This window comes from Oncorhynchus tshawytscha, linkage group LG01 (assembly GCF_018296145.1).
Source record: "Oncorhynchus tshawytscha isolate Ot180627B linkage group LG01, Otsh_v2.0, whole genome shotgun sequence".
Classification (NCBI taxonomy): Eukaryota; Metazoa; Chordata; class Actinopteri; order Salmoniformes; family Salmonidae; genus Oncorhynchus; species Oncorhynchus tshawytscha.
In genome coordinates, this window is record NC_056429.1 from 39,708,236 (window position 1) to 39,852,414 (window position 144,179).

The 144,179-nt window shown below is 43.1% G+C and overlaps 2 protein-coding genes across 10 annotated transcripts in view; both read right to left on the minus strand.

Moving 5' to 3' along the window:
- Positions 1 to 3,169: 3,169 nt before the first annotated feature.
- On the minus strand, positions 3,170 to 67,487 carry LOC112250617 (leptin receptor-like). 5 transcript variants are annotated; one of them, XM_042321277.1, is made up of 21 exons: positions 67,444 to 67,487; positions 67,193 to 67,321; positions 54,442 to 54,499; positions 53,126 to 53,178; positions 50,232 to 50,471; positions 47,369 to 47,498; positions 42,637 to 42,818; positions 29,698 to 29,855; positions 29,316 to 29,460; positions 20,218 to 20,493; positions 19,498 to 19,594; positions 17,542 to 17,771; positions 13,244 to 13,395; positions 11,462 to 11,615; positions 10,839 to 10,921; positions 10,352 to 10,565; positions 9,251 to 9,457; positions 6,368 to 6,451; positions 5,706 to 5,808; positions 5,146 to 5,221; positions 3,170 to 4,470 (listed from the first exon to the last, which is right to left on the minus strand). In XM_042321277.1, the coding sequence occupies exons 3-21, from the start codon at positions 54,450 to 54,452 to the stop codon at positions 3,631 to 3,633; spliced, it is 3,435 nt and encodes a 1,144-aa protein (XP_042177211.1). In that variant the 5' UTR covers positions 54,453 to 54,499; positions 67,193 to 67,321; positions 67,444 to 67,487; the 3' UTR covers positions 3,170 to 3,630. The 5 variants fall into 5 exon arrangements, with proteins under 5 accessions (XP_042177211.1, XP_024276686.1, XP_024276695.1 ...); XM_024420918.1 differs by having other exon boundaries at positions 67,193 to 67,471; XM_024420927.1 differs by having other exon boundaries at positions 53,126 to 53,256; positions 67,193 to 67,471.
- A 27,870-nt stretch (positions 67,488 to 95,357) lies between these two features.
- LOC112250636 (DnaJ (Hsp40) homolog, subfamily C, member 6) overlaps positions 95,358 to 144,179 on the minus strand; it is a 64,107-nt gene continuing 15,285 nt past the window's right edge. For 2 of the 5 annotated variants that reach the window (XM_042321293.1, XM_024420957.2), the window contains 18 exons: positions 140,049 to 140,199; positions 127,474 to 127,523; positions 122,619 to 122,767; positions 114,472 to 114,594; positions 113,102 to 113,235; positions 112,208 to 112,402; positions 111,903 to 112,020; positions 109,423 to 109,502; positions 109,044 to 109,237; positions 106,084 to 106,110; positions 105,227 to 105,631; positions 102,477 to 102,632; positions 101,971 to 102,069; positions 101,553 to 101,690; positions 101,038 to 101,391; positions 100,660 to 100,808; positions 100,128 to 100,304; positions 95,358 to 97,578 (listed from right to left, as the gene is read on the minus strand). In XM_042321293.1, coding sequence (XP_042177227.1) covers positions 97,477 to 97,578; positions 100,128 to 100,304; positions 100,660 to 100,808; positions 101,038 to 101,391; positions 101,553 to 101,690; positions 101,971 to 102,069; positions 102,477 to 102,632; positions 105,227 to 105,631; positions 106,084 to 106,110; positions 109,044 to 109,237; positions 109,423 to 109,502; positions 111,903 to 112,020; positions 112,208 to 112,402; positions 113,102 to 113,235; positions 114,472 to 114,594; positions 122,619 to 122,767; positions 127,474 to 127,523; positions 140,049 to 140,199 — 2,801 coding nt within the window. In that variant the 3' untranslated portion in view covers positions 95,358 to 97,476. The remainder of the gene's footprint in view (positions 97,579 to 100,127; positions 100,305 to 100,659; positions 100,809 to 101,037; positions 101,392 to 101,552; positions 101,691 to 101,970; positions 102,070 to 102,476; positions 102,633 to 105,226; positions 105,632 to 106,083; positions 106,111 to 109,043; positions 109,238 to 109,422; positions 109,503 to 111,902; positions 112,021 to 112,207; positions 112,403 to 113,101; positions 113,236 to 114,471; positions 114,595 to 122,618; positions 122,768 to 127,473; positions 127,524 to 140,048; positions 140,200 to 144,179) is intronic. The other 3 variants (XM_042321285.1, XM_042321290.1, XM_042321288.1) reach the window with 3 other exon arrangements.

The window sequence follows — 144,179 nt, forward strand, 5'->3', positions numbered from 1 at the left end:
GTGAGTGCCTTCAAAGCTCATCAGTAAGCATTTCAAGGTTGTATTCAGTGTATGTTACAAATACCATTTGATTTGAGATAGCTTTGTGAATGGACAGTAAGGAGCTAGCTACTCTACATGAATGGACAATTCTTCCCCATGATATCCTTTCCTGCCTCTATCTCACAGTCAATAAAGAAGGCTCATGGTTCCATCACAAGCTCACCGTCCGTTTGATTAATTTTTCAATTCAGGGCCACAACTTTCTCTGTGGACATGTACCCCCACATTCAGAAATGGCTTTTTGCCCCCCACCCCCCAGTTTTATCATTGGAATGTGATACAAAACAAGGCAAATGGATTTAAAAAATGTTTTAAAAAACATAGTCTCCCCCACCAAAACCAAAGTTTAATTTATCCTTTATCTAAGGTAGTGGTTCCCAAACTTTTATAGTCCTGTACCCCTTCAAACATTCAACCTCCAGCTGCATACCCCCTCTAACACCAGGGTCAGTGCACTCTCAAATGTTGTTTTTTTGCCATACATTTATTAAACATAAGAATGAGTGTGAGTTGTCGTCACAACCCGACTCGTGGGAAGTGACAAGGAGCTCTTTTAGGACCAGGGCACAAATAATAATATAATAATAATCTATAATTTTGCTCTTTATTTAGCCATCTTACATATAAAACCTTATTTGTTCATCAAAACTTGTGAATAACTCACCACAGGTTAATGAGAAGAGTATGCTTGAAAGGGTGCACATAACTCTGCAATGTTGGGTTGTATTGGAAAGAGTCTCAGTCTTAAATAATTTTCCACACACAGTCTGTGCTTGTATTTCATTTTCATGCTAGTGAGGACCGAGAATCCACTCTCACATAGGTACAGTGGTTGCAAAAGGCATCAGTGTCACATCACCCAGATGGGCCAGTCGTGTGAGAAACTCGTCATCATGCAAGCAGTTAGACAAGTGAATATTATGGTCCATAAATAAAACTTTAAACTCGTCTCTCAATTAAAAAAATAAAAAATGTGTCAATACTTTGCCCCTTGATAAGCAGCGTATGTTGTAAAAGCGTTACATGGTCGCTGCCCATATCATTGCATAATGCATAAAATACACGAGAGTTCAGGTTCCTTGCTTGGGCCTTGCTTTAACAAAGTTAACCATTTTCACTGTAGTGTCCAAAACATCTTTCAAGCTGTCAGGCATTCCCTTGGCAGCAAGAGCCTCTCGTGGTTGCTGCAGTGTACCCAAGTGGTGTTGGGAGCAACTGCTTGCACACGCATTACCACTCCACTATGTCTCCCTGTCATGGTTTTGCGCCAACAGTACAGATACCAACACATCTTGACCACCAAAGTCCATTTGATGTCACAAAGCTGCCCAGTACTTTAACAAGATCCTCTCCTGTTGTCCTGGTTTACAGAAGAGGATGTCTTCCTTAATTGACCCCCCATAAAGGGCCCGCCAAGTCTGTTGACTCATCCAGCTGTAAGGCATATAATTCACTGTTTTGTATGCGAAGCAGTAATTATTTAAAAACATCTCCTGCCATGTCACTGATGCGTCGTAAAACAGTGTTGTCTGTTTTACAATGAAGACATTGTCTGTATTTTTGGGGGGGGCCTTTTCCCCCAGCCATATCCGTAGCAGCAGGAGGAATTAAGTCCACCACAATGGTATAGGGCTTGCCTGTCCTAGCCACTCGGTAGCGCACCATATAAGACACTTCTAGACCCTTATTATTAATGGTACCTGTTGCTTTTATACACGTCTTACTACTCGAAAGTCGTCTTTATTCTCTCCAAAAACTCCTGTGGCTTATTTTTCAAATTGTCATGTTTAGTTTCTAAATGTCTGCATGTGAATCACATTTTAATTTGGCGTACCCCCGACGGCATTGCGCGTACCTTGGGAATACCTGATCCAAGGCAAGTGTTATTGGGATAGTAATCTGAATTGTTTCCATCTTCCCTCAAACAGAGCCCCAGCTAGTAGAACCCAATAACTATATGGCGACTTCCCTGGTTATAAAAAGGTGGTGAGGGAATGATAGAAATAATAAAGTGCGAAGGTGTCAGAGAATTAGTCACAACCCTCTGGGCCTGGCAGACTCCGGAAAAGGGAGCACAATATGCATCCCAAATGGCACCCTACTCCCTACATATTGCACTACAAAACTAGTGCGCGGTGTAGGAAATAATGTGACATTTAGGGATGATGCCCCCCCCCCCGATCCAATCCAATCGGTTTCATCTTAGCAAACTCAATCAGGAATGCTGCCCGGGTTATTGTATTACAGGAGCCAGGGCCTTCACTTCCACTTGAACTCTGGCTTTCTAAACACAAGAGTGACAGCCCAGCCACCTCACCCACGTCTGCCGCTCACTGTAATGTCATTCCCGCAGGTTCGAGGCACAGCCGGGGTCTGTGAGTAGCCTACAGGCTGCAACAATCACAGGGTGTTATTATATCATTCCACAGGTGACTAAGTCAATATACAACCAAATATAATGGTTCAGGATGGCAGCTCCTGGATCTCCTAGGACTGTCTGTCTGCAAACCCTAACCTGTTTTTTTACCTCCTCTGCTCTCTGAGTGACCGGTAGCCTTGGTAACGGTGGAAGAGAAAATGCTTTTGTATTTTATATTTCTCAGCGTGGACAACCTTCAACTTGTTCACCCGTTCTCAATAAGTCGACAGTCGCGGCCATACATATTTACTTTTTGACCACGGAAAATAGACGAGGGACCGCGACACACATTAAATATCATTCTGCCTTCTACAGCAAGGGTTGACCTTCATTTTATTCAAAATGTACATTCTTCCATCAAATGTATACCTAGCAATAGCTTTTTCAATAGCAAATGGCACGCGATGAAAATAGATGGCACATTTTTTTTTTACATTTCGTAACACAGTTTCAAATACAGTGCAAACGAGGAAGAAAAGCGACATTCATTTTTTGAGGGCTCAGTCAGCGCAAGTGCCGATCTGAATGGCAATTCTCCACAACAGTTACGGTAAATGTTCCAAAAGCATCCAAATTCACCAGCATCATGATCATCATCATTTGTGTGCCACCAGTCAAACTATTCAGTGCTGCTTTGAGACAAGATCCTATCACGTGCTTGTGTTGCGCTCAGAGCAGCCATTCCCTTTCTCTCTTTTTTTAATGACGTTCCCTTCATCACAGCATAATAGTTCCTGAAAGTGTGCAGCACTGGATAAAAAGGAGTCTCCTCTCCTCAGCTCTGATACATGATAGAGCTGGCCTTCTGTGGACTGAAGGTGCAGGGTAGCAGTGTGCCACTGTAGACAGGGAGGGAGCATGCTTATGAAATGGCACCCTATTCCTTATGATGTGGGCAGAGGCTTAGCACCTAGTAAGCCTAGCCCCCTCGGACACCTTGTCCCTGTCTTCTAAATTTCTGATATAAGTGCACTACTTTTGCCCAGGGCCCATAGGGATCTAAGTGCACTATACGATATAGGGAATAGGGTGTCATCTAAGACACAGCCAAGGTTCAGTGGCTGAACACCGGCCACGGAATATTGTCTATGTCTCTCCTGAGTGCTGTCCCTCCGGAGGGACTAAACAGCAGCATTAGAGTAAAACAACACATTAGGCAGTACCAGGTCTTACAGCTTGGGGGTGCTGCCCTGTGCTTTGAGTGTCCTGGAGGGAGCAGTTCTGAACTGGGGAAGGTAGAGGGGGACAGAAATCATCCCTATCCCTACCATCGCCGCCTTGTCACTGGACTCACTAAACATAGAGTCCCGACACCCAAGTAGAGGGTTGGACTCAATGGATGAGACCTCTCTCCGCAGAACCACCGCCTCTTTGAGCAGCATAGCCTCTGTGTTTTCCTCCCTCTTCTCCTCCTCCTCTTCCTCACTCTCCTCCTGGTAGCCCATTCCCAGGTAATACAGGTCCTTCTCCTCTATCCCCCCATCCCTCTCTCCTCCCAGGGCCTCATCCTCCTGTTCCGACGTCTCAGAAAACTCCTCCACATAATTGTAAGAGCATGAACACTGTGGGTCCAGGTCCGACTCTCCGGCTCGGGAATGGGAATTCTCCAGCTCCCACAGGCCTCCGGGGAAGGAGCCGGAAATGTCAGAGTTGTTGGCGGAGAAGTTGCCCTCGTCGCTGGAGCGGCTGAGACTGCCGTTCTGCTTGTAGCGCCGGCAGGGGTCGTCTGAGAGCAGGACCATAGCATAGGTCACTGTCGACTGGGATGAGCTCTCCACACTCCTGGGGAGATCTGGGTGCTGGGGGGTCTCCTCCTCCTCTGGGACCTCAGGCACCTCTAAGTCCAAGAGGGATGGAGTGGAGGCTGGGATCAGGATGCTGTCCTTGTCTGGGGCTGGGTGACAAGGCTTCTCTACGATGGTGGCCTGGGAGATAGTCTCTGAGATGAGGAGTGGTGGCCAGGCTGGCAGGCCCTCTGGTTGGCGGAACAACTGCTCCATTGTCTCAGCCTGGACAGGACCACAGAACAGTAGAGTTAGGAACACAGCAAGGTAAACTGGCCTGCCAACTGTAAGCTATAGAGTTCATGTAGTTTATAGTATAGTTGATCTAAATAGCAGCCCTACAAGTAGCCTAGTGGTTAGAGCGTGGGCCAGTAACCAAAAGGTTGCTGGATCGAATCCCCGAGTTAACAAGGCAAAGATCTGTTGTTCTGAGCAAGGCAGTTAACCCACTGTTCCCCAGGCCACGAAGAAGTGGATGTTGATTTTGGCAGCCCACAGAAACTCTCTGATTCAGAGGGGTTGGGTTAAATTCGGAAGACACATTTCAGTTGAATGCATTCAGTTATACAACTGAATAGGTATCCCCCTTTTCCTACAGGTGATCTTAATTGGATCACTCTGTTGCAAGAGAACTTTAAAGGCTTCTGAAGTTCGTCATTTCAGACTTGATTTTTCCTTGTGAAAAAATGTATCAACCCCTACAAAAATCTCCATTAATTATAATCCACATTTCCTGTTGCTGCAGTATTATTTTCCTGTTGTATCCAACAAGCTCAAATTAAGATCCTACATCTGTATATAGAGTGTGTTCTGGTAAATGTGGTGTGTTTTTCATGGTCTCTGCTATTTAGAGATAGTATGATTATATTCAAGAGTAAATGGGTTTGTTGTCCATCTCACCTTCCTGAAGTCCACCCCCTGGGCCCAGGAACAGTTGCTTGGGTTGGGAACATCCTTCCACATGAACTTCTTCATGCTGGGATTCAGACAGAATAGGAGTTAACAACAAGGCAGGGAGCCTCTCAGTCTCCAATCCAAAACCTCTCTCTCTCTCTTTCATCTACCTATCTCTCCCTTTCCCCTTTCTCTCTCTGCCCCCTCTCACACCCCCTTTCTCCATGTCTCCCTCTTCGTCAGAACACATTCAGCCAATCACGACAGTAATTGAACCCTCAGGACATTCTTTCTATTGTTGAAATGTCATGTAGACTCTAATTACATTCCTGATCAGTGTGTCTGACACATTCCTCAGATCAATAATCACCACCTAGAATGACCACTTTAGTCTTCACCACTTACCCAGAGGCCAAAACCATAGGTCCTCTCTTTCTTAGTGACAGACCCACTACACATAGTATCTGTTATGTACTTATTGAGTAATGTCCTTATGTAACAGAATACACCACTGCTATTGAGCAGTAAACAAAGTGTTTGATCAATTATATGAGATATAATCTTACTGGTTTTGGGATATGACCAGGGTGACGAAGAGGACAATGGCAAGGAAAGCGATGATCATCATCAGCATGTAGGCAGCAGGCCCAGCGTTGGGCCCCCTAAAGGCTGGAGGACACGACAACACCATGGTAAGGCTATCAATCAATCCATATTGGATCACATTTAGAGGACTGTCAATAAATATATATCCCTAAGGGATACGCTGCAATGTACATATAATGTCTTATGTCCTACTGCCCAATATACATAGACTTGAAATCACTGGCCACTTTAATAATGGAACACTGGTCAATTTTAAAAAATGTTTTAACTAGGCAAGTCAGTTAAGAACAAATTCTTATTTACAATGACAGCCTACCTGGGAACAGTGGGTTAACTGCCTAGTTCAGGGGCAGAACGACAGATTTTTACCTTGTCAGTTCAGGGATTTGATCCAGCAACCTTTCGTTTACTGGCCCCACGCGCTAACCACTAGGCAGATATTACTTGTTAGATATTACTGCACTGTTGGAGCTAGAAAAACAAGCATTTTGCTACGCCCACAATAACATCTGCTAAACACGTGTACGTTACAAATAAAATACAATTTGTAGCCTACAGAAATATTGGTGCAAGGGTGGATTGTGTTGGTTGTATTCATCCCTGGAGGTAGAGTAGAGCTTACCTTTAGTATACACTGGCTCTCCTTCTCCATCTGTAAACACTGGATACAAGATGAACACATACTCCTCAGAGCCATAGAAATCACCTGGAAAATAAAGGCAGAGAACCGAGATGCTCAGATTAGTCAGACTGAAGCATGAATATGTACTGTCACTAGAGGGCGCCAGATATTCACAGCCAACAATCTCTCAAACTGGAACTCAAAGTGGACTGAAATATTCACCTCAATTTGACAATATCAATTGTCCTGCAGTGGTTGTGTGGGTTTATTTAGGCCATTCTAGATCCATTTAGAATGAAAATGTTAAATGGAACTGAGTGTTCTCTCAGAGAGAGAATACAATGGCGCCGGAGGGGATGGCTGCCGTTTTCCGGCTCCTAACCAACTGTGCTATTTTGTTCATTTTTTCACATTGTTTATAACTAATTTTGTACATAATGTTGCTTCTACCGTCTATTATGACCGAAAAGAGATTCTGGACATCAGAACAGAGATTACTCACCTCGAACTGGACAATTATTATTTTTTCTTTAATGAGTCCAACGCAAAGGATATACTGCTTTGTCAAGACAAGGCCAAAATCCCCGTCACCAACGTGAAGAAAAGGGGGAGGAGGATTGGGTACCTTGTAAGAATTCGCTAACAAGTAGGTAAACCACCACTTCCCTTCATATTATTGGCCAACGTGCAAACATTGGAAAACAAACTGGACGATCTACGATTAAGACTATCCTACCAACGGCACATTAAAAACTGTAATATCTTATGTTTTACCGAGACGTGGCTGAACGACGACACCAGCATCGGCAGGACAGAGCAGCTACGTCTCGTAAGACGAGGGGCGTGGGTGTGAGTCTATTTGTCATTAACTGCTGATTTGCGATGTCTAATATTAAAGAAGTCTCGAGGTATTGCTTGCCGGACGTAGATTACCTCATGATAAGCTGTAGACCACACTATCTATATTATTCGTAGCCTTATATTTACCACCACAAACCGATGCAGGCATCGCACTCAACAAGCTGTATAAGGCCATAAGTAAACCAGAAAATGCTCATCCAGAAGCGGCGCTCCTTGTGGCCGGGGACTTTAATGCAGGCAAACTTAAATCTGTTTTACCTTATTTCCACCAGCATGTCACATGTGCAACCAAAGGGGAAAAAAACTCTCGACCACCTTTACTCCACACACTGAGACGCATACAAAGCTCTCCCTCACCCTCCATTTGACAAATCTGACCGTAAATATATCCCCCTGATTCCTGCTTACAAGAAAAAACTAAAGCAGGAAGTATCAGTGACTCACTCAATACGGAAGTGGTCAGATGACACAAATGATACGCTACAGGACTGTTTTGATAGCACAGACTGGAATATGTTCTGGGATTCGTCCAATGGCATTGAGGAGTGTATACAATGGGGCAAAAAAAGTATTTAGTCAGCCACCAATTGTGCAAGTTCTCCCACTTAAAAAGATGAGAGGCCTGTAATTTTCATCATAGGTACACTTCAACTATGACAGACAAAATGAGAAAAAAATCCAGAAAATCACATTGTAGGATTTTTAATGAATTTATTTGCAAATTATGTTTTTTTTCTCATTTTGTCTGTCATAGTTAAAGTGTGCATCAATGACGTCATCCCCACAATGACCGTACGTACATTTCCCAAACAGAAACCATGGATTACAGGCAACATCCTCACCGAGCTAAAGGCCAGAGTTTCCGTTTTCAAGGAGCGGGACACTAAACATCAAACAGGCAAAGAGTCAATACAGGACTAAGATATAGCACCTACTTATTTAACCAGGCAAGTCAGTTAAGAACAAATTCTTATTTTGCAATGAAGGCCTACCCCAGCCAAACCCTCCCCTAACGACACTGGGCCAATTATGCACCACCCTATGGGACCTGGGATCAAACCAGGGTCTGTAGTGATGCCTCTAACACTGAGATGCAGTGGCTTAGACTGCTGCGCCACACAGGAGCCTCAGCTCTACACTGGCTCTGACGCTCGTCGGATGTGGCATGGCTTGAAAAATATTACGGACTACAAAGGGAAGCTAAACCGCGAGATGCCCAGTGACGTGAGCCTACCAGATTAAATAAATGCCTTTTATGCTTGCTTCAAGGCAAGCAACACTGAATCATGCAACAACACACCTGCCATGCTGATCCTTAACACTGGGGCCCCTCAGGGGTGCGTGCTTAGGCCCCTCCTGTACTCCCTGTTCACCCATGACTGTGTGGCCAAGCACGACTCCAACACCATCATTAAGTTTTCTGACGACAGTGCAGTGGTAGGCCTAATCACCGACAACAATGAGACAGCCTATAGGGAGGTGTTCCGAGACCTGACAGTGTGGTGCCAAGACAACAACCTCTCCCTCAATGTGAGCAAGACAAAGGAGCTGATCGTGCACTATAGGAAAAGGAGGGCCAAACAGGCGCCCATTAATATCGACTGGGTACATCACTGGGTGCAAGCTTCCTGACATCAAGGACCTATATGCTAGGCGGTGTCAGCGGAAGGCCCTAAAAATGTTCAAAAACTCCAGTCACGCAAGTTGGGCGAGAGACTATACTCTCTGCTACCGCATTGCAATCGGTACCGGAGCCAAGTCTAGGTCCAAAAGGCTCCTTTACAGTTTCTACCCCTAAGTCATAAGATTGCTGAACAATGGCCACCTGGACTATTTACATTTACCTGCCCCCCCCCCCCTTTCTGTTTATACGTTTTTATATTGTTGTTTACTGCCTATGCATAGTTACTTTACAAATTACCTCGACTAACCTGTACCCCCACACATCGACTCGGTACTGGTTCCCCCTGTATATAGCCTCATTATTGTTATGGAATGAGAAAGAGCGACATGAGAACGTACCATGTAGGTAGAAGACTTGGTCAGTAGGGGGGACCCTGGTCCACCTCTCCCTGCCCACTGTGGTCTGACCCTGTCTGTTCTGGTGGTTCTGACCCGACCACTCTATGACCAGAGAACATGGTACACTACTGTTGGGCTGCAGAGACCACGACAGGACCACACAACTACTGTTCACACGGGACACACAGAACGAACGCACACACTGGCCTGGAGAGAGGGAGGAAGAGGGAAGGGAGAGAGGCAAAAGGAGGGAGAGTGATAGAGGGAAAAAGAAAGATAATAACATGTTTATATTTTCTGTCCGTGTCTAACATTTTCTGTTACTCTTCTTTTACTACTGTGTGTTTTCTGCTACTTCTGACATGCGAGGGAATTAGCACAATGACGAGTGTTCCCCTCATGTCCTTGACTATAAAATAAACTGATCAGCAGCTTTTTATTTTGGGCCCATTCATAGTCAGTTTTTTTTTCTTCAATAGGAAACCTAATAGGACCAGCACTACTTGTATCACAGTTAATGGTTTCCTCTCAACTAATTAGCTATTAATGAAAATATGAATAACAGGAGAACACATACACAAAAAAAACACAAACATCCCGGTGTGTCACAGAGACCTGTGCTGAGAAGAGCTCCATTTTACAATCAATTCCATAACAGCTATTAGACCTCGGAAGACGACATCCCAAGCCAGAGATAATGGCTTTTAGTCCACTCTCAGGCTTTTAACTGACATTAACATGCCTGGCTATGTCTCCCTGATGATTGTAATGGCAGCACACCTAGCATTTCAACTGACGTCCATGACATGAACCAAAAACACCAACTAATAAAAATAAACGTGAAAACAAACAAACAGTTCTTAAAGATTTTCAAAGAAAATGGTATTTTCAGATACAGTGGGGAGAACAAGTATTTGATACACTGCCGATTTTGCAGGTTTTCCTACTTACAAAGCATGTAGAGGTGTATTAATTAAAGTGTATCAAATACTTGTTCTCCCCACTGTCTATGTTTCCAACTACTAACTCTTAATTGACTGACTAGTAATCTGTGTATTGGGTATAACAATTCTTCAGCCCTATACAAATACATTCCCTTACGTTTTGGGTGTCTCTCCAGGGTCATGTTGATGTTCCTAGTGGAGTATCCCTGGCTGTTCTGAGCCTTGACCGTCACAGAGTGGACCTCCTCTCGCCACTCAAAGCGGTAGGAGGACACCAGGCCTATCCGCTCCTCAGTCACAATGCCCCCAGAGGCCTGGTGCTGTACTACAAGGCCCTCCACACAGTAGGTTGGCTCCACTATGGGGAAATGCTATGGGGAAGAGTTTAGAGACTATCAAAGACTCTAATGAGGAATCATTATCCAATGTGCTACTTCCTTATACTATTTGATCAGACAAAACAAGACAAGTGTTGGGGAAGCCAACTGAATAGGTTTTTCGGATTAAACTAAGGACAATAATGTAGTAGAAAGGAGAGGAGGCAACTTCACACACCTGTTCAATTAATGTAACTATTTGATGTTGACGTTTAAACCACATATTGTGCAATCTTTAATGTATTCTCTGTAGGCTATGGACTGTACCTTGAAGAGAAGAGTGACGTTAGTCTGGTTCCTTGCTGGATCCTCCTGAAACACTCGCCAGAAATCAGGACCCTGGTCAGGAGCTGAGAGAACAGAACATAGATATTACAGCTCTGTGTATGTGCATGCTAGCATGCACGCCTGTGTGTGTGTTTATGTACCTATGTCCTGAGGCTTTCCTTTTCTATCAGATCTAAACATCAGAGAAGCTCATATTAAAGTGCTGGCTGTAGCACTCAATAACAGCGATTAGACAGACACCACGCAAGGTCACTGTTAGATCAGGGTCAGAAAGAGCTTATACCACACAACAAACCATGGATAATGACGGGTTTGAAATGACCCATCCATTGTGGTTGTGAGAGATAATGTGCTCTACATACACAGTAGGTCAGACTTGATAGTTGTGGTGTGCTGGTGCAATTATAAGAGAACTTTCAAGACAGCAGCTTAATTCCCCTCAAAAGTGTATTGCTGATGAGTTTTGTCAAAGCAGCGTTGTCAAAACTGTTATGTACAATACATGTGTTATCTTGCTGAATAGATTTTTTTTCTTCAATGAGACTAAATTTTATAAATGCAGTTTCAATTACATAGATGAGACGGAGACATACTGTACACACCTCTGCTGTTGTGAGGGGTGGTGTATAGAGTGTGGCTCCAGTCACTCCAGGTCCCAGACCTGTTGATATGCATACAGCGGACCTGCACGTTGTACACCCTACATACATCTGGTTCAGGGACCTCAGCCCACGACTCTGCCTGAGAAGCCAGGACCTGCAGTACACATCCCAATTAAAAAGCACATGTTAAATCACATATCCCATGATAATGTGAAACATTTTCCCCTCAGGGACGTTAAAGTCTATTCTATCCTATCCAAAAATATATTTTACAGTGATTGAACTTCGATATCCGGCATAAACAGCTACATATTTATCCATCAACTCAAAAGCAAAATAATTTTAGGGAAATAGAGGTCTTAATAGATATGAATGTTATGTGACCCGTGCAAGCGAAGGAGCATTTTAAAATGGCAGGAATATTTCCAAAATACTTGTGCTCAGCAAAAAAGTGGGCACATTTTCTAAAGAAAAAATGTTTTAATCAGGTAGGCCTATTCCTTTTCATATCCTTTTAGGCAATGATGCCACCCCCAGATTAGAGACAGACTAATTTATGCCAACCATCTGAGGCTCAAGTTGCATCCAGAATGGTACCCTATTCCCTACATGAGGGCATGAGGGTCCATACACTGCAAAACGTGAAATGTAAGCAAGCCTAAATATCTTATATTGAGTGATATTTCATATTTTTTTAAATGATCTTACCAAGCTAAATTATCTAATGTCACTGGCAGATAATTTATTTTAACCTAAAAAAATGCATAATGCAAAAATGTTTATTTGTCAAGATATTTTACCTTAAAAAGGTCCAATGCAATTTAGCTCAATATCAAATAAATGTGTTTTTATTTCAATATCAAATCATTTCTGGGTAACAATGAAGTACCTTACTGTGATTTGTTTTCAATTAAACCACTTAGCTAGGTATGAGAGAGGTCTGAGTAGGTGGGACAACTGAAAACGAGCTGTTATTGTCACACCCTGACCTTAGTTATCTTTGTTTTCTTTATCATTTGGTTTGGTCAGGGTGTGACAAGGGCGGTGTGTTTGTTTTTTTGTATTGTCTAGGGTTTTTTGTATGTCTAGGTTTTTTTGTATGTCGAGGGGTTTTTGTATGTCTAGGGGTTTTTCTAGTCTAGTGGTTTATATGTCTATGGTTGCCTGGATTGGTTCTCAATCAGAGGCAGCTGTTTATCGTTGTCTCTAATTGGGAACCATATTTAGGTAGCCATATTCCTTGGTTTACCTGTGGGTTATTCTCTGTATAGTTGTCTGTTTCAGCACTTGTTTAAATAGGGGCACTTTTGTTTGTTTAGTGTTTCTCCGTTAATAAAAGGATGTATTCAAATCATGCTGCGCCTTGGTCTCCTCGTTACGACGAACGTGACAGTTATTGGCATATATTTAGACTTGCTTATATTTCACTTTTTGCAGTGTAGGGCTCTGGTAAAAAAAAGTATGTGAAGGGAATAGGGTGCCATTTCAGACACAGCTTCAGTCTCTGTGTGGTTGCCCCTTATTTACCTGCCAGTCTGCCACCACATGTCAGAGTGTACCACTACCAGTTAGGGCAATAATGGCACTGTCAGATCAGAGATAGTTAACAAATAGACTCAATTAGTCCGACCAACTGACGCTCATGATGCCAGGCGATTGCACCCATTGCTCCCTCCCTGCCACTCTGGATAAGCTCAAGGCTGCATCTGAAATGGCACCCTCCCTATTCCCTACATAGTGCACTATTTTTTACCAGAGCCCTATGGCCAGAGTCTTACTTACCTGCCAGAATGGATGGGCCCTGCCAGTGGAGAGGGCATAGCGAACCTGGTACTGCATATCGTAGAGGGGCAGTTCTGGGGGCACCCACGCCAGCCTCAGGACCCCACTTGGCATGCTCTCTGCCTCAAGGCCCGAGGGAGGGTGGGGCTTCACTGGAGGGGGAGATGAGATGGAGAGGACAGTCATTATCTTGCATGGTCAAGCAGACTGACCACTATACATGTATTTTTTTAAAGGACTTATTATTATTATTGACACAATGCTGCTGTAGGTTCCTAAAAGCCACAACAGGTAAGAACATAAATGTAAGAAAGACCAGAACATCTAAAGATGGTGCCATACTGTATGGTTGCGTCTTGTGAACTCCGACCCAACTTTTCTATTTTGTGATTCTTTTGGCTTTTAAATCGTAACTTTTTGCACTAAATGTATCCGCTAGAATTTCTTAGGATCGACCAGAACTAAACTCAATTCCTGATTCAATTTCGACTTTGGCTTTTTGTGTACCAGGCACCGACCAAATATTCAGGCTACCCAAGACAAAACCCTGGCAAATAAGAGGCCGGAGAGAGGGCGTCCTGGTGAGACTAAGGATTAGGGAAAAGCGGCCACCACTTCCCTCCATTCTATTGGCCAACAGTCACTTGATAATAAGATGGATGAACTCCAATCACAGATTTGCTACCAACGGGACTCACATTACTGCAAAATTCTCAGTTTTTCTGAAACATGGCTTTCAGACAAGATAGCTCCATGGCTATCTAACTATATGGATTCTCCATTCACTGAGTGGACAGGACATTGGATTCAGGGAAATCCAGAGGGGAGGGGGTGTCTCTTCATCAACAACAAATGGTGTGCAGACTCTACCGCAGTTGAAGTCTCGACCTATTGTTCACCCATCATGGAATACCTGATGGTCAAACACCGACCCTTCTACCTCCCGAAAGAGTTTTAATCTGATATCATGACTGCTGTATATATCCCACCTCAGGACAACAACAAGCTGGCACTTGACAAACTGTACAAGGTAAGGGAAGACCCCCATAAAATGGACAAAAATGAATGCCAACTTATTGGCATTGGGTGAACTATATACACAATCGCAAATACCACTCAAATGGACAGCAGTTCATCAAAACCATACTGCAAGTGGAACATGACAAGTGTCAAACCCCAAAAATCCCAAAGATGGCGATTCCACCGTAGATTTTTATATGGCAAATGATCACTAAGTCAGGTCCCCAGGGTGAAATTTTGAAAATCCCCCCCCCAAAAAAATCTACATTTTAAAACCTAAAAAAGTGATTTTGGAATGTTTTCGATGACAAAAAATAATATTTGTCAATTATACATATGCAGTAACCGTATGGACATATATTTATCTTATTTTATTGAGTTTGTCCATAAGGCCTATATTTTGTCCATTTGCAATATATGATCATAGGAAGTCAGCTTCTGAATGCAAAAGTCAGTGAACCATGTCAAAATGGCATAACAAAATGTCAAAATGCCATACATAAGTATTGAAAGTTCCAAATCAGGATGTTATGTCCATTTGCCATACATGACCATAGGAAGTCGGCTTCTGAACCCAAAAGTCAGTGAACCATGTCAAAATGGCATAAGAAATGTCCAAATAGCATTTATACTGACCAAATTATATATACCACTATGTTAAGCTATAAGGTCTATTTGTCATGTTTGATCATAGGAAGTCATAGGAAGTAAGAATTTCTTGTTGATGTAGATTTCAGTCCGTCCATATAGTGATGGAAAATTCCCCATTAAATACATTGTAAATGGACAAATGTAAACAGTCCATTTGCAGTGTCTTATAATGGGTATTTACCATCACGAATTAGACATCGTCTAATATACTGCAGAAATGCCCAATTGACTGGCTCGTTGAACTCGGGATAGACGAGCAGTAATAATGTTTCTCCATCGCTCGTTGGTGCAGTGAGAGAGAAGTGGGACTCTCGTTTTTTAAAAGATTTTTGGAAAACGTCCTAAATGACCCCTATTGGATGGGCCCGGGTGCGGGGTGCTCCCTACCCAGCCATGGACCCCTTGCACCCCGCTAAAGGCATTAAAAAACATTTTAAAACATTTTTTGCTCCTGGATACCCGTTCAGATTACCAGGTGCACGGCTGTCCATTTGCAATGTCTTACAATGGGCATTCGGAGCCCGAGCAGCATCCTTAGTGCTGAAAATGCACATTTTCCAAATATTGCTATGGGGTCCCTGAAAGGGCTATCGGACATAAGCTTTAGGGTCCGTCTCTATGGGCTGAGGCGGTTTCAATGCACACAGTGTTGTGATTCTGGGACTTTTCAAAATGTCATCATTTTCACAATGTTCAAAATGAATGGAAGTCATTGCAAATGGACGAGGCTTTTCCTCGGCCTGAGAACCTTCTAGAGCCACCTAACTCACAGTGCGGCTTAAGCACTAGAACACTAGAACATGTATATGTGAACATGTATATAATGTTTCACAGGATTCGTCTGAACACGCCGCAACTGGATCTCTAACGTTAAAACAAAAAAAAACATTTCTTTAACCATCACCAAACAGACATTGAACAATTTCTCGTAAATTACGATAGTTAATGGCCGGTTCTTTTTTTCCTTACACCGTAGGTTTATGTACTTTGACGTGAAGCGGACAAATTAGTGGTGTATTACCATTTTTGACCTTTAATCCCAGAAAATGGGCCTTAACTCAAAAAGCCCTGTGGCCATGAAGGCCATCTTGTTTCTGGGCTAAAAGTCCATTTGGCCAAACCTGTGCTCACTGAGCTTCATCCTCAAAGTATTTTCCGTTTAGGAGAAACGGCCATGTCCGTTTTGGGGATGTTTTGTCCATTTGCAATAAGCAGCCAGTCGCCATCTGGTGGAATTTTCCAGTACAGTGGAAAAATGTCCCAAAATTTTACATTCTATAAAACAGAAATCAAATGTCCGAGAGACTTTATTTGATGATTTCCCGGAAGACCAGGCCCTGGGGATCGACCTGAGGCCGTAGGCCTATTTTATTAAACCCCACGGACGTCTAGTAAGGGACCGTACTTTAGCAATATGGAAATCCTCATATGGGAAATGCCACTCGCGTCCCTTACGTAGGCTATAAACAAGTACGAAACCATGCACTAAGACATGTGATGTCCAACTTCTATCAACACGTCTCCTTCGCCACTAGGGGCGATAAAGTCCTAGACCACTGTTACTCAATCCACAAGCATGCATACAAGATCCTCCCTCGTCCCCCCGTTCAGCAAATCAGATCATGACTCTATACTCCTGCTTCCCCACAGGCCCCAGAGGACTGGATGATCTTGCTCTCCAATGCGAGTAAGGCTTTTAATCTGGTCAACACTTGCAAGGCCTCAGGCCGGGCGGTATTCAAGCTTGGCACCATGGGATTGAACATCTCCTTCTGCAACTGGATCCTGACGGGCCGACCCAAGGTGGTGAGAGTAAGCAGCAACACGTCCGCCACACTGACCCTCAACACGGGGAGCCCCCCAGTGGTGTGTACTTTGCTCCGTCCTGTACTCCCTGTTTACCCACAACCGTATGGCCATGCACGACTCCAACTCCCTCATCAACTTTGCTGACAACACGACGGTGGTAGGCCTGATCACCAACTGTGATGAAAAAGCGTACAGGAGGAGGTCAGAGACCTGGCAGTGTGGTGCCAGGGCAACAACCTTTTAAAACCTCAATGTCAGCAAGACCAAGGATCTGACCGTGGACCACAGGAAACAGGGGGGTGCACACTCATCCACATCAATGGGGCCGCAGTGGAGAGGATCAAGTTCCTCTGTGTCCACATTACTGCTGACTTGATTGATTTTATTTGCAAGTTAAAAAAAACATACTCACAGCGCATACTTTTTAAAAACAACACATGGATATCACAAAAAAGTCAGACTTATTTCCATTGTGGTCTCTACTTAACATGGTACTCTCATAGCAGCACAATCATGAAGAAGGCACGGCAAGGCCTCCTCTTCCTCAGGAGCCTGAAACGATTTGGCATGGCCCCTCAGATCCTCAGGAACTTTTACAGCTGCACCATCGAGAGCAGGTTTCTTCAAACTTTATCATACTTCTTGTGTGTTATTTTATTATATTTTCTATTATTATCTATATTATTACCGTCACTGCATTGTTGGGAAAGAGCTCAAGGTAAAAATGTCACTGTACTGTTTTACACCTGTTGCATCCTGTGCACGTGGCGAATAAACTTGAAACTTGGAATTCCTATACTGCACATGTCCTAACTCACCGTGGTCCATAGGTGTGATGTAGACAGGATGTGACCTCGTGCCATTGTCTGTCTTGGCCTCCATCCATAGCTTGTAGCATGAAGTCACTCTGATTGGCTGCAGAGTGCAGCTCTTCACTTCTCTAGAGCTGCTGGATACACACACAGCCTGCCTGACCACACCCACTGCCCCGCCCACCTCCTCCTCTGCCTCCGCCTCCTCCATGACATCGCAGGATAGGTCGGCCACCCTGGAGAATATAAACACACACACGCACGCGCATGCACACGCACAAACACACACATGTTCATTTTACAATTCTTGTGGGGACCAAACAATTGATTCCCATTCAAAATCCTATTTTCCTAACTCCTAACCATAACCCTTACCTAACCTTAAGCTAACCTTAACCCGAAACAGGATAACATTTTTTGGGGAGTGTCGGCCTTCTCTCCCCCTCCAACTTCGCTCTGGTACCACTCAGCTCTGGGCATGCTCTGGACAGCATTCTTTCCCCCTTTCATCGTTGTTCTTTTAATTAGGCCTATTCTGTTTTATTTAGTTAGCCCACCCCACCACTAATGTGCAGAGATGTTGATATGAGTCGATCAAGAAATAGGTTACACAGCCTGTGTAATTGATGGCAAGAACACCAATTAGCCCATGCAGCAGCACCGGAGACGTTTTGATTTCTAAATAGGCTACCGTAAAAAAAAAGGAGTCTAAGTTTGTAACAGTGCTTAAGTTGACTAACAACTGTGAGCACAACAGAGCACCTTACAACTGAAGTATCTGATCATCAATAGATTAGAGAAAAGGCCATTTGTTTTGTAACACAGCGGCCGCATATCATCATGAAGGTCTTGTTAAATAGCCTACTTCAAAATCAAATGGTACAGAGTCACATTAAACCTAACCCTAATCCTAAACCTAACCCTAAACCTAAACCTAACCCCTAAACCCTAACCCTAAACCTAACCCCTAAACCTAATCCTAACCCCTAACCCTAATCCCTAACACTAATTCTAACCCTAATCCTAAACCTAACCCCTAACACTAATTCTAACCCTAATTCTAAAATAGCCTTTTTCCTTGTGGGGACCAGCAAAATGTCCCCAACTCTCCGAATGTTCCTTGTTTTACTATCTTTGTGAGGACTTCTGGTCCCCACAAGGGTAGTAACACACACACACACAAAGTATTTCAGGGTGAAAACGCCTTATGGGTATGTTTTCCCTATGATGCCATAGCTCTTTGTTATGCAACAAGTCTAAACTTCCGTTCACTGCCTTAGTTTTGAAATCGTGGCAATTTACCAATAATTACATACAGTCATTTGAGTTGCTTGAGGGGTCTAAATCCATTCTGTATTGTTCTACGATCTTGAACCAGTTCCTGTCCCGTATTTCTTAGGAATACAACACAGAGACACCAAGCAGAGACACCGAAAAGGTGTCAATATTGCACAGGAATCAAAAGTAATGTTGTGCTGTATTCCATGCTGGGCTTGTATTGCAAAGACTCTTTGATTGATTGGACTCATAAGATAACCAACGGTCACTGTAACAATACAGTACAAGTGTATGTGTAGGTTTTACTAGTGTATGTACAAGTATATGTGTAGGTTTTACTAGTGTATGTACAAATATATGTGTAGGTTTTACTGGTGTATGTACAAGTATATAAGTGTATGTGTCGGTTTTACTAGTGTATGTACAAGTATATGTGTAGGTTTTACTGGTGTATGTACATGTACACAAGTGTATGTGTAGGTTTTACTGGTGTATATACATGTATACAAGTGTATGTGTAGGTTTTTCTGGTGTATATACAAGTATACACGTGTATGTGTAGGTTGTACTGGTGTATGTACAAGTATGTACAAGTATATGTACAAGTATTAAGCTATATGTGTAGGTTTTACAGGTGTATGTTTGTGTAGGTGGTCCAATGCTGTAAGTAAAAGTAGTATTGACCTGGACAGGAAGTTGATTTTAGTTTGGATGTTGTTCCACCTACAGGTCATGCTGTCCAGATCCCCATTGGTTACACAGCTGATATCTATGACCGGATCTGAAACACAGACACAAATAGAAGAGTGGAACCCTTACCCTGACATCAATATGAACCTTGAGCTTGAAACATGACCACAGCCCATTGACAGACAGACAGGGGTCATAACAAACACATGAATGTGGACTGGGTCTTTTACCAAATAGGGCTATCTTCTGTATACCACCCCTACCTTGTCACAACACAACTGATTGGCTCAAACGTATTAAGACATTCCACAAATGAACTTTTATCAAGGAACACCTGCATTACAGGTGTCTACATCATGAAGCTGGTTGAGAGAATGCCAAGAGTGTGTAAAGCTGTCATCAAGGCAACGGGTGGCTACTTTGAAGAATCTAAAATATTACATCTATTTTGATTTGTTAAACACTTTTATATATATATATATATATATACATACATACATATATATACATACATATATATATACATACATATATATATACATATGTGTATATATATATATACATATATACTGTATATTACTGTAGATCCCTTAATCTCATGACCCATCCTTTTCCTGAAGTCTAAGCCTAACCATTCTCCAATCCCAACCCTACAGGACTTAATCTACCCATCCATCCACCCATCCATCCATCCATCCATCCATACCAGCTCACCTTTAATGTATATCGTTGCGTAGCGGTAGTTACAGCTATACTTCTCCCCTGAAGGCTGGCAGCAACGCAGGATGTCATACAGTTTCTGCTCAGACGGTTGAACCGTTATCTTACTGACACGGTCGTTGACAGCAGTGTACTGGCTCTGTGGAAGGCGGTCAAGGTTCAGAAACCAGACTGCCGTGCTGGCGTTCACCCTGCGGTCGTTGAACACACAGTGCACAGTCACACTGTCTCCAAGGCTGGCCGCCACTCTCTCAGGGAGATATGTCACATCTGAAGCCAAGCAAAGGGAATTCAGTCAGAAAAGCAAGATCAACTGACTGGCAGTTGACAGTTGAAGTATTTTTCTGCGAGAGCATCGTGATTGACATGATACCCTGACTGAGTTGTCTAAATTTGTTGTTTCATGCAGCAACCTAATTAGTTACCATGGCAACAGGCGGCACATTTTTTCCCTTTCTTTCTGTGAGTTAAAGGACCACGGTAAGAAGAAAATCTATGTCAAAGATGTATTTTTTAAAGTAACCCGAGGAACTCAATTTCATGTAGCAGTACCCAACCTCCAGACATAGTCTGAAAGAACAGAAGCAAAACTGCTTCTGGAATATAATCACAAACTTCCTTCCAGTTTAAATGATTTGCTATTCATCCATGAGCAGACATAATATATTGACTGACAGCTAAGGGGCCATAGCCTGGGTGACTAGCTGAATGTAATAGTCTTACTCAGGGCAAATGGGACCTCAGTAATAAAAGAGTGGATGAGAAATAGAAGTACACTTCATTTGTCACATGATTCATAAACAACAGGTGAAATGCTTCCTTACAGGTCCTTTCTCAACAACGCAGAATTAAAGATTTAACAAATGTAATGGTGACAAAGGGAATAAATACACAGTGGACAACAATGAGTAAAAATGACATGGCTTCAACACTGACTATACCAAACATGAGTTGTACATTTCTGCAGCATTGAAGGTCCCCAAGAACACAGTGGCCTCCATCATTCTTAAATGGAAGAAGTTTGGAACCATCAAGACTCTTCCTAGAGCTGGCCACCTGGACAAATTGAGCAATCGGGGGAGAAGGACCTCGGTCAGGGAGGTGACCAAGAACCCGATGGTCACCTTGACAGAGCTCCAGAGCTCCTCTGTGGAGATGGGAGAACCTTCCAGAAGGACAACCATCTCTGCAGCACTCTACCAATCAGGCCTTTATGGCAGAGTGGCCAGATGGAATCATCTCCTCATTAAAAGCACATGACAGCCCGCTTGGAGTTTGCCAAAAGGCACCTAAAGGACTCTAAGCATGGGAAACAAGTTTATCTGGTCTGATGAAACCAAGATTGAACTCTTTGGCCTGAATGTCAAGCGTCACGTCTGGAGGAAACCTGGCACCAAACCTGCTGTGGTGATGTTTTTCAGAGGCATGAACTAGTCAGGATCGAGGGAAAAATGAATAGAGCAAAGTACAGAGAGATCCTTGATGAAAACCTGCTCCATAGGGTTCAGGACCTCAGACTGGGGCGAAGGTTCACTTTCTAACAGGACAACAACCCTAAGCACACAGCCAAGACGACGTAGGAATGGCTTGGGGACAAGTCTCTGAATGTTCTTGAGTAGCCCAGCCAGAGCCCAGACTTAAACCCAATCAAACATTTCTGGAGACCTGCAAATACCTGTGCATCGACGCTCCCCATCCAACCTGACAGAGCTTGAGAGGATCTGCAGAGAAGAATGGGAGAAACTCCCCAAATACTGGTGTGCCAAGCTTGTAGCGGCATATCCAAGAAGACTCAAGGCTGTAATTGCTCCCAAAGGTGCTTCGATAAAGTACTGAGTAAAGAGTCTGAATACATATGTAAATGTGATATTTCAGTTGTTTATTTTTTGTAAATTTGCAAAAATGTCTAAAAACCTGTTTTTGCTTTGTCATTATGGGGTATTGTATGTAAATTGATGAGGGGAAAACAATTTAATACATTTTAGATTAAGGCTGTAACGTAACAAAATGTGGAAAAGGTCAAGGGGTGTGAATACTTTCGAATGCACTGTACATACACAATCCATGTCTCAAGGCTTAAAAATCCTTCTTTAACCTGTCTCTCCCCTTCATCTACACTGATTGAAGTGGATTTTAAGAAGTGACATCAATAAGGGATCATAGCTTTCACCTGGATTCACCAGGTCAGTCTATGTCATGGAAAGAGCTCTTAATGTTTTGTAAACTCAGTGTACAGGGAGTACCAGTACTGTGTATATGTGCAAGGGTACAAGGTAATTGAGGTAGCTATGTACATATAAGTAGGTAGGGCTAAAGTGACTAAGCAACATGATAGGTAATAGACAGTGGCAGCAGCGGGTAGCCATTTGATTAGCTATTTAGTATTGTTTAACAGTGGAGGTTTGAGGGTAGAGCGAGAGAGAGAGAGAGAGAGAGAGAGAGAGAGAGAAAGGGAGATTAACTACACTAAAATGCAAATCAGCCCTTTGACGAAGAACTAAATAATGTCCCCTTCATTTTCATTAACTAATATTATCTTAATATTGTTGGGTTCTTATTTTTCAGAGTAAATAACTCACGGACACTAGAGAAGCTTTAACCAGGTTTATTCTTCCCACAGGTTCTGTACAGCTAAAAACAGACAGCAAAAAATTTCAGACATCACAGTTTATATACATCCTAATAAAGACACTCCTCTTCCTTACAGTTTATGGCTCCACAGGAAAGAAGGTAACCAGATAGCAACCCTGATCACTCCCTTATGGGAACTGCCCTCACCTCCTGACTCACAGATATCCATCTGTCTCCCCTATATCAACACATCGCTCTCCTCTCCTCCGTCAAACACATTCCAAAGCCCTTCTGGCTTTTTACAAACTCTTTCTATTCAGGGCTTTGTCTCTATCATTTATTTTAAGATCTCAATGTTCAAAGTTCAGCCGATTCCAACAATATAATCCATCTGGCTCCCTCATCTCCACCCTGCTCCATTCTGATCCTCATCTCCACCCTGCTCCATTCTGATCCTCATCTCCACCCTGCTCCATTCTGATCCTCATCTCCACCCTGCTCCATTCTGATCCTCATCTCCACCCTGCTCCATTCTGATCCTCATCTCCACCCTGCTCCATTCTGATCCTGTCCTCATATTTGACATTCCATGTGGTAACTTCACAGTTCAAACATCTCCACGCATCGCGCCGACAGAAACAAACATCTTTCTGGTAAGAAGAGGGGCGGGGGCGCATGCCTTATGGCTAACGAGACATGGTGTGATGAAAGAAACATTCAGGAACTCAAATCCTTCTGTTCACCTGATTTAGAATTCCTCACAATCAAATGTAGACCGCATTATCTACCAAGAGAATTCTCTTTGATTATAATCACAGCCGTATATATCCCCCCCCCCCAAGCAGACACATCGATGGCTCTGAACAAACTTTATTTGACTCTTTGCAAACTGAAATCCATTTATCCGGAGGCTGCATTCTTTGTAGCTGGGTATATGTTTCGTATTGCGTCAGATAACAATATTGACGAATACGCTGATTCGGTGTGCGAGTTCATTAGAACGTGCGTTGAAGATGTCGTTCCCATAGCAACGATTAAAACATTCCCTAACCAGAAACCGTGGATTGATGGCAGCATTCGCGTGAAACTGAAAGCGCGAACCACTGCTTTTAATCAGGGCAAGGTGACTGGTAACATGACCGAACACAAACAGTGCAGCTATTCCCTCCGCAAGGCTGTCAAACAAGCTAAGTGTCAGTACAGAGACAAAGTAGAATCTCAAGTCAACGGCTCAGACACAAGAGGCATGTGGCAGGGTCTACAGTCAATCACGGACTACAAGAAGAAATCCAGCCCAGTCACGGACCAGGATGTCTTGCTCCCAGGCAGACTAAATAACTTTTTTGCCCGCACATGCGGACTCTCCTTCACTGCAGCCGAGGTGAGTAAGACATTTAAACGTGTTAACCCTCGCAAGGCTGCAGGCCCAGACGGCATCCCCAGCTGCGCCCTCAGAGCATGCGCAGACCAGCTGGCCGGTGTGTTTACGGACATATTCAATCAATCCCTATACCAGTCTGCTGTTCCCACATGCTTCAAGAGGGCCACCATTGTTCCTGTTCCCAAGAAAGCTAAGGTAACTGAGCTAAACGACTACCGCCCGTAGCACTCACTTCCGTCATCATGAAGTGCTTTGAGAGACTAGTCAAGGACCATATCACCTCCACCCTACCTGACACCCTAGACCCACTCCAATTTGCTTACCGCCCAAATAGGTCCACAGACGATGCAATCTCAACCACACTGCACACTGCCCTAACCCATCTGGACAAGAGGAATACCTATGTGAGAATGCTGTTCATCGACTACAGCTCGGCATTCAACACCATAGTACCCTCCAAGCTCATCATCAAGCTCGAGACCCTGGGTCTCGACCCCGCCCTGTGCAACTGGGTACTGGACTTCCTGACGGGCCGCCCCCAGGTGGTGAGGGTAGGCAACAACATCTCCACCCCGCTGATCCTCAACACTGGGGCCCCACAAGGGTGCGTTCTGAGCCCTCTCCTGTACTCCCTGTTCACCCACGACTGCGTGGCCACGCACGCCTCCAACTCAATCATCAAGTTTGCGGACGACACAACAGTGGTAGGCTTGATTACCAACAACGACGAGACGGCCTACAGGGAGGAGGTGAGGGTCCTCGGAGTGTGGTGTCAGGAAAATAACCTCACACTCAACGTCAACAAAACTAAGGAGATGATTGTGGACTTCAGGAAACAGCAGAGGGAACACCCCCCTATCCACATCGATGGAACAGTAGTGGAGAGGGTAGCAAGTTTTAAGTTCCTCGGCATACACATCACAGACAAACTGAATTGGTCCACTCACACAGACAGCATCGTGAAGAAGGCGCAGCAGCGCCTCTTCAACCTCAGGAGGCTGAAGAAATTTGGCTTGTCACCAAAAGCACTCACAAACTTCTACAGATGCACAATCGAGAGCATCCTGGCGGGCTGTATCACCGCCTGGTACGGCAACTGCTCCGCCCACAACCGTAAGGCTCTCCAGAGGGTAGTGAGGTCTGCACAACGCATCACCGGGGGCAAACTACCTGCCCTCCAGGACACCTACACCACCCGATGTTACAGGAAGGCCATAAAGATCATCAAGGACATCAACCACCCGAGCCACTGCCTGTTCACCCCGCTATCATCCAGAAGGCGAGGTCAGTACAGGTGCATCAAAGCTGGGACCGAGAGACTGAAAAACAGCTTCTATCTCAAGGCCATCAGACTGTTAAACAGCCACCACTAACATTGAGTGGCTGCTGCCAACACACTGACACTGACACTGACTCAACCCCAGCCACTTTAATAATGGGAATTGATGGGAAATGATGTAAATATATCACTAGCCACTTTAAACAATGCTACCTTATATAATGTTACTTACCCTACATTATTCATCTCATATGCATACGTATATACTGTACTCTATATCATCAACTGCATCCTTATGTAATACATGTATCACTAGCCACTTTAACTATGCCACTTTGTTTACATACTCATCTCATATGTATATACTGTACTCGATACCATCTACTGTATCTTGCCTATGCTGCTCTGTACCATCACTCATTCATATATCCTTATGTACATATTCTTTATCCCCTTACACTGTGTATAAGACAGTAGTTTTGGAATTGTTAGTTAGATTACTTGTTGGTTATTACTGCATTGTCGGAACTAGAAGCACAAGCATTTCGCTACACTCGCATTAACATCTGCTAACCATGTGTATGTGACAAATAGAATTTGATTTGATTTGATTTGATCCAGCGTTTCCAAATCTGCTTGCTTAGTAACCCAGTGTATATTTAATTGAACCTTTATTTAACTAGGCAAGTCGGTTACGAACAAATTCTTATTTACAATGACGGCCTACTCCAGCCAAACCCTCCCCTAATCCGGATGACGCTGGGCCAATTGTGCGCCGCCCTATAGGACTCCCGATCACGGCCGGGATCGAACTCAGGTCTGTAGTGACTCCTCTAGCACTGCGATACAGTGCCTTAGACCTATGCGCCTTAGACCAGTCCTCCTATATTGAGTGCATGGAAATGCAATGCCTATCTATGAATCATTCATCGTCACTAACAGTAGAGTACGCAGCAGTTACAGACCTATTCCAGTCTTAATACTATAATAGCTAGGTGTGTTTGTGCCCACACAATCTGTCAACCACAGATGATTTATGACTTCATTGAAAAGTCTCCTCTTAAAGTATGCTAGGGAAAAAGCGTATTATTTTGTTTCAATCATGGGTGAACAGCCACTGACCCTGGAGATAACCTCTGACCTCTAACCTCTCAACTCTGTTTCCTACATACCATAAGCAGATGAGCAAGTTCAATTGGTTTGCTTTGGTGTTCAGGTTTTTGCACCCTATCTCCCCTTGGAGATAATAGAGGTCAGTAGTTGAATCACACACACACACACACACACACACACACACACACACACACACACACACACACACACACACACACACACACACACACACACACACACACACACACACACACACACACACACACACACACAGGACAATTGATGAGACATTTGTCCTCCACGACTCTCTCTAAAACAAATGCCATTGTATCACTAGAATAACAAAACTTGACAGACAAAGAAGCTAATTATATTGTTTTAGTTCCCACAGGGCACAGACATCAATTGAACGTCTATTCCACATCGATTCAACCCAATTTTTTTGAAATGACGTGGAAACAACGTTGATTCAATCGGTGTGTGCCCAGTGGGTTTACTGAAACAAATAGCACCCTATTCAATATAAAGTGCACTACGTACAGAATAGGTCCCCTTTTGGGAAGCACGCTTTTAGTTTACTGGAATAACAACTTGCTACCATCTAGAGCTGTGACACAAGAGTTGATGCCTTTGTGCCAGAGTAGCTCGCCTGCAGACTCTCTCACTCCTACTGCGTCAATTTCAGAAACATTCAATCAGGCTTCTGTAGATGAGTGGGAGCAGTAGAGGGAGGAAAATGGACTTGAGTGCAGGTAGTAGCTGTCCATTGAAAACAACCTCTTTCATACACCTAAGTGTCATGCTCAATACTAAACCCATGACAAAAGACAGTGGGAAAGCCAACCCTAGATGTACACTGCCTACAGCCTAGTTAGATGATCTGGAACTTAGAAAAACTTGTTTCTGCTTGCCATTAACCACTTTCTAAGTTACTGTAAATGTTTTGTTAACCTTTTCACTTTGAGTTCCAAATATCTCTAACGGTCGCCCCCAGGGTGAGTTGTTTTATGCACGTGATGTCAGAATGCACTCACTGTTCCAAAATGTGATTGTTACGCAATAGTACAGTTAACATGCGCTGATTGCCAAATATCTATAAGCTATGTTCCAACTTGTCAATTTAAAATCATTTTTTACATGTTTTATTTTCTAACAGTTTGAATTCAGGTGTGTTCCACCACGTCATTAATTCACATAGAAGTAGCCCATTTCAGTGTTGCGCACATTTATGTTTGAGGCTTTACTGAGCTGGACAAACTCTCTTCAAGGAGAGCCCAAGCACTTCATCAATGTTTCCGCAGATCAAGTATGCAGACATTTCCGCAGGCTTGCACGAATTGGACCATTTTCTGTCTGGCGCTCACATTGCCTTCCTTCTTGTTTTCCTTACAAATAATAACTTCTTTTCTGTATTGTGTTGTCGTTTCTACTGTATCATACTGTATGTATGTTTATTTTGTATGTATAGAGCATAATGTATTTACAGTTCTATTCACATGTTTTCAAGTACTGGTGACAAGTAATGCATTCCAATTATTGCATAGATTGTAATGGACACCTATGATGTGTGTAAAATATCTTTTGGAAGGTTCTACTGATTATAATGAGCTAATGCTAAGCTATTTGCCAGCTATGTGTGGTGCCATGTTTGTTGACATTATACAATGCATTCTGGATGTCACGTAAACGTCTGTCAGACCAAAGATGTTATAATGAGGTGAAAGGTAAACTTCCGGAGGTGAATGAAGGGAAGTGAATTATCGTAGATGACACACACCCCTCAACATGCATACTGCAAACAGACCAAACTCATCTTGTCTCCTCTTATTATCTTTGGGTGATGCAAAAAAAAAACATGGCGGCACGCACAAACTACCCATCTTCGGATTACTCTCGATTTCAAGAAAGTGTTTTACTCAATTATTTCAATCAATGGTGAGCTCACCTGTGATGAATTATAAATAGTAATTACTATTAGCTTATTCATATTGTGGTTTCCGACAGCCGAGAGTTATCTAAATATGACCGCTTGTGTCATGCCAATCTTTCCTCACTTAACGCTAGGACTAATTTAGCCTACATTTCCCGGTTTGGATGATTGGGTTATGCTGTAGCTACTTCTGTGAATGTCTGAACATAGCATCCCCCCAAAAAACTGGTCACATTCAGGACAGAACTTTGTAAGGACTGTGTTTGTGCAAAAGTGGCTAGTTTAAAAGCTGACTGTTGCGTCCAAACTGGACGTTCTAAATAAGCTTTCTAATCACACTGGTTTGAGCGTATGCTGCAAGGACCACTGTAGAATAATCACACCCCTTTGTTGATACATGTGAAAAGGTTCAGGCAAACAGTAAAGATAAGCATATGTGTACATTGCTGTACAGCCAGAGGTCTTACTATGTAGTATACTGTATGTGAAGGGAATATATCTGAATATCTGTATGTTTATTGTATGTAAGTAGAGCATGGCAGAGGTGTTACTCTGCAGGTAGATGTGAGTGGAGTATGAGTGGAGTATGGCAGCAGGTAGCCTAGCTGTTAAGAGCATTAGGCCAATAACTGAAAGGTTGCTGGTTTGAATCCCGAGCCGACTAAGTGAAACATCTGTCGATGTGCCCTTGAACTAGGCACTTAACCCTAATTGCTCCTGTAAGAAGCTATGGATAAGAGCGTCTGATAAATGACTCAAAAGTACAAATATAAGTTAACTCTATGTTAAGGGTGTTTCTGTGCAGGCAGGGGTCTCACCTTCCAGGTAGATGTGGTGTGGCTGGCTCCAGTCACTCCACAGGTGGGGCAGAGCAGGGTGGTGAGAGTGGATCTGTACAATGTAGTGCAGACCTGCCCTCAATCCAGTCAGAGACACCCACTGGTCTCCAGTCACCTCCACATGCTGAGTAAGAGGAATAGTGGAGAGAAACAAGATGTTACTCTACCTGCAAATGCAGAATTTGACACAAATACACAATGCCATTGGGATGACTAAGAATATGACTAATAAAATATGAGTGGTCTTAAGAATCTCACTTAACGTGTTTGCTCTTGTTCTCTGATAAATGATGTTTGTCTGTATTTGTTGTAGGACCTGTACTTAGATATTGTGTTTGCTCTGAGGCCAGTGTGTTCTTACCTTCCAGTTGGGGTTAGAGGTGTTGTGGGAGGTAATGTATCGGACCTCATAGCTCAGTGGGACAGGGCTGGCATGGGGCTGTGGGTTGCTCCAGCTCAGAACTAGCTCTCCCTCTGCGTTCTGGGTGTGTGTTAGGTTCACTGGTGGGCTTGGTTTACCTGCATATAACACACACACCACAAGCAATACATACTAGATGAATTATCATTGGTGATTGTTAGCCAGAGCATCTTCACCATCCTCCAAACTATGTAACATCATCATCGTAATGCCATCCAATACGCCAACACATTGTTCCCTCTAACTGTTTTCATCACTGAGCAAATGTCTTGTCTGCGGAGCGCAAACTTGTGCAACTTCCGGTGCGTGTTTACTGTGAACACTGAGGCTGTGCCAGTGTAGTGCTACCCTCTGCCTATTAGCTACTTAGCTTGTTCAAAGCCTCTCTCAAAATACAACACTGCCCCTTTAAGACAACAAAAAAAATCTCTTCACCTGACTGGCTTTTCAAAGATGTCTAGAAATGTACACATTTTGTTGTAGGAAACAATCACTCCCCCATTGCAGACTACAAATTATATATAACTGGGCTAATTACCCACTAACTAGAAAAGAATATGAACAAATGTACAAATGTGCACACGTTGCTACATGTATCTTTCATTGTGATCTCAAAACAAGCGCTACTACTCACGAACGCTGAAACTGTAAACACAGTCCATTTCAAAGTGAATGGCACAGATCCAAATATGCCAATGGTCTATTTGCATATAGGCCTACTGCAGTTCTTATTGGTTATGGCGCATAGGTCTGTGTAGAGTCCTGCATGTCAATGCAATAGAATCCTACTCCGATGCGTTCTGCCGACAACAGAATCTCTTGTTCGTTTTTCATAATAATTATTGCATACTTAATTTTGTTTTCGGTATGTTGCATTGGAAGTGGCTAATATTGTATTGATTCGATCACAATTCCCACAGCAAAGGGAAATGTTAATAGTGTTAACTAAATGGGACAACTCCAGAAAGTTTAGTGAAGTTCAATCTCATGCCTCTCTGAGCATGCTGATATTTCTTCTGCGTGGCAGTCCCAGGGAGCTGCAGGCCCGCACACACGAGCAGCTTAGAGGGAACATTGCTCCTACAATGATCAAATATCTCTATAATGCAGCGTCAACAATGGCCTCAGGCACATACAGTATTGTAACAGCCATTGGAGACACATTGATTGTCCCTGATAACTGCATTGGTTATAGAGTCCCAGAGGCTTCATACAGGGCAGCCAGATAATGAAATCAGCAGAAACATACAGTGCCAGTTGTCATAACCCCATGACTTTTTCCACATTTTGTTACATTACAGCCTTATTCTGGGTAGTGAGCACCCCCCACCTGGCACCACTGGTCATTTTGAAACGTTTTGAGAAAATTTTCCCGAAAAACGACAGAGTCCGCTCTTCTCTGTTCATTGCACTGTTTGGCTGTGCGCCTGGTGATTGAACAGGTTATTTTTCAAAATGCTTTTTAATCCATTTAATTCAAATGGATGAAAAAAAAAGCTTCAGTAATCTACACACAATACCCTATAATGACGAAGTGAAAATACATAAGTATTCAGACCCTTTGCTATGAGACTCGAAATTGAGCTCAGGTGCATCCTGTTTTCATTGATCATCCTTGAGATGTTTCTACAACTTGATTGGAGTCTACCTGTGGTAAATTCAATAGATTGTACATGATTTAAATAAAGGTTAAATTAAAAAAATTAAAATAAAGTCATGTGGTCAAAGGAATTGTCCGTAGAGCTCCGATACAGGATTGTGTCGAGGCACAGATCTGGGGAAGGGTAACCAAAAACATCTGCAGCATTGAAGGCCAGAGGAAGCCAAAATACACAAGACAGCCAAGCGTCACATCTAGAGGAAACCAGCCCAACGGTGAAGCATGGTGGTGGCAGCCTCATGGTGGGGGATGTTTTTCAGTGGCAGGGAATGGGAGACTAGTTACGATCGAGGCAAAGATGAACAGAGTAAAGTACAGAGATATCCTTGTTGAAAACCTGCTCCAGAGTGCTCAGCGCCACAGACTGGGGTGAAGGTTCACCTTCCAACAGGACAACAATCCTAAGCACACAGCCAAGACAACACAGGAGTGGCCCAGCCAGAGACATCATCCCAATCAAACATCTCTGGAGAGACCTGAAAATATCTGTGCAGCAACGCTCCCTATCCAACCTGACAGAGCTTGATAGGATCTGCAGAGAAGAATGGGAGAAACTCCCCAAATACAGGTGTGCCAAGCTTGTAACGTCATATCCAAGAAGACTTGAGGCTGTAATTGCTGCCAAAGGTGCTTTGATATAGTACTGAGTAAAGGGTCTGAATACTTATGTAGATTTGTATAAATTAGCAAAAATGTCTAAAAACCTGCTTTTGCTTTGTCATTATGGGGTATAATGTGTAGATTGATGATGGGAAAAAAATAATTTAATACATTTTATGGTCTCTGGACGTACACTGATTACCGATCAATAAGGCCATGCTCATGTCAGGAAAATCAATACCTCAAAATTGATTTAGTCACTGAAATCGCAATCCATTAACAGGGCAGAGTAGAGTTATAGTTTATAGTTATAGTTTATAGAAGAGAGCCTCTCACAATTTCTTCCTGGTATTTGAACAAATATGAAAGTATTTGACAATAAGATGTAAACTCAGCAAAACTCAGTCCTTTTTCAGGACCCTGTCTTTCAAAGATAATTCATAAAAATCCAAATAACTTCACAGATCTTCATTGTAAAGGGTTTAAACACTTTCTCATGCTTGTTCAATGAACCATAAACAATTCATGAACATGCACCTGTGGAACAGTCATTAAGACACTAACAGCTTACAGTCGGTAGGCAATTAAGGTCACAGTTATGAAAACTTAGGACACTAAAGAGGTCTTTCTACTGACTCTGAAAAACACCAAAAGAAAGAAGCGGGGGGGTCACTGATCAGCTGTGTGAATGTGCCTTAGGCATGCTGCAAAGAGGCATGGGGACTGCAGATGTGGCCAGTGCAATAAATTGCAATGTCCGTACTGTGAGACGCCTAAGACAGCGCTACAGGGAGACAGGACGGACAGCTGATCGTCCTCGCAGTGGCAGACCACGTGTAACAACACCTGCACACCTGTACAGGATCAGTACATCCGAACATCACACCTGCGGGACAGGTACAGGATGGCAACAACAACCGAGTTACACCAGGAATGCACAATCCCTCCATCAGTGCTCAGACTGTCCGCAATAGGCTGAGAGAGGCTGGACTGAGGGCTTGTAGGCCTGTTGTAAGGAAGGTCCTCACCAAAAATCACTGGCAACAACGTCGCCTATGGGCACAAACCCATCGTCGCTGGACCAGACAGGAGAGCAAAAAGTGCTCTTCACTAATGAGTCGTAGTTGTGTCTCACCAGGGGTGATGGTCGGATTCGCGTTTATCGTCGAAGGAATGAGCGTTACACCGAGGCATGTACTCTGGAGCGGGATTTATCGTTCTGTGCTCGATTTCCTGCAAGACAGGAATGTCAGTGTTCTGCCATGGCCAGCGAAGAGCCCAGATCTCAATCCCATTGAGCAGGTCTGGGACCTGTTGGATCGGACGGTGAGGGCTAGGGCCATTCCCCCCAGAAATGTCCGGGAAGTTGCAGTTGCCTTGGTAGAAAAGTGTGGTAACATCTCACAGCAAGAACTGGCAAATCTGGTGCAGTCCATGTAGAGGAGATGCAGTGCAGTACTTAATGCAGCTGGTGGCCACACCTGATACTGACTTACTTTTGACCCCCCTTTGTTCAGGGACACATTATTCACTTTCTGTTAGTCACATGTCTTTGGAACTTGTTCAGTTTATGTCTCAGTTTTGGAATCTTGTTATGTTCATACAAATATTTACACATGTTAAGTTTGCTGAAAATAAACGCAATTGACAGTGAGAGGACGTTTCTTTTTTTGCTGAGTTTATCTTCCTGTGGTGTTGTAGTACTTGAGACAAAGTCCCGGTCTACATATTGAGTGAGTGTCTCAGGCTTGTCTTGGTGGATACATTTTTACTTGGTTGTGACTCGGTCTTGGACAGCGGAGTGAAAAACTCCTATATTCAGGTTCCGTTCAGTCAGCGCACAAAAGGCTTCACCAGGCCAAAGACATGCGCTGCATTCTTGAAAAATGAATATCTTAACCATTTGAAACCTGGGATTACTACTTTACTCCTAACATTACTGTCCTTTACTTTCATTGAAAAATATCCTCAAACTTTGTCCGAATTTCTTTTACTTTCATTGAAAAAAATCCTCTAACTTTGTCAGAATTTCCTTGACTAGCTGGCAGGGAAGAGTGGGGGAAGAGACAGGGGGAAGTTGTAACAGTCTTTATATCTAGTTTAGACATGTTTGTGCAGTGGTGAACCTATTGGACCTAGGCTTTTAGTGTGACAGGCTCGTGATGCTAAAAGGATAGTAACCATAATACATTAAAGTGATGGCTTTAGGGCTCCCGAGTGGTGCAGCGGTCTAAGGCACTGCATCTCAGTGCTAGAGGTGTCACTACAGACCCTGGTTCGATTCCAGGCTGTATCACATCCGGCCGTGTTTGGGAGTCCCATAGGGCCGTGCACAATTGGCCCAGCGTCGTTAGGGTTTGTTCTTAACTGACTTGCCTAGTTAAATAAATTAAATGTAGGAGAGTGCACTTTTTGTAAAAACACTAAAAGGGCCAGTGGTGTAGTGGAGGCTATACGCAGGTATAAGCCATATACCCAGCGGGCAATGCCTATACTCACTTAATAATCCTTTTTGTTGCATATCAAAGTAGTGTGGTGGAGGTATACAACATATTAATAATGTAGTACAATGGAGAAATCATGCACAAAGTAGGCTACACAATCACAAAGCACGTGAAAAACATTCACATGCACAGAGCACACAGCCTAGTTTCAGCAGAATATAATATTCAGGCAGCAAGAGTGCTCAGCTCTCAACTGGTTGTTGCATGGAGCAGATAGGTAGGAAAACATTTCAACTGATGATATTTACCAGTAAATGCTAACTAAGCCAACAATGGGTATGCAAACCAGGTATTGAAAAGGTTTCGTCTTTAGTCTTGGTTAGTAGGCTATTTGCAATCATCATGCTCTGTTTGCATGGACATTTCTAAAGGCTGTCCCAAAAAACCTTCCCAATTATATGTTGATTGCAATGTAGACCTACCTGACAGAATGATATCATGCTGATTTGTATCAATTCGGAGGGCGGCAGGGTAGCCTAGTGGTTAGAGCGTTGGACTAGTAACCAGAAGGTTGCAAGTTCAAACCCCCAAGCTGACAAGGCAGTTAACCCACTGTTCCTAGGCCGTCATTGAAAATAATAATTTGTTCGTAACTGACTTGCCTAGTTAAATAAAGGTAAAATGTTTTGTTTTGCTCAATTGAATTTAAATGTAACCACACCCTCCAAAAAAAAATGGAGAAAAAAAAGGATGTTTCACACAGGGCGCCTTTCCTTCACACAAGACCCACTACACCACTGCATAGGGCCGATGGAAAGACAGCAGCCTGTTCACTCGGACATAATAAGTCAGTAGGCCCCAATCATAAGAATACAACAATTAGGCTAAGAATTTCTCAACTGAAATGTACAACTATTACTTCCGATAGCAAAAAACATTACACGTTTAGCACACAAAGTAACCGGTGATCTAAAGTATAAACGCAGCGTTTTACACACACACACAATATATATGTATGTATGTGGACACCCCTTCAAATGAGTAGATTTGACTATTTCAGCCACAGCCGTTGCTGACAGGTGTGTAAAATCGAGCAGACAACCAAATAATCTCCAGAGACAAACATTGGCAGTAGAATGGCCTTAATGAAGAGCTCAGTGACTTTCAACGTGGCACTGTCACAGGATGCCACATTTCCAACCAGTCACATTTCCAAATTTCCAAAATTCTGCCCTTGCTAGAGCTGCCCCGGTCAACTGTAAGCTCTGTTATTGTGAAGTGGAAACATTGAGGAGAAAACAATGGCTCAGCCACTAAGTGGTAGGTCACACAAGCTCACAGAACGAGACCGATGAGTGCTGAAGCGCGTAAAAATCATCTGTTCTCGGTTGCAACACTCACTACAGAGCTCTAAATTGCCTCTGGGAGCAACGCCAGTACAAGAACTGGTTGTCGGGAGCTTCATGAAATGGGTTTTCATGGCCGAGCAGCCGCACATAAGCCTATTATAACCATGCGCAATGCCAAGAGTCGGCTGGTGTGGTGTAAAGCTTGCCGCCATTGGAAACTCGTTCTCTGGAGTGAACAATCACGCTTCACCATCTGGCAGTCCAATGGACAAATCTGGGTTTGGCAGATGCCAGGAGAACGCTACCTGCCCGAATGCGTAGTGCCAACTGTAATGTTTGGTGGAGGAGGAATAATGGTCTGGGGCTGTTTTTCCATAGTTCGGGCTAGCCCCATTGTTCCAGTGAAGGGAAATCTTAATGTTACAGTATTCAATGATATTCTAGATGATTCTGTGCTTCAAACTTTGTGACAACAGTTTGGGGAAGGCCCTTTCCTGTTTCAGCATGACAATGCCCCTGTGCATAAAGCGAGGTCCATACAAAAATGGTTTGTCCCTGCACTGAGCCCTGATCTCAACACCATCAAACACCTTTGGGATGAATTGGAATGCCGACTACGACTGTGAGCCAGGTCCAACAACAGTGCCCAACCTAACTAATGCTCTGGTGGCTGAATGGAAGCAAGTCCCCGCAGCAATGTTCCAACATCTAGTGGAAAGTCTTCCCAGAAGAGCGGAGACTGTTAGCAGCAAAGGGGGGACCAACTCCATATTAATGCCCATGATTTTGGAATGAGATGTTCGACGAGCAGGTGTCCACATACTTTTGGTCATGTAGTATAAGTTATTTTGATTGGACATGGCTAATAACAGGATGAGAGCTGCAATAAAAAGCACAGTTCCACTCACCAGATGATAATTTAAACTTGCTGAAAGGGGAGACGCTAACAAATTAGCAACAACATCCTCTTCGATAACACCTGATGCAGCCACTGCAAACTAGCCTAAAACAAAATCTAGCTAGCTAGACCGTGGGAAAACTAATGCTCGCTATTGCACAGTGACCTGTCGGCCTTCGAGAAGGCAGAAGTTCCCATACGTTTTTGTAAAAACGGTCCCACCCAATACAAGCCAATGTGATTGGTTGATTCCACTGTTACTCCAAAATGTTGCACTAATGCAGTTGAATGACATGTGCCTTCTATCAAGCTTCTGAAGGCCTAGCCAATGGCTGACTTAGCTAGCTAGATTTATCTCCCCAGAGAAAACCAAAGAAAATATCCTAATTGGATTAAATAAGATTAAATCAAAACATAATTGAAGATAAAAATAAAAACAATTATTATTTGTATTATTTTATAAATCCTTAGCCTTTCTCTAAAAGCGTAGAAGGCCCCCACTGTGTTAGGCTTAGTAAACATTTGTAGAGTGGCTCTATTTGCCCTCAGAAAGCATTTTTCCCCCATTTTGAATGTCTAAAGAATCCATATGTTGTTCTAAAATATGAACACAGAAATACTGGATATTTTGAACTCTTATTATGGTGACAATTTGACAAAATTACAGTAACGGTTTTGAATTGGACTCGCATTTTTCTGGTATTGGTCGAGACTCAGTCTCGTAACTCTCATCCCCCTCCCGGTCTCAGTCTTGACTCAGTCTCACCCACCCTCCGGTCTTGGTCTTGACTCAGACCTGATTCGTTCCGGCCTTGGTCTTGAATCAGTCTCGCTTTAGGTGGTCTCAAACACAACACTGTCTTCCTGGTATTTCAACAGCATTTAAATTGACAATTAAACATATTTCTCTGCCTGGTATTTAAACAGCTTTGTTCATTTGAGTTGCTTGTGTTTACTCCCAGTGATTGACTTGACACAGGCGTTGTTTGTAGCCCATCGAATGAAATGGAAACGAGACATGTCATCGTTATGAGACGTGTTGATGATGATTGGCAGGGGGGATAATTGAGTATTATAATGACAATGTCACTGCCTAGCCGACAGAAAGAGAGAATGGATTAATTAGCATTATCTTTTATTATTTTCTGTTTTTTTCTGTGTTTCATTATAAAATAAATTAGCACTCTCAGACATTCATGTCTCAATAAACAGGCTGTGAATGTGAAATAACTTTTTACTGTAGATTACGGAATGAATGTCAATTACCTTCGTGTTGGTTGGACACTAAGGGGACTATTCAGAATTGAGATACAGAGCTTTCGGAAAGTATTCAGGCCCCTTGACTTTTTCCACATTTTATTATGTTACAGCCTTATTCTAAAATTGATTAAATTGTTTTCCTCATCAATTGTTTTCCTGATATTTCACACAATACCCCATAATGACAAAGCAAAAAAGATTTATAGAAATGTTTTCCAATTTATTACAAATAAAAAACTGAAATAACATATTTACATAAGTATTCAGACCCTTTACTCAGTACAATGTTGAAGCACCCTTTGCAGCGATTACAGCCTCGAGTCTTCTTGGGTATGACACTACAAACTTGCCACATCTGTATTTGGGGAGTTTCTCACATTCTTCTCTGCAGATCCTCTCAAGCTCTGTCAGGTTGGATGGGGAGCGTCGCTGCACAGCTATTTTCAGTTGTCTTCAGAGATGTTCATTCGGGTTCAAGTCTGGGTGGGCCAATCAAGGACATTCAGAGACTTGTCCCAAAGCCATTCCTGGACTGTCTTGGCTGTGTTCTTAGGGTTTTTTTCCTGTTGGAAGGTGAACCTTTGCCCCAGTCTGAGGTCATGTGTGTTATGGCACAGGTTTTAAATCAGGGATATCTCTGTACTTTGCTCCATTCATCTTTCCCTCGATCCTGACTAGTCTCCCAGTTCATGCCTCTGAAAAACATCCCCACAGCATGCTGCTGCCACCACGCTTCACCGTAAGAATGGTGCCAGGTTTCCTCCAGACGTGAAGCTTGGCATTCAGGCCAAAGGGTTCAATCTTGGTTTCATCAGACCAGAGAAACTTGGTAACTGCTCCGCCCACATACGGTAAGGCTCTCCAGAGGGTAGTGAGGTCTGCACAACGCATCACCAGGGGCAAACTACCTGCCCTCCAGGACACCTACACCACCCGATGTCACATGTTAGCAGGCAATATTAACTAGGGAAATTTTGTCACTTCTCTTGCGTTCAGTGCAAGCAGAGTCAGGGTATATGCAACAGTTTGGGCCGCCTGGCTCGTTGCAAACTGTGTTTCTTCCTAACAAAGACTGTAATTAATTTGCCAGATTTGACATAATTATGACATACCACTGAAGGTTGTGCAATGTAACAGCAATATTTAGACTTAGTGTTGCCACCTGTTCAACACAATACCGAATGGTTCCGTATTTCACTAAAAGAATAAACAGTTTGTTTTATAAATAACAGTTTCTGGATTTGACCATATTAATGACCAAAGGATCGTACTTCTGTGTCTTTATTATAATTAAGTATATGATTTGATATTTGATAAAGCAGTCTGACTGAGCGGTGTGGTAGGCAGCAGCAGGCTCGTAAGCATTCATTCAAACAGCACTTTACTGCATTTGCGAGCAGCTCTTAGCAACGCTTGAAGTACAGCGCTGTTTATGACTTCAAGCCTATCAACTCCCGAGATTAGGCTGGCAATACTAAAGTGCCTATGAGCACATCCAATAGTCAAAGGTATATGAAATACAAATGGTAGAGAGAGAAATAGTCAACGCGTCATAATTCCTATAATAACTTCAACCTAAAACTTCTTAACTGGGAATACTGGAGAACTGGGAATAATGAACCACCAGCTTTCATATGTTCTCATGTTCTGAGCAAGGAAGTTAAACGTTAGCTTTTTTACATGGCACATACTCCACTTTTACTTTCTTCTCCAACACTGTGTTTTTGCATTATTTAAACCAAATTGAACATGTTTCATTATTGATTTTAGACTAAATAGATTTTATTCATGTATTATGTTAAGTTAAAATAAAAGGCTTCATTGTTCATTCAGTATTGTTGCAATTGTCATTATTACAAATATATATATAAAAATTGGCCGATTGGTCCTCCAATAAATCAGTATCGTGTTGAGAAATTGTTATCGGTAGACCTCTACTTGAAACATGTTGGTATTAGACTCAGACAGGAAGAGGTTGAAAATATCAGTGAAGACACCTGCCAGTTGGTCAGCGCATGCTTGGAGTACACGTCCTGGTAATCCGTCTGGCCCTGCGGCCTTGTGAATGTTGACCTGTTTAAAGGTCTTACTCACATCGGTTGCGGAAAGCGTGATCACACAATCGTCTGGAACAGCTGATGCTCTCATGCATGTTTCAGTGTTATTTGCCTCGAAGCGAGCATTGAAGTAATTTAGCTCGCCTGGTAGGCTCGTGTCACTGGGCAGCTCTCCGCTGTGCTTCCCTTAGTAGTCTGTAATAGTTTGCAAGCCCTACCACATCCGACGATCGATGCTTTGCCTGTTTGATGTTTAGTCGGAGGGCATAGCGGGATTTCTTTTAAGCTTCCGGGTTAGAGTCCCGCTCCTTGAAAGTGGCAGCTCTACCCTTTAGCTCAGTGCAGATGTTGCCTATAATCCATGGCTTCTGGTTGAGGTATGTAAGTACAGTCACTGTGGGAACGACAACATCGATGCACTTATTGATGAAGCCAGTTACTGATGTGGTGTACTCCTCAATGCTATCGGAAGAATCCCGAAACATATTCCAGTCTGTGCTAGCAAAACAGTCCTGTAGCTTAGCATCATCTTTATCTGACCACTTTTTTATTGACCAAGTCACTAGTGCTTCCTGCTTTAATTTTTGCTTGTAAGCAGGAATCAGGATTATGGTCAAATTTGCCAAATGGAGGGCGAGGGAGAACTTTGCATGAGTCTCTGTGTGTGGAATAAAAGTGGTCTAGAGTTTTTTCCCCTCTGGTTGCACATTTAACATGCTGGTAGAAATGAGGTAAAACGGATTTAGGCTTCCCTGCATTAAAGTCCCCGGGCCACTAGGAGCGCCATCTCTGGATGCCAGCATTGGTTTGTTGTGGTAAATAGACAGCTACAAGGAATGTAGATGAAAACTCTCTCGGGTAGATAGTGTGCTCTAAAACTTATCATGAGATTCTCTACCTCAGGTGAGCAAAACCTCGAGACTTCCTTAGATATCATGCACCAGTTGTTGTTTACAAATATACATAGACCGACACCCCTTGTCTTACCAGAGGCTGCTGTTCTATCCTGCCGATACAGTGTATAACCTACCAGCTGTATGTTATTCATGTCGTCGTTTAGCCATGACTCGTTGAAACATAAGATATTACAGTTTTTAATGTCCCGTTAGTAGGATATAAGTGTTTTTAGTTTGTCCACTTTATTATCCAGTGTTTGCACGTTGGCCAATAGTACCGATGTCAAAAATATTGACCTAACACAAGCAGTCATATTTAGCTAACTTTCCGTTGACAGAAACCATAATATGAATTAGCTAATAGAAATGACTATTTATAATTCATCACATCACAGGTGAGCTCACCATTGATCGAAATAATTGAGTCAAACACTTTCTAAAAATGTAAATTATTCCGACGATGGGTAGTTTGTATGCACCGCCATGTTTGTTTTTTTCAGGGTCAACCAAAGACAAGAGGAGACAAGATGAGTTTGGCCTTTTTTCAGTATGCATGTTGAAGGGGGTGAGTCGTCTACCATCATTCACTTCTCTAAATTCACTTCCGGAAGTTTACTCCGAAAGATGAGTGAACCATCCCTCACCTCATTTGTTATAATATCTTTGGTCTGACAGACGTTTACGTGACACCCAGAATGCATTGTATAATGTCAACACACCCAGTTTGCAAATAGCTTAGTATTAGCTCATCATAATCAAGCACAACCTTCATAAAAGTATTTTATACACATCATACGTCTCCATTACAATTTTTTTTAAATCGGAATAATTGTGAATAAAACAGTAAATACATTATGCTCTATAGATACATACAGTATGCTAAAGTAGAAACGACAACATACAGAAAATATGGAACTTACTTGGACTGGAACGCACACATGTCCTAAGTTATTACTTGTAAACAACAATGAAGGCAATGCGAACTTCAGCCAGGAGATGTGCCAGGGGGAAAAAGTTTGTGCTAGACTGCGCAAATGTCTGCATACATGATCTGGGGAAACACTGGGGAGGTTTGTTGGGCTCTCATCGAAGAGAGAAGTTGTCGGTAAAGCCTCACACATAAATTGTCTGCAACAGTGAAATGGGCTACTTCTATGTGAAATTATGAGAAGGTGGAACACAACTCAATTAAATCCTCTAAGAAAATCATTTCAAAATGACAAGTTGAAATATAGTCTATAGATAATTGGCAGGCAGCGTGTGTCTGCAGTTTGAGCACAGCGCAGGTTCTGTCCTGTTGCGTAACAATCACATTTTGGAACAGTGAGTGCATTCTGACATCACGATCATAAAGAAAAACTCACGCTGGGGCGACCGTTAGACACATTTGGAACTCATATATGAAAAGGTTAAAGGAATAATCGATTCAAAAACGATCAAAAACAAAAGCAAATTGTCACTTGCCACATCATGATGATGCATGACAATTTGCTTTTTGTAAGTTCTATATCTTGATAACTTGATTGCTGACATGCAAAACATTTTGGGATTGTATCAACAGTGGACTAATGAAAAAAAGGTTTAAGCAATATCCTTTAGCCTCTGAATTTGAGGTCCAGATAGATAAGCCACCTGGCCATTAAAGCAATTAACATCCTCTATCATCTTCAGACAAGAGGGTGAAGGAGGGATCAGATGTATTTACCACTCCTTACCGAGACGCGGAGGGACGATGAGAACTATCAGGGGACCTGCTGTGGTGTTTGACACGTTGGCTGTTACAACGACGATACTGCTGACCGCGAGGATGACGATAGAACAGGTGATGGAATCCTTCCCCACACAGTCCATGCTGTCAGTCCCATGCGTGGTGTTTACCTCTCTGTCAGGCTGTGATCTGAAATAGACAGGGAACATGTATTTACTTAACCAGTTCAGGTACAAGGTCTGTGTCCCAAATGGCATGGTATTCCCTACAGTTGAAGTCAGAAGTTTACATACACCTTAGCCAAATACATTTAAACTCTGTTTTTCACAATTCCTATTCCTTTCACAATAATCCTAGTAAAACTTCCCTCTTTTAGCTCAGTTAGGATCACCACTTTATTTTAAGAATGTGAAATGTCACAATAATAGTAGAGAGAATTATTTTTTTCAGCTTTTATTTCTTTCATCACATTCCCAGTGGGTCCGAAATTTGCATACACTCAATTACTATTTGGTAGCATTGCCTTTAAAATTGTTAAACTTGGGTGAAACTTTTCCGGTAGCCTTCCGCAAGCTTCCCACAATACGTTGGGGGAATTGTTGCCCACTCCTCCTGACAGAGCTGGTGTAACCGAGCCAGGTTTGTAGGCCTCCTTGCTTGCACACACTTTTACAGTTCTGCCCACAAATTTTCTATAGGATTGAGGTCAGGGCTTTGTGATGACCACTCCAGTACCTTGACTTTGTTGTCTTTAAGCAATTTTGCCACAACTTTGGAAGTATGCTTGGGGTCATTGTCCTTTTGGAAGACCCATTTGAGACCGAGCTTTAACTTCCTGACTGATGTCTTGAGATGTTGCTTCAACATATCCACATAATTTTCTTTCCTCATCATGCCATCTATTTTGTGAAGTGCCCCAGTCCCTCCTACAGCAAAGCACCCCCACAACATGATGCTGCCACCCCCGTGCTTCAGGGTTGGGATGGTGTTCCTCGCATTGCAAGCCTCCCCTGTCACGAGTCCGACCGACGGTGGCTCCCCTTCCCGTTCGGGTGTCGCTCGGCGTTCGTCGTGATTTTCTTTCCTCCCCCGCCTTGTAAGTTTATTGTTAGCACCTGTTAGTTAGTAATTAGTTGGGCTTTATTAGACAGCCTGTTTCTTTGTGCGGGATTAATTATTGTAACCTTCGTGTTTCCTGCGTCTGACTCCACACCCAAGACACCCGGAGCGTTACAGAATCCCGCACATGAAAATGGAGTCAGCAGGAGCAGCAGCCAACCCTCTCCCATCGATGGAGGAATGGGTTCTCCACCATACCACCGTCCTCCATCGGATCGGATCGGCTATGGATCAAATTATGGAGAGAATGGACCGATGGGAGAGGAGTGGTCTCCTCTCTCCACCTTCGGCACCCCTGGCTCCGGACTTCCCCTCCCGACCCCAGCACCCTCCGTCTGACGCTCCCGAGGGCTTATGATGGAGCGGCGGCGGGTTGCCAGGGGTTTTTACTCCAACTGGAGCTATACCTGGCCACCGTCAGACCCACTCCCTCGGGAGCGGAGAGGGTGAGTGTCCTCATCTCCTGCCTCATGGGTCGTGCTCTGGAGTGGGCGAATGCAGTCTGGAATGGCCCAGACTCAGCGCGGGAGCACTACCCAGAGTTTTCCCGCCGCTTCCGTGCTGTGTTTGTTCACCCTCCAGACGGCCGAGCGGTGGGAGAACAACTATTTCATCTCAGGCATGAGAAGAGGGGAGGATTACGTGCTGGAGTTCTGGACCTTGGCAGCAGGATCTGGGTGGAACGACAGGGCCCTTATTGACCACTACAGGTGTAGTCTCCGGGAGGACGTCCGCAAGGAGCTAGCATGTCGGGACACCGCTCTTTCCCTGGATGGGCTAATCGAGATGTCCATCCGATTGGACAATCTACTGGCTGCCCGCGGGCGTTCGGAGAGGGTCCTGTGTGTTCCACCACCCAGCCCCTCCGCTCCCATTCCGATGGAGTTGGGAGGGGTCGTGCCGAGGGGTACCGGAGGAGGAGGCCCCCCCTGCACCAGCTATGGTCGGAGAGGACACACGGCCGATCGGTGCTGGGGGGGGTCTGTCTGGGAGTAGAGATGGCGCCCAGAGCGCCCAGAGTAAGGCTCCTAGGCACCTTCCTAGAGGGAAGTTACAACCCCTCCCCGTTCCACAATGGCCATGGTCGCATCTATCCGTAGATTCCTGACCGATCTTCCCCCGTCTCAGGGGAACACCACGGTTCTGGTGATTGTGGATCGGTTCTCTAAGACCTGCCGTCTCCTCCCGTTGCCCGGTATCCCTACAGCCCTACAGACTGCCTGCGGAGGCATTATTCACCCACGTCTTTCGGCACTACGGGGTGCCGGAGGACATCGTTTCTGATCGGCCAGCCTGACCTCCGGTTATCACCATGAGAGTAATGGCAGGTGGAGAGAGTGAACCAGGATGTGGGTAGGTTTCTGCGGTCGTATTGCCAGGATCGGCCAGGGGAGTGGGCGAGATACATTCCCTGGGCTGAAATGGCCCAGAACTCACTATGCCACTCCTCTACTAATGTGTCCCCTTTTCAGTGTGTGTTGTGGTACCAGCCGGTCCTGGCACCATGGCATCCGAGACAGACCGAGGCTAGTGCGGTGGAGGAATGGGTACTGCGCTCCAAGGAGACCTGGAGCGCCGTCCAGGAATCTCTCCAACAAGCGAGTGGACGGCAGAAGAGGAGTGCTGACCCAAAACCTGCCCCTCCGCTTGCCCTGCCGGAAGCTGGGTCTGCAGTGTGTAGGGCCCTTTAAAGTCCTGAGGAGAATAAACGAGGTGTGTTATTGATTACAACTCCCTTCCTATTATCGTATTAACCCCTCGTTTCATTTCTCTCTCCTCAGGCCGGTGGTAGCTGGTCCCCTGCAGGACAGTGAGGTGCCGGAGGTCCCCACCAAAGTACGTTCATCTCTAGGAGACAGAACGCGTCTCCTTCCTGAGCGGTAAGACGGCTGCATGGTCCCATGGTGTTTATACTTGCGTACCATTGTTTGTACAGATGAATGTGGTGCCTTCAAGCGTTTGGAAATTGCTCCCAAGGATGAACCAGACTTGTGGAGGTCTACAATTATTGGCTGATTTCTTTTGATTTTCCCATGATGTCAAGGAAAGAGGCACTGAGTTTGAGGGTAGACCTTGAAATACATCCACAGGTACACCTCCAATTGACTCTAATTATGTAAATTATTCTATCAGAAGCTTCTAATGTCATGACATCATTTTCTGGAATTTTCCAAGCTGTTTAAAGGCACAGTCAACTTAGTGTATGTAAGCTTCTGACCCACTGGAATTGTGATACAGTGAATTATAAGTGAAATAATCTGTCTGGAAAACAATTGTTGGAAAAATGACTTGTGTCATGCACAAAGTAGATGTCCTAACCGACTTGCCAAAACTCGTTAACAAGAAATTTGTGGAGTGGTTGAAAAACTAGTTTTAATGACTCCAACCTAAGTGTATGTAAACTTCCGACTTCAGCTGTAGTAGTGCACTACATAGGGAATAGGGTGCCATTTGGGACGCAAACATGTTCTCATCACAAATGTCAGCCTAAATAAATATACATTCATATAGTAAAGATAATAGGCTAGTGTAGTGTGGAAATCATAGACAAATCACAGGTCAGGGTGCAACCTAGCCTGGTCCCAGATCTGTTTGTGCTATCATGTGAAATTCCTTGTCATGCCATGTTTGAAATGATTGCACAAACATCTGAGACCAGGCTAGGTGCAATCCACATGAAAGCAATGAGTATGTAAAAGCACTTTGGTTGCATTTACACAGGCAGCCCGATTCTGATCTTTTGCCCAATTATAAGCAAAATATTTGATCTGATTAGCCAAAAGACCAATTATTGGCAAAATATCACAATTGGGCTACCTGTGTTAACACAGTCATTGTGACAACTGCTGATACATCTGATTGATTGACAAGTTGACATTGAACTATTCAAACATTAAAACATCAAACACAATTCATATACTGTTTGAGTATGGAACAAAATGATCCTGTTTGAATGACTGTATCATAGGCTTATTGAGTGACAACAGTAGTGTGTTGTTGTTGTCTATTTAGCACGGTGCCAGCAATCCCAGTTTTCCTGGTGCTGGTGTGTTATCAACCAGCCGATAATTGATCTGCTACCTGCACCGCAGTAGATTCACCTACACACACATGCTTAACCCTGCTGTGGGAGATGAATAGGCTCATAGCAAGCACGCACGCGCACACACACACACACACAAACACACACAAACACACACACAGCTCAAACATCCACCTGTGCTCTTATCGCCTCAGGTAGGTTTTTGGGCCAAGGCCAACACTAGACAGGGATAACAAAAAGTAATGGAAGAGGAGAGAAACTCTAGAGAGGAGCAGCAAGTTATAGTAACTGATCAGTGAAAATATCACTTTTAAATGTTATTATTCTGTTAACTCATACCCAAGCAATATTGTTGACTCATCTTATACTTGTATTTGTGGCCAGAGCATACATTGAATAAAAAAACTGTTAAAAAAACCCACCTCCATCTTGTATCTCAAATGGACCGTTCCAAAAATGCTTGCTCTTTCCTCATAGAGGATGATGTCATCCTATTTCACTCATAATGTCATTAATGATAGGTCATATTTAATAGAAATCTAGTAACACTGGACTTTAAATTGAACTTGATACTCACACCAAGCGCTGCAAGCAAATTGTCACCAACCCAGGAGTGGAGGTGTCTGAAGAAGTGGCGCGGTGCTTTAGATCACATATGACATTTTCCCAGGTCTCATCGACACGACACAGGATGTCCCAACAGGTGGCTGGAGAGAGATTTAATTAGCATGTTTGCATCAAGACTGTCTGTCTGACTGTCTGTCTGGTCGCTGTAAAACCCAATATTCTTTCCATGACCAAAAGTATGTGCACACGTGCTCGTCAAACGTCTCATTCCAAAATCATGGACATTAATATGGAGTTGGTCCCCCCTTATCTGCTATAACAACCTACACTATTCAGGGATGGCTTTCCACAAGATGTTGGAACATTGCTGAGGTGACTTGCAAGGTCGAGCACTGACGTTAGGCGATTAGGCCTGGCTCGCAGTTGTCGTTCCAATTTATCCCAAAGGTGTTCGATGGGGTTGAGGTCAGGGCTCTGTACAGGCCAGTCAAGTCCTTCCACACAGATCTCAACAAACCATTTCTGTATGGACCTCGCTTTGTGTACAGAAGCATTGTCATGCTGAAACAGGAAATGGCCTTCCCCAAACTGTTGTCACAAAGTTGGAAGCACAGAATCATCTAGAATGTCACTGTATTCTGTAGCTAACGGGCCTAGGCCGAACCATGAAAAACAGCGCCAGACCATTGTTCCTCCTCCACCAAACTTTACAATTGACACTTAGCATTCGGGCAGGTAGCGTTCGCCTGGCATCCACGTTACCCAGATTCATCAGTCGAACTGTCAGATGTTGAAGCGTGATTCATCACTCCAGAAAACGCGTTTCCACTGCACCAGAGTCCAAAGGCAGGGCAAGCTTTACGCCACTCCAGCAGACACTTGGCATTGCGCATAGTGATCTTAAGCTTGTGTGCTGCTGCTTGGCCATGGAAACCCATTTCATGAAGCTCCCTACGAATAGTTATTGGAGTTACTGAAACAGCCAAATAAACTAATTTGAAGGGGTGTCCACATACTTTTGTATATATAGTGTATGAACCCACCAACCCCAAGCGCGCGCACACACACACACACATACACACCCCTAGTTAAATAAATAATAAACCCACACCTAATTAGGACAGTCATGGTAAAACCGCCATGGAATATATTCTGAAAAATAGTCCTTGAATCTGGCCAACGTTATCTCAGGATCCACTTTGATGAATTAAACACACAGTGAATGGGAAGATGTTATTCATTCATTCACCCCCTATTATCAAAATAACTCTGTCTGACGCAGGTATTGTGTACCTCCGGTATAAACTACCGTTCAAAAGTTTGGGGTCACTTAGAAATGTCCTTGTTTTTGAAAGAAAAGCACATTTTTTGTCCATTAAAATAACATTAAATTATTCAGAAATACAGTGTCGACATTGTTAAAGTTGTAAATGACTATTGTAGCTGGAAACGGCAGATTGTTTATGGAATATCTACGTAGGCCGTACAGAGGCCCATTATCAGCAACCATCACTCCTGTATTCCAATGTCATGTTGTGTTAGCTAATCCAAGTTTATCATTTTAAAAGGCTAGTTGATCATTAGAAAACAATTTTTCTCTTATGTTAGCACAGGTGAAACTGTTGTCCTCATTAAAGAAGCAATAAAACTGGCCTTCTTTAGACTAGTTGAGTATCTAGAGCATCAATCAGCATTTGTGGGTGATGAAGGCTATTCCATGTAAGAAACTGCCAAGAAACGGAAGATCTCGCACAGCTCAGTGAACTACTCCCTTCACAGAACAGCGCAAACTGTCTCTAACCAGAATATTAAAAGGAGTGGGAGGTCCCGGTGCACAACTGAGCAGAGTTGCAAAGAAAAAGCCATATCCCAGACTGGCCAATAAAAAGAAAAGATTAAGATGGGTAAAAGAACACAGACACTGGACAGAGGAACTGTGCCTCGAAGGCCCACACCCCGGAGTCGCCTCTTTTCTGTAGAGGTTGAGACTGGTATTTTGCAGGTACTATTTAATGAAGCTGCCAGTTGAGGACTTGTGACGCATCTGTTTCTCAAACTAGACACTCTAATGTACTTGTCCTCTTGCCCAGTTGTGCACCGGGGCCTCCCACTCCTCATTCTATTCTGGTTAGAGACAGTTTCCACTGTTCTGTGAATGGAGTAGTACACAGCGTTGTACGAGATCTTCAGTTTCTTGGCAATTTCTCACATGAAATAGCCATAATTTCTCAGAACAAGAATAGACTGATGAGTTTCAGAAGAAATTTCTTTGTTTCTGGCCATTTTCAGCCTGTAATCGAACACACAAATGCTGATGCTCCAGATACACAACTAGTCTAAAGAATGCCAGTTTTATTGCTTCTTTAATCAGGACAACAGTTTTCAGCTGTGCTAACATAATTCCAAAGGGTTTTCTCATGATCAATTAGCCTGATAAACTTGGATTAGCTAACACAACGTGGAACACAGGAGTGATGGTTGCTGATAATTGGCCTCTGTACGCCTACGTAGAAATTCCATTAAAAATCAGCCGTTTCCAGCTACAATAGTCATTTACAACATTAATGTCTACACTGTATTTCTGATCAATTTGATGTTATTTTAATGGACAAAAAATGTGCTTTTCTTTCAAAAACAAGGACATTTCTAAGTGACCCCAAACTTTTTAACGGTAGCATATACAAAGCATCTCTGAGGAGGAGTGCTGATTAAGGAGCAGGTCCCCACTCCTATTCATTATGATTTAAAAGGCAGAACTGATCCTGGCTCACCACTGCTACTCTAAGATCCTTTGTGAATACGGGCCCAAGACTAGCAGAGAGAACTATCACCCAGGTAACTGTAATGTCATTAAAACAGGGCATGACTCTGACCTCCACTGGGATTTGTCTCCTGGGGAGGTATTAGTGTGCTTGTGGAGTTCCTAAACAGGCACTGGGGTGGGTGTCCCGGATCAGGTGGTGCCCTCCTGGACCCCGCAGATCCCTCGTCAACTCCCTCTCCCCAATGATGACTCTGGGCTGGGGGTGATGCACAGCAGAGCTCTGTCTGCCAGGGAAGTTCTAGAATGTCTCCATGGGGGGATTCTTGCATAAGCTCCACAGACAAAACACCTTAGGCAGAAATGGGAAGTTAACATGGTTGACAGGAAATGACATCAGACACAGGGCAGAAGCTGTGGCATGATGATGCTGGTAACACCAGAGTTGTGGGTTTGATTCTTCACATGGTATTCCATCCCCACAATATTTATTTCCAACCGTTACAATAGCATTTGTTCCTAGGCAGAATCAAAAATATTTAAATGGAGGTCATTGACGTTAATTGACAATAATGATACATTAAAAAGATCAATAATTCAAGACATGTTCATGAAGTTGGCAAAAGTATTATAAAAAGGCAATACTATTGTTCAGAGAACATCAGTAGAATAAACTCTGGTAACCTCACTCTTTACCAGAGGGATTCTATAGCTTAAGGATACAGTTGAAGTCAGAAGTTTCCATTCACTTAGGTTGGAGTCATTAAAACACGTTTTTCAACCACTCCACAAATTTCTTGCGAACAAACTATAGTTGTGGCAAGTTGGTTAGGACATCTACTTTGTGCATGACACAAGTAATTTTTCCAACAATTGTTAACAGACAGATTATTTCACTTATAATTCACTGTATCACAATTCCAGTGGGTCAGAAGTTTACATACACTAAGTTGAATGTGCCTCTAAACAGCTTGGAAAATTCCAGAAAATTATGTCATGGCATTAGAAGCTTCTGATAGGCTAATTGACATCATTTGGGCCAATTGGAGGTGTACCTGTGGATGTATTTCAAGGTCTACCTTCAAACTCAGTGCCTCTTTGCTTGATATCATGGGAAAATCAAAAGAAATCAGCCAAGACCTCAGAAAAAAAATTGTAGACCTCCACAAGTCTGGTTCGTCCTTGGGAGCAATTCCCAAATGCCTGAAAGTACCACGTTCATCTGTACAAACAATAGTACACAAGTATAAACACCATGGGACCACGCAGCCATCATACCGCTCAGGAAGGAGACGCAGTCTGTCTCCTAGTAATGAACTTACTTTGGTGTGAAAAGTACAAATCAATCCCAGAACAACAGCAAAAGACCCTGGGAAAATGCTAGAGGAAACAGGTACAAAAGTATCTATGTTCACAGTAAAATGAGTCCTACATCAGCATAACCAGAAAGCCTGCTCAGCAAGGAAGAAGCCTCTGCTCCAAATCCGCCGAAAAAAGTCAGACTACAGTTTGCAACTGCACATGGGGACAAGGAGTGTACTTTTTGGAGAAATGTCCTCTGGTCTGATGAAACAAAAATAGAACTGTTTGGCCATAACGACCATTGTTATGTTCGGAGAAAAAGGGGGAAGCTTGCAAGCCGAAGAACACCCTATCCCAACCATGAAGCACGGGGGTGGCAGCATCATGTTGTGGGGGTGCTTTGCTGCAGGACGGACTGGAGCACTTTACAAAATAGATGGCACCATGAGGGAGGAAAATCATTTGGATATATTGAAGCAACATCTCAAGACATCAGTCAGGAAGTTAAAGCTTGGTTGCAAATGGGTCTTACAAATGGACAATGACCCCAAGCATACTTCCAAAGTTGTGGCAAAATGGCTTAAGGACAACAAAGTCAAGGTATTGGAGTGGCCATCACAAAGCCCTGACCTCAGTCCTATAGAAGATTTGTGGGAATAACTCAAAAAGTGTGTGCAAGCAAGGAGGCCTACAAACCTGACTCGGTTACACTAGCTCTGTCAGGAGAAATGGATCAAAATTCACCCAACGTATTGTGGGAAGCTTGTGGAAGGCTACCTGAAATGTTTGACCCAAGTTAAACAATTTAAAGGCAATGCTACCAAATACTAATTGAGTGTATGTAAACTTCTGACCCACTGGGAATGTGATGAAAGAAATAAAAGCTGAAATAAATCATTCTCTCTACTATTATTCTGACATGTCATTCCTAAAATAAAGTGGTGATCCTAACTGACCTAAGACAGGGAATTTTTACTAGGATTAAATGTCAGGAATTGTGAAAAACAGAGTTTAAATGTATTTGGCTAAGGTGTATGTAAACTTCCGAATTCAACTGTAAATACTGAACATGGTCCTATTTCAACAGGTGAAACACTGTTTGTTGTTTTGCCCTAACACTACACAGCTGATTCAAACGATCAAAGCTTGATGATTAGTTGATTATTTGAATCAGCTGTGTAGTGCCAGGGCAAAACAACTAAACGTGCACACCATGGGGTCCTGAGGACCGAGTTTAGGAAACCCTGGTGTAGTGGATGTGAAAGTATAGGAAGAGGCCCTGTGTTTCTGTGTATACGAATACAAGTGCACCGTACTCTATTTGCTGACATGGCTAGGCCTAGTTCTGGTGAAAAGCCACTAGGGAACTACACGTAACGTGTAACTGCATGTGGCGTTGCTTCTGAAATGTTTGCTATTCATTATTCCAGGGTAGAGTGAGTGAAATTGTGCGATTACAGGCAGAACCCCCTTTACGATCCGTGTGGGCACACGCACAAAGCACTCGAGGCAAAGCAGATTAAGCACTGCCTTCGCCATATCCGGAACTAATGCTGCTCTGATCTAAGGCATCCCATTCAGTCTTGGCAGATTCTCTCGGTCTACGCAAAGGATTCTGCCCACGGGAGGTTGTAGGGGTGGTAATGTGGATGGACGCAAGTGAGATTGTTACGATTCTTCTAATGGGAAAGGAACTCAACTCACCATGGTAGATGATGAGGATATGCACCAAGAATGTTAGCATTGCAGACAGGATCCTGCAGAGATAGAGAGAGAGAGGAGGAAGAGGGAACGAGAGCCAGCGAGGGAGGGAGAGATAAAATGTTTAAAATGTTCTGTAAGTGATGAGAGATGGTATGGGGAGGAATTTAGAGAGGGGAGGGGGATCAGGAAAGATGTACAGGTGAATAAAAAGAGAAATGGATGAATAAAGAAAGACAAGTTAGAGAACATGTGATAAAAGAGAGAGACAGAGAGATAGATGGAGAGGAAAGCAGAGAGAGTCTTGTCAACCCAATGCTAACTCAACCCAAAACTAGTTTCACAGGAGAACAGGAGAGTGTTTTACAGTAGGTACTAAAGTCAGCAGTGTCACTAAGCTTCATCAGGGCCTTTAGTCACAATGTTGAGTCACTGATGTGTCCTTCCTGTCTGGTTTTGCATCCCTCGGGCTAGTGCGGTGGGAGAGATCTTTGTGGGCTATACTCGGCCTTGTCTCAGGGTCTGTTGATATCCCTTTGGCAAAGTGTGTGGGGTTATATACTGCCTGGTTGGCCCTGTCCGGGAGTATCTTTGGACGGGGCCACAGTTTCCCCGAGTACCTATGCTGCAATAGTCTATGTGCCAGGGGGCTAGGGTCAGTCTGTCCTATCTGGTGTAATTCTCCTGTCTTATCTGGTGTCCTGTGTGATCTTCGGTATGCTTCCTCTAATTCTCCCATCTCTCTCTCGATCTTTCTCCCTTCCCGGAGGACCTGAGCCTCAGGACTACCTGGCCTGACAACTTCTGGCTGTTCCTGTCTCCAGTCCACCTGGTCGTGCTGCCTGTTGTCCTGCCTGTGGCTATAGAACCGTAATCTTGTCCCGGACCTGCTGTTTCGACCCTCTTCCTCTCTCTCCCTCCAACTCTCTCGCTCTACTCTACCACTGAATACTCGGCTATGAAAAGCCAACTGACATTTACTCCTGATGTGCTGACCTGTTGCACCATCTACAACTACTGTGATTATTATTTCACCCTGCTGGTCATCTATGAACATTTGACCGGCCACCCCTCAAAGTTTCTTCCTAGGTTCCTGGCTTTCAAGGGAGTTTTTCCTAGCCACATTGCTTCTACATCTGCATTGCTTGCTCTTTCGGGTTTTAGTCTGGGTTTCTGTATAAAGCACTTTGTGACATCTGCTGATGTAAAAAGAGCTTTATAAATACATTTGATTGATTGATTGATTGACCACACTACAACCACAGTATTCCACAGTATTCTGCTGTAAAGGCCTGGGTGTTGCCCACAATCATACTTACATTGTCTTCATGAGTTAGTTGGCGAGCATGGCCTCCACTGCAGTTGTGATGACTCTCACTGAGGAGAGAGCAAAGGTAGAGAGGACCTTAGGGACTATTTGGGAAGACACAACACATTTTACATTTGAGTAATTTAGCAGACCGACTGATCAAGAGTGACTTACAGTTTGTGCACTGATCTTAAAGGAAAAATCCACACAAAAAAATCATATGACGCAAAACGCATCAAAACTTGACTGCTGACATGCAAAATGTTTTGGGACCGTATCAACAGTGGACCAATGAAAACATACCAAAGGATCGTTTTTGAGTAGATTTTTAGTCTGTACTTTAATAAATAATGTTGATTTAAAAATGACATGTCACTGCGACTCAGATAATAACAACAACAATAAGAAATAATAAAATATAATATGAATATATGAATATGAACATAAAGTAAATGGCTCAGTAGAATAGAATAAACATTTTAGCATAAGTATAATACAGGAATCACAATTAATTGTCCAATATTTACTCGTGTTTTGGGGAAGGGAAGATTGGGGAGGAAGTGTTTGAATTGTGCAGTATTTAGCAATCATAACAAGAGTCTGGTAGCAGAAGTTGTGATGTGTGTGTAGCATGAATGTATGTGTCTGTGTGTGTGTGTGTGGATATGTGTTCGTCTGTGTGGGTATGTGCGTGAGTGAGTGCATGTGTGCTAAGGTAATGAGAATCAGAGCAGGTGGTCAGTCCAGTTCAAGTAATCAGCAGTCTGATGGCTAGTACAATAGATAGAAACTGTCTCTGAGCATGTTGGTATGAGACCTCATGCTCCGAAAAAGTCTGCCTGACAGTAAGTGAGTGAACAGCTCGTGGCTGGGGTGTGTGGGTGATGTACTGGGCTGTCTACACCACACAATGGAGGGCCTTGAGGTCGTGAACATAGAAATTCCCATATCAGGCCGTGATGCAACTGGTCAGGACACTCTCGATGGTGCAGCAAAAGTATTTGGAGATAACCCAGGGTGGCACGCCTTAGGAAGTAGAGATGCTGTTGCACCCTCTTTGTCCACGTCAAGTCCTCTGTGATGTGGACGGCGAGGAAATTAATATTGCTGACTCTCTACTAGAGGTCGACCGATTAATCGGCATGGGTGATTAATTAGGGCCGATTTTAAGGTTTCATAACAATCGGTAATCGGCCTTTTGGGATGCCGATTATGGCCGATTACATTGCAATCCACGAGGAAACTGTGTGGCAGGCTGACCACCTGTTACGCGAGTGCAGCGTCAAAAGGACCTTGTGGCTGCATGTTATACGTTATAATGTTATAAAAAAAACAATCAATCTTCACATAATCACCAGTTAACTACACATGGGTGATGATATTACTAGGCTAACTAGCTTGTCCTGCGTTGCATATAATCAATGCGGTGCCTGTTAATTTATCATCGAATCACAGCCTAATTCAACTTCGCCAAACGGTGTTGATTTAACAAAAGCGCATTTGTGGAAAAAAGCTAATTCGTTGCACAAATGTACCCAACCATAAACATCAATGCCTTTCTTAAAATCAATACACATAAGTATATTTTTTTACACCTGCATATTTAGTTAAAATAAATGCATGTTAGCAGGCAATATTAACTAGGTAAATTTTGTCACTTCTCTTGCGTTCAGTGCAAGCAGAGTCAGGGTATATGCAACAGTTTGGGCCGCCTGGCTCGTTGCAAACTGTGTTTCTTCCTAACATGAAATTAATTTGCCAGATTTTACATAATTATGACATACCACTGAATGTTGTGCAATGTAACAGCAATATTTAGACTTAGGGTTGCCACCTGTTCAACACAATACAGAATGGTTCTGTATTTCACTGAAAGGATTTGACCATATTAATGACCAAAGGCTCGTACTTCTGTGTGTTTATTATAATTAAGTCTATGATTTGATATTTGATAGAGCAGTCTGACTGAGCGGTGGTAGGCAGCAGCAGGCTCGTAAGCATTCATTCAAACAGCACTTTACTGCGTTTGCTGAGCAGCTCTTAGCAATGCTTGAAGCACAGCGCTGTTTATGACTTCAAGCCTATCAACTCCCGAGATTAGGCTGGCAATACTAAAGTGCCTATGAGCACATCCAATAGTCAAAGGTATATGAAATACAAATGGTATAGAGGGAAATAGTTGACGTGTCATAATTCCTATAACTGCAACCTAAAACTTCTTAACTGGGAACATTGACGAACTGGGAATATTGAACTACCAGCTTTAATATGTTCTCGTGTTCTGGGCAAGGAACTTAAACGTTAGCTTTTTTACATGGCACATATTGCACTTTTACTTTCCAACACTGTGTTTTTAAATTATTTAAACCAAATTGAACATGCTTCATTATTTATTTGAGGTAAATAGATTTTATTTGTGTATTATATTAAGTTAAAATAAAAGGTTTCATTGTACATTCAGTATTGTTGTAATTGTCATTATTACAAATATATAAAAATTGGCCGATTAATCGGTATCGGCTTTTTTGACCCTCCAATAATCGGTATCGGCGTTGAAAAATCATAATCGGTTGACCTCTACTCTCTACAGCAATCCCGTTGATGTGGATCAGGGCATGTTCCACCCTCTGCTTCCTGAAGTCAACAATCAACTCCTTTGTTTTGCTGACATTGAGGGCGAGGTAGTTGTCCTGGCTTCACAATGCCAGTTCACTTACCTCCTCCCTATAGACTGACTCATCATTTTTGGTTATCAGTCCTACAACCGTGGTGTCGTCATCAAACTTGATGATGGAGTTGGTGCTGTGCAAAGCAACGGAGTTGTGGGTGACAAGGGAGTACAGCAGACGGCTGAGGACACACCCCTGGGGGGCCCCTGGGAGGAGGTGTTGTTGCCAATCCTCACAGCTTATGGTCCAATATTCACAGTTTATGGTCTGCCCGTCAGGAATTCCAAGATCCAGCTGCAGAGGGTGGAGTCAAGACCCAGGGCTCTGAGCTTGGTGTCACGCTTGGAGGGAAGAATAGTGTTGAATGCTGAACTGAAGTCAATGAACAACATTCTCACATAGGTGTTCCTCTTGTCCAGATGTGTTAAGGCCGTGTGAGAAGCGTTGGAAATGGCATCTTCCGTGGATCTGTTGGAGAGGTAGGCAAATTGGAGTGGGTCCAATTTGCTTTGCTTCCAGCTGAGTGCCACAACAACAGTCTGAGAGGCGCCTTCCATTTAGTTTCTAGTGTTTCCATCAACGTCTGGATTGTGTTGAGGGGTACTGTGTCTGAAAGCCAAGGTAGGCACAGGAGGCAAGTATTAAGAAAGGAAAACATCTCAATAAACACCATTATAAGAACAGTGGAAGTCGGTGCTGTTAAAGATGAGGGAGGATGATTATTTTTTTTATTCTTATTTCTTTTACAGCATATTGGATGACTGTCATTCATATTCCATTCACCCAGCTCATTGTAACATCGACAGATTTAGGCTACTACATGATACTAAAATGTTCCCTATACCCATGATGTTGTTGCTACAACCTAGCCTATGAATAACATTTTACAACGTACTGTAGGTACAGAGGTGGAGAGAAATTTGAGTGCTCAAGGTGTCAGACATTGGAACATTCAATACCGCCTTGCTCAATCTTGCCTGCATCTAGCTGATCTAGGGTGTAATCATTAGTCCAACAGTAGCAAACAAGAGTTTCTATTGGACAAATTCAGGTATGTTTATCGCCGTTTTGTTCTGTTTGCTTCCATTTAAGAAATGCTTTTCAACAGAATCAGTGGAATGAATACACCCCGGATCACGCGCTTACACAGTTCCCTTTCGTAGCAGCCACATTCAAACAGCTTGGACAATACCTTCTCGCATCTACGCACTCTCCTCCTCTCACCATTTCCCTTTGCTTGTGGACTTAAGTGTGCACAACACATCAGCTGTCTGTGCCCGGTAAAAATAACTTTCCAAGTCAAAACGTCATATCTTAAAGGCTAACCGCTACATACAGCCTACATCAATGTCACCATATTAGCTAACGTCAAGTCAACATACAGTTGAAGTCGGAAGTTTATATACACCTTAGCCAAATGCATTTAAACTCAGTTTTTCACAATCCCTGACATTTAATCCTTGTAAAAATTACCTGTTTTAGCTCAGTTAGGATCACCACTTTATTTTAAGAATGTGAAATGTCTGAATAATAGGAGAGAGAATGATTTATTTCAGCTTTTATTTCTTTCATCACATTCCCAGTGGGTCAGAAGTTTACATACACTCAATTAGTATTTGGTAGCATTGCCTTTAAATTGTTTAACTTAGGTCAAACTTTTCGGGTAGCCTTCCACAAGCTTCCCACAATACGTTGGGTGAATTTTGGCCCATTTCTCATAACAGAACTGGTGTAACTGAGTCAGGTTTGTAGGCCTCAAATTGTCTGTAGGATTGAGGTCAGGGCTTTGTGATGACCATTCCAATACCTTGACTTTGTTGTCCTTAAGCCATTTTGACACAACTTTGGAAGTATGCTTGAGGTCATTGTCCATTTGGAAGACCCATTTGCAACCAAGCTTTAACTTCTTGACTGATGTCTTGAGATGTTGCTTCAATATATCCACATAATTTTCTTTCCTCATGATGCATTCTATTTTGTGAAGTGCACCTGTTCCTCCTGCAGCAAAGCACCCCCACAACATGATGCTGCCACCCCCGTGCTTCACGGTTGCGATGGTGTTCTTCAGCTTGCAAGCCTCCCCCTTTTTCTCCAAACAAAACGATGGTCGTTATGGCCAAACAGTTCTATTTTTGTTTCATCAGACCAGAGGACATTTCTCCAAAAAGTACGATCTTTGTCCCCATCTGCAGTTGCAAATCAGTCTGGCTTTTTTATGGCGGTTTTGGAGCACAGGCTTCTTCCTTACTGAGCGGCCTTTCAGGTTATGTCGATATAGGACTCGTTTTTACTGTGGATATAGATACTCTTGTACATGTTTCTCCAGCATCTTCACAATGTCCTTTGCTGTTGTTCTGGGATTGATTTGCACTTTTCACACTAATGTACGTTCAACTCTAGGAGACAGAACGCATCTCCTTCCTGAGCGGTATGACGGCTGCATGGTGCCATGGTGTTTATACTGCGTACTATTGTTTGTACAGATGATTGTGGTACCTTCAGGTGTTTGGAAATTGCTCCCAAGGATGAACCAGACTTGTGGAGGTCTAATTTTCTGGAATTTTCCAAGCTGTTTAAAAGCACAGTCAACTTACTGTATGTAAACGTCTGACCCAATGGAATTGTGATACAGTGAATTATAAGTGAAATAATCTGTCTGTAAACAGTTGTTGGAAAAATGACTTGTGTTATGCACAAAGTAGATGTCCTAACCGACTTGCCAAAACTATAGTTTGTTAACAAGAAATGTGTGGAGTGGTTGAAAAATTTGTTTTAATGTGTATGTAAGTGTATGTAAACTTCCAACTTCAAATGTTGTTACTAGCAGTTACACAGGTGGGCCCCAGTGGCAATACATTTATAAAACCAAAAGCTTACCTTGACTTGGAAGAGTTCCGGAAACTAGCTGTCCTCCGGCTACACAATGATACCTTACAGAGCGCTGTTGAGGCTAAGGTAGACCTTCATTGCAAAACAGTGTTTTAATCAATTATTTGGTGACATGTGAACACATTTAGTATAGTTTTGTCTAAAAAGGGTAACTTTTTAATGTTTCACTATTTTTACTTCTCAGAAATTCACTGAGGAGGATGATCCTCATCTTCCTCCTATGAGGAACCTCAAACTCTTCCCATAAGTACCTCCCCTGCTGCTGCGGGGATCATTTATAGGCTCATTCCCAAACTATTACCAGGGGTCCCCAGCGCGCACGCACACCTTTACATCCCTCCGGAGCGGACAGAGAAATACAACTTCACTCTATCCAATCAGAGCAGCAGGATCAACGTACAGCCCTCCCTTCTCTTTACAGACAGGCAAACTAGCCAGTTTAGTTCATTAGACTGCCCATGGATGACTCAAATCATTCTGGAATGATAACTCAAGATTAATAGAACTGGGAAGAGCCAGGGAAAATATAAACAAAGACATTACTGTAATGAGCTGAGCTATAGGGGATATGGCTGAGACAAGAACGTGTAGCCAAATCGTGGTCTGCTTTGACAATAGACATGAATCTCTGTCATAGCATTCGCAAACTGTTTGCAGTGTTTTCGGGACCAATGCGACATACAGCCTAATCAATTTGATGTTAGTGGCAACAAATGCTGTAAAACATTCAGCAGCATGTTTTCAGTATGGAGCGTGAGATAGGCTACACATTTTGTCCGACCTGTGAATTTGTATGTAGGGGAAATGGCACGCTTTTTACAGTCACGGCGCTCATGCGCAGCATATGATGAGCCCGTCATCAAACTACCTCAACAAGCACATCCAAATGGTAAATGTAAATGGATTGTTGTGTGTGGTTTACTTAATCTTTTCTGAAGTAAAGTGATAGTAAGGTGATCACAGAGCTAGGCCTATTCTACCCACTTAGTAATTGAGAAGGTATTTTCACCTGGTCTAGGAACCTGCTTCCCATACCAAACATCAACAGCCTCCTACCCTTAGCATGCAAGTTCATGAAAATTAATTCATGAAAATGACTCCAAACACGAACACAGATTAATGACTACATCCATTCATTCATTGGTTCTCTGGATCAAAACAATAACATCCTAGGTTACAATACAGTACGACGGACAGCTGCCCAGCTCTACCAAGTGACCACCTGCAGATGAGAGCTGAGTGGCCTAATCCTAAACCATCCATAGGAATGACTTGTGTTACTGAACGATAACAAGCAGGCCTAGGTGTTATTCAGTGAGCTATAACAACGTGTGTGTGTGTGTGTGTGTGTGTGTGTGTGTGTGTGTGTGTGTGTGTGTGTGTGTGTGTGTGTGTGTGTGTGTGTGTGTGTGTGTGTGTGTGTGTGTGTATATCAAACGACTATCAGCATAATGATGAGAAGGAAGCACTGGGCACGATCATGCTCTACATTAAAAACAAAAGTGAATCCTTTCAATGACAACCCGTGCTGGTACACACAAGCCTCATGCCTCATTTTCATTAGATCACATATCAAAACAAGTTGTACTCTGCAAGTGACAATAACAAGATATGACAGTAGGCCTATCACAAATAATCAAATTACCAGAAAAGTAATGAATGTTAATCTAGATTTGTGGCCCACATTGGAATAGGCACCTCATGCATATTTACGCATAGACCACTGGCCAAATCAAATCTCTCAAATCTAATTTTGGTTGCTGATTGAATTTCATCCAGAGCCAGAATGTCAGTGTAGATTAACCTATAAAGGTGTGAAGCCTGTTTTTTGTCACACAAATCTCAGCCTCTCGATTGCAAGCCCCTGGGAGTATAGCTTAAAAACATACTCCGCCAAGCCAGTGAGTCACAGTGTAATCTTGGTTTCTCACAAGTAAAACTCTCTGGAATTTTGCCACTTCCCAATTAGTCAAGGGGTTGAACCAGTTCCAAACTCTGTGTTCTGGGGCTTGCATCACCGGGAGGAAATCCTGGTTGATTTCTCAACTAAAGCAGTTCCCTCCTCTCAAGGGACTTCCAAGACATTCTTTACGCATGGAGGAACTGACCACTGATTCCCTGTACCTCAGTGGTGTGTATTCATGGATGCCAAAACATTAAATAATGTATCTTTCGTCTCTCTGTGTTTCATAATTTCCGAACCAGGGTCTGTAGTGACACCTCTAGCACTGAGATGCAGTGCCTAGCTACAATGGCCCCTTTCCTAAATTAGCAATTGGATGGAGATAGGGATTTGAACTTTACTTGGCTTTACTTCATTCTCCGTGCTGGCCAATGATTATACTGCCAATTTTGACAGGGATTCTTGCCTGAGAGGATGGAAGTTCAATATGTGGCCAGATGTAGTAGATGAATGTTAACTACCTGGCTCACCGTTGCCCATGAAAGGAAGTTGGGCTAGCGAGCAAGCATTTTAGCCAGGTAACCTAGGACAACAAAAAAATAAAAGCGTGTACTGTATGACAGAGTCATAGACCGTTTTGGCAACATGAAAGAGAGGAGGATGGTATTGGCTTCTCTACAAGTAGGTTGAGTCAACATGTTGGATTGGTGATTGGACTCAATTCTGTTTGGTATCTTTTAGTTGTCACTGTATTAGACTAAGCAGAGGTGAGTTGATGATGTCGAAATGTTAAAGTTGAAATGGTGCTGGAATATTGGAGGCAGCTACCGTTTTCTTTGCGACTTGCGGCAGCCTAACTCTCCATGGTTCTAAAATCAATAGTTAATTAGTAGTCTGAAAATGTCGGAAAGGTGAACTTGCTTGACCATGCTGTAAGTCATGTAACTGTTTGTTACATGCAATATGCTTTGTGGACTTCACCGGACAGATGTTGCTCTCCGGTTTTGTGATGAAACACAGGTGTGGTTGAATTTATTCTGCCAATGTGTCTTACTTGTCTCAGCCTAAAGCCTATATATATCACAGTGGCAAGGTATATGAACTAGCAGGTTATAGAGCAAACAACGCAACTATCACAACATGGGTTGTAATAAGGCAAAAAAAATGTTATGGTTATTCAGACAGTTCAATGTAATATCAATAGGTTTTGGCTACTACATGATACTCTAATTTTCTCTACATCCATCATGAGGTTGCTACAACCTAACCTATGAATAACATTTTACAACGTAGGTGCGTGGAGAGAAATTTGAGTAATCAAGGTGACAGACAGTGACATATTCAATACCGCCTCGCACAATCTTGCCAGCATCTACTGTGGCTGATCTAGGTTGTATTCATTAGTCCAACAGTTTCAAACCAGACTTTCTGTTGGACCAATTCAGTTATGTTTATCGCCGTTTTGTTCTGTTTGCTTCCGTTTAAGGAAGGTATTTCAACCGAATCGACAGAATGAATACACCCCTGATCACACGCAGGAATAGTTCGCTTTCATATCATGATGTGCCGGATAGTCGGACAAAACGAGTATCGTCACAGATATGGGACATTTTCTGGATACGATTAAGATCCGAGTATTTTTTGTAATTATCCGTGATCTGGGGAAGAAAAGTTATTTTCGGGTGCCAGCAAGCATCTTTCTCATGTCAGTCAGTCAGTCAGTCAGAGTTTCTAAACAACGCCGTACTATCTTTGAGTCATTCATGCACGGTCTAAATAACTAAACTGGCTAGTTTGCCTGTCTGTAAAGAGAAGGGCGGGGTGTACGTTGATCCTGCTGCTCTGATTGGATAGAGTGAAGTTGTATTTCTCTGTCCACTAAGCATCATAAATTCACCCGATCGCTTTTCCTTGCATGTTTTCAGTCTTATCATTTACAATGCTGCTTCCTGTTACTATGATAAATCACATGGCAAGGATGTTGCTGTCAAGCTATCATCGTGCATAATATCTAAGAAGTGGTGCAAGGGTACCGGAAAAAATATGAAACTAATGCGCATTCTAACTGAGTGACAGCAAACTTGTTAGCCCGCTGATTGGGACACAGACACAGACAAACACATCCACCCTTCTGCACACTGCTATGTGTGTGCGGAAAAAACAGAAGCGCTTTAATGTGCTCCAAATCTGCAAAAAAAAATGCACATTAGGAGCACATTAAAGCGCTTCTATTTTTTCCGATCACGACGATCATCCGATCCGCCAATCAACTGTCAATTTACGGATACGATTATGAATACGAGTATCGCCATGTCTGCACAACCTTACTTTCATAGCAGCCACATACAAACAGCATGATCCCTGTAAGCTTGGAAAATGCCTTCTCGCATCTATGCTCTCTCCTCCTCTCACCTTTTCCCTTCGCTTGTGGACTTCAGTGCACAACACATCAGCAGTCTGTGACCAGGTGGGGAAAAAATGTACAAGCCAAACCTTCATATCATAACCATTACACAAGCCTACATCTTTGTCACCATATTAGCTAACGTCAAGTCAACATAGCTACTAGAACTAACGCGTTAGTAAACCAATCATCATGCAGTGCAGTGTACAGTTAGCAAGCAGTTTAGCAGTTACACCACAGGCCCCGATGACAATAAGCATGTCAGTTCATGCTGCAAGAGCTCTGATAGGTTGGAGGATGTCCTCCGGAAGTTGTCATAATTACTGTATATGTCTATGGAAGGGGGTGAAAACCACAAGCCTCCTAGGTTTTGTATTGAAGTCAATGTATCCAAAGGAGGTCGGAAACTAGCTGTCCTCCGGGTGCCACCCTACAGAGTGCCGTTGAGGCTACTGTTGACCTTCATTGCAAAACAGTGTGGTTTAATCAATTATTTGGTGACGTGAATATATTTAGTATAGTTTTATCTAAAAAGGTTAACTTTAACGTTTCACTATTACACATTTTTTTATAAAAACTAACTTTCTTCCAAAATTAAGGAAAAGCAAGAGAGAGAGAGAGATATATTTGGTTGTATTTGTTTTTACTTTCACTTTCACTTACCTAGCAGATGCAGCTATCTAGTTTAGCCTACTCAAACACCTGGCTAAAACAGAGATGGATGCAATATTAGCTAGCTGGCTATGGCTATCCAACACTGGAACTCTTCCAAGTCAAGGTAAGATTTTGGTTTTATTAATTTATTGCCACCGGGGCCCACCAGTGCAACTGCTAAACTGATTTCTGACCGTACACTGTAATGCATGATTGTAGCATGTTAACTAACACATTAGTTCAAGTAGCTATGTTGACTATGACGTTAATATGGTGACAACGATGTAGGCTATGTGTAGCAGTTAGCGGTCATGATATGGCTTAGAAAGGTTTTACAGTCTGGTCACAGACAGCTGATTTGTCATGCACTGAAGTCCACAAGCGAAGAGAAAAAGTGAGAAGAGAGGGTGTGATCATGCTGTTTTTTTATGTGGATGCTATGACTTTGTCCAATGGAAAGTCTCCTTTTCAACTTTTGGACTAATGATTACACCCTAAATCAGTTAGATGTGCACCTACGTTGTAAACTTTCATTCATTGGCTAGGTTGTAGCAACCTCATGATGAGTATCATGTAGTAGCCTAAACCTATCAATGTTACATTGAACTGGGTGAATGGAATATAAATGAGAGTCATCGGCAACGACTGCCACTGCCACTGACACACACACACACACACACACACACACACACACACACACACACACACACACACACACACACACACACGCTACACACACATCACAACTGCTGCTACCAATCTCTTGTTATGATCGATAAATACTGCACAATTTAAACACATGTTCCCCAATCCCCCCTTCCTCTAAATATGAGAGGGTGACACAACAGTAGTAGGCTTGATTACCAACAACGATGAGATAACAACCTCTCACTCAATGTCAACAAAACTAAGGAGATGATAGTGGACTACAGGAAACAGCAGAGGGAGCACCCCCATCCATATCAACGAGACCGCAGTGGAGAAGGTGGAAAGCTTCAAGTTCCTCGGCGTACATATCACTTCCAAACTGAAATGGTCCACCCACATAGACAGTGTGGTGAAGAAGGCGCAACAGCGCCTCTTCAACCTCAGGAGGCTAAAGAAATTTGGCTTAACACCTAAAACCATCACAAACGTTTACAGATGCACAATTGAGAGCATCACGTCGGGCTGTATCACCGCCTGGTACCGCAAACTGCACCACCCACAACCGCAAAGCTTTCCAGTGGGTGGTGCGGTCTGCCCAACGCATTACCGGGAACAAAATTCCTGCCCTCCTGGACACCTACAGCACCCAATGCCATAGGAAAGCCAAAAAGATCATCAAGGACACCAACCACCAGAGCCACGGCCTGTTCACCCCGCTATCATCCAGAAGGCGAGGTCAGTACAAGTGCATCAAAGCTGGGACCGAGAGACTGAAAAAACAGCTTCTATCTCAAGGCCATCAGACTGCTAAACAGCCATCACTAGCACATGAGAGGCTATAGGAGATGCCTATAGACATAGATTTAGAAATGGATCACTGGCCACTTTTAGAAATGGATCACTAGCCACTTTAATCATGTTTCCGTATCTAGCATTACTCATCTCATACGCATAAACTGAACTCCACAATATTCTGTTATCTTAGTCACTTTTAAATTGTGTTTACATATTGCATCACCCATCTCATATGACCAATACATTTGATTTGAAGATAAGACTAAAAATTGTGCATTCCTGTATTATACTTATGCTAAAAATGTTCATTCTACTGAGATATTTACTTTGTTTATATTTTATTATTTATTATTATTGTTGCATTGTCGAGAATGAACCTGCAAGTAAACAATTCGTGGACGTGTATACCATGTGTATCCCATACATACGACTAATAAAACTTCAAACTTGAAATTGCAAATGGCTATAAGAGTTTGTTTAACTTGCAATCTTTAACCAGAAATACATGTAGGCCTATGCATATATAGGCTATAGGCAAACAGCCTGGATAAATGAGAAGACTCAAACAAAGGCATTTGTTTAAACACTTTATAGATACGCAGAAACAAATCAGCAGTAGCCTTTCTTCCCAGTTGAGAGACTTCAAGAGAGATCAAGATGAGAATCCGCTTGCGTTCTCACACATGGACCACAAATATTCATGGGAATGTTGTGGTGATCTTGAGAGTAGCGGATAGTAGTCTAGGCTATATCTCACAAAAAAATGTCAAAGTGAAAAATAATTAATAGTTTTCCTTACTTGATATCTTGGTTCCTCTCTGAATCGCCACTGTCCCGCACAGTAACCGATAGTTATCCGGTCCGCGAATCACTAGGGTACAAATACCGAAGTTTGAGTCTTTATAAGTAGCCAATAGTTTGCCTCGATCTATCACAAATACAAATGAGAGATAATACGTTACTCTGTTATAGACTGTATAAAAAAAAACGGTTATAACATTGTTGGAAGGCAGCTACAATTCCTTATCATTCAAGTCCGGTGTGTCTCACCAGAGCTGTCCCCTATACCCGATATGAAGGTTACTGAAAGGCGCCACAACGAACGCTATACTCTATTTGGAGAAGGGTGTGGCGTGAGCCAATACCGTCACCGGAACTATCCCGCACCAAATAATAACACTTGCAATACGCATTAAAAGCACTATTATAATAAAATAAAAAGTTCAATACAACATAACATTATTAACAAATCACAATTAAGTAGAAATTTGTCTAATAAAAGTACAACGTATTAATATAATTTTGCCCCATAGGCATTTACAATAACATGATCATTAAAAACGGGAACAATTATCATGAAATTGCTTATGAGTACGATGTCACATTATTAAAATGGAAAAAGGTTCATTATGTTTAGGCCTATATTTACCTTACATCAGTGGAGTGATCTCATGCTCAAGGTGATGTCATAGGACAATTTCATAGCTGATTCATGGAAAGTTTGTAGCCTCAGTAAACATTTCGTATTTTGTGTAGTTAATGGGTAGCTGAAAGGTATAGTCTACACGTGTAATTCATGGTAGTTGTGTTAGTCTAACTGGCATATAGTAGACAGGACTAATAATTCATATTTGACCATATAGGGATGCATGCTTATGGACTAATGTTTACCACCCTGAGGTGGTAGTTATTTATCACATTATTCTATAATATGAATCATATTCCCTTGAAATTCCTTTCAAATCTTCTTCCAAAAACAACCTGGGGGATAGCTATTGTAGCTATTATTGTCAGATGAAGCATAAACCGAAGGATTACATTGATGTTTGCGTCACCCAAAACAAAGATCAGGGAAGAAGAAGCAAGGACACCAGCCTCCAGGCTCTGTTGTACTGTTCTCTGCCAAATAACAAGGGACAACCCTGCCTGGAATTGAAAAATGAACCTCGCACTATGGAGGTGGATAGCTGATTGATTATATTTGAGTACACATTCCTTGCTTTCACCAAAGTAGAATTTCAGTCCTGAGCAACCTGAACAACCCATTTAAAATCTGTCCATCCCAGACCCAGTAGTGTCACTGGATCCGAAAGTAACAGGGTGTATATCAGGGTCTCAATGCCTGGCATGAATGGACAGTCCCAGCCGTTCTGATTTAAAGTGAGGACAGAGGGTTCTGTCCCAACTCCTCTCTCAAAGAGCCACTGCAGTTGGTCAGATAGATTTCTCATCAGTGTTGAAGTCCTGAAACTAGTTTCTCTCACCATAGTAACTGGCCAAAAGCACAGTGTAGACTACAGATCAAAGAAGAGGGAAGAAGTTCCCACAGCATAAAGTATGAAGCTTATCTCTTCAATCTCATATGATCTCCGTAGACTAATTCTTCAGATTAGAAACATATTTATTTGATCAAACAGGTGTTTGTAGATGTTCCCCTCTACAAGGGCCACGGCTTTTGTGGAGCGATGGGTAACGATGCTTCGTGGGTGACTGTTGTCTGTGGGCAGAGAGTAGGGGTAGGGGCGAGGGGACGGACTAAAGTTATACTGTTACATAAACATGATAAATATCAGATCACATGACAAATGTACATAATAGGTAATATGCATATCAGAGTAAATAGGTATCCCAACTCTACCTGGTCCTCTGTGAGGCATTAAAGGCATTAGATACTACATGTGGATAATAATAATTGGTCTAGGATAATTCATCTCTAATTCCCTGGGTGATTCAGTATGAGAGGCACACAGCCAAAGCAGAGGTAGGTGTTTGTTCACTGACAGAGATGACAGTCTGCTTTATCAGTGAAACACAGTGTGACGCCTGGAGCCTAGTCCTTGTGTAACAAAAGACTGTTTTGCATGTAAGGACACAAAACAATTTTCCCACCTTTTCACAAAATCTTCTAAATGTTTTCCTTGTCTAACAGTCAGCAGATGTGGTTGCATTGTAAAGTTTGACTTTGACAGATCTTTGTTCTCAGGTAATGTGTGTGTGTGTTTCAAGATTCTACGTTTATTCGCGACATGCACAGGATACAACAGGTGTAAAACAGTACAGTGAAATTCTTACTTGAGAGCTCTTGCAGTGATGATAATAATAATAACATAGATAATAATAAAACATCACATTTTTAAAAAACACAGAGGAAGCACACTATAAGTTGAAGAAACATGAGAATGCAAGTATATACAGGTCAATGGCAGTACCTTATTCAATGTGCAGGGGTACTGGAGTGGTTGAGGTTTATACATACAAAGTGACTGGTAGTAGGATATACATTGCCTTCAGAAAGTATTCACACCCCTTGATTTTTCCCACATTTTGTTGTGTTACAGCCTGAAGTTAACATTTATTAAATGGAGATGTTGTGTCACTGGCCTATACACAATACCCCATGATGTCCAAGTAGAATGAAGTTTTTATAAATTTTTTCTAATTCATTAATTATTCATGCTTACCAAGACAATATTGAATGTTATTTTATTGTTATTTTATTGTTTCTCTTTTATTTTTTTGTTTAGTTTATTTAGTTGATATTTTTCTTAAAGTCTTATTTTTCTTAAAACTGCTTAGTTGGTTAAGGGTTTGTAAGTAAAGCATTTCACGTTAAGTTCTACACCTGTTGTATTCGGCGCATGTGAAACATACAATCCGATTTGATGCTCAGAATCCATGTCTCAATTGTCTCAAGGCTTAAAATCCTTCTTTAACCTGTTCACCCCACCTTCATCTACACTGATTGAAGTGGATTTAACAACTGACATCAATAATGGATCACAGCTTTCACCTGGATTCACCTGGTCAGTCTATGGCATGGAAAGAGCATGTGTTCTTAATGCATAAGTGTTGCTTTACACTTTCTGGAGGACCGAGTTTTGAAATCAGTGGAAATAGAGTATGATTGCTAAGGAGATGGAGAAAACACCTGTCTCCGGATTACATCTTCAAACTAAGGGCAACCATGGCATCCGTGACAAGGAGAAGCTTCCATCCATGATGTATACAGGTAAGATAGTCTAACTAGCTACATTTTCAGATATGACACGTTTCTAATTTTTTCAGAAAGTTGTTTTCATTTCAAGTTAAAGTGTGCTGTTAGCTAGCGTTAGCTGGCTGCCTGGCTTACTAGCTAACCTTACATGCATGATCTTATTATGCATACCTTTTGCTTTGCTAGTTATAGCCTAATGTTAGCTAGCTAGCTAACATTGAACCTGGTTGGTTAGCTACCTGTAGATTCATGCAGGGTACTAACACCATGAGCTGGGATAATGGTTCATTGTTTACCTAGCTAGCTACATGGCTTAACAAAAGACTCCACTATGCAAGTAACCATTTCAATAGAATGTCACTGCAACAACTGATAGACGTAGCTGAGAAATGTACGATCGCTCAACACAGGCTGAATATGGCCGGTGTCAGTAAACATTGGCAAAAAAAGCTTACATTTTTGCCAGCAGCACGGTTGCAGTCACAAACTCTCTGGATAACATAAAAACGTGTTTCACCTGTCTTGTTCTTGTCTTCACTCCCCACCAGCTGTCTCCCATTTTTTCCCATTATCCCCTCTGTATTTATACCTGCATTTTTTGTTTGTCTGTTGCTAGTTCATCTTGCCTTGTCAGGTCATTCCAGCATGTTTCCCATTTTTTCTGTTTCTCATGTTTTGTTTTCTAGTCTTCCCGGTTCTGACCATTATGCCTGCCCTGACCCTGAGCCTGCCTGCTGTTCTGTCCCTGATTGACTCTGACTTGGATTACTGACCTCTGCCTGCCCTTAACCTGCCATTTGCCTGCCCCCTGTTTTCAAAGACATTTCTGAGATTATAACTTTCTGCTTCCTGTGTCTGGGTCTTTTCCTGAGTCGTGATAGTACGAACTGACCATGACTGACCCGGCAGACTGGGACCAGCTCCTCCCCACGAGCCACCATTGGAAGACAAGGAGCTACTTCAAAACCTTATGAAAGCACTCCAGATCTTAGCGGAAAAGCCAATACCATGCTTTCAATGCATTGCTGGAGCAATTACGCCGATTATCTACTAGGCAGCAAACCACTTTGCAAACCCTCCAGACTCTCAGTAATCCCGCTACCAGTGGTGCTTCTACCCAGCCTACTCTGGCTTTGGAGCGCCACACTGAAGATTCCCGAACCTGCCAGGCATTTCTCTTCCAGTGCTCCCTCATCTTCAAGCTGCAGCCCTCTTTGTTTCACTCGGATTGCTAGAAGATAGCTTACCTGATAACGCTGATATCCGGGAGGGCATTCGCCTGGTCTATGGTGTGGGAGCAGCAAATTTGTGGCAGTGGTTAGAAAGGTGTTTGATTCACCGTTGTCGGGGAGAGATGCTGCTCGGAAGCTACTTCAACTGCGTCAAGACTTCCATAGTGTGGCCTCCCGGGTGGCGCAGTGGTCTAGGGCACTGCATCGCAGCGCTAGCTCTGTCGCAGCCAGCCGTGACCGGGAGGTCCGTGGGGCAACGCACAATTGGCCTAGTGTCGTAGGGATATCCTTGTCTCATCGCGCACCTGCAACTCCTGTGATGGGCCGGGCTCAGTGCGTGCTAATCAAGGTCACCAGGTGCACAGTGTTTCCTCCGACACATTGGTGCGGATGGCTTCCGAGTTGGAGGCACGCTGTGTTAAGAAGCAGTGCAGCTTGGTTGGGTTGTGTTTCGGAGGACGCATGGCTTTCGACCTTTGTCTCTCCCGAGCCTGTACGGGAGTTGTAGCGATGAGACAAGATAGTAATTACTAACAATTGGATACCATGAATTTGGGGGTAAAATGTACACATTTTAAAAAGACTTCCGTAGTGTGGCAGACTACGAGTTAGATTTTCGCACTTTGGCCGCAGAGAGTGCTTGGAACCTGGAATCTCAGTTCGACACATTCCTTCATGGATTATCGGAGTTGTTTAAAGATGAGCTCGCAGCCAGGGAGCTTCCCATGGACCTCAACTCTCTCATAGCCTTGACCATGCTCGATGGGCGGTAAGAGGGAGAGGAGGTCTGTTGCCGGTCATACTCCCTCGTCAACAGCTCCCACCTCACCTCAAAGGAATCCCAGAAGTCACCCGAGTTCTCTCGGGAATCACAGAGGGATGTCGACTCGCCTCCCCCGGTAGCCCATGCAACTGGGCAGGGCTAGATTGTCTCCTGCTGAACACTTACGCAGACTGAGCACCAAGAGCTGTCTGTATTGTGGAACGACAGGACATTACATTTCTACATGTCCATTAAAAGACCAGGCTCATCAGTAGGTACTAGTACGCCAGGCCAAATCTCTCATTCCCATGAACGTCAGTGCGCTGGATGATAGTACATAGAGCCATGACTACATGGAACTCTATTCCACATCAAGTAACTAATGCAAGCAGTAAAATTAGATTTTAAAAAACAGATAAAAATACACCTTATGGAACAGCGGGGACTGTGAAGCAACACAAACATGTGCACAGACACATGCATACACACACTCACACGATAACATACACACTACACACACACGTGGTAGTGGTGGAGTAGGGGCCTGAGGTCACACAGTGTGTTGTGAAATCTGTTAATGTATTGTAATGTTTTTAAAATTGTATAAACTGCCTTCCTTTTGCCTTGGCAGCAGCTAATGGGGATCCAAAATAAAAACAAATGCATTGATCCCTAATATTCTGAACCGTTTTCTCCATATATTCTAGGAAGTCTGTCAAGAAAATTTGAAAGAATGAAACACCAACTTTAAAGGTATGGCTTTAGGACTCCCGAGTGCCGCAGCGGTCTAAGTCACTGCATCTCAGTGCTAGAGGCGTCCCTGCGGACCCTGGTTCAATTCCAGGCTGTATCACAACTGGCTGTGATTGGGAGTGCCATAGGGCGGCGCACAATTGGCCCAGCGTCGTTAGGGTTTGGCCGGGGTAGGTCATCATTGTAAATAAGGATTTGTTCTTTACTGACTTGCCTAGTTAAATAAAGGTTCAATATTTAAAAAATAGATACAGTAAATGTACTGGAAACCCTATTGAACAAAAACTCCACGAGAAAATCTGTTGGCCAGCAAGTGAGAGGGTTTTCAGCAGTTGAATTACACGGCCTGTGAAGCCTGTTACGCACCTCGATAAGGTAAGTCTGAATACCAACTACAGAGAATTGCGTAAGGAAGTTGTACGTTTGTCTGAATTAGGTCCCACGTGCATAGTCAAATAAATAAACACTCGAAACAAATAAACACTAGAAGACAATTCAACGTGGTAGGCTTGTGTAGCCGGCAGTGTATAGTTCACTCTCAATAGGCTACACACAATCACAGTGGATAAGATCATGGTTTGGATTTGATTTGACCTAGGAGGGAGACAGCTGTCAAAGAGCATGTGTGAGACAGTACTGTAGGCTACATTACCAGCCAGGTCCCCCGTGATTACAAGCTTAGATTATTGGACGTCCATCCATGTCTGAGTATGTCCTGAGATGACGTGGAAACCACCCACTGACCGCCCACTAGGGGCATCAGTGAGTGTTGAGAAACATGGATGAACATCTAATTCTGATGTGAGAATGTCAGAGCTTGTTGACATTACAGTGTGTTAGAATGGGTGTCAGGATTATCCTTACATCCATAATAAAGGGGGTGACATCATTCTCCTCTCACCAGGTATCATCCCACTGCATGTGAGAATGATATCATCCTCCCGGGAGAGTGGTCACATGGTGCACTGCATGAGGATTAATAATACATGAACAGATTCCTCCATTTGAAGTGCTGAGTAGACGGCCGTAGCCTATATTAGGGTCGAATATTGTCCTGGTATTTTACAAATGTTCCATCCTGAAAATAAATAACTTTTCTCCTGGGAAACTCGGTATTTCCCACCAAAACCAGAAGTGTCATTCTAAAGCATATAAAGCATATAAATATGTCAGGATTTGATTAGAGCTTTGATGGGCATGAAAATTCAAGCCTGATGCTACCTGAGCCCGATGAGCCATAAGTTAAAGACATTTTATGAGCCCTACGTTATAGACATTTTATGAGCCCAAGGCCAAAAAAGCCCAAATGATTGTGCCGTTATCCAATAAGTAGCCTATGATAAACAGCAGGCTATATGCTACTGCACATTCCTCGCAACAGGAAAACATAAAAGCCCACACTATGCTCTCTTCGTTAAATAAATGAAACAAGCTCCAGTAGGCACATTTTTGTGGACTGAATTATTTGGACTGGAATTACTCACCTTGTTCAAACCATGAAGCTGGCAGAGAACATGCGTTGTTGGTGCAGTACATGCGGCCTACAAGGTTCATATGCTAGCGAATTTTATAAACATTTTGAAATATAACAGGGCCTATTTTACACTATTTTATACTTAGTAGTCTGACGCATATACTGTTATAATATTTCCCCTAGTGTTGTGCGATGTGCAATTTAGCCTCATCTCTCTATTGTTGCTTCATCCCTTCCAGCAGTTAGATTAAGTACATTCTGCTGCCTTTACACCAAATCCTGACACTCAACAGTAACCAGGATTCACCTGACCAAGTGATGTTTTTCCACTCCTCAATTGTCCAGTGTTGGTGATCACATGCCCACTGGAGCCACTTCTTGTTTTGAGTGGAAACCAGTGTGGTCGTCTACTGCAATAGCCCATCCATGACAAGGATCGACAAGTTGTGCATTGCGAGATGTCATCCTCACACACTTTACATTTGAGTCATTTAGCAGACACTTTTATCCAGACTGACGTACAGTAGTGAGTGCGAACATGTTCATACTTCTTTCATAATGGTTCCCCATGGGAATTAAACCCACAATCCTGGCATATGCAAGCACCATGCTCTACCAACTGAGCTACACAGGACACAAGGGACAACCTGCTGTTGTACTGCACTGTTATTTGTCTGTTTGTGGCCCTCCTGTTAGCTTGCACAATTCTTTCTATTCTCATTCGACCCCTCATCAACAAGCTGTTTTCCTCCCACAGGACTGCAGCTGACTGAATGTTTTTTGTTTGTCACTCCGTTCTCGGTAAACCCTAGACACTGTCATGTGTGAAAAGCCCAGGAGTGCGGTCGTTTCCTGAGGTACTGGATCCGGGCGTGCCTGGCACCGACGATCATAGCACGCTCAAAGTCGCTTAGGTCACTAGTTTTGGTAATTTTAACGTTCTGTCGAACAGTAAATTAAAAATGAATGCCTCAACACTTGCCTGTCTGCTTTACATAGCAAACCAAAGCCATGTGACTCATGTGTCTTTGGGGCTATCTGTTGTGGTGAACTGGAAAATGTACCGAATAAACTGTCCGGTAAGTGTACGTGTGTCCCAATAATGTATCCTTTCTCCTGAAGTGGGTGGAAGGAGAGATTAGCCTATGAGGCCCAGGCTGGTGTTGGAGAGGTAAACTCAGTTTAGCAGAGTCATGACTGCAAACATGGGTAGACACATCAATTCTTTGACATACTATTGATTAATAACCTCTACAAGTCTAAGCATGGGGGTGTCTACTAAGCTAACGTATGGAATTGTTTTAAAATGCTCATACCATGGATCATTGAGCTATTTGATTTAAAATTGTAGGACCCCTGTATGAATAAAAAAAGACAGTTGAAGTCGGACATTTACGTACACTTAGGTTGGAGTCCTTAAAACTCATTTTTCAACCACTCCACAAATTTCTTGTTAACAAACTATAGTTTTGGCAAGTCAGTTAGGACATCTACTTAATGCATGACACAAGCAATTTGGTGCGAAAAGTGCAAATCAATCCCAGAACAACATCAAAGGACCTTGTGAAGATGCTGGAGGAAACAGGTACAAAATTATTTATATCCACAGTAAATCGAGTCCTATATCGACATAACCTGAAAGGCCGCTCAGCAAGGAAGAAGCCACTGCTCCAAAACCGCATAAAAAAGCTAGACTACAGTTTGCAACTGCACATGGGGACAAAGATCATACTTTTTGGAGAAATGTCCTCTGGTCTGATGAAACAAAAATATAACTGTTTGGCCATAATGACCATCGTTATGTTTGGAGGATGAAGGGGGAGTCTTGCAAGCTGAAGAAGACCATCCCAACCGTGAAGCACTGGGGTGGCAGCATCATGTTGTGGGGGTGCTTTGCTGCAGGAGGGCCTGGTGCACTTCACAAAATAGATGGCATCATAAGGAAGAAAAATTATGTGGATATCCCGACTCCGGGATGCTGGCCTTCTAGGCAGAGTTCCTCTGTCCAGTGTCTGTATTCTTTTGCCCATCTTAATCTTTTGTTTTTATTGGCCAGTCTGAGAAATTGCTTTTTCTTTGCAACTCTGCCTAGAAGGCCAGCATCCCGGAGTCGCCTCTTCACTGTTGACGTTGAGACAGGTGTTTTGCGTGTACTATTTAATGAAGGTGTCTGTTTGGGACTTCTGAGGTGTCTGTTTATCAAACTAGACAATCTAATGTACTTGTCCTCTTGCTCAGTTAATAGTAGTAGGAATAGTAGTAGTAGTCAAAATCACATTTTATTTGTCACATGCTTCGTAAACAACAGGTGTAGACTGACAGTAAAATGTTTCCTTACTGGCCCTTCTCAACAATTCAGAGAGAAAAAAAAGAAGTAAATAGAAGAAAATAATAGTAGTTGTACTGCTAAAAGTCTTTACTTCCTGTGCATAGCTTGGAGATGAAGTGTCTGGTGCGCAAGACTACTCTAGCAAGGGCTTTACAATTTTCCAATATTCCAACTAGTGCTCTGACCTGAATGAATGAATAAGAGGTTGAAACACATAACAGTAACAGTTGATTATTACATTGGAGGGTTCAGGGAAGGAACTTTAATTATGGCATGGCTGAGATAAACACTGCTGTCTGACTGCAGACAAGAAAAACAGCTCTCGTATAAAAGCAATTTAACCAAAACATCTCCCGGAACTAAACAACTTAAAGAATGGAGGCTTAAAAGACCTGTATTTAATTGCAATGCATTTGTTCCCAATTACAATCCCATAAGACTTATTGGATATTGGTTTAAATTTACATTTCAAAAGAACACCCTGTTTAGGCTAATCTTTCCTCTAAAGTATGAATACATAATGCACTCAAGCACAATGCAATACATGTAAGTATATTGTTGGGGAATATCAGAATTAGTTGGTAACATAGGTAAGATGTTTTATATTCATCATATGTTTGTAAGCTACTTCTCATCAGAATGTTTATTTTTGTATAATACTGTGGCCGGGTTGCAGTCATCTGTTCTCTGTCAGGACTAAGTTACTTGGGCCGCAGAGAGGGGAGAGGTCAAGCGTGTATCTCTTGGCTCCACAATGTTTGTGTGCCAGTCAATGTGTCTCTGTGATCTTGTCAAGATAGGGTGGATTTAAAAAAAAAAAAAATTATTTAGCCTTTATTTAACCAGGTAGGCTAGTTGAGAACAAGTTCTCATTTGCAACTGCGACCTGGCCAAGATAAAGCATAGCAGTGTGAACAGACAACACAGAGTTACACATGGAGTAAACAATTAACAAGTCAATAACACAGTAGAAAAAAAGAGGAGTCTATATACATTGTGTGCAATTGGCATGAGGAGGTAGACGAATAATTACAATTTTGCAGATTAACACGAGAGTGATAAATGATCAGATGGTCATGTACAGGTAGAGATATTGGTGTGCAAAAGAGCAGAAAAGTAAATAAATAAAAACAGTATGGGGATGAGGTAGGTAAAAATGGGTGGGCTATTTACTGATAGTCTATGTACAGCTGCAGCGATCGGTTAGCTGCTCAGATAGCAGATGTTTAAAGTTGGTGAGGGAGATAAAAGTCTCCAACTTCAGCGATTTTTGCAATTCGTTCCAGTCACAGGCAGCAGAGAACTGGAACGAAAGGCGGCCAAATGAGGTGTTGGCTTTAGGGATGATCAGTGAGATACACCTGCTGGAGCGCGTGCTACGGATGGGTGTTGCCATCGTGACCAGTGAACTGAGATAAGGCGGAGCTTTACCTAGCATGGACTTGTAGATGACCTGGAGCCAGTGGGTCTGGCAACGAATATGTAGCGAGGGCCATACAAGTCGCAGTGGTGGGTGGTATAAGGTGCTTTAGTGACAAAACGGATGGCACTGTGATAAACTGCATCCAGTTTGCTGAGTAGAGTGTTGGAAGCAATTTTGTAGATGACATCGCCGAAGTCGAGGATCGGTAGGATAGTCAGTTTTACTAGGGTAAGTTTGGCGGCGTGAGTGAAGGAGGCTTTGTTGCGGAATAGAAAGCCAACTCTTGATTTGATTTTCGATTGGAGATGTTTGATATGAGTCTGGAAGGAGAGTTTACAGTCTAGCCAGACACCTAGGTACTTATAGATGTCCACATATTCAAGGTCGGAACCATCCAGGGTGGTGATGCTGGTCAGGCGTGCGGGTGCAGGCAGCAAACGGTTGAAAAGCATGCATTTGGTTTTACTAGCATTTAAGAGCAGTTGGAGGCCACGGAAGGAGTGTTGTATGGCATTGAAGCTCGTTTGGAGGTTAGATAGCACAGTGTCCAAGGACGGGCCGGAAGTATATAGAATGGTGTCGTCTGTGTAGAGGTGGATCAGGGCATCGCCCGCAGCAAGAGCAACATCATTGATATATACAGAGAAAAGAGTCGGCCCGAGGATTGAACCCTGTGGCACCCCCATAGAGACTGCCAGAGGACCGGACAGCATGCCCTCCGATTTGACACACTGAACTCTGTCTGCAAAGTAATTGGTGAACCAGGCAAGGCAGACGTCCGAAAAACCGAGGCTACTGAGTCTGCCGATAAGAATATGGTGATTGACAGAGTCGAAAGCCTTGGCAAGGTCGATGAAGACGGCTGCACAGTACTGTCTTTTATCGATGGCGGTTATGATATCGTTTGGTACCTTGAGCGTGGCTGAGGTGCACCCGTGACCGGCTCAGAAACCAGATTGCACAGCGGAGAAGGTACGGTGGGATTCGAGATGGTCAGTGACCTGTTTGTTGACTTGGCTTTCGAAGACCTTAGATAGGCAGGGCAGGATGGATATAGGTCTGTAACAGTTTGGGTCCAGGGTGTCTCCCCCTTTGAAGAGGGGGATGACTGCGGCAGCTTTCCAATCCTTGGGGATCTGAGACGATATGAAAGAGAGGTTGAACAGGCTGGTAATAGGGGTTGCGACAATGGCGGCGGATAGTTTCAGAAATAGAGGGTCCAGATTGTCAAGCCCAGCTGATTTGTACGGGTCCAGGTTTTGCAGCTCTTTCAGAACATCTGCTATCTGGATTTGGGTAAAGGAGAACCTGGAGAGGCTTGGGCGAGTAGCTGCGGGGGGGGGCGGAGCTGTTGGCCGAGGCTGGAGTAGCCAGGCGGAAGGCATGGCCAGCTGTTGAGAAATGCTTGTTGAAGTTTTCGATAATCATGGATTTATTGGTGGTGACCGTGTTACCTAGCCTCAGTGCAGTGGGCAGCTGGGAGGAGGTGCTCTTGTACTCCATGGACTTCACAGTGTCCCAGAACTTTTTGGAGTTGGAGCTACAGGATGCAAACTTCTGCCTGAAGAAGCTGGCCTTAGCTTTCCTGACTGACTGTGTGTATTGGTTCCTGACTTCCCTGAACAGTTGCACATCACGGGGACTATTCGATGCTATTGCAGTCCGCCACAGGATATTTTTGTGCTGGTCGAGGGCAGTCAGGTCTGGAGTGAACCAAGGGCTATATCTGTTCTTAGTTCTGCATTTTTTGAACGGAGCATGCTTGCTGATCTAAAATGGTGAGGAAGTTACTTTTAAAGAATGACCAGGCATCCTCAACTGACGGGATGAGGTCAATGTCCTTCCAGGATACCCGGGCCAGGTCGATTAGAAAGGCCTGCTCACAGAAGTGTTTTAGGGAGCATTTGACAGTGATGAGGGGTGGTCGTTTGACTGCGGCTCCGTAGTGGATACAGGCAATGAGGCAGTGATCGCTGAGATCCTGGTTGAAGACAGTGGAGGTGTATTTGGAGGGCCAGTTGGTCAGGATGACGTCTATGAGGGTGCCCTTGTTTACAGATTTAGGGTTGTACCTGGTGGGTTCCTTGATAATTTGTGTGAGATTGAGGGCATCTAGCTTAGATTGTAGGACTGCCGGGGTGTTAAGCATATCCCAGTTTAGGTCACCTAACAGAACAAACTCTGAAGCTAGATGGGGGACGATCAATTCACAAATGGTGTCCAGGGCACAGCTGGGAGCTGAGGGGGGTCGGCAGCAGGCGGCAACAATGAGAGACTTATTTCTGGAGAGAGTAATTTTCAAAATTAGTAGTTCGAACTGTTTGGGTATGGACCTGGAAAGTATGACATTACTTTGCAGGCTATCTCTGCAGTAAACTGCAACTCCTCCCCCTTTAGCAGTTCTATCTTGACGGAAAATGTTATAGTTGGGTATGGAAATCTCAGAATTTTTGGTGGCCTTCCTGAGCCAGGATTCAGACACGGCAAGGACATCAGGGTTAGCAGAGTGTGCTAAAGCAGTGAGTAAAACAAACTTAGGGAGGAGGCTTCTGATGTTGACATGCATGAAACCAAGGCTTTTTCGATCACAGAAGTCAACAAATGAGGGTGCCTGGGGACATGCAGGGCCTGGATATATGCCTGTTGATATGAGTTTTTTTTTTATGGTTCTGAGTTTGAGAAAAGAACATAGTTTAGGAGACAAAGCTGAACGATAAATTATGGCCAATGCTGTCTGGCTATGTGTGTCTTTGCGATAAAGGATCTCAGTTGCAATGTGTAAGGACTCTCAGAGAATTCATTTATAGACACTGAATTGATCTGAGAGTCACAGGGTTGTGATGGAGCTCATATAATTAAAGATGGACTTTATGATAACTCTGACTTGTGTGTGGTTTTGCTCTCATGATTTGGTAAATTGAGGACATTTCCACGACACTATACATACAGTATGTCCTAAAATACTAGGCTACATTACTGAGAATTTGGGGCGCTCCTGAATGTGGGCATTCCTGCATCTGCTGGAACCCCTCTTTATACTTCTATTGGTCAATTTTTAAGGTAGTACTCCGGTGCACAGGCGGGAGCACTCATGGACAGTATGTGGCGGCGATGCACCATAACATTGGATGCTGATAAACCCAACAGAAAAAGAAGGACACTGTTGACTAGCTAGCTACGACTCCAGTACACAGCAGGCAGGAGTGACACCGGTGGCTATCTAGCTAGGACACTGGTAGACAGCGTCCTTCACCCCTGCCTGTCGGGCACTGCTTTCCCGCAGTTCTGTTAACGATGGCGAGGGCAGGTGGGAGCGAAGGACTCTGTGTGCTAGCTAGCTAGGTGTGACTCTGGTAAACAGCAGGCAGGAGGTGGGGTGACACCAGTAGCTAGCTAGCTAGGACACCGGTAGACAGTGGTAATTTCAGATTTTTTGTTTTGTTTTATAGTATGTGACATTTCAAAAATGGAGTATACTTTGCCCGGATATCATACTCATTTCGGCTTTGACAACAGCTGATAATCAGGTATGGGGATGTGCTACCGAAATTAACCGATAATGCTAAACAACGCACTCATGCATGACGCATTCTCAGTATGCGAAAATATGTTTCATAGTACGTGAATTTTCGAAAATTGAGTATGGTTTAAATGCCAGGATGTTACTCATTTCGGTCTCTTCATCTAGTAGAATTCAATGTACACTTCCCACAATACGTTGGAAGATGTGGGGCCTAGTTCTCTTCAAGGAACCTAACAACAAAACTACAGCACTTTGGTTTCACTAATAAATACAGTATGTTGAAATGGAACCTAATTATCCTGTTTCTATAACGACACAGGGCAAAACCCAGATGCAGACACAGGAGGCAGATGGTTTGAGTCTCTGATATTTATTAAAATACAAGGTGTAGGCAATAGGCAGGTCGAGGACAGGCAGAAGTTCATTAACCAAGTCAGTCTGAAAGGTAAAAGTCTGAATGGTCAGGCAGGCAGGCAGAACAGGTCAGAACCCGGGAGGGCTGGAAAACAGAGACCAGGAAAAACAGGAGCACGGAAAAACATGCTGGTAGGTTTGACAAGGCGAACTGGCAACCGACAAACAAATACAGGTATAAATACACTAGGGATTATGGGGATGATGGAGGACACCTGGAGGGGGGTGGAGACAAGCACAAAGACAGGTGAAACAGATCAGAGTGGAGTGGAGACAGGCACAAAGACAGGTGAAACAGATCAGGGTGTGATAGTATCTGTCTTTAGTCCTTTATAAATAGCATATATGGGCTACGATACAGGTCAAATGGGATATTCTGCCTATAACCAGTGTCGTGTCTTTGGCTATGCCGGATTAAGGGATATTACATGCTATTCTATAAAATAATTTCTCTGTAATTAATATTACCTGATTAAGCTAATCAGGTAATTGTAATTAACTAGGAAGTTGGGGCACCAACTGTTTTCTTCCGAACAAACTCTTAAAGACCTAGTAATCTTTTACATCAGTAGCAGTCACTATTTAATCGTCACTTTATTCAGTCTCATCTGAAAGTTGTAAATTCTTGGTTATCTTCACGAACCCTGGCTAACAAGTTGAATCAGCAATACAAAATTTGGTTTATTTATTTATTTAATCACACAGAATTACATACACACAGAATGGATCATACATTGATTACAAATTATGTCATAAAGGAAAACATCCCTAGCAGACAGAACAGATATGACGGCTGGTTACACAAAGAAAGGGGGTTGGGTTTTGAATGAGAGAGCGGGAAGACTGAGGAACAAAGAGGTTTTGTGTCTCTATCGGGCCGTAAGCAGCTATGCTATCGTATATACAGTATCTTATGCATTCTAAATAACCGCACATTTGAAAAAGGAAAATGCAATAAATATTTACTCTGAGCTGCGCTTCGATAGATTGGTTGTAGATAGACGGCAGGGTTGTCCAGCATGGATCTCTTGTCCTCTGAAGAATGTCTAGTGGTGAACTGGAGTGTGGTAGAATGGATACACTTCTTTAGTGAATAAGAGTTCAAAGTTCATACCAAGTTGCCATGCTATATGCTCATGCTATATTCTGGCTGGTATAGTCAAAATGTATCCTTCCGGTGTGTAGGTCGTGTAGACCTTCACGTTGAGATTGGAGTCTAATTTCGTTAGGTTCCTGTCGTTCAACCAGAGCTCACGCTGAGGTTGGCTTAGTTCTGTAGGTGACCTTGTCCTTTTAACGCAAGGACTGCAAGTCCTCACGTCCTTGGAACAGGAAGTTGAATTTTCATCAACAGAGTTTATATTGTGGTGAAAGAAGGGCGTGTTTCATAGTTTACAACCAAAGTCTGTTCACTTGGGCAGGGCCTCTGAGTGAGCAGAGTTTCTCTTCGACAAACCGTTCTCGCATTTCATAAGCTAAAATTACCTTTCATCTTTTCACTAATAGTTTCATATTTAATCATTTTAATTGCACAACAACTCCATGTGAATCTGATAACTAGAATGTGTCGACTTTCCAAGATACAGTTTATGTTGTCCTATCATCAGTAATCATGTCTCAGACGCCAACTGATCTGACATCATATTCACTAAGTACCAATATATGGGGCGCTAGAGAGCATGCTATGGAGTAGACGTGCTTTGCTAGAGCTCCGCTCTATTTTGAAACAAATTAGTATTTATCTTAACCTCTCACGACCCATAACTTCAAACAAATATGACAAAGGGAAAAGGCACCAAAAAAGGCGGCGCTAAACAAGATCATTTGAATGAGAGACAACGAACCAATTTCAACGTCGCCGACCCACGGGGAGTTAGCTGAAGAGGCTAGCTTCCAAGAGTTCCCCACAGAGCCTACTCAAAGTGACATACTGGCTGCCATAAACTCACTAAGCAAGAAGGTGGACACAAGGTTTGGCTGATATCTCAAAGAGTATTGGTACTTTGGCCGAAACTGTGAAGGCAACTCAGGGAAGGGTGCATGAGGTTGAGCAGACGACAGTCGATCACGAGGCCAGGCCAAGTTTCGGGCCACCAAGGCCATTCATTGTACGGCTGCACTATCCCCAGACCAGGGACCTCATCCTCAAGCTGCTAGTCAAAAGTTCCCCCTTAACATCAACGGAGCCAGGGTGTCTTTCTACCCAGATCTTACCTTGGAGGTGAAGAACCAATGGAAAGAGTATGATGAGTTACGCAACAAATGCAGGGCGGCCAACATCTGATATGTATTCCTCTTCCCAGCCCGGTTTAAGGTGACAGTCGAAGGATCAACACGTACGTTTGACAACCTAAAAGAGGCCGATCTGTTCTTGACAAGCAAGCTCCCTGGCTGAGGATACAGAACGGCTGTGTCAGCCGGCTAAATGACCAAATACAGGCCAGGAATGGGTTTGAATTTCCGGCTTTGTCTTTTCGATTAGAAGATAAGAATTTGGGACTTATATGATAGGTGAGATGTGGTGGCTAATATAGCATTGTTTAGCATATCATGTTTTAGCGCCACTCACCCCCTAATGTGAGAGTTAAGTGTTAAGTAATATTAGTTTATATGCGGAGCATCTATAGACGACGAGTTAGTTCAAGCTGTATGTCTAGACACCCTAAGGTTTGTGTGTTAGTCAAGGAGTGCTTCGTTTGGGGAAGTCACTCAGTAAAGGGACGGGAGGGGGGATGGGGTCTGTTTTATGTTCACGTTTATTATTTGTACAGGTGGCATGACAAGCTCCAGCACGGCGGGACGTTTTTCTTCAGGGTTTTGTATGACAGCAACAATTTGCTCTAAAATAAGAAATGCCACATAGTGACAGAGCAGAGTAGACCAGGTGGAATAAAGATAGTCAGCTGGAACTGTAATGGCTTAGGGCATGTGGTGAAACGAGCTAAGGTTTTTTCTCATCTTAAATCACTGGGTGCTGACATAGTGCTTCTTCAAGAAACTCATATTAAACGCTCCGCTCAGGCCAAGCTACGAGTCGGCTGGATCGGTCAGATATACCAGTCTAACTTTGATGCAAAAGCGAGAGGGGTAGCAATCCTGATAAGGAAAAACATTCCTTTTGTTTACTCATCCTCGATTTCAGATCCTAATGGTCGGTATATTATTGTGGCTGGTACACTGAATTCGAAACCAGTAACCTTGGTCAATTTATATGGACCCAACTTCGATGATCCTTTAATTTTTCAAAGGGTATTTAAGGACATACCAAATATCTCGGATACAAGTGTTATTGTTGGAGGGGACTTTAACTGTACGTTAGATCCTCTTTTAGATAAACAGCTATCAAGGTCACTTCAACAATCAAATGCCAGTGTCTGTCTAAATACATTGATGACAAACCTTAACATTGTCGATATTTGGAGACTGACGCACCCAACAGACAGGGATTATTCTTTCTTTTCATCAGTTCATAAATCATATTCCAGAATTGACTATTTTTTGTTGGACTCCAAACCAATTTCAGCAGCTGAGTCGGTTACCTATCACCCTATTCTAATTACGGACCACTCTCCTTTGTCCATGGTGCTGAAACTCGACAATATGTCGACAGGTCGGCGACCGTGGCGCTTAGACGCATAACTGCTGAAAGATTAGGCTTTTTGTCAGTATTTGAAGGAGCAGATTGCCTTTTTCCTCGGAACTAACGACACGGGGGATGTTGACGACTCCACGCTTTGGGAATCTCTAAAGGCTGTGATTAGAGGTTACATTATTTCTTATACATCAGAGAGGAAGAAACGCGCCAATACTAGGCTGAGAGAAATTGAAAGAGAGTTAGGGGAACAGGAGAACGTTTTTAGGACGAATTCCTCGTATACAGTCCTTGAGAAGATCACAAAGTTAAAATATGAATATAATACCATCCTTTCCAAACGGGTGCGCTCTTTACTTGCTAGAACGCAAAAAAGTTATTTTGAACTGGGTGACAAACCACATAAATTATTAGCAAGACAGCTAAGGCATGTACAGGCATCTAGAGCTATTCACAAAATAAAAGACAAGAAGGGTAAAATAGTAACAGATCCGCAGGGTATTAATAAATGCTTTGCGCAGTTTTACTCAGAGCTATATCAATCAAAATGCGATGCTACTGATCCACAAATATGGAACGCTTTCTCGCTGAATGTGAACTGCCTAAACTAGACAGGGGGGCAGCTGCTGCACTCGATGCAGGGATAACTTTAGAGGAAATTAACACAGCGATAGCACAATTTCCAAACGGCAAGGCCCCTGGGCCCGATGGATATGTAATAGAATTCTATAAGAAGTACTGCGCCAGTCTAGCTCCACTTATGTTGCGAATGTTTAAACAATCCAAAGAAAATGCCAAACTCCCGCAAACACTGTATGAGGCTACAATAGCACTGATCTTGAAAAAAGATAGAGATTACATGGAGATGTCGTTTTATCGCCCCGTGTCGTTACTCCCCATAGAAAACAAGGTGTTGACAAAGATATTGGCAAACCGATTGAAAACTTATATTTCCGACATCATACACCCTGACCAGACAGGTTTTTATCCCGGGCCGACATATATACTACAATTTGAGCCGTCTTTTCAACGTAATGTATCACGATCATAAGGTTGAGGAAGTGGTAATAGCTCTTGATGCAGAAAAGGCGTTTGATCGGATTGAGTGGAAGTATATGATGTCGGTTCTGGAGCACTTTGGGTTTGGAAAGGAATTTATTAATTGGATAAGAATTATTTATGCACACCCAATGGCGTCCGTGGTAACCAATCAAGAAATGTCGCAGTCATTCCGCTTGTTCAAGGGGTGCCGACAGGGGTGCCCTATTTCGCCTGCTCTCTACGCTATAGCCATGGAACCCCTTGCTACTCGCATTCGGGCATGTGCCGATATAGCTTCGGTTAAAATAAAGGACACACAGCACAACATTTCCCTATATGCAGACGATGTTCTTTTGTTTTTGTCCAAGCCTAAAACTTCTATTCCACCCTTACTTAACTTGATAAACACATTTGGCTCCTTCTCTGGCTACAAGATAAACTGGCAAAAAAGTGAGTTGATGCCAATATTACGGCCTGTGGATATGCAATTTCTGCAATCTACCCCGTTTAGAACAGTGATGGACAAGTTCACAAGCCTTGGCATTGTAGTGACAAGAGACCTTGATCAGCTATTGAAAGCGAATTGGGACATGAAAATATATCAGCTTAAACAAAATACAGATTTTTGGAAAACTGCTTTGGTTGGTCGTAACTGCTTTGGTTGGTCGTATAAACACTATTAAAATGGTTGTCCTACCCAGGTTTCTTTACCTCTTCCAATGTCTACCCAATTTCATACCACAAAGATATTTTAAGAAACTGGATTCAATAGTAACTCCATTTTTATGCGATAACAAGGCAGCCAGAATTTCAAAGAAGCATTTATGCAAGTACAAGATAGAGGGGGGCTTTGGCCTTCCTCACTTTAAACTGTATTATTGGACTGCTAATCTGAACATTGTGTCTTTCTGGAGGGAAAGTTTACCTGCGATGAGACAGAAGGATATGCCTTCATGGCTTTTGATTGAGCAGGCCTCCTGTCAATGTTCCTCACTCCCTGCACTTGTTAATAGCCCATCATATGTGAAAAAATCCTCTTATGACTCGAACCCAGTCATATGTCAAACGCTTAAGTATTTTCTTAACATACCCACTGTATACATTGACAGCCCGATTTGCCTGAATCATGCTTTCCACCCGCATTGGATGATGTGGTGTTTTCACAGTGGAGGGAGAAGGGGCTCACAACAATTGGTAATCTATACATAGATGGTCAGTTAGCTTCATTTCAACAATTACAGGGAAAGTTCAACATGCCAACAACACATTTTTTCAGATACCTCCAAATCAGGAATTTCGTAAGGACACATATCCCACAGTATGGCATGAAGCAAAATAGTCCTACATTAGATAGCTTGATCCTTGTCAAACCCCATTCAAAAGGGTCGGTCTCTAGACTGTATGAGGTGCTACAGGCCCACATAGAGGTATCCACAGACACCATTAAAAGGGCTTGTGAACAAGAACTTGGTTCAGAAATCTCAGATGAGGACTGGGTAGAAGCTCTCAGGAATATAAACCACAGTTCAGTGAATGCCAGACACAACCTTGTACAGTTTAAGGTGATACACAGGTTACATTACTCAAAAGTGAAACTGCATAAAATATTCCCGGACACCTCACCACTGTGTGAGAGGTGCAAGCAGGATGAGGGGACGTTGACCCACTTATTCTGGACATGTCCTAAGTTACATGTTTACTGGGCTCTCATTTTTAATTACTTATCTAGAGCCTTTGATAGAGTTCTAGCCCCAGACCCATTGATCGCTCTGTTTGGTACAGTTGATGGGAATAACCAGGAGGAGAAGCTGTCTCTCTTTGTACTCTATTAGCCAAAAGGCTCATATTGCAATTTTGGAAACTGGAGACTCTACCTACTTTGAAATGTGGTTACGGGATTTAGGGAATGTAATACATATGGAAAATATTCGATACAATACCTCCAATAGAAGTCCAATGTTTTGCAAAATATGGCAGCCGATACTGGATAAATGGTCTAGTCCCACTTCATAACTGGGTTGACGATCTGCTGCTACTCTGTGCTGTACTCCACTCAATATTTATTTTTGGCTTAACTACACTGCTTGTAATGACTATATGCTGTCTTCTTATACATGTACCACCTAATAGGATTTAGTTTTATTTTGTGTATGTGTTAAGGGATTTTTTATCAATAATGACTAATTATGTATACATTTCAATCAGGACTGACTAATCAGAATACTATTATGTTACTGTATATGTATGAATTTTCTTTTAATCCTAGTACTGAATATAATGTGTGTAGACATAATCAAGAATTAGAACAATGACTGTCTGTTCCTTGGTTGAAATGAATGAACTTATCGCTAGACTGGCTAGAATGCTTTTCTACACAGGCAGACCTTGGCTCGGATCATAAATTATCTAAATTAGGAGAGACGATGTGGGAAGGCTTGAGAACTATACAGCCTTTGTACCAGGGTGAAGAAGAGACGGGACAGTTCGAAAACTAATGACGTCATGGGGGGACAAAATGGCGCCGTAGAGAGAACACTGTGTTTCAGCGAGCTCTCGTTGCATTCGTAAATTTATATTTTTACATGAATCGCCTAGCTTGAAAAAGTGGTAGAATTGGCTAAATAAGTTACCATATAATGAGTCTTGACGGCTATTTCACAAAAATCTAAGAAGTCGACCAAAACCACCACCCCTGTGGATGTGCATGAGGAGCTAGCTAACGTTAGCGAAGCTAACACCATTGCGGATCCAGGCACAATGGACCTGATGATTCAAAAGATGACTGATAACATTACTAAAGTGATCGATGCTAAGATAAGAACGGTCTTGGAAGCAATAGCAGGCCATTCAGCTGAACTACAGAGGGTTGTGAAACGTGTTGTTGAGGCGGAAGGAAGAAATGCTGCAGTGGAAACTTCAACTACATCTATGGATGCTAAGATAAAAGCAGGTGAGAAACAGGTGCGCGAAATGGCGGAGCACATTGACGACTTGGATAATCGAGGACGCAGATGCAATATTCGTGTTGTGGGACACATTCAGTAAAGGGACACGTTCAGTAAAGTTCTTTGAGGAATGGATCCCTGGCTACCTACAAATGGACACTAAGGCTGGTCGTGTGAAGCTGGACAGGGCCCATCGCTCTCAAGCACCGATACCCGGTCCCAATCAGCGCCCACGGCCGGTGGTTATAAAGTTCCATAACTTCACCGATAAGCAGCGCGTCATGGACGCGGCTAGAAACATCGGCTCTGATGGTAGTCAACATAAAAGTCCAAAGGTCTCATTCTTCAATGATTATTCCACTGCGGTTGTACGAAGACGCAAAGCGTTTGATGAGGCGAAGGCTCGACTCAGGAGAATGAAGATGGACTACGCACTGTTGTACCCGGCCACATTGAAGATTATGGTCACCTAAAAAGCTCTACACACCTGAAGAGGCTGCTGCGTTTATTGACTCTCTCGGGTAAATAACTTTAAGCTGCACCTCCGCAGCATTGGATAACTTTGTTTATTTTTGGTTGAATCTGATCATGAAACAGTGGTGTGAGTTCTCACGTACTCCGGCTCAATAATATTTGTATCTTTATTATTTTTCTTGCTAAAGTAATAGCCGCTATAGCTCCAATTAAGAATAATACACAGATTGCATATATCCACAAATCGCAGACATGCTTTTAGCCCCACTTCCTCTTCCCCTCAGTGTCTTACAGGCCTCTCTCATATTTTTAAGTTGGAGAACTTGCACAATTGGTGGCTGACTAAATACTTTTTTGCCCCATTGTATATATATATATATATATGCGTAGATATGTGTAAGTGGGTGCTGTTTTTCTTGTTGTTTTTTTTCTGTGTGCTTTGTCTCTGTTGTTGTATCTCTTAATATGGGTGAAAATTGTGAAATTCCAATAAAAATACTGTTACAAACTAATGACGTCATTTTCAGTTTATAACCTGTGGTAAACTGTATCATGTTCAGTACTCTTGAGAATAAACACTGCTGACTGATTTTGAGACTGGTCTCTGTCCATTTTATGCAAATAAGAGTCTTACAAAATTGGCCATCCCATTCAACAGTACAATGAATGTCATTGTTAGTATTGCTGTCTTTTTCATTTGATTTTTTATTGGAAAATAATAAACATATTATTTTAAAATAATAATAATAGCCAATCAGCGTTGAGCTAAAATGAGTAAGCTCAACTGTTAATGGTCCTGACGCACCAAAATAAATCACATCACATCACACTAATCACATCACGCAAAACATGTCAAACCAATATTAGGAGTGATGTCAGATATATTGTACTGTTTGCTGTGATATTAGAGGTCCATCCTTGCTAACGCGTGCCAAGAGATCTCTTTGACCTGTCTTTCAGCATGAGGTACATCATTTATTTAAGTGCTCCATCAGAGTAAGAATGACAAGATAAAGAACCCCTGGCAGAAGTGTAAGGTTGTGCATCCTGATTAAATTCTGTGCGAATAATTTACATTATAGTTCAATAAAGTTTTCTTTTACTTGTACTGGCCAACCACTTGTTGTTTTCTCTCTTGTTCTACACAAATACATTTTAGTAATTTAGCAGACGCTCTTACCTAGAGCGACTTACAGTAATTAGTGCATACATTTTCACAAAGATACCATCAGTACGGTAAAGCATGGTGGTGGCAGCATCATGCTGTGGGGATGTTTTTCAGCGGCAGGGACTGGGAGACTAGTTAGGATCGAGGGAAAGATGAACGGAGAAAAGTACAGAGAGATCTTTGATGAAAACCTGCTCCAGAGCGCTAAAGACCTCAGACTGGGGCGAAGGTTCACCATCCAACAGGACAATGACCTTAAGCACACAGCCAAGACAATGTAGGAGTGGCTTTGGGACAAGTCTCTGAATGTCCTTGAGTGGCCCAGCCAGAGCCCAGACTTGAACCCGATCAAACCTATTTGAGACCTGAAAATAGCTGTGCAGCAACGCTCCCCATCCAACCTGACAGAGCTTGAGAGTATCTGCAGAGAAGAATGGGAGAAAGTCCACAAATACAGGTGTGCCATGCTTGTGGCATCACACCCAATAAGACTCAAGGCTGTAATCGCTGGCAAAGGTGCTTCAACAAAGTATTGAGTAAAGGGTCTGAATACTTATTTAAAAAATATATACAGTAGCAGTCAAAGGTTTGGACACACCTACTCATTCAAGGGTTTTCTTTATTTTTTACTATTTTCTATATTGTAGAAAAATAGTGAAGACATCAAAACTATGAAATAACACATGGAATCATGTAGTAAACAAAAAAGCATTAAACAAATCAAAATATATTTTATATTAGGCCGCCCGGGTGGCGCAGTGGTCTAGGGCACTGCATCGCAGTGCTGGCTATGCCACTAGAGACTCTGGGTTAGCGCCCAGGCTCTGTCGCAGCCGGCCGCGACCGGGAGGTCCATGAGGCGACACATAATTGGCCTAGCATCGAAAGGGAGGGTTTGGCCGGTAGGGATATCCTTGTCTCATCGTGCACGAGCGACTCCTGTGGCGGGCAGGGCGCAGTGCACGCTAACCAGGTCGCCAGGTGCACGGTGTTTCCTCCGACACATTGGTGTGGCTGTCTTCCGGGTTGGATGCTCGCTGTGTTAAGAAGCAGTGCGGCTTGGTTGGGTTGTGTTTCGGAGGACGCATGGCTTTCGACCTTCGTCTCTCCCGAGCCCATACGGGAGTTGTAGCGATGAGACAAGATAGTAACTACTAACAATTGGATACCACGAAATTGGGGAGAAAAGGGGGTAAAAATTTTAAAAAATATATATATATTTTATATTTGAGGTTCTTCAAAGTCTTGGCATTCTCTCAACCAGCTTCACGAGGTAGTCACCTGGAATGCATTTCAATTAACAGGTGTGCCATGTTAAAAGTACATTTGTGGAATTTCTTTCCTTAATGCGTTTGAGCAAATCAGTTGTGTTGTGACAAGGTAAGGGTGGTATACAGGAAATAGCCCTGTTTGGTTAAAGACCAAGTCCATATTATGGCAAGAACAGCTCAAATAAGCAAAGAGAAAAGAAACGACTGTCCATCATTACTTTAAGACATGAAGGTCAGTCAATCTGGAAAATTTCAAGAACTTTGAAAGTTTCTTGAAGTGCAGTTGCAAAAAAAAAACATCAAGTGCTATGATGAAACTGGCTCTCATGAGGACCGCCACAGGAAAGGAAGAACCAGAGTTACCTCTGCTGCAGAAGATAAGTTCATTAGAGTTACCAGCCTCAGAAATCGGCAATTAACTGCACCTCAGATTGCAGCCCAAATAAATGCTTCACAGAGTTCAAATAACAGACACATCTTAACACCAACTGTTCAGAAGAGACTGTGTGAATCAGGCCTCCATGGTCAAATTGCTGAAAAGGAACCACTACTAAAGGACAATAAAAGAAGAGACTTTGGTCTGTCCAAATGTGAGATTTTGGCTTCCGAGCGCCGTGTCTTTGTGAGACGCAGAGCAGGTGAACGGATGATCTCTGCATGTATGGTTCCCACCGTGAAGCATGGAGGTGGAGGTGTGATGGTGCTTTGCTGGTGACACTGTCTGTGATTTATTTAGAATTCAAGGCACACTTAACCAGCACAGCTACCACAGCATTCTGCAGCGATACACCATCCCATGTGGTTTGTGTTGTCATCAAGGCAAAGGGTGGCTACTTTGAAGAATCTAAAATAACACTTTTTTTGGATACTATATGATGTGTTATTTCATAGTTTTGATGCCTTCATTACTATTCTACAATGTAGAAAATAGTCCAAACAAAGAAAACCCCTTGAATGAGTAGGTATGTCCAAACTTTTGACTGGTACTGTATGTAAATGTGATATTTCAGTTTTTCGTTTTTTAATAAATGTGCAAATGTCTAAAAACCTGTTTTTGCTCTGCCATTATGGGGTATTGTGTGTAGATTGATGATGATTATTTTTTAAAGTCCATTTTAGTATGATGCTGTAGCAAAATGTGGAAAAATTCAAGGGGTCTGATTACTTCCAAATGCACTGCATATTTGCTGTTGACTTATTTCACTCACCTCGACATCGTCGCTTTCTAAGTGCAAGTACGTGTTCGAATCCGTCTCACCAACCAGCATAGATACACAGCCTCTTCCACTTTGGCGCCATCATGTTGAGTAATTAAGTGTTTTTTTTCTGTTAAAAGTCAAATGACAGCGAATACGACAACAGGTTTGTTTGCAAGATAATTTTGCAACATTGACAAAGATATTGTTAGAAAAACAAATCCACTATAGTAACTTAAAGAAAGTCAGTTGCAGCCTCTATGGGTTCTAAAGAGTTATTAATATTGTTTTTAAATTCCGTTTTCTCAGGTGCTACAGCACCCTCAGCACCACTACTTCCTGCGGCTATGCTTACTAGCTAGTATGTTTTACTAATAGTTCTTGCTTTAAGTCTGAAATGGGTCATTTAATTAGAATGGTTTGAATATTAATCTTTGTCAAATCCATTAAAGAAAAGTCTAACATATCTCCTTATTTCTCCAGGTTAGCAACGGTTGTTACAACCCTGGTATTACCTGTAGATTTGATGGTAGTGGCACCCTGTAGTTATATAACAATGTCACATGTTGGAGTCATTAACATGAAAATTCACATGTGACTTGTGATTACAAATTATTAGTTACATACTGGAACAAGAAAATGTGTACTAACATCAGTAATTGCACATGCGGAATAACCTTCAGCAAGTGGATGTGTAATTATACATTCCTTTTTGCAATTATGTAATATCTGATAGCGCTAAACCCTATTACCATGCAATTACATAGTAATACCTATGTAACTACTATGTTGTTACTACAGTTATTACTGTGTAGTTACATAGTAATAGAGGCAACTTAATGTAAAGCGTTAGCCTATTTCCTTTGGGACAGTGATGAGGACGGGTCTGGATTTGGTTTATAGCACCCAGAAATCTCACCTATCCATTCATCTCAGATCAGATCTTACAAATTAAAGAGAGAGACATGATAGGTAGAGTAGGAACATAAAATGCAATGTGCCTGAGCCCATAGCAGCTCAATACCATACATTTCTAGCATCATCCACATAAACATCTTTTCACATCATTGATCAGTCATAAGGCAGGACGAGCAGATGGAGGACACTCTAAATTGGCCAACCAATGTCCTCTAGTGGTCAACATGAATTACTCAAATGTGGTTCCAGATGTGATCACTGTAATTAATAATCTACTGTGATCTTAAAGTACATTTTCACAAATACAATTAACATGGATATATCAATATATGTCTAATGTATGCATAATAACAATCCTGACAAAGATTGAGTCTCACAAAAGTCCGTGAAAGGGGCCGTGAACACTAGCTGCAGAATGCATTTGTGGGGAAATAATGACAACAGACACATTTGATTGGTCTGTTGTTTCTCACTCCATGTTCTACTTCTCTATTTATTTGTGCATTGCACCTCATCACGTCATCACTATGTACATCCTGTGAGGGTAAACAGAACCCACAAAGAGAAACACAGAAACAGAAGTTAACACTTTTAGTCGTAATGCTTTTACAGCAGACAAGCAAACACGTACAGTAGTTGTATCCAAATCGCATCACATCCTCATGTACGTGCAGCGGTTTCAACAACACACATCCACTATATAGAGAGGTTTAGCGTTTTAACATTGCCTTAAGATTGCAGGTAGACAGAGATTTCAATCAGCAAGGGAGCATATAGGGCTTATCTCACAAACACACACACACACACACAACCTCAGTGTACATACATACTGTACATACGTACATACTACACAGCCACAACTCCTGCCATTGGTATAGTCACCAGAAAAAGCATCATAGCCTACAGCGGACAGACAGTCTCTTTAGTTCTGCACTGCTCAGTGGTCAGTCAGTGCACACGTTAGTCCACAACCCAGGCGGTGCCATTTCACAAAGGATGGAACCCAGGAAAGGGTTGACAGTGTCAGTATACAAGCAGAGAGAAGAAAAAAAAACAAGTGAGTGGTTGTATCAGATGAAATAGATGTGCAGTGTCTCTCTTGTTCTCGTTGAGCTAAATGGTCCACACAGATAAGAGAGAACAAGCCTTGCTGAAACATTGATATGCAGCTTTCGGTATGTTAAGACATGGTTGTACATGTCAGGTATTGTATGTTTTCATGAAATCCTTTCAGAGTGCTGACACACAGATGAGGGATAGATGGCTCTATGTTAGGGTCTGGATAGTAGTCGAACAAAACGCCAGTATCATGAGCATGTATTATGAAATGATGTGCCACCATATGCAGTAAGATAAAGTCCAAGTCCTTCAATAAGTGGTCCCAGTCAGTGCATGCAGAAAATATATGCTTCAAACAAAGAAGGGGGGCTCTTATTGAAGCAGATGCAGATACACATGAACATAAAATTGCTTGATGGGTTATTTGTCCTACACCAGATACCATATTTTGAAACACCCATCTGCAAACGACATCAGTGACATGTGGCCTTGGATTAAAACGTCATTTCACTCGTGGGTCAATAGCAAAAGCTTCCGAGAGAGACAGCAGAGGGACAGAAAAAGACCCCCACTGTACCTCACTGAAACATTCTCCAAAATAAAACACCAGTTCTTCTTTGGGAGGGATCAACATAGACATAAGCGTCACAGTATGACACAAACATCCGATAGTACAAGTGAATAAGTTAACATCATTAAAAGTAAATACACGACTAATGGCGTTGATGAGCCCGATGGAAACACTAGCAGCAGCAGTTTGGTTCTTAGATAAGTACAGTAGTGTGATATGGAATTATTCTATGATATATTTTACACCTTGGTTCCTATGAGACTGTAGACACCGGACAGAGGCTGTAAAGACGCGAATGAGTACCTTTAGAGTGACTATAGGCTGCAAACGAGTCACCAGACTAACCTAACGACGTACTGCACCTTTCTAAACACAAGAACCAGCCAGTTGTGCTTTTTTGAAACACTGAGTCTCTTTTGTTGTTATTTGACAGTAAAACATTGATAAAACATCTTCCTTGGCGATTATAGTTCATACAGTCATATCCTGGCTGTTACACAGCACCTGTGACTAACCACACTGTGACCACAGGCGTGTCGTTATCACCTGTGACTAACCACACTGTGACTACAGGTGTGTCATTGTCACCTGTGTCCAGTGTATTAGTTGGACAGTATCGCTATTTGGTGATGTGTCTCCATAGACAGCTGGATGACTCTGCGTTGCTTGCTTCAGGACTAGGACACGTAGGGACAGCATTGAACAGTTCTTGTTGGACAGTGCTGCCACCAGATACATAAGATAGGTGGGTCGGCAGATATTTTTCTGACACGGTTACACTGTTAGTCTGGCTATTGGAGGTCTCTACGGAGTCCACGGGACAGTAAAGAGAAGAGAAGGCGACGGGAGTCACAGATCTGGTGCGAGCTTGATTATTGTTCACGGAGGGGTCAGGGGTGGGTGGGCACGAACCCTGTCTCGCTTTCTCTCTTTTTCTATCAGCTCAGTAGAGTGCTTTCTGTCCTTGGCTGTCAAATTCTGACCAGGCGTCATTCAGTTCCATAAAAATCATCTTGGCATATTGTTCATAGGGCTGTCCCGTGGCCTGGGAGAGGGGAAGATGGGAAAAAAAACATCAATCAGTAGGCAGGTTCCTATTGACCCAGGTTTATACGCCTAGAGAAACACAGAAACACAGAATGTATTGCGATGTGTAATGGAAAACGGCAGCTATAGAAGAAATGTTCTAAAGATTGAAAAAAATGTGGATCCGTTCAACAGGGGTGGATTTCTTTTGTCAACCTTTCTTTGTTGCGTCAAATGGTGATGGAAATGTTGACTGAATACTTTTTCAAATAAATGATGGTTGCAGAATCATTTGGAAGGTACGTGATATCATCACGTAACCATAGTATAAACTCCACTCCACATTTAATTCGAAATGCCTACTGCATACTAAAGCAATAGATAGAATGCAATGAAGTATATTTTGGTGAGCAATTTAACAACTGTGTTTTTCCTCTAATTACATGATGGAACTTACTGTCTTGTGTGCATTGCTGAGCTTATAATGTGAAGAAATAATAAACTCAGCAAAATAAAGAAACGTCCCTTTTTTCAGGACCCTGTCTTTCAAAGATCATTCGTAAATATCCAAATAACTTCACAGACCTTGTAAAGGGTTTAAACACTTTCCCATGCTTGTTTATTGAACGGCAGGTAGTCTAGTGGCAGCAGATAGCCTAGTGGTTAGAGCATTGGGCCAGTAACCAAAAATGTTGCTAGATCGAATCCCCGAGTTGACAAGGTAAATATCTGCTGTTCTTAATTTGTTCTTAACTGACATGGCCGAGTTAAATAAAGGTTCAATAAATACAATTAACCATAAACAATTAATGAACATGCGCCTGTGCTTACAGATGTTAGACAATTAAGGTCACAATTATGAAAACTTCGGACACTAAAGAGGCCTTTCTACTGACTCTGAAAAACACCAAAAGAAAGATGCCCAAGGTCCCTGCTCAGCTGTGTGAACGTGCCTTAGGCACGCTGCAAGGAGGTATGAGGATTGCAGATGTGGCCAGGGCAATAAATTGCAATGTCTGTACTGTGAGATGCCTAAGACAGCGCTACAGGGACAGTTGATCGTCCTCGCAGTGGCAGACCACGTGTAACAACACCTGCACAGGATCGGTACTACCGAACATCACACTTGTGGGACAGGTACAGGATGACAACAACTGCCCGAGTTACACCAGGAACACACAATCCCTCCATCAGTGCTCAGACTGTCCGAATAGGCTGAGAGAGGCTGGACTGAGGGCTTGAAGGCCTGTTGTAAGGCAGGTCCTCACCAGACATCACCGGCAACAACGACGCCTATGGGCACAAACCCACCGTCGCTGTACCAGACAGGACAGGCAAAAAGTGCTCTTCACTGACGACTTGTGGTTTTGTCTCACCAGGGGTGAAGGTTGGATTTGCGTTTATCGTCGAAGGAATGAGCGTTACACCAAGGCCTGTACTCTGGAGCGGGATTGAGGTGGAGGGTCCCTGTAACGCACAGCATGGTCTGGGGCGGTTTGTCACAGCATCATCGGACTGAGCTTGTTGTCATTGAAGGCAATCTCAATGCTGTGAGTTACAAGGAAGACATCCTCCTCCCTCATGTGGCACCCTTCCTGCAGTCTCATCCTGACATGACCCTCCAGCATGACAATGCCACCAGCCATACTGCTCGTTCTGTGCGTGATTTCCTGCAAGACAGGAATGTCAGTGTTCTGCCATGGCCAGCGAAGAGCCTGGATCTCAATCCCATTGAGCACGTCTGGGACCTGTTGGATCGGTGGGTGAGGGCTAGGGTCATTTCCCCCCAGAAATGTCCGGGAACTTGCAGGTGTCTTGGTGGAAAAGTGGGGTAACATCTCACAGCAAGAACTGGCAAATCTGGAGCAGTCCATGAGGAGGAGATGCAGTGCAGTACTTAATACAGCTGGTGGCCACACCAGATACTGACTGTTACTTTTGATTTTGACCCCTCCTTTGTTCCGGGACACATTATTCCATTTCTGTTAGTCACATGTCTGTGGAACCTGTTCACTTTGTCTCAGTTGTTGAATCTTGTTATGTTCATACAAATATTTACACATGTTAAGTTTGCTGAAAATAAACGCAGTTGACAGTGAGAAGACGTTTCTTTTTTTGCTGAGTTTAGTTTATCAACATTTTAAGCTAAAGGTTCTGATCTGTTGCATCAACCTCATAGCTTTAAACACAGAATAAGTCAACTTTACTACTATGGGGAATAGTAGTTACTCATCTTGTTGGCTGAGGAAAAGTAAATGTTGACAGTTATTTTAACATCTTCAATGTGCGTATCGGAATTCGGTAAGGTCTCCCCAAGTTGCATGTTCTGTTAAGATGAATTAGCATCATCTAAATGTGATTATCTACCATTCTGAACACTGTGGGTGGACACCCTAATCAGGTTACACACCCAATGCATATGGGTCTGGTAAATTTCTCAAATGTCCAGTAAATTAAAATGTTGCCGATCAAATGTCCGGAGACACATTTTCCTAACGGAAAGCGTGGAAACATGTGAATGTATGCGTGTGTGCGTGTTACAATGTAAACCTCTCCCTTCCATCTCACCTTGTCTGGATGGACCACCAGCACGGCTTTGCGGTAAACCTTCTTGACCTGCTCTGGGGTCACCAGGTCAGCCATGCCTACAGGCTTCCAGCGGGTCTCCCCCTCCCAGAGCACTGTGTGCATGGTGGACAGCAAGGCCCGGATGTTACGCTCCTTCCCCTCGATCCAATCCAGAATCTGGGGGTAGAGAGGGGAAAGCCAAGGTCAGATAAACAGGAGACTCACCGATACAACAAAGATCTCACAAGCCTTCTTCCAAATCCTCAGCTTATTTTTCTCCAGCTGTCTAAAAGGCTCTAATAATATATTACATGTTTATGTAAATCAACTTACAGTGATGCATGCATACATTCTACATGTGGGTGGTCCTGGGAATCAAACCCACGATCCTGGCATTGTAAGTGCCATGCTCTACCAACTAAGCTACAGAGGACCAACATTTGACTCCCTTCCCCCCCTGTAGTCCTACTGTATCTTCACGGAACTCTCCAACACTTGGTCCAAGGCTAGTGATTGGCCACTGTAAGACTACCTTGAGTTTCTCGGGGTCCATCTCTTTAGCCATCTCCTCCTTCCTCATCTCTGCTATTGTCCTGGGACCTTCCTTCTTTTTGGCTCCAGCAAAGCCTTGGCCAGACAGCAGGTCATCGAAGTTAGCCGTTGCAACTTTGGGCTTGGTACCTGGGAGGGAGTATGTAAACATCTTCTCTCATCTCGCTTACAAAACAGTATATGTGCAGTCTTATGATGAATGACTACCAGCACAAATCACATGCATACAGGTCAGTTTCAGGTGGCACATTTGTCCATTAATCAAGAGCAACACAAGTTATTTTGGGGGAAAAACAACCCAACAGTCTATCCATCCCAGTATGATTACAAACAGCCTCCCAGTCTCCCATTGACTCACCCATGTTGGGCTGTGGTTTCCCGGCTGCATTGGGAGCAGCCCCTCCTCCCATGGCAGAGAAACTGATGTTGTAGTTGGGTCTGTTGGAGGGGGAGGTGTGCGGCATGGAGTGGCTGGGGCTGGGTTTGGGCTGGGAGGGTGGGCCACCCTGACCCTGACCCTGGGGTTGGGGCTGCCACCCTGCCTGCCCTCCACCACCGCCACCACCGGGCTGCCACGAGGGGAAGCCTGTGTTAGCCTGCCAGCCCCCACCGTGCTGGGGCGAGGGAGGAGGCCGTGAGGGGGAGCCCATGGGTGGGAAGGCAGGGGTGGTGCCTGTAGGGGTGGTAGGCTTACTGGAGAAGCCAGAGCCTCCTATAGACCGAGATATAAGGAGGAATGTTCACAGAAAGTTCAACACAGAGAATGAAGTTAGCTATCTACAACATAACTGTCATAACACAACTAGTATAACATAACGTAACATGACATATTTTATAGCATCTGTTAGTACAGTATTGGAAGCCTTCACTGACCTCCCAGACTGCCCCCCAGGTTTCCAATATCAGCGAATGGGTCCAGGGTCTTGGGTTTGACCTGGTGTGTGGGGGTGCTGTGGACTGATCCGGTAGGACTGGTGCTGGCTGACCTACTGCCCATACCAAAACCCCCTCCTAACACAGAATTCACAACAACACAGTTGAAATACTGTACAATACAGTGGGCACTGCCGTTCTATGAATGTGATTCTCATGAGCACCAGTAGAGGGCACTATTAAGTAGGGAGCCTTCTGACGTGAACACATGCTTGCTTGCTTATTTTGGCACAGTACGCTGGATGATCGATAGCATGCCATAGCTCTCTGCTGTTCGTGGCAGATGGTAGTTCCTATGTTCTCAGACCAGTGCCTCTGCAGATGTCGTCCGTAAATGTGGCACACCAGTAGAGCTTACCTGGAGCTGCAGACTTGTTCCAGTCCCATCCTCCCATGGCATTGGGAGGCTGCTGAATGGTGACCACAGGGGTGGTGAGCGGGACTGGGGAGCTCCGTCCTATCAGAGCACAGAAACATCAGTGACAGACACGCCTAACAGACAATCGGAGGAAAGAGATGAGGTCATGCTACCATCACAAACAGACATATAACCATACCACAAATCCTAACCACAGTATTACCATTGCCGTTAGGCTACCCAACTAAGAGTGGAACCATACCAATACCAATAGCAATCACTGTAACCATACAATAGCCATTCCATTCAGATCTCCCTCAAAACCTGCAGCTTAAATTTCCATTGATCAACACACATTATGTGCATGCATATGCAGCAGTACATTACCCAACACAAACGTTTGGCTAAAGCAACAGAGTACCAGTGTAAAGAAGTGAATAGTGGATAGTGAGAAATGTTAGTGGATAGATGGTGCCTCTACAGATGCAGTGTAGTCATGCCATCACCCTTGCCAGTGTTCTGCATAGTGGGGGACGGAGAGCGAGCTGCATGCAGGAGGGGGGCAGGCAGCCCCAGGTTACCAAGGTTACCTGCTGGACCCCGGAAGGAACCCATCAGCTCCTGGGGCTTGGGCATCGGACCCGCCCCAAATGGGTCGAATGCTGGGTGGGCAGAGAGAAAAGCATAAACCATACTTTACTATTCGATTCAATTCAATACATTTTATTTATCTTGGACTGGCATTTATTTCTGAATGGCATAGGAAACAGATAGTATGTTAATCTATGTACACATCTATGAGAAAATTAAAAAAACAGACGAATAAACTTGAATTCCCTGTGTGGTCACCCACGACTCCAACACCATCATCATTAAGTTTGCCGATGGCACAGCGGTGGTAGGCCTGATAACTGACAACGATGAGACAGCCTATAGGGAGGAGGTCTGACAACAACCTCTCCCTCAATGTGAGTAAGACAAAAGAGCGTGGACCACAGGAAAAGGGGAGCCAAGCATACCCCCATTCACATTGACAGGGCTTTAGTGAAATGGGTCGAGAGCTTCAAGTTCCTTGGTGTCCACATCACCAACAAACTATTATGGTCCAAACACAACAAGACAATCGTGAAGAGGGCACGACAATGCCTATTCCCCCTCAGGAGACTGAAAAGATCCTCAAAAAGTTCTACAGCTGCACCATCGAGAGCATCCTGACTGGTTGCAACACCACTTAGTATGGCAACTGCTCAGCATCCGACCGTAAGGTGCTACAGAGGGTAGCGCTTACGGCCCAGTACATCACTGTGGCCAAGCTTTCTGCCATCCAGGACCTCTATACCAGGCGGTGTCAGAGGAAGAACCTAAAAATTGTCAAAGACAATAGCCACCCTAGTCATAGACTATCTCTGCTACCACACAGCAAGTGGTACCAGAGCACCAAGTCTAGGTCCAAAAGGCTCCTTAACAGCATCTACCTGTAAGCCATAAAACTGCTAAGCAGTTAATCAAATGGCTACACAGACTATTTGTATAAACCCCCTTTTTTGCACTGCTGCTACTTGCTATTTACCCCTACCTACAGTATATGTACACATTACCTCAACTAACCTGTACCGGTACCCCCTGTATACAGCCTTGTTATTATTATTTTGTTGTGTTACTTTTTTTCTTACTTTATTTTATATTAATTATTTTCTTAATACCTTAAAAAAAAATCTGCATTGTTGGTTAAAGGCCTGTAAGTAAGGATTTCACGGTAAGGTCTACACCTGTTTTATTCAGCGCAGGTGACAAATACAATTTGATTTGATTTGAATTGAGTTGATCAGCAACTATGTACAGTTGAAATCGGAAGTTTACATACACCTTAGCCATTTACATTTGAACTCAGTTTAAGAATATGAAATGTCAGAATAATAGTAGAGAGAATGATTTATTTCAGCTTTTATTTCTGAGTCAGATTTGTAGGCCTCTTTGCTCAAACACGCTTTTTCAGTTCTGTCCAAACATTTTCTGTAGGGTTGAGGTCAGGGCTTTGTGATGGCCACTCCAATAACTTGACTTGTTGCCCTTAAGCCATTTTGCCACAACTTTGGAAGTATGCTTGGGGTCCTTGTCCATTTGGAAGACCCATTTGCGACCAAGCTTCAACTTCCTGACTGATGTCTTGAGATATATATCCACATCCTTTTCCTCCCTCATGATGCCATCTATTTTGTGAAGTGCACCAGTGCCTCCTGCAGCAAAGCACAACCCCAACATTATGCTGCCACCCCTGTGCTACACAGTTGGATGGTGTTCGTCGGCTTGCAAGCCTCCCTCTTTTTCTTCCAAACATAACGATGGTCATTATGGCCAAAAAGTAATATTTATGTTTCATCAGAACAGAGGACATTTCTCCAAAAAGTACAATATTTGTCAAATGTGCAGTTGCAAACCATAGTCTGGCTTTTTTATAGCTGTTGTGGAGCAGTGGCTTCTTCCTTGCTGAGCTGCCTTTCAGGTTATGTCGATATAGGACTCGTTTTACTGTGGATAGAGATACTTTTGTACCTGTTTCCTCCAGCATCTTTACATGGTCCTTTGATGTTATTCTGGGATTGATTTGCACTTTTCACACCAAAGTACGTTCATCTCTAGGAGACAGAACACGTCTCCTTCCTGAGCGGGATGACGGCTGCATGGTCCCATGGTGTTTATACTTGCGTGCTATTGTTTGTACAGATGAACGTGGTACCTTCAGGCGTTTGGAAATTGCTCCCAAGGTTGAACCAGACTTCTGGAGGTCTACAATGTTTTTTCTGAGGTCTTGGCTGATTTCTTTTCATTTTCCCATGATGTCAAGCAAAGAGGCACTGAGTTTGAAGGTAGGCCTTGAAATACATCAACAGGTACACCTCCAATTGACTCAAATGATGTCAATTAGCCTATCAGAAGCTTCTAAAGCCATGACATCCTTTTTCTGTAATTTCTCAAGATGTTTTAAGGCACAGTCAACTTAGTGTATGTAAACTTCTGACCCACAGGAATTGTGATACAGTGAATTATAAGTGAAATAATCTGTCTGTAAACAATTGTTGGAAAAATTACTTGTGTCATGCACAAAGTAGATGTCCTAACTGACTTGCCAAAACTATAGTTTGTTATTAACAAGAAAATTGTGAAGTGGTTGAAAAACAAGTTTTAATAACTCCAACCTAAGTGTATGTAAACTTCCGGCTTCAACTGTATGTTATAATATCCATTGACTAAGTACCTGGGGAGGGGCAAGGGGAGGTGGAGGGAGGGGCTATTTTCTGGGGGGTGGACTGGGCCGATGCGGGCCCACTCCCAGGCGGGGCCTGGGGGGAGGCTCCAAACAGATCCCCCAGGAGGTCCGTGGTGGTGTTGGTGGTGGGGGGCTGGGGTTTGGGGCAGGGGGGGTTCACAGCAGCCCCATCCAGGCCCAGGAGGTCCATTTCTTCTGGGGGAGGAGGAGCAGTGGTGAGGGCCTGAGGCTGCTCTGGTCTCTTGGGGCCCCTGGGGCCAGCCTGAGCCCCTCCGTGTCGCTCTCCGCTAGCGTTGCTCTGCTGGCTGGACAGGGACAGCATCTCATCATCAGACGGCTCACTGTCCTCCCCGTGAGGGCGACTGTCTGAACCACTGTGGGACCGGCTTGGCTCTGCACAGGGCGGAGAGAGGGCGGAGAGAGGGGAGGGGGAGAGGAGAGATGTAAGAGGTGTAAGAGATGTAAGAGGTAGGTCACATCAGGAAAACGTGGTCTTCCTTTAATACATGGGTTTGCTTCCCACAAAGTATTCTACAGGAGAACAGGAAATATAACTTTGCTATAGGTATGCATATTGCTAGCCACCACAGCAGAGTGACAAAGCTTATCTAACTTCACCCAGGGGAGCTGATTTCCTATAACTACAATAGCTAGCATCTCTACAATAGTATCTCTTTCCTCTCTGGAAAGGGTTCTACATTGAACTCAAAAGGGTTCTACCTGGAACCAAAAAGTAAAAAAAAAAAAGGGTTCTCCTATGGGGACAGCTGAAGAACCCTTTTAGGTTCTAGATAACACCTTTTTTAATGAGAGTGTTTTGTGGTCTCCTCTACTCTAGACCTTACCCTCCAAGTCCAGTCCCTCCATCTCATCTTGGAAGGAGAGAATGAAACCAATGTTAGGTTGAGAAAGAACGTCAACAGCAGCTCTCAGTTAGCGGTGGCCATATGAGTGTCTGCCTATGTTTAGCTATCTGTGTCAGCGTGCATAGTTTCCATTTGCGTGTGTGTGTCTTGGAGCACACAGTATCTACAGGCCTCTGTGTGTACCTCTGTGTCAGCGCTTGTATCAATGCCGTGCTCGTCTGTGTCAGGTTGTATGTGTATGATGTATGTTTGCATGCATGCGTGTCAGGGTTTCCTTTAGACAACGTGACCGGGAAGATTAAAATTTACCGCCCATTTGAGAAATTTGCCGGATCCATATGCATTGGGTGTATAACCCATTAGTGTCCACCCACGGTGCTCAGAATGGTAGAAATCACATTTAGATTGTGGTAATTCATCTTAACAGAACATGCAACTCCTGTAATGAAGCAACCAATAAAACATTTTCCAAAATATAATTTGCTGGAAAACACCATTCTAAAACAGTACACCTGGGAAAACACCATTCTAAACAGTGCACCTGGGAAAACACCATTCTAAACAGTACACCTGGGAAAACACCATTCTAAACAGTGCACCTGTGAAAAAAAACATTCTAAAACAGTGCACCTGGGAAAACACCATTCTAAAACAGTGCACCTGGGAAAACACCATTCTAAACAGTGCACCTGGGAAAACACCATTCTAAAACAGTGCACCTGTAAAAACACCATTCTAAACAGTGCACATGGGAAAACACCATTCTAAACAGTGCACCTGGGAAAACACCATTCTAAAACAGTGCACCTGGGAAAACACCATTCTAAACAGTGCACCTGGGAAAACACCATTCTAAACAGTGCACCTGGGAAAACACCATTCTAAACAGTGCACCTGGGAAAACACCATTCTAAACAGTGCACCTGGGAAAACACCATTCTATACTGTGCACCTGGGAAAACACCATTCTAAACAATACACCTGGGAAAACACCATTCTAAACAGTACACCTGGGAAAACACCATTTTAAAACAGTGCACCTGGGAAAACACCATTCTAAACAGTGCACCTGGGAAAACACCATTCTATACTGTGCACCTTATGGCGGTTCCACACTGTACGTGACAGAGATGAAAATCTCTGTTAGAAACTTGGAAAGAGGGGGGAACCTAAAGATGAAACAACTAGGATGGGTTGCTAATATGACTAGGATTGTGCCTTTGGCTTCTGGACAACGAAATAAAGTTGATTATGGAAATCAATACAACAGGAGAGAAATGGCATAGTGGTTCCAATAGGGAAGTAAAGGGAAATACAGAAAAAAATTAAATACTTCAAAATACTTCACCAGAAAGCAGAGATTTAACCACAGAGGAATTGAGGATCATCAGCTTCTGATAAAAGAAAACCGCTGTGGATTGGTTCAGACCACAAGCTCATAGGCCTATTCCCGTTTGGGAAACCCGCAATTTGGGCAGCGCGCTTGGCAATATGCCTAGCTGATTGTTGAGTTGCGGCTGTCAGCGGAAAGCATCTTAAATATGTGAAGTTAATGTGTTTTGAATATAATTTTAAATGTTGAACAAGAAGGGGAGAGATGTGTGGCAAAGATACTGTGCATTTGGAAAGTATTCAGACCCCTTCACTTTTTCCAAATTTTGCTACTTTACAGCCTCAATTCTAAAATGTAATTAGAAAATTGTTTTTCCTCATCAATCTACACAAAATACCCCATAATTCCAATGCGAAAAAAGGTTTTTAGACATTTTTGCACATTTATAAAAAAGTAACATTAGAAATACCTTATTTACCTACGTTTTCAGACGCTTTGCTATGAGACTCGAAATTGAGCTTGATTGGAGATGATTTGGAAAGGTACACACCTGTCTATATAAAGTCCCACAGTTGACAATGCATGTCAGAGCAAAAACCAAGCAATGAGGTTGGAGGAATTGTGGGTAGATCTACGAGCAAGGATTGTGTCAAGGCACAAATCTGGGGAAGGGTACAAAAAAAAGAACACAGTGGCATTCCATCATTCTTAAATTATGTATGGAAGTATGGAACCACCAAGACTGTTCCTAGAGCTGGACGCCCGCCCAAAATGAGCAATCAGGGGAGAAGGGCCTTGGTCAGGGAGGTGACCAAGAACCCGATGGTCACTCTGACAGAGTTCCAGAGTTCATCTGTGGAAATGGGAGAACCTTCCAGAAGGACAACCATCTCTGCAGCACTCTACCAATCAGGCCATTATAGTAAAGTGGCCAGACGGAAGACACTCCGCAGTAAAAGGCACATCACAGCCCGCTTGGAGTTTGCCAAAAGGCACCAAAAGAACTCTCAGACCATGAGAAACAAGATTCTCTGGTCTGATGAAACCAAGATGGAAGTTTTTGGCCTGAATGCCAAGCGTCACGTCTGGAGGAAACCTGGTACCATCTCTACGGTAAAGCATGGTGGTGGCAGCATCATGCTGTGGAGATGTTTTTCAGTGGCAAGGACTGGGAGACTAGTCAGGATCGAGGGAAATATGAACGAAGCAAAGTACAGAAAGATCCTTGATGAAAACCATATCCAGAGCGCTCAGGACCTCAGACTGGGGCGAAGGTTCACCTTCCAACAGGACAACGACCCTAAGCACACAGCCAAGACAACGCAGGAGTCTCTGAATGTCCTCTGGCCTAGCCAGAGCCCGGACTTGAACCCGAACTAACATCTCTGGAGGATTTACATTTTTTGGATCGGCCAAAAGCCGGCAATTGCAGGCTAACGAAAACCCTGGTGTGTGTATCTGTGTGAACATCTTTGCCTGTGTGTGTGTGTGTATGTTTCCATCTGCACTCACACAGTGTATCTGTGACTGCCACTATATGTGTGCGTCCATCTGTCCTGTGCGCCTCTGCCTGTGTGTCTGCGTGTTGTCCACCCCTCTACCCTACCTGCGATGGCGAGGGCGTCCTGGTGCTCTTGGTGACATGAGAACAGTACGTTGGGGATCAGGTCTTTATTAGGGAACTGTTCCCAGGGAGGGGTCAGGTCCTTCTGCTTGTCTGTACCCTCCACCTCAATGTCCACCAACACATGGAACAGTTGTGGGTACTTCTCTGGAGAGTCACACGCATCCAGCTCCGGCCTAGACAGGTGTGTGTGTGTGTGTGTGTGTGTGTGGTGTGTGTCAAGATAGAGAGTTAGTTAGTTCGTCGTTCACTGTTTCAAGCAAGAGCCATGTCCATAACATATGCTGACATTTGAAACAATATCAAGTATTTCACATATTAATATTCACATGTACAGATGACAGAGGAGAGAGTCGCTCACTTTGTAAACTTTAACACGCTTGTCCCTGGAGCGATGAAGCCTGTGTGGAACTGGATCTGGAGTATCTGGGTGTTGGACACCTGCAAATACCAACCAGCAAATAACATAGTTAGATTCAGGAAGTGGAATTCTTCTCAATCAATGCCACTGTGGAAACTTCTTAATTGAGTCTGAACGCATTAGTGCTTTGTTTATGTTCCTTCAGGGCACACAATCTGTCCGATTAGATGGTAATCCGTCCTTGTGTGCCAACGTGTCAGCGTGTGGCAGTATCTTCCGGAGCGTAATCTCGGTCTGTAAAGGCCAATGTATCAGGATATGGTCTCATAAAATCAGAGCTCACATAAACTCCCATAGTATAGCATATCATCATCTGTGAGTGTCAGTCTGTTCATATATATATATATACAGTGCCTTCGGAAAGCATTCAAACCCCTTGACTTTTTCGAAATGTTGTTACGTTACAGCCTTATTCTGAAATTGAGTAAATTGTTCCCCCCTCCCCTTTAATCTATACACAATACCCCATAATGACAAAAACAGATTTTTTAGAAATGTTTGCAAATGTATTATAAATAAAAACCTGAAATATCACATTTACATAAATATTCAGACCCTGTATTTTGTTTTAAGCACCTTTGGCGGCGATTACAGCCTTGAGTCTTCTCAGGGATGACACTAGCTTGACACACCTGTATTTGGGGAGTTTCTCCCATTCTTCTCTGCAGATCCTCTCAAGCTCCTTCAGGTTGGATGGGGAGCGTCGCTGCACAGCTATTTCTAGGTCTATCCAGAGAGGTTAGATCGGGTTCAAGTCCAGGCTCTGGCTGGACCACTCAAGGACATTCAGAGACTTGACCCGAAGCCACTCCTGCATTGTCTTGGCCGTGTGCTTAGAAATGTTTTGTTACCCTTCCCCAGGTCTGTGCCTTGACACAGTCCTGTCTCAGAACTCTATGGACAATTCCTTCGACCTTATGGCTCTGACATGCACTGTCAACTGTGGGACCTTATATAGACAGGTGTGTGCCTTTTCAAATGATGTCCAATCAATTGAATTTACCACAGGTGGACTCTAATAAAGTTGTAGAAATATCTCAAGGATGATCAATGGAAACAGGATGCACCTGAGCTCAATTTAGTCTCATAGCAAAGAGTCTGAATACTTATGTAAATGAGGTATTTATGTTTTACTTGTTCTTTAAAGTATATTTGTCATAATTTGCTATTGTGTGTAGAGAGGATTTTTATTTATTTCATCCATTTTAGAATAAGGCTGTAACGTAACAAAATGTGGAAAAAGTCAAGGGGTCTGAATACTTTCCAAAGGCAGTGTATATGTATATACAGTTGAAGTTGGAAGTTTTACATACACTTAGGTTGGAGTCATTAAAACTTGTTTTTCAACCACTCCACAAATTTCTTGTTAACAAACTATAGTTTTGGCAAGTCGGTTAGGACATCTACTTTGTGCATTACACAAGTAAATTTTCCAACAATTGTTTACAGACAAATTTACAGACAGACAAAAGCCTCCCTCTTTTTCCTCCAAACATAACGATGGTCATTACGGCCAAACGGTTCTATTTTTGTTTCATCAGCCAAGAGGAAATTTCTCCAAAAAGTATCTTTGTCCCCATGTGCAGTTGCAAACCGTAGTCTAGCTTTTTTATGGCGATTTTGGAGCAGTGGCTTCTTCCTTGCTGAGCGGCCCTTCAGGTTATTTAATCTGTTGTTGGAAAAATTACTTGTGTCATGCACAAAGTAGATGTCCTAACCGACTTATGTGTGTGTTAACAAGAAATATGTGGATAGGTTGAAAAACGAGTTTTAATGATTCTAACCTAAAGGTTTGTAAACTTCCGACTTCAACTGTATATATATTTAAAACATACAATCCTGCATTGAAGCCGCACAACATTACATTACATTCAGTCATCCAGCAGACACTCCCATCCAGAGTGACCCACAGGAGCAACCAGGGTCAAGCACCCTGCCCAAGGGCACAAGGACAGATCCCCCACCCAGTCGAATTGGGGAACCGAACCAGTGACCTCTTGGCCACCAGCCCAAGCTCCCAACCGCCAGGCCACCTACCATCCACGATCACCCCACAGTACCCCCCGAAAAACCTCCCCTCCCCTCCCCAACCCCCCACCATCACCCCAAACCACCATCCCCATTCAACCCAACCAAAACCATCACCCACCCAATGCGGGTAATAACCAACAAGAAAAGTGAGAAAAACAAAGGAAAACAACTATGAAAAAACAAAAGCCATCAAGGATAACCAAAATTGAAACAGTAAGGCCAACTGTAAGCATTTCTGTGTGTATGTGGCACTATTTACATGTGCGTATGTGTGTGTGTGTGTCCTTGTGTGTGCACAACTGTGCGTTTGAATGCGAGTGTGTGTGTGTATGCAGGTGTACAAGCGCTTGTGTGGCAGTGTTGTTAGCGTGCTAGGCCTTATACTGTACCTTGGCCTGCAGTCGTCCTCCTATGGTGTTTCTCATATGATAGACAGAGATGACCACATCACCCTGGACATTCACACCTAGAGGGAAGACCACCTTCCCATCCTGGACCCTGTGCTCTCTGAGAAAAAGGGGGGAGACAGAGAAAAAGAGAGAGGTAGTCAGAGATGGTGTGTGTGTGTGTGGGCGTCTCCGACTCAGTGCACTAGATAATCCAGTCATGAGGATCCAGGATTAACAAAAATCAGGTGACAACCCAGGTCTCTGTGTGTCCGTCTGTCTTTATCTGTGTCTACATCTGTGCCTACCGCATCCTCTCATAGTCCTGTGCCGTAGAGAAGATCTTCGTCTCCCCTATGAGGACCTCACAGAAAGGTCTGCAGCCGATGCGTTGTTTGTTGAAGCAGGGTACTGGACTCATGGTGACCGCCTTGACCACCAGGGGCTTTGAGTGGGGCAGGGAGGGCTTCTCTGATACCATACTGCACACATAGCCTATGTACCTGGAGAAGTGCGAGAGAAAGAGTATGCAAGGTCACACACATGAACCTCCCCTAAGCACTGAGTACGGCCTATAAACATATATAGTCTATGTACATTAATACAGGGGATAAGATCATTTTTGTGCTTGAAAATCACAAAGCTATCCATCTTAAGGTTTTATACTTGAAATCGCTCCTATGTGCGGATGTTCTTGCATAAAAAGCATTCCCAGCGTCAAAACACAACGCCAAATCCCCAACAAAAGATGATGTTTGGTTTCCACTGTCCTTATACACCAGCCTCTCTCTTTTTGCACTGAAGGATGAAGGAGTCTTTGTTATTAAGAAGCAGCTGTGTGGTCAAGCGGCATGCTGTGTGGGTGTTAGGTCACCAAGGAGGGGTGTGTGTGTCGCGGCGACTCAGCCAATCGGAAAATAAATAGGCTCGTAAAGGATTTAGGAGAGCAATGGAGGGGGAGGAGGAAGGAGGTTTTTATGTTCATCCATCTAAACATGACCAAACTCAATGTCGGGGAGGAGAAGACTGTTTACAGTGCCTCATTTTATTTTACTTCACTAATTGTGTGTTTTCACACACAGGCACACACTGTGTGTTCCCACACAGGCACACACACACACACACACACACACACACACACACACACACAGGCACACACACACACAGGCACACACACACACACACCCTCTCTGTTGCCCTACCTCCGGTGCGAGGGCCAGAGGCCTGAGCCGGGTCTCTTGGCGCTGAGTAGCTGCATGGCGGGCACTGGGTTGCTGAAGAGGTGGCAAAAGCAGAACATGGCACAGACCAGCACACCCGAGGGAGCACGCCCATCCTGAAGAGGGTGAGTGAGAGAGCAATAGATGAAAAAGAGTTGCAGCAAGCTTACAGTGGATCACTTCACACAACTCAATGCACGATTCCTAGAAACTAGGAGGGCCGTTCCATGTTTCCTGTGCATGGCCAATATCTGTAGACTGGTCCCTGATCTGTTTTTGCTATCACTCTTGACAATGAGTGACAAGGAGTTGGGACGACGGTATCTGTGTTTTCAGCCCCACATCTACTTATTCCTCCACTAGCACTAAACAGGGACTCCACACACAGAGTTTATCACGTATCTGCTGCCACTGTGAGTGTTAGTAAACAGACGGTATGTAAATATATTTCCTGTCTCTTTTTGTTTAATGAACATACCCAGAGTTATAAATACATCCAGCATTCTTGCTTCAGCGCAACATTCGAGTTTAAGGAAGAGATTTTGAAGAACTCTCATAAATACTCAAAGTGACTGCTCGACACCGATAAACTTGCCAAGCACAATAAAATCACATACAGCGCGGTGGAAAGCATTCCATTCCAGAGTCATAGTGTACTATAGTACTTAAGTCAAATATGTACAGCGCACCTCTAAATATGTATGCTTTCTCGACCTATAATGATTTTGCTGCAGCAAACAGACAATCAGGTTTTTGTCATTGCATTCTGCTGCAGTCCACAATTGTTCTATTCTCTCTTGAATACAGAGCTCATCTGTCTTTGCTAAAGGTCTGCAGTGCCAGTGAAAGAGCTCAGTGGGAACTGAAGCTGAAACAGAAACAGCAGCCTGAGATCTCCAAGCTGTGTTTCCCTTGGACCTCAGGCAGTCCCGATAACCCAAAACAAACCCAGGACAAACCCAGGACGGGAGGGAGGAAACAATAGAAGGAGGAGGATGAGGAGACGGAAGGAAGAGATGGGGAGAGAGAGAGAGAGAGAGAGGAATGGTGTGTAAACAAGAAAGAAATGAGGACGGAGCGTGAATGAGATTCACTTTTGTATATTGTCTACTTCACTTGCTTTGGCAATGTTAACATATGTTTCCCGATGCCAATAAAGCGCCTTGAATTGTATTGAATTGAATGATGGTTCTCAGGACAGAGGCGACGAGAAGAAGGGAAGGAGGAGGGTGTAGGAGATGGAGGTAGGAAGGTGGAGAGGAAGGAATGGCGTTTAAGCAAGGGAAGAGGAAAAAGGACCGAGTGAAGAAGATGAAAGTGAATCTGAATAACAACTCTGGGTCTGGTCTTACCGAGCAGGTGATGACACACACATTCTTGGGGTTCTGTTTGAGCCAGTTGTGCATGTTCTTACACACCGCAAACAGGTTGTGCAGGCTGGGAGCCTGGCGGGGCGGCCAGTTACACTCCGAGACCTGGGGGGGACAGAGAGAAAGGGGGAGAGAGAGGGAGGAGAGAAGGGGTTGTCGAGAAAGAGTGGGGAGAGAAGGGGGTGAAGAGAGACAGCGAGAGCGAGAGAAAGAGACAGAGAGAGAGAAATAGAGATTATCTGTGACACCCTTGCGGTGGCAGCAACATGTGCCCAAATCACGAGTTACCACGATGAGTCACGTAATTACAATGACATTACCAGAGAGCGAGAAAGAGAGCCATTTTGAATTCACACTTTCCCCCAATACACTAATATCTGCATGAGCAGAGGAAACTGCAGACTGCACAGCCATTTCAGCTGCATTGTACCAGTGAATGAGCAGAGTCTGAGCTCAGGAGGATAGTCGTGACTTTAGACTTGAAAGTTACAATCCTTCATTGAAACAACAAACGCTCCCCACCTCTGTTTTGGTAACAAACAAAAAAAGTGAAGTGGAGAAATGTGATCCCTCTTGAATTCATAGACCGAGGTATGAATGCAAGGACTAACCATCAATGACACAGTATCAAATATATAGAATTAAACTATGTTTTGAGGCTATACAATGTTTGTTTCCATTTACATTGGAGTCAAATAAGCTAATGCTATGGGTTCTGATGGGCTACGACAATTGAACTAATAAGCCCATTAGGCATTTTATAAATTATACTCTTCAAGAATCAATGGGTATCTATCATTAATTTATGTAGCAGCTAAGGATTTCACGAGGCCTATTTCACATGATGCCTATTTCAAGGATTTCACATGAGGTCTATTTCACAAGATTACACATGAGGTCTATTTCAATGATTTCACATGAGGTCTATTTCACAAGATTACACATGAGGTCTATTTCAATGATTTCACATGAGGTCTATTACACATGAGGTCTATTTCAATGATTTCACATGAGGTCTATTTCAATGATTTCACATGAGGTCTATTTCAATGATTTCACATGAGGTCTATTTCACAAGATTACACATGAGGTCTATTTCAATGATTTCACATGAGGTCTATTACACATGAGGTCTATTTCAATGATTTCACATGAGGTCTATTTCACAAGATTACACATGAGGTCTATTTCACAAGATTACACATGAGGTCTATTACACATGAGGTCTATTTCAATGATTTCACATGAGGTCTATTTCAATGATTTCACATGAGGTCTATTTCAATGATTTCACATGAGGTCTATTTCAATGATTTCACATGAGGCCTATTTCACAAGATTTCACATGAGGTCTATTTCAATGATTTCACATGAGGCCTATTTCACAAGATTACACATGAGGTCTATTTCAATGATTTCACATGATGCCTATTTCAATGATTTCACATGAGGTCTATTTCAATGATTTCACATGATGCCTATTTCAATGATTTCACATGAGGCCTATTTCACAAGATTACACATGAGGTCTATTTCAATGATTTCACATGAGGTCTATTTCAATGATTTCACATGAGGTCTATTTCAATGATTTCACATGATGCCTATTTCAATGATTTCACATGAGGCCTATTTCACAAGATTACACATGAGGTCTATTTCAATGATTTCACATGAGGTCTATTTCACAAGATTTCACATGAGGTCTATTTCAAGGATTTCACATGAGGTCTATTTCACAAGATTACACATGAGGTCTATTTCAATGATTTCACATGAGGCCTATTTCACAAGATTTCACATGAGGCCTATTTCACAAGATTTCACATGAGGTCTATTTCAATGATTTCACATGAGGTCTATTTCAATGATTTCACATGAGGTCTATTTCACAAGATTTCACATGAGGTCTATTTCAAGGATTTCACATGAGGTCTATTTCACAAGATTACACATGAGGTCTATTTCAATGATTTCACATGAGGTCTATTTCAATGATTTCACATGAGGTCTATTTCAATGATTTCACATGATGTCTATTTCACAAGATTTCACATGAGGTCTATTTCAATGATTTCACATGAGGTCTATTTCACAAGATTACACATGAGGTCTATTTCAATGATTTCACATGAGGTCTATTTCACAAGATTACACATGAGGTCTATTTCAATGATTTCACATGAGGCCTATTTCACAAGATTACACATGAGGTCTATTTCAATGATTTCACATGAGGCCTATTTCACAAGATTACACATGAGGCCTATTTCACAAGATTTCACATGAGGCCTATTTCACAAGATTTCACAGGAGACCTATTTCAATGATTTCACATGAAGCCTATTTCAATGATTTCACATGATACTGTATGCCTAAATAATAACCACTACGCTAATAAATAAACACGTTTTTCTTTTGATTATTTAATTACCTACAGCATGTTATTTCAAGTTATCCTTTTGGAGTGAAACATCACATTGTTAAAAAAGATTAGTTGGGCAACTGAAGGCATCTCGGGCTTATGTTAACTTTGATTGGGTTCGATGGAAATGATAGACCTTTCAAATGTTGTACACAACGTTGCATGCAACGTTATCAGCAAGTGACTTGATGTACTGTGCCAAAGCGATTTAGAGTTGTCAAACAGGAGTGTCACAATAATGGTAATATTGTCAAAATTCAGTTGTCAAAAATTCCTTTTAACAACCACAAAACAACTGCATGCCAACATGTTAGACAATAATTAAGAGTAGGCAAAGTGATGTACAGCCACATTCACCGTGGTTGTCGAAGCGTGCTATAGAGTTCACAGCTGGCGATGCCTCATTGCGATTGGTTATTCCCCATCATTTGCAACAATGTCAATGAGTGTCATCACATTCTTTCCTTTGCAGTACCTCAAACTGTCAAGATTACCATCTTGTAAAAACTCAGTTTGTCTGGGAAGTTTTTTAAAGGCCCCCTGATGTCAAAAACTTGATTATTCTATGTTTTATATATATTTCCACACCATGAGGTTAGAATAATACTGTGAAAATGCTGATAACTCCCTTTTAGTGTAAGAGTTGTTTGAAAAGACCACCTGAAATATCATCCTTTGTTGGGATGGAGTTTTGGCCTTCCATGGTGATATCATGCGAAAAATTAGTTATTAGACCAATAAGAAAGAGAGTTCCAAACCTCTCTGCCAATAACAGCTAATTTTCAGTTTTACCCCTCCCCACTCAGACCACTCCCAGACAGTAAGAGCTAAATTATTGTTTTGAGAAATTGCTCTTTGCTAAGAAGCTATTTTTGTTTCTTTTTTTAACCATTTTAATTGAAAACAATCACAGTAAGTTACTTAATTGTTACCCAGAGATGATTTGATATTGAGATAAAAACAGCTCTGTTTGACCTTTGACATTATCTTAAAACCTACTTTGAGCTAGGAGTTTTATTTTGTCTTGTATGTGTGTGTGTGTGTGTGTGTGTGTGTGTGTGTGTGTGTGTATGTGAGTGCGTGCCTGCCTGCCTGCCTGCATAATGAGAGAGGGGTGATGATGGTTGAAGGCTGGTGCCTCGTTGACCCATAACTGGATGGAGCGATCTAGCTAGATAGAATCCAAGTATAACATCTCGTCACTGAAAAAGTAAAGAAGCTGAAGTGGGGACCAGGGCCCATATCCACAAAGCATCTCAGAAAAGGTGCTAGGAATCTAGACAAACTCTGAGCCAGAAGTAAAATCAACTCATAAAAGTTTATCTCAGCTGGAAATCACAACAGTTTGAGGCAACTCAAAGGAAAGATAGTAAAAAAAAACGCTAATTGACATTGTTGCAAATGATGGGGAATAACCAATCTCGATGACGCATCGCCAGACAACATAAACGGTTGTAATGAGAAAACGTTTGAAATCATTGAATTTTGATGATATTATTGTTATATCAACACACTCATCCCTCCCGTTCAACAACTAAATCACTTTGGCACAGTAGGCATCAAGTCGCCTGCCGATAATGTTGCATAGATTTTTTTAAAGGTCTATCATTTTCACCGAACACAATCGAAGTTAACATATATTTTCAACAACGTGATATTGCGCTCCAAAGGAATAACTCGAAAGAATATGATAATGAAATAATCTAAAGAAAAATATGCGACTATTTGTTAGCGTAGTGGTTAGTATTTAGGCATGTAATGTGAATTAGGCCTAGAGAAATCATTGTCAAAAGCACAAGAGCTACTGTGCCATGTAGGTCGAGATTACTTACGGGTTGATTATATAGAAATATCAACAACAAACATGTAAACAACTGCAAAGCAATTGTTTGTCTATGCTGCATGAATCACTGACCTGCTACCTTTTTCGATTATCAAGACATCTGCTGGTAACTCTTAACTAGTTAGGACAGCTCATGGAGTCTCCTAAATATATGTAGACTAGGTAGGACTCTTATGACTAAAGAGGCTTCATGCAGAGCTTTTATTTTGACCCATAAGAGTAGGCCGTGAAATGTCTCTATTCTTTTTAAATGTAACTCGGCAAGTCAGTTAAGAACAGATTCTTATTTTCAATGACAGCCTAGGAACAGTGAGTTAACTGCCTTGTTCAGGGGCAGAACAACAGTTTTTTTTACCTTCTCAGGGATTTGATCTTCCAACCTTTCGATTACTAGTCCAACACTCTAACCACTAGGCTACCTGCCACCCCCAATTCTCAGCACTATTCTCGACTCCGAGACGCTTTGTGGACACGGCTCCTGATCTAGGAGTCATTGGAGTCCTATTTAGACGACTTCATTTCTGCCTCACTGTGAGACAAACTTTCCAGGTTCAGTCTTTCATCCTGATCTAGTTCTATGCATTGTCCTATCTCCTTCTACAGTTTCCAGTGAGTATTCTATGTCAATAAAATGATGCAACATGTTTGACATGAAACAATGCTGAGTGCCTATGGGTAATGTATTATAAAACATTGCTTGCACCAGATAGAAGAAAAATATGTATGTCTGAACTGAGGCAGTCTCCCATGTGTATCGCTGTGTGTTGATCTTGGTAGGCCTGGGTAGACTTTTCTCTCTCTCTCTCTCAAACTTGTTACATAATATTATTGACATAGCATAGGAAACTGTGAAAGAGGATAGGACAATATATCTATATATATATATATATATATATATATATGTATACATACAGTTGAAGTCACAAGTTTACATACAAGCTAAGCCAAATACATTTAAACTCAGTTTTTCACAATTCCTGCCATTTAATCCTAGTAAAATGTCTTAGGTCAGTTAGGATCACCACTTTTTTTTTAAGAATGTGAAATAATCAGAATAATAGTAGAGAGAACTATTATAGTAGAGAGAACTATTTATTTCAGCTTTTATTTATTTCATCGCATTCCCAGTGGGTCAGAAGCTTACATACACCCAATTAGTATTTGGTAGCATTCGGGTAGCCTTCCACAAGATTCCCACAATACGTTGGGTGAATTTTGGCCCATTCCTCCAGTTCTGCCCACAAATTGTCTATAGGATCTAGGTCAGGGCTTTGTGATGGCCACTCCAATACCTTGATTTGGTTGTCCATAAGCCATTTTGCCACAACTTTGGGAGAATGCTTGGGGTCATTGTTCATTTGGAAGACGCATTTTCGACCAAGCTTCAATTTCCTGACTGATGTCTTGAGATGTTGCTTCAATATACCCACGTAATTTTCTTTCCTCATGATGCCATCTATTTTGTGAAGTGCACCAGACCCTCCTGCAGCAAAGCACCCCCACAACATGATGTTGCCACCCCCGTGCTTCACGGCTGGGATGGTGTTCTTCGGCTTGCAAGCCTCACCGTTTTCCCTCCCAACATAACGATGGTCATTATGTCCATACAGTTATATTTTGGTTTCATCAGACCAGAGGACACTTCTCCAAAAGGTACAATCTGGCTTTTTTTATGGCGGTTTTGGAGCAGTGGCTTCTTCCTTGCTGAGCAGCCCTTCAGGTTATGTCAATATAGGACTCGTTTTACTGTGGATATTGATACTTTTGTACCCGTTTCCTCTAGAATCTTCACAAGGTCCTTTGATGTTGTTCTTGGATTAATTTGCACTTTTCGCACCAAAGTACGTTCATCTCTAGGAGACAGAACGCGTCTCCATACTGAGTGGTATGACGGCTGCGTTGTCCCATGGTGTTTATAATTGCGTATTATTGTTTATACAGATAAACATGGTACCTTCAGGCATTTGGAAATTGCTCCCAAGGATGAACCAGACAAATCTTTTTCTGAGGTCTTGGCTGTATTCTTTTGATTTTCCCATGATGTCAAGCAAAGCGGCACTGAGTTTGAAGGTAGGCCTTGAAATACATCCACAGGTACACCTCCAATTGACTCTAATTATGTCAATTAGCCTATCAGAATCTTCTAAAGCCATGACATCATTTTCTGGAATTTTCCAAGCTGTTTAAAGGCACAGTCAACATAGTGTATGTAAACTTCTGACCAACAGGAATTGTGATACAGTGAATTATAAGTGAAATAATCTGTCTGTAAACAATTGTTGGAAAAATTACTTGTGTCATGCACTAAGTAGATGCCCTAACCGACTTGCCAAAACTATAGTTTGTTAACAAGAAATTTGTGGAGTGGTTGAAAAACGAGTTTTAATGACTCCACCCTAAGTGTACGTAAACTTCCAACTTCAACTATATACTGTAGTTGACCACCACAGGAAAGGAAGACCCAGTCACCTCTGCTGCAGAGGAGAAGTTCATTAGAGTTAACTGCACGTCAGATTGCAGCCCAAATAAATGCTTCACAGTGTTCAAGTAACAGACACATCTCAACATCAACTACTCAGAGGAGACTGCGTGAATCAGGCCTTCATGGTCGAATTGCTGCAAAGAAACCACTACTAAAGGACACCAATAGGAAGAAGAGACTTGTTTGAGCCAAGAAACACAAGCAATGGACATTAGACCGATGGAAATCTGTGCTTTGGTCTGATGAGTCCAAATTTGCGATTTTTGGTTACAACCGCCATAAATTTGTGAGACGCAGAGTAGGTGAACGGATGATCTCTGCATGTTTCCCAACGTGTAGCATGGAGGAGGAGGAGCAGACCAAGGAGAGTCACCAATCACCAGACCTTAACCCAATTGAGATGGTTTGGGATGGGTTGGACAGCAGAGTGAAGGAAAAGCAGCCAACAAGTGATCAGCATATGTGGGAACTCCTTCAAGACGGTTGGAAAAGCATTCCAGGTGAAGATGGTTGAGAGAATGCAAAGAGTGTGTAAAGCTGTCATCAAGGCAAAGGGTGGCTAGTTTGAAGAATCTAAAATCTAAAATATATTTAGATTTGTTTCACACTTTTTTGGTTGTTACTCCATAATTCCATGTGTTATTTCATAGTTGACGTCTTCACTATTATTCTACAATGTAGAAAATAGTAAAATAAAGAAAAACCCTTGAATGAGTAGGTGTGTCCAAACTTTTGACTGGTACTGTATACACACACACACACACATACACGTATATATACGTATATATATATATATATATATATATATATATATATATATATATATATATATATATATATATACTGAGTATAGAAAACATTAAGAACACCTGTTCTTTCCATGACATCGATCAACCAGGTGAATCCAGGTGAAAGCTATGATCCCTTATTGATGTCACTTGTTAAATCCACTTCAATCAGTATAGATGAAGGGGAGGAGACAGGTTAAAGAAAGATTTCTTAGCCTTGAGACAATTGAGACATGGATTGTGTATGTGTGGCATTCAGAGAGTGGATGGGCAAGACAAAACATTTAAGTGCCTTTGAACGGTGTAGCAGGTGGCTGGGTGCAGCGGTTTGTGTCAAGAGCTGCAACACTGCTGGGTTTTTCCACGCTCAACAGTTTCCCATGTGTATCAAGAACGGTCCACCATCCAAAGGACATCCAGACAACTTGACACAACTGTGGGAAGCATTGGAGTCAACATGGGCCAGCATCCCTGTGGAACGCTTCGACACTGACAAATTGAGGCTGTTCTGAGGGCAAAAGGGGGGAGGTGTTAGGAAGGTATTAGGAAGGTGTTCTCATGTTTGGTAAACTCAGTGTATATCTGTCTCACCCGGTTGGAGAACTTGGCGCCGCGATAGTTGCGCTGTGACAGGTTGAAGACGGTGTAGTGGTCAGCGTGCCGTGAGTCCAGGAAAGAGCGGATGTCCTCCACATGGTTCTGGTTGCCGATCTGCAACGCCTCCGCAGGATATGACATCACTGGCAGGGGACAGAGAGGGAGACATATGTTCAATCCCAATGACCATAGAGGTGATGATGAGGCATGCCAGGATATACAGTCTAGTACTATTATTACACACTGTCATGGGGTTCCACTTTCATTCCAGCTGCACTGTGCAGTATGGAAACGCCTTCAGGGTGATGGACCTGTGGCCACAGGGGTTTACAAACACAAACCAGGCAGGGAATCATACTAATCATTTAAAAGATGAGAGTCTTGTACTGTATGTGGTTTATGTAGTTAAAGTTACATTCATCTGGTTAAAAGTGGGTTGAAAGTAATTTAACCACAGGCAGGGTGTGAATTACAGAGCAGCAATGGGGGGGGGCAGCTGAGTGAAATGTTAGCTCCCCTAAATGCAACAAAAGTCAAACTTGGGTAGGGTGTCTAAATAAGGCTAATATAACCATTTTCCTATTTGTTTAAAATGCTGTGGTAAATATGTTTTACAGTGTTAAATATGTTTTACAGTGGTAAATATGTTTTACAGTGTTAAATATGTTTTACAGTGTTAAATATGTTTTACAGTGGTAAATATGTTTTACAGTGGTAAATATGTTTTACAGTGGTAAATATGTTTTACAGTGTTAAATATGTTTTACAGTGGTAAATATGTTTTACAGTGGTAAATATGTTTTACAGTGTTAAATATGTTTTACAGTGTTAAATATGTTTTACAGTGGTAAATATGTTTTACAGTGGTAAATATGTTTTACAGTGGTAAATATGTTTTACAGTGGTAAATATGTTTTACAGTGGTAAATATGAAAATAAAAGCTTCCAAATGAAACGAACACCCCCACCTCTCTGTCATGGTTTAAACCATTTATTCATAGTTGGCTGTATAAACCGTCTCCCTGTCTACGGCATGGTCCACTCAGTGAGTTTGGCCTCAGCTGAGCTCCTTTAAACACATAGATTTTCCTTTGTATTTCCTTTTCGCCATTTCACCATATGTCCTTGATTTTTTTTTTAAAAGAGCCTTTCTTCCAATGCATTCGATTTGTCTGTTGATTTTATCATTATTTGCTTTTGTCCGTCAGCTGTTTAGAGCGCTCATTGCTTTGTTTTTCATGTGTGCTGGTACTGGTGTTCTCTGTGTCGTCCGTGGCCAGAAGTAGACCATTTATTTAGTTTCATTATTTTCTATCAATATTTGTTTTCTTTCCTGGATCAGAGGATGATGGTCGCCGATATCACTAGACACCAACGGAGCATCCAATACATCCAACATGAATGACAGTAGGCCTATTGTTGACTCTTTCAGTCAGAAGCAATCGATCTTGCAACGGCATAGGCCTACATTATTTGAGATTTGTGTGCCCATGAGAACTGTTTTCACGGTGAAACACAATGAAATGTTACGAAGGCATAGTTACACATACAGTGGATTTTCAGAGAGCTCCAATATCCAGGATTTTTTTTTACAGGGTTTAAGTTCTAATTCAATTGTTATGAGCTTAATAATGACAAATAACACCGTCATAAATGTCATTCATGTAAGGAAAGACAGGTCGTGTTTTATGTCACGCCATCTGAGAAGACTGATGAATTATGGACATCTCATGAACGAGGCTGTACACATGTTTGGATTCAACTCATGTATTATATTGAATGTAGGCTGCCTGTTCTGCGTGTGTTCATGTGTGTAAAATTGCCTCGGCTGAGAGGTTAGGCTGCCAGCAGTGGTGTAAGCCTAGTGGAGGGTGGGCGCAACTAAATGCAGTTTACCATCTTTTTTTCAAAACATTTTACTGATCAGAGGTGACCCAACAATTTTCTTTTACCACTACATCACTGGCTGCCGGTAGGCCAATTTGAAGTTCATGGTAATAGGCCTACACGTTGTAGCCTGGACTAGTAAATTGACCGTGTGTGTTAGGATGACCATCCCGTTTTACTTGGGACAGTTTCAGCCCCATTTCAGGTGTCTCGACTTTTCAGGTTACAAAAAAGGGGTCCATTTGTCAGCAAGATGCATCAATTAATGTAGGCCTAATCAATGGCAATCGCCGAATGTCATTAGCCACACTTTTTGGTGTTTTGTAAATAGATGTGTCATTTGATGAATGGAAATAGACGCGTGTACATGCAGTTTGGATTATTTGGAGTGGACAAAAGTGCACAGGTAGCCTACGTTTTTGAAGTGATTTGTTAGACAATCAGATGAAAGCATCATGCCTGTTCATGCCACATAAAATGGCAATTCATTTTTACCGGTAAATGACGTCTTTATTATTAGGCCCATAAAAGAAATAGAGCTCTGAATTCACGGGCCAGAGCGCATTCTGACACTCAAGTTGAATTTACGAACGCACCCATAAATGAGTGTTCAGTAGGAGGAGGGATCTAAGGTGACACACTATGCATTAGGAGATAGGGGCCCTCAGGTGTCAGAGGAAGGCCCTTCAAATTGTCAAAAGACTCCAGCCACCAAAGTCATAGACTGTTCTCTCTGCTACCGCACGGCAAGCGGTATCAATGCACCAAGTCTGGAACCAACAGGACCCTGAACAGCTTCTACCCCCAAGCCATAAGACTGTTAAAGAGTTAGTTAAATAGTTAACCAAATAGTTAACCAAATAGCTACCCGGACTATCTGCTTTGACCCTTTTTGGGTCGCAGCAACTACTGTTAATCATCTATCCTGTTGCCTTGTCACTTTATCCCTACTTACGTATATGTACATATCTACCTCAATTACCTCGTACACCTGCACAAGGACTCGATACTGGTACCCCGTGTATACAGCCAAGTTATCTGTTATTTATTCATTGTGTTATTTTTCTATTTTTTTCTATTATTTTCCCTCTGCATTGTTGGGAAGGGTCCATAAGTAAGCATTTCACTGTTAGTCTACGCCTGTTGTTTACAAAGCAGGTGACGAATAACATTTTATTTCATTTAATTTGAGTGACTGTGTCCTCATCATCTGGAGGACAGACTGCTGTTACATGCAGCGTGCGTGCATGTGTGTATGGATGTGTGTGTGTTTGTGTGCGCTTGTATGTGTTAGCATATACACTACATGGACAAAAGTATGTGGACACACCTTCAAATTAGTGGATTTGGCTATTTCAGCCATACCCTTTGCTGACATGTGTATAAATTCGAGCATACAGCCAAGCAATCTACATAGACAAACATTAGCAGTAAAATGGCCGGTACTGAAGAGCTCAGTGACTTTCAACGTGACACCGTCATAGGATGCCACCTTTCCAACAAGTCAGTTCGTAAAATTTCTGCCCTGCTAGAGCTGCCCCGGTCAACTGTAAGTGCTGTTATTGTGAAGTGGAAACGTCGAAGAGCAACAACGGCTCAGCCGTGAAGTGGTAGGCCACACAAGCTCATAGAACAGGACCGCGAGTGCTGAAGCGCTAATCATCTGTCCTTGATTGCAACACTCAATACCGAGTTCCAAACTGCCTATGGAAGCAATGTCAAAACAAGATCTGTTTCTCGGGAGCTTCATGAAATGGACTTCCATAGCCACACATAAACCTAAGATCACCATGCACAATGCCAAGCGTCGGCTGGAGTGGTGTAAAGCTAGCCGCCATTGGACTCTGGAGCAGTGGAAATGCGTCCTCTAGAGTGATGAATCACGCTTCACCATCTGGCAGTTCAATGGACGAATCTGGTTTTGGCGGATGCCAGGAGAACGCTACCTGCCCGAATGCATAGTGCCAACTGTAAAGTTTGGTGAAGGAGGAATAATGGTCTGGGGCTGTTGAAGAGAAATCTTAATGCTACAGCATACAATGACATTCTAGACGATTGTGCGCTTCCAACTTTGAGGCAACAGTTTGGGGAAGGCCCGTTCCTGTTTCAGCATGACAATGTCACCGTGCACAAAGAGATATCCATACAAAAATGGCTTGTCGAGATCAGTGTGGAAGAACTTGACTGGCCTGCACAGAGCCCTAACCTCAACTCCATCGAACACCTTAGGGATAAATTGGAACGCCGACTGCGAGCCAGGTCTAATCGCACAACGTCGATGCCCAACCTCACTAATACCCTTGTGGCTGAATAGATGCAAGTCCCTGCAGAAATGTTCCAACATCTAGTGGAAAGTCTTCCCTAAGAGTGGAGGCTGATATTGCAGCAAAGGAGGGACCAACTCCATATTCATGCCCATGGTTTTGGAATGAGATGTTTGACGAGCAGGAGTCCACATACTTTTGTGTATCATAATATCACCCTACCCCATCCCAACCAACCCCCGAAAAACCAAGAGCAAACCCTCTCTTGTTTAATCCCACCCTCTGTCACCTATAGATTTACAGTAGATGTTGTGTAGGGAGGGAGTGAGGCAAAGTTTACAGGAGGCTAAAGACTGAGAGATCTAGAAGTCTAACAATTGGGTGGAGAAGAAACCTGTGAAGCCCAAATACAGGCTTTACTACCCTCCATAATGATCAAATAAAGCTACCGTTAGAGAATGATGGATGGCCTTTTAGCTAGAGAGAAAAGCCATTGCCAGTTAGAAGAAGACGAGAGTCTGGTACGCTTCATGAATGGAATGGTGCTAAAGCTAGAACAGCCCAACACCGCAGGCACCCATGCAGTAAATTAACACAGCTGACAGAATTCATACACAGGCACACGCCCTTTCTTTTCATTCCATTTCATACCGTTGATCTAGAACTTACAGTATGATTTGACAATAATGTGTACTCACCTATGATTCGTGATGTGATGTAGGCAATGTCCAGCTCTCCTTTTGTGTACCTGCGACAGAAATAATATTTTCTCAATTCATAGAATATGAATAATTCAGATTCTTAAACGTATATGACGCTGCATTGTCTAGATCACTGAGATTTGTCTACAGTTTTTTTAAGACGTGATTGTTTTTGTCTAATTTGTATTTGAATGATCCACACACATTGTAGCAAGCTGCTGAAGTGAACATACACAGACAGGGCTCTGTGGGTGGGGGGGATCCTTTGGGCCTGTAGCCTAGTCGTCTCGCTGGTATAAAGGATTTGGAGACAGGCGCAGGAATACACAATAGGATTTTTTTTTTAATACACCCAAAACAAACACGTATACAAAAACACAGGGCTGTACCTAAATAAAAGAGTGAGAATAAACCTGGTTGAACGACACGGGGCGATACCTGTTAATACACAATATATAAAGCACGCAGCATAACAGCTGCACCATCGCATTGGTACTCACATGACCAACGGACATGGGAACAATAATCGACCGGACACTGGTAAATCAAGGCCAACTGTGCTATTTTGTTTGTTTTTTCGCATTGTTTGTAACTTATTTTGAACATAATGTTACTGCAACTGTAACTTATGACCGAAATATCAGAACAGCGATTACCAACCTTGAATTGGACAAATCATTTTTCTTTAATGAGTTGGACGGGAAGGATATGCTCCAAACACCAAAACAGGTCCCCTCTCCTCGTCATTCGCTGGAGAAAGAAACAGAGATTTCGCGGAAAAAGATCGGGGTGCCTTGGGAGCATCAGGCGACGAGTGGCTAATCTGCCTTTGCCATCCATACTGCTAGCTAACGTTCAATCGCTGGAAAATAAATGGGACGAAGTGAAAGTACGTATATCCTACCATCAGGCCATTAAAAACTGTAATATCTTATGTTTCACCGAGTCATGGCAGAACGACAACATTAATAACATACAGCTGGTGGGTTATACACTGTATCGGCAGGACAGAACAACATCCTCTGGTAAGACACGAGGCAGGGGGCAATGCATATTTCTAAACAACAGTTGGTGCACAATTAGATATTGTGCACCAAAAATCTTTTGATTTTTCTCACCTGAGGTAGAGTATCTCATGATAAGCTGTAGACCACACTATCTACCTAGAGTTTTCATCTGCATTTTACGTAGCTGTCTGCATACCACCACAGACCAATGCTGGCACCACACTCACACTCACACTCACACTACACTCACACCACACTCACACACTCAATGAGCTGTATACCGCCATGCATGTTAAATGTGAAACCAGAGGGGAAAAAAACTCTAGACCAACTTTACTTCACACACAGAGACATGTACAAAGCTCTCCCTCGCCCTCCCTCGACCTCCATTTGGCTAATCTGACCATAATTATATCCTCCTGATTCCTGCTTACAAGCAAAAATGTAAGCAGGAAGCAAAAGTGGCACGGACTATAAAAAATGTATCAGATGAAGCAGATGCTAAACTACAGAACTGTTTTGTTAGCACAGACTGGAATATTTTCTGGGATTTTTCCGATAGCATTGAGGAGTACACCACATCAGTCACTGGCTTCATCAATAAGTGTATCGATGACGTCGTCCCCACAGTGACTGTACGCACATACCCCAACCAGAAGCCATGGATTACAGGCAAAATTCACACTGAGTTAAAGGGTAGAGCTGCCGCTTTCAAGGAGCAGGACTCTAACCCGGAAGCTTTTAAGATTCCGCTATGCCCTCCGACGAACCATCAAACAGGCAAAGCGTCAATACAGGACTAAGATCAAATAGTACTACACCGGCTCCAACGCTCGTCGGATGTGGCAAGGCTTTCAAACTATTTCAGACTACAAAGGGAAGCACAGCCAAGAGCTGCCTAGTGACACGGGTCTACCAGACAAGCTGAATAACTTCTTTGCTCGCTTCAAGGCAAGTAACACTGAAACATGCATGAGAGCATCAGCTGCTCTGGATGACTGTGTGATCACGCTCTCCACAGCCGATGTGAGTAAGACCTTTAGACAGGTCAACATTCACAAGGCCGCAGGGCCAGACGGATTACCAGGATGTGTACTCTGAGCATGCGCTGACCAACTGGCAAGTGTCTTCACTGACATTTTCAACCTCTTCCTGTCTGAGTCTGTAATACCAACATGTTTCAAGCAGACCACCATAATCCCTGTGCCCAAGAACACTAAGGTAACCTGCCTAAATGTCTACTTACCCAAAGCAATAACGTCTGTAGCCATGAAATGCTTTGAAAGGCTGGTCATGGCTCACATCAACACAATTATCCCAGAAACCCTAGACCCACTCCAATTTGCATACCGCCCTAACAGATCCACAGATGATACAATCTCTATTGCACTCTATATTGCCCTTCCCCACCTGGACAAAAGGAACACCTATGTGAGAATGCTATTCATTGACTACAGCTCAGAGTTCAGCACCATAGTGCCCTCAAAGCTCATCACTAAGCTAAGGATCCTGGGACTAAACACCTCCCTCTGCAACTGGATCCTGGACATCTTGACGGGACACCCCCAGGTGGTAAGGGTAGGTAACAACACATCTGCCACGCTGATCCTCAACACGGGGGCCCCTCAGGGGTGCATGCTCAGTCCTCTCCTGTACTCCCTGTTCACTCATGACTGCACGGCCAGGCATGACTCCAACACCATTATTAAGTTTGCCGATGGCACAAAAGTGATAGGCCTGATCACCGACAACGATGAGACAGCCTATAGGGAGGAGGTCAGAGACCTGACCGTGTGGTGCAAGAACAGCAACCTCTCCCTCAATGTGATCAAGACAGAGGAGATGATTGTGGACTACAGGAAAAGGAGGACCCATTCTCATTGACAGGACCATAGTGGAGCAGGTTGAGAGCTTCAAGTTCCTTGGCGTCCACATCACCAACAAACTAAGGATCCAAGCACACCAAGACAGTCATGAAGAGGGCACGACAAAACCTAATCCCCCTAAGGAGACTGAAAAGATTTGGCATGGGCCTTCAGATCATCAGAACGTTTTGCAGCTGCACCTTCGAGAGCATCCTGACAGGTTGCATCACTGCCTGGTATGGCAATAGCTCGGCCTCCGACTGCAATGCACTACAGAGGGTAGTGCGTACGGCCCAGTACATCACTAGGGCCAAGCTTCCTACCATCCAGGACCTCTATACCAGGCGGTGTCAGAGGAAGGCCCTAAAAATTGTCAAAGACTCCAGCCACCCTAGTCATAGACTGTTCTCTCTGCTACCGCACGGCAAGCGGAACCGGAGCACCAAGTCAAGGTCCAAGAGGCTTCTAAACAGCTTCTACCCCCAAGCCATAAGACTCCTGAACATCTAATCAAATGGCTACCCAGACTATTTGCATTGCTCTCCCCTCCCTCTTCTACACTGTTGCTACTCTCTGTTATTATCTATGCATAGTCACTTTAATAACCTACATGTACATATTACCTCAATTACCTCGACACCAGCACATTGACTCTGTACCTGTACCCCCTGTATATAGCCCTGCTATTTTTATTTACTTCTGCTCTTTAGCTATTTGTTATTCTTATCTCTTACTTTTTTAACGTATTTTCTTAAAACTGCATTGTTGGTTAAGGGCTGTTGTATTCGGCACATGTGACAAAAACAATTTCATTTGATTTGTAAACGTATATCCACTGTTCTAGGCCAATGGTCTGTTTGTGAAGTACTGAGGTGGATGAGAGCCATATGGCCCTGAGGGCTTCCCATCCTGGCCCTGCATGGTTATGCAACAGCCCAGCCACATGGGTAACCTGAGGGAGGGATGAGAGGAGGAGAGGAGGAGAGGGAAGAGGGGGAGAGAGGCTGGGAGGAGGGGAGGTGGGGACAGGAGGAAGCATCAAGTGGGAAATACTCATAATGAGGTAATTGGACCAGCAGCAGTGTTCTATTTTGATACAAATCAAATCAAATCAAATTTTATTTGTCACATACACATGGTTAGCAGATGTTAATGCGAGTGTAGCGAAATGCTTGTGCTTCTAGTTCCGACAATGCAGTAATAACCAACAAGTAATCTAACTAACAATTCCAAAACTACTGTCTTATACACAGTGTAAGGGGATAAAGAATATGTACATAAGGATATATGAATGAGTGATGGTACAGAGCAGCATAGGCAAGATACAGTAGATGGTATCGAGTACAGTATATACATATGAGATGAGTATGTAAACAAAGTGGCATAGTTAAAGTGGCTAGTGATACATGTACTACATAAGGATGCAGTAGATGATATAGAGTACAGTATATACGTATGCATATGAGATGAATAATGTAGGGTATGTAACATTATATTAGGTAGCATTGTTTAAAGTGGCTAGTGATATATTTTACATCATTTCCCATCAATTCCCATTGTTAAAGTGGCTGGAGTTGAGTCAGTGTCAGTGTCAGTGTGTTGGAAGCAGCCACTCAATGTTAGTGGTGGCTGTTTAACAGTCTGATGGCCTTGAGATAGAAGCTGTTTTTCAGTCTCTCGGTCCCAGCTTTGATGCACCTGTACTGACCTCGCCTTCTGGATGATAGCGGGGTGAACAGGCAGTGGCTCGGGTGGTTGATGTCCTTGATGATCTTTATGGCCTTCCTGTAACATCGGGTGGTGTAGGTGTCCTGGAGGGCAGGTAGTTTGCCCCCGGTGATGCGTTGTGTAGACCTCACTACCCTCTGGAGAGCCTTACGGTTGTGGGCGGAGCAGTTGCCGTACCAGGCGGTGATACAGCCCGCCAGGATGCTCTCGATTGTGAATCTGTAGAAGTTTGTGAGTGCTTTTGGTGACAAGCCGAATTTCTTCAGCCTCCTGAGGTTGAAGAGGCGCTGCTGCGCCTTCTTCACGATGCTGTCTGTGTGAGTGGACCAATTCAGTTTGTCTGTGATGTGTATGCCGAGGAACTTAAAACTTGCTACCCTCTCCACTACTGTTCCATCGATGTGGATAGGGAGGTGTTCCCTCTGCTGTTTCCTGAAGTCCACAATCATCTCCTTAGTTTTGTTGACGTTGAGTGTGAGGTTATTTTCCTGACACCACACTCCGAGGGCCCTCACCTCCTCCCTGTAGGCCGTCTCGTCATTGTTGGTAATCAAGCCTACCACTGTTGTGTCGTCCGCAAACTTGATGATTGAGTTGGAGGCGTGCGTGGCCACGCAGTCGTGGGTGAACAGGGAGTACAGGAGAGGGCTCAGAACGCACCCTTGTGGGGCCCCAGTGTTGAGGATCAGCGGGGTGGACATGTTGTTGCCTACCCTCACCACCTGGGGGCGGCCCGTCAGGAAGTCCAGTACCCAGTTGCACAGGGCGGGGTCGAGACCCAGGGTCTCGAGCTTGATGACGAGCTTGGAGGGTACTATGGTGTTGAATGCTGAGCTGTAGTCGATGAACAGCATTCTCACATACGTATTCCTCTTGTCCAGATGGGTTAGGGCAGTGTGCAGTGTGGTTGAGATTGCATCGTCTGTGGACCTATTTGGGCGGTAAGCAAATTGGAGTGGGTCTAGGGTGTCAGGTAGGGTGGAGGTGATATGGTCCTTGACTAGTCTCTCAAAGCACTTCATGATGACGGAAGTGAGTGCTACGGGGCGGTAGTCGTTTAGCTCAGTTACCTTAGCTTTCTTGGGAACAGGAACAATGGTGGCCCTCTTGAAGCATGTGGGAACTGCAGACTGGTATAGGGATTGATTGAATATGTCCATAAACACACCGGCCAGCTGGTCAGCGCATGCTCTGAGGGCGCGGCTGGGGATGCCGTCTGGGCCTGCAGCCTTGCGAGGGTTAACAGGTTTAAATGTCTTTACTCACCTCGGCTGCAGTGAAGGAGAGTCCGCATGTTTTCGTTGCAGGCCGTGTCAGTGGCACTGTATTGTCCTCAAAGCGGGCAAAAAAGTTATTTAGTCTGCCTGGGAGCAAGACATCCTGGTCCGTGACTGGGCTGGATTTCTTCTTGTAGTCCGTGATTGACTGTAGACCCTGCCACATGCCTCTTGTGTCTGAGCCGTTGAATTGAGATTCTACTTTGTCTCTGTACTGACGCTTAGCTTGTTTGATAGCCTTGCGGAGGGAATAGCTGCACTGTTTGTATTCGGTCATGTTACCAGTCACCTTGCCCTGATTAAAAGCAGTGGTTTGCGCTTTCAGTTTCACGCGAATGCTGCCATCAATCCACGGTTTCTGGTTTGGGAATGTTTTAATCGTTGCTATGGGAACAACATCTTCAACGCACATTCTAATGAACTCGCACACCGAATCAGCGTATTCGTCAATATTGTTATCTGACGCAATACGAAACATCTCCCAGTCCACGTGATGGAAGCAGTCTTGGAGTGTGGAGTCAGCTTGGTCGGACCAGCGTTGGACAGACCTCAGCGTGGGAGCCTCTTTTTAGTTTCTGTCTGTAGGCAGGGATCAACAAAATGTAGTCGTGGTCAGCTTTTCCGAAAGGAGGGCGGGGCAGGGGCTTATATGCGTCGCGGAAGTTAGAGTAACAATGATCCAAGGTTTTTCCACCCCTGGTTGCGCAATCGATATGCTGATAAAATTTAGGTAGTCTTGTTTTCAGATTAGCCTTGTTAAAATCCCCAGCTACAATGAATGCAGCCTCCGGATAAATGGATTCCAGTTTGCAAAGAGTCAAATAAAGTTCGTTCAGAGCCATCGATGTGTCTGCTTGGGAGGGGATATATACGGCTGTGATTATAATCGAAGAGAATTCTCTTGGTAGATAATGCGGTCTACATTTGATTGTGAGGAATTCTAAATCAGGTGAACAGAAGGATTTGAGTTCCTGTATGTTTCTTTCATCACACCATGTCTCGTTAGCCATAAGGCATACGCCCCCGCCCCTCTTCTTACCAGAAAGATTTTGTTTCTGTTGGCGCGATGCGTGGAGAAACCCGCCTGGCTGCACCGCCTCCGATAGCGTCTCTCCAGTGAGCCATGTTTCCGTGAAGCAAAGAACGTTACAGTCTCTGATGTCCCTCTGGAATGCTACCCTTGCTCGGATTTCATCAACCTTGTTGTCAAGAGACTGGACATTGGCGAGAAGAATGCTAGGGAGTGGTGCACGATGTGCCCGTCTCCGGAGTCTGACCAGAAGACCGCCTCGTTTCCCTCTTTTTCGGAGTCGTCTTTTTGGGTCGCTGCATGGGAACCATTCTGTTGTCCTGTTTGAAAGGCAGAACACAGGATCCGCGTCGCGAAAAACATATTCTTGGTCGTACTGATGGTGAGTTGACGCTGATCTCATATTCAGTAGTTCTTCTCGACTGTATGTAATGAAACCTAAGATGACCTGGGGTACTAATGTAAGAAATAACACGTAAAAAAACAAAACACTGCATAGTTTCCTAGGAACGCGAAGCGAGGCGGCCATCTCTGTCGGCGCCGGAAGTAGCCGACACAGTGTTGTGTTGTGCTGTCCTGCAGCATGAACAGTGTTAGACTATCTAAATCAAATCAAATCAAATTTATTTATATAGCCCTTCGTACATCAGCTGATATCTCAAAGTGCTGTACAGAAACCCAGCCTAAAACCCCAAACAGCAAGCAATGCAGGTGTAGAAGCACGGTGGCTAGGAAAAACTCCCTAGAAAGGCCAAAACCTAGGAAGAAACCTAGAGAGGAACCAGGCTATGTGGGGTGGCCAGTCCTCTTCTGGCTGTGCCGGGTGGAGATTATAACAGAACATGGCCAAGATGTTCAAATGTTCATAAATGACCAGCATGGTCGAATAATAATAAGGCAGAACAGTTGAAACTGGAGCAGCAGCACAGTCAGGTGGAAGTTGAAACTGGAGCAGCAGCATGGCCAGGTGGACTGGGGACAGCAAGGAGTCATCATGTCAGGTAGTCCTGGGGCATGGTCCTAGGGCTCAGGTCAGTTGAAACTGGAACAGCAGCATGGCCAGGTAGCGCTGGCTAGCGCTAGCTCTGCTAACTGTGGCTGCTGCATAGCCCTTCCTGGCTAGCGCAAGCTCTGCTAACTGAGGCTGCTGCATAGGCCTTTCTGGCTAGCGCTAGCTCTGCTAACTGTGGCTGCTACAAGTCTAGCTATAGTGCTGGCTCTGCTAACTGTTAACTGTGGCAGGTACAAGTCCAGTTATAGTGTTAGCTGTACTAAGTGAACTGTGGCTGCTGCTGTCTGGTCATAGCGTTAGCTCTGCTAACTATGGCTGCAAGACTGCAGAGCCAGCCCAGGTTATTTTGAGCAGGATAAGCAGGTGTCATTTTGCATTGCGTGAGGCCAGCAGTGTTGTAGCATGCAGATTAGAAGCTTCTGACCTATTCTGGCTACATGCTGGAGCGTGTACAGCCTGCCTCCCCTTGAGATGCCGATAAGAATCGCTACAGTAGGCTTGCTAGTATCTTATTGGTGTGGGGAGAGGTAGGCTAGGCTAATATTTGACATATTTTATTGTTTTTAAGGGTTTTGGATCCCCCAAAAAAATACTTTTAAAGTTTTTGATAACTTGTTGATAGATGAACTGAAATATCTGGTGGTGTTCCACAGAAATGCAGGATTGATTATGGCAAGTCCGTTTCTATTTGGCTAGCTAGCAAGATTTAAATGATGCAGCAACACCAGCTTAACAGCGTTGGCTTTTTAGCACCCTGCCCCAGTTCCTAGAGGGACAGCGGTGTGAGGGGATGCAGAGGCTCATTGGACCATTGTTGAGGTGTGGTGGTCTTACTGGGGCTTTTACAGTCGCTGAAGCATCACCCAGGTGGGTACTACATTTCAGGACTGGACGATCCAGCCTACCCATGAAGGAGGAGCTGTGATTATCGAAGACGACAAGGTGCCCGTTGAGGGGCTCTGTGGCCTGTCTGTCAGATGTCTCGAGCTCCCTGCCTGGCTGTACCACCTACTCTCCCTCTTCATGATACTACTACTGAACTGCTTATCATCTAACGATGTGGAAGACCAATATTGCCAGATCCCTATATTTGTTTTGTTAAATTGTTTTTGGCTTATTTTGTTTTTAAAGCAACTTTGAGATTCTACTTGTAACGAAAAGCACTATTTAAAATAAATATATTATTATTATTATTAGAGGGTAGGAGAGGGTGGTATACACACCCACACCCACACACAAACAGGTGTATAGGCTACTGTAGGCATATATTCTATACCCTGCTATATATACACAAAAACACAAAACATTAATTAGGCCAGGCAAGCTACAGCTACCCTTGGCTGTATTACATTAGAGACATTGGAGCCATGCTCTAACAGTTAAAGCTCACACGCTCAGCAGTGTGACGGCAGCACAGCTGTGGCGTTTCCCGCCATTTCCTGTGGTTACTGTGACACGTTGCAGTAACCACAGATAGGGTTTGTCTGTAAATAGAAGGCTCTGATAGAGAGGAATAGGTCATCATAACTTATGAGTCGTGTTTTTAGAGAGAGAGAGAAAATGGGAGAGAGAAGAGAGGGAGAATATAGAGGGGAGAAAGAGGGGGAGGAAATGAGAGAGAGCGAGAGAGAATGGGAGATAGAGAATATAGAGGGGAGGGAGAGGGGGTAGGGAATGAGAGAGACAGCGATAGAGAGAACAAACACCATTATAAATACAACTAAATGTTTATTTTTCCTTTTGTACTTGAACTAATTGCACATCATTACAACACTGTATATAGACATTTGAAATGTCTTTTGGAAATTTTGTGAGTGTAATGTTTACTGTACATTTTTTTGTGTTTATTTCACTTTAGTTTATTATCTATTTCACTTGATTTGGCAATGTAAACATGTTTCCCATGCCAATAAAGCCCCTTAAATTGAAATTTAATTGAGAGAGAGAGAATATAGAGGGGAGAGAGGGGGGATGAGAGAGAGAGAGAATGGGAGTGGGCCAAGGACACACTGCCTTTCAGACCAATACAACACAGAAAACCTGAACAGAACACAGCACTGCAGAGTCTGTCTGTCACAACTGCATGCGTTCTAAGGAAGACAGCTTGCACACAGCTGATTGAATGGTATCTCATTTGACCATGAATCAAGTAACTGACTTTGTTTCAACAAATTCCACTGAATCTTGGATTATATCAGATGTACACATGTAGCCTCCATGGCTTTGAAATAGCTAGCTGTAGTGTAAGCTATAGATAGGGACTAACTATATCTGTAGTACACACAGGCCACACCTGCTCTACTATACAAATGGCAGGTCAACAGTAACTAGCAGTAATACACAGTACCAAACTGACAGTGGTGTACACATGGCCTGTTTTTTTCTAGGTGAAATGAATCCCTGTGTATCAGCATTGCTCTAGGTACAATAAACCGCTATCAATTATTCACACAGGAGAGGAGAGAGAAAAGGAGAAGAGAGAAAAGGAGAGGAGAGATGAACAGAAAATGGAGGAGAGGAGGAAAGGATAGAAAAGACAAATAGGGGAGAGAATAAACAAGCTGAGAGGAGTGAAGTTGAGATCCAAGGAGAAGAGGGGACATAACAGGAAGGGAAAGGAAAGGAGAAGGGAAGAGACGAGACTAGGCAAAAGATAACCGTATTAGCAGCAAATTGTGATCGACCCGCTGAATCAATATACCCCGGCTCTGCCCTGTCCCTGCTCCGTAACTGACACCGTTTCAATGTGGTCCAGAGAGATGGCAGAGATTCTGTGTGTGCGCGTGTGTGGCAGGGTTAAAGGCAGAGTGTGTGGACAAGGAGGCATGAGTCTCGAGAGGCCTGCTCACTGTCCGACAGTACAGAGGCTCCTTTGTGTGGCCAGTGCAGACGCCTACGCAGAAAGAATGTCATCTCTCTCAGGACCCAGCGGTGCCAGACTCGGTAGCCCCCCCCCATTATCCGTCATCCCTCCTCACACTTCCCACTGTTCCTCCAGGCCTCTCCATCCATTCATCTGCTTTCCTTCCCGCACATCCCCTTTAGGAAAAATCTATCCAGCCTTTTTTATTAGCTATCTATTTTACTCATATTTTATCTCCATATACAGGTACAATTCAAATAATAACTCTGTCTCTCACCAATAGTATTAAGTGTTTTCCCATTGTGCTGTGGTGTACAGCCATAGAGATTTATCTAAGTGTCAGAGCTCTCCAACCCTGTTCCTGGAGAGCTAGTGTCTTGTCGGTTTTCGCTCCTAGCCTAATTTAGCCCACCTTATTCTTATAATTAGCTGATTGATAAACTGAATCAGGTTAGTTACAACTGGGTTTGGAGCGAAAACCTACAGGAGGTTAGCTCTCCAGGAACCGGGTGGGAGAGCCTTGGTCTGAAACCATGTGGTATCAGCCCAGTCATAACTACCCCATTCCATATTTCACAGGTCAGGAAACCACGGCAACCACAGAGGACAGGTAAACATCTCAACTGGATGACAACTGACACTCCTCCCTTCACACTACCATGTTAGCTCCCAGCAGGCACGTAGAGGCCTTTTCTCAATTCGATTTGCTTAACTCCTGTGTCCTCTCTCCGTCCTCTCTCACCTCCGTTTGAAAAAGGACAAAGGTAATCGAGGAGAGGCGGCGAGGTGAGGGAACGTGGATGAAAATGTGCTTGTATGAAATGAGACTCTCCTTCTCCACTCACGCGTCCTCAGGCAAATTCCACTTACAGTGGTGGATCGCAAAATAAATATGTAAAGTGTTAAAAACAAATTAAGTTGGCTATGCTAGACATTTTATAGATAAAACGATAAGTTTCATGTCGTTTTTAAACGTGTGCATGCTTCTCTCCTCCGACAAAACAAAAGCTGACTCAAAGTGGGTGTGGCAGATTTCAAAATGCTTCCGCGAAGGACTCAGATAGGATACACATGACTATCCTCGATGAAAGGTGGCTATCGAGGAGGGGAGGACACTCTTCCGTTCGTCCACTAATGAATTGACATCTCCTCGACTACTTGAGGAGAGAGCAAAGGCCTGAGATCTCTGCTAGGCCCAGCCTGAGCGCTCCTTATCGGGGAAGGCATAGAGTCGTTCACCTCTAGGCTAGCCTGGGAACCAGAACTGGGTCAGAGTTGGGTGGGAGGAAAAGACTGTGAAATTTCTAGCCCAAAACAACTAGATATCATGGCATGGAGGCTAGCCACATGTCACCGCACCCCAGCCAGGGAGCTTCAACATGGGGGACAGGCACATCATATCTCCCATGCCAGATCCACCCATAAGAAAAAAAAGATTGCAGTCGGAGTGCAGTATAACTGCAGTATGCTGCAAATACTGCGTTCACATTTTTTTTACTGCAGTAATTTGGCAGAGTAACTGCAGTTACAGTGCAATATAACTGCAGTATACCGTAGTTATTCTGCAACTACTGCGTCCAAAATACTACAGTTGCTGCAATTTTTGTAAGGGCAGAGATGGGTGGTGTAACAGGTTAAGGAAGTTAAGGCTCAGGAAATCTAATCATAATTTATTTAAAGTGTATTTCACTAGGTCTCAACACACTTAACAGAAAAAGTTTGAATTAAAAGAGAATAAAAATTCAAATGAGTCAGGGGTAAAGGGATTGGGGGTGATTTTCGGGACTTACGTGGCCACCTGGTGCATGACTTTAGTGGAGGTGTCTTTGAGTGTGTCCTTCAGGTTATCTTTGAAGTTGCTGAAGAACTTGCCGGCTCCGCCTTTCACCATATCCAGCAGCCCTCCGCCATAGTTGGCATCCATATCTGGAGATGGAGGACCTTTACAATTAAGAATGACGAGAAACACACACTGAGGATGCAGACAAAGACAGACAGACATGTAGACGCATGTAGAGACACAGTATATGGAGCACAGAACAGACAAACAAATATACCTAACAACATGTGTGTCTTTCATCCCCAATGGCCCGACAAACAGAAACAACATCCAACATATAATATAGGGCTGTCCCCGACTAAAATAAATCTTGGTTGCCCAGTCTGTTCTTTCGACCAATCGATCGGTTGACATTTTAAAACGTGTATTTTTCCATATATATACACACAAACACATCCTACTGTATTGTGTTAATCAAATCAACTAGATGCACTGCGCTTGTCTGATGCTTTAAGCGCACTGTTTGATTAAATAACTAAGACACACAAATGACTAGAGGGAGTCCGACCGCAATGTATTTGGTTGTGCCAGGTCGGGCTCAGACTTGCTACGCTGTGACAGCGAGTGACTGAGTGACTAGCACCCGTTGTCTCTCTCTCCTCCCTGCTGCAGCGACCACCACAGAACTTCAACAGTGTGTATCGCGCTGTCCGTGTCGATGCAGCTGCAACATAATTACAGCCATTTCTGACTGAAACGTTCCGTTACCGAATTCCCTCGAAAGTTTAAGAAAAATATTCCCTCTTCCCTTAACCCTTGCTCTCGTCACGTGACACATATATGCATCGCATGTACTTATTTTAGAATAAGGATAAAGAAGTTGACAAGATGGGGTCAGCCCTAATATAACAAACACACTAATTGGACCGATAAACTGTTCGAAAGAGAGGGAGATGCAGTCAACTCTGGTACTGTGCTAGTTCAAGAGAAAGCCCTCCTCTTGGACTTTACCCAAGTCCTATATCTGATTCAGCAGCCTGGTCTAAACACACTCCTCCCTTCCCCACCCCATCCATCTGTACACAGCACATGGCACTGAGCTGACACTACCACTACCACTGCCAGTACCACTACCACTTCCACAACCACTACTCCTAAATGTGTTCTCTGAACATACTTGTAACATCAAGAAAATGTTTCTTGCACAAGTGGATAGTTTTTGTGTTTTGGGAATGTCCCAACAATGTTCCCACCAGACTCTTCCCACAGCCTAATGAAACATTCTGGGAACCTTTAAAGAACAGACTAAATGTGTTCTAGGAACATTCTTGCAACATCAGGTGAATGTTTTACACAAACATTCTATAATCATCGGCACGACTGGACAGTTTTTGTGTTATGAGAATATTTGCAGCGCCCTAACGAATGTTCAGAAAACCTTCACAGAACCAATTTTGGTTTGCTGGGAGGTCTCCTGATCTCAACAAGACTTCTTGGATAAAGGAACGTTATTTAATGAAAATAATCATAAAAAAATACCACCACCACTAACACTAACAAACTCTGAATCACTCAGATCACACCAATAGGAGTTATTGGGGAGTAGTGATCAAGGGCTGTAGTAGGTCTATTGCTCTTTACAGAGAAATCTACATAACTAAATATACCAGATTATCAATCAGGCAAAGTGGGCGGTTAAGCTTCAAAAGCGGCTCCATTCTGGCATCTAGGAGGGACCTGTGTGTGCACTGACTGCATTCATTTGAGTTGATTGCATCACATTTTATGGAGTCTCAGAAGACAGGAAATCCATCAGGAAGGTAAAAATAACATTTTGTTAGAATTCCTACTGAAATGGAGGGTTGCCTTTATGTCCTGCTACTAGCGTGTGTGTGTGTGTGTGTGTATTGGGGGAGGGGAGCTCTGGTAGCTTATGGAGGTCAAATCGAGCTATGTACGGCGGTTCCCGTGCGCCTCCTAAATGTTTTAACAATACAGAAGGCTCCACATAGCACCGTATAGTGTCTTAGGTCTCTCTTGTCGTGATGTGTGTTTAGTCCTATATTTTTATTTTATTTGTAATCCCCCGTTCCTGCAGGAGGCCTTTTGCCTTTTGGTAAGCCGTCATTGTGAATAACAAGTTGTTCTTAACTGACCTGCCTAGTTAAATAAAGGTAAAATTTAAAATAATTCAATGTAAATTGCTCCGCATTGTCATGATTGGTTGTGGGGGTACATCCTGTATAAACAGAAACTCACTTCCTTGACAACTTTGACAAAAGGCTATAAGAACAAGTTCACAAATAAAATACATCTTTATGTTACCTCGTGTATGGATTTCAAAGACACAAAAATGAGTTTGATCTCCTGGAAAAAGATCTGGGAGGTAATGGGGATAGATGCCAGTAAAGAGGTCAATGGAATGCAGACCGTGGGGGACAGCAGGGTGCTGAATTGGCGCACATTCAACAAATCTGATCTAACAAAGTGGATATTTGTCAAATCTGTTATGATTGATCTATTGTAACAGGCACACAATGTAGTTACTAAAATCCGATTTGGATATATTTGGCTGTTTTCGCTACATAACATTTAGAGGTTGTCCCTTTTCAGGTTTAGAAAAAGTGACTGCTAAATGCTAACTCCCATTCGTATTAAGCTGTTAGCATAGCTAGCATACAGAAATTGGTTGTGGTTGTCAAAGGCGTTTTAAACTGTATTGATTGATGACGATGACATGGAAATATATTGGGGTTGACATCCATACAAGCGTTATACTCCAATTTCTACCTCAATCTAGTGTGAAATACACATATAAACAATAGCCTAAATGTAGACCAATTTGCTGCTGGGGCAATGGGGAGATTTGGGATGGAGATGCAGATGGGAAAAAGGTTCAGCCTTTTTATTTAGGGTCAAGGGTTAAAATTGATATCAGTGAAAAGTGTGATTTGTCAAATTGAAAATGTAACTATTAGTCATTGATTCTTTGAAAGTAATTTGCACAAAGATCTTTTGGACGGATTTAGAATCAAATCAAATAAATGAGCACCATGTGAAGTTTATAGGAGAATATCAAATTGGGTGTCAAAGGAAAGCTAAGAGTCTATATTTTGGAGAAATTAAGGCATACAGCATATTCGGGTATTCAGACCCCTTGATTTTTTCCACATTTTGTTACTTTACAGCCTTATTCTAAAATATATTACATTGTTTTCTCCCCCTCATCAATCTACACACAAATCCAAAACAGGTTTTTACATAACCCCCCGGAAATGTCATATTTACATAAGTATTCAGACCCTTTACTCAGTACTTTGTTGAAGCACCTTTGGTAATGTTTACAGCCCCGAGTCTTCTTGGGTATGACGCTACAAGCTTGGCATACCTGTATTTGGGGAGTTTCTCACATTCTTCTCTGCAGATCCTCTCAAGCTCTGTCAGGTTGGACAGGGAGCGTCGATGCACAGCTCTTTTCAGTTCTCTCCAGAGATGTTTGATTGGGTTCAAGTCCAGGCTCTAGCTGGACCACTCAAGTACATTCAGAGACTTGTCCCGAAGCCACTCCTGCATTGTCTTGGCTGTGTGCTTAGGGTCGTTCTCCTGTTGGAAGGTGAACCTCCGCCCCAGTCTGAGGTCCTGAGTGCTCTGGAACAGGTTTTCATCAAGGGTCTCTCTGTACTTTGCTCCATTCATCTTTCCCTCGATCCTGACTAGTCTCCAAGCCCCTGCAGCTGAACAATATCCCCCATAGCATGATTCTGCCACCACCATCATTCACCGTAAGGATAGTCGTCGTGATTACTTTCTTATGTCGTTCTCGCATGCACCAACAGTTTAAATAGTGTTGATAGGTGACAGAATGCAGTCGGACCATCACATAATTGGCATATATATATTACTCTTGCAGAATTTCCATGTGGGTGAGGATATTGGAAATTTAAATCGAAGCCTACAGGATGATAACAGAATAATTCATAACTGACTTTTTTCGACATAACATAGGTACAGCAGATCCCCTTATTGTATGGGACACTTTTAAATATGCCTTTAGAGGCCATGCAATTCAGTACTCATCTACAAAACAAAAGCAATTTACAGTTGAAGTCGGAAGTTTACATACACCTTAGTCAAATACATT

Excerpts from the sequence above, each read along its gene's own strand:
- LOC112250617 (XM_042321277.1), bottom strand. Across the intron at positions 20,494-29,315 it reads ACACCACATCTACCTGGAAG|ATGTGACATATCTCCCTGAG; the intron begins GTGAGACCCCTG and ends GCTTGGCTTCAG. Across the intron at positions 5,809-6,367 it reads AGAGCCAGTGTATACTAAAG|CCTTTAGGGGGCCCAACGCT; the intron begins GTAAGCTCTACT and ends CGTGTCCTCCAG.